Raw genomic sequence first — 119,424 nt, 5'->3', positions numbered from 1 at the left:
CAAATACTATCCAAAAACAAAAGCAAAAGTCTATTTCCAAGTATTATGACTGTTAAGAGAAATGGAAAACAAGCCACTCTAACGGCAAAACAGTTATTTGGATACTGAACAAGCACTCAAGAGTAACTCTTGGAGAGTAAAAGTGCATGTAGTTTATAAAGTTTCCCAGTGCTGAGGACAACAGCAAGATCCCTGGGGAGAGATTTCTCGTCTAGCTGTGCTGAAGAAGCTGCTGGCAACTCCAATAAACTGCCTCCCAGCACTGCCTTCCCCCAAAAAGCCCTGATTCAAACCATTCTCACCTTCAAAAAGTCTTTCTTCAGCTGCTGAAATTATTTCTCATGGTGACTGCAAAGATATCCTCACTGGAATAGACAGTATTCTCCAACCTTCGGGAGATCCTCATCTCGTCCGCTTCGCTTTATGTGAAACCGGGAGGCTTCTGAAAGCTGTCCACCACGTTCGGGAAAGGCTCGTCTTGGCAGGTACCGAGAACTGCCAGCTTCCACGCGGCAGCAAGCGCCCCAAGTTCGACAGCCTCCTTCTCGGCGATATTAATTCCAATTTCTTCAGTAAAAGCCCATGTCATCCTCAGCACTTGCCTGAAAACTCAGTCCCCAGACACAGCGTAACGTTTTATTAGCAAATATGTAGGTATCGCTCGCTCTCGTTCCAAACTTGCCCATATTCACTTTTAATACTGTGTTCCTCGGCTTCCCCTTTAAAATGCAGAGGCACGTTATCTTCCATCACTGCACTCAATACAGTTTGCAGGGCATTAACCTTGGCTCTAAGTGTTCGGAATTGATCTTCTGGTTTCCAATTCCAGTCTTCAGATCCCCAAATTGTTGGTCCACAGAGACTAATTTGCCACCGAAATAATCCATTTGTCACTGCAGGATTTTAAATCAAGGCTCCATTTTTGCAGCCATAGACTGTAAATGCAGTAGGACTTTTTCCACGATTATTAGTTACATCAATTTCAGAAGCGTCTCTGCATGGAGGGTCGGATGATAACACAGCCTCAGGGGCAGAGCAGGGAGACTCGGGAGGCTCAGCTAATTGGAAATTAAAGGCAAGAAAGAAATTCCTTGGACTCTTAGCCCAAGTGGATATTAAGCTTTTAGCATTTAGCAGACGTATTTAAATATAAAGAAACATTACACAGAAGCAGTCTTAGACAGCCACCATTTTTCCTTTAGCTCTTATGTCTTGCAGCTTGAGAAAGGAAGCTACCAACAAACCAGCTCCACTGCTGCAGGCCCCGACCGGCCAGTAAACCCCACCAGACCCACTCCTCTGTCGACCGTTACCGCACATACGACCCCAGGCAGGTCCCGCAGGCAGCACTTCCAAAGCCAACACCTGCCCCAGTACGGGCAGTTGGCAAAACTGGGCAGCTATCACAGGGACCAACTTCAGACCAGAGGCTCAGGATAATTGTTAAGGGCAGATGCGGTAATACATGCTGGCCGCTTTGTGATCCAAGGAGTGTATCGGTGTTTTTGAGCTGCCCCACGCTAACGCTGCAGGCTGGCAGTGCTCATCCCTGCGGCTGTGCTGGTGGACGCAGCCTCAGGCCACGTACGCCCCTGGTCCCCACACCAGCCCCTGAATTGTACCTGGGCAGCTGTGTGGGCTGGGATATTGATCCACGTTAAAAATAATACAGGGAAAAGAAAACAAGCTATTTTTAACCCGGGTCAGTCCCGTGATCTGGAAGGTGTAACTGTGAGACCGTCCCAAAGCAAGGTGTTATTCAGTCATTTTACAGGTGCACACAGACAAATCATATAATGCATTTCTGATAAATTAGTTTATTTTTCTTCATTAGTTCTTCATCTCACAACTTTAAAATCTGTACGTCTTTGGGAAAGGCATTGATTTAAAATTCTTCCTAGCTATCCAGCTGTAAAACTACTATTCTTATTTAAATTGAAAGCAGTAGCTTCTTCACATTAAGTTTTGATCTTTTATAATAAATGGACATGAAGCAGATAATAAACAGACATCAAGTCAATTCACTTATAGCAGCCAGCTTTCTAGTGCAAAGTTTACATCCAGTATCTATGCACTGAGAGATTATTTCAATGAGGAACGAGGACTTTGTGTGCTGGGTAACCAGACAAACACCGTGTGTGCTGAGGATTGGATGGCTTGTCCAAGCAAGTTACACAGACAGGGGAAAAGCAGTATCTTCAAAACTGCAAGCTGTGAAAGAGCAAAGAACGAAGTGGCAGCCAGGCAGGCAGGGGACGCGGGGTAGCAGGCATCACTTCGCTCACGATGTGCATACCGCAAATGCTAAGAACTGAGAAACGTGTCTGGGCTAGTGCTCAGACGACGAGCTGCGATCCTGCGATGTGATCTCGTAATAAGCAGCACGTAGAAAGACAAAGCGCTGTTACAATTCGCAGCAGACATGTTCATAAATATATGAGGGCTGACAGCGATTTTCAGGGAGTTGCAGTGACAGACTCCCTCCTCTGGTGGTATCTTTATCTGCTGATAACAGTGAACTGCAGGGCTCTGAACGCTTCTGGGTGACAGAAGCACTAAAGCAGAGGTGGACAGCACCCAGAAAATGGGACGTTATTGGTTTTGTCCGGTCTCCCGTGCTGACAGACGCACATGACTGCCTCAAGTCCTCCTACCAGTCCTTCTCATACAGCATCACTGAAGAACAGGCTGATCAGAATCTCTCAAGACTTGAGCTACCCACACCATGTCAAAACAAGGAGAAATGTTATGGATGAACTGGAAATGCCTCAATATACTGGAAGGACAATTAGTAACATCATAAGGCATCTAAGACATTTGGACTATAAACAAACGCCATTTGCAGATGCGCAAACAGTGAGTTTCAGAGGCTCTGCCAGCTGGTGAAATGTTGGCTGTGATTTCTGAGAGGTGGAACAGTAAGAGCTGACTCAAGTGCTGTTCTTATTACAATCTTATAGGATTATCCAGCTTCACGAGATATACACTAGGAATTACTGTGGAGGGGATTACAGGTAGCATAAACCATGGGAACGGAGAGAATGAGAGCATTTGGGATTACAGGGAGGATAAGAACGAGCAGTTGAGAAGCCTGCAGCAGGCAGTAGCACAGCAGTTACCAGAGAAGCAGAGCTCCCAACCCGTCTCAAGCCAGCCCCAAGCTTTGCTTGGGAAGGAAGTAGAGCTGTTTACTGGTACAGAGCACCTCGATTTTTCCCAAGGCAGCACAACGCCATGCAGAGAGGGCATGTGTACCGCATAAAACGCCGGAGTGGTGGAAGTGGAGCTGTCGGTAGTGCAAACGGCATGTTCGGGGTTGCTTCTAGCTACTCCCCTGAAGCCCCAGAGTAACCTTGCTTGGTTTTGTTTGAGACATGTTTATTAGCAAGAGCGAAGGATGTGAAACAGGCTCAAAAGCAGATGAGAAATTTGCAATGTGAAATTGGGCAAAGGATCGGCATTTACCATGAACTCTGTTTAAAGAAGTGCTACACCCAGGCTGTGGAAAGTTTGCACAAGGAGAATTCCTCAGAGAGCGTACACTGGAAACAGGGTCAAGAGTTAACATCTGATGTAAACGGGCATTTCTGAGCCTGCAGTTGGCTGGGACCAGATCATGAGACTAAAAGCGTGACTTAAACCATATTTGGACCCAGATTTTTGGAAATTAAGAAAACCCCTGACATGAACAACGACCCCCAGCTCCCCAAGAACACCCTGCACACCATCAATAAGGCAATACTTACACGAACACTATCTTCACATTTCTTTATACCATTACCTAGGGAACGTTTGCAGCTACAGATGGAAGGAAGGCAGGGCGTTCTCCCTGGAGCCAATCCCTTAGTCGGGAACAGGAGGGAGCACTCGCTTGCACCCAGCGATACACGGCAGCAGTACGGCTGCACCCAGCACTCACAAGTTCAGGAAGAAAGGAAAAACAAGCTGGCGTCCAGAGTTCACAATGGAAATCAAATGTTAAAACAACAATTTACAGGCAAGCAAAACAAGGGCAGTTTGGGCAGGGTTTTCTGGCGGCTGTGAGTTTCCCAAACAGTCCTCCATGGCCGCTGTTGGGGCATTCGAATGAGCAATGATTTGAGAGAGCAGGCTGGGTGGAAGGAGCAAGAGGAATGGTGCATCCATGGCATTTCTGAGGTGATGGCAGAGTTGTGGTTGTCCAGAGCGCTTTTACAATTGAAACAGTCTTCACTGAAAAGTTACCATTTACGGAAACAACTAAAACAACAGAAGAGTACAGGCTAAACCCTGAGTCCCTGAGTACTAGCAATATAAACACTGGCCCTTTTGGAAGAGCAAATGATGACATCATCCATACATCGCACCCTTCCTGTGTAAACAGGAGTGCCAACGTGAGAAGACATGCTTTGTAAACCATGTGTCCGGTTGGTTACAGCTTTTCTGTGTAGTTTTTGAGCGCTGCAGAGAAGATCAATGAGGCCAAAAGCACTTCTTAGGATCAGACTTGGGAGGTTTCAGGCACTTCCCTAGCTTCTCACAGCCTGGAGGAGACCAATTCTGTTAAAAACAAACAAAAAATATATAGAAAGATGATTCATATCAAGTATCTGCTAAGCCCTAACCAACCCTTTTTGATTCTCGCAAAGATGCTCTTATGTCCTGCTTGAAAAATGAAACTCCTCTTGCAGCTAATGGTCCTGGGCTCACCAACTTCCCAACTCCAAACGCTATTCAAAAAAAGCTTTAGGAAAGACTGCAAATCCTTCTGCAGCATATGATTCCCTTTTCTGGGATACAGGGGTCTCTCCTGTGCAAATGCAGTCTGCTAGAATTCTGGTGACGTTCCTCTCTTTCCTGTGGTAGCATGGAGCAACCAGGCCATGAGGTTTTGGTGAAATCCCCAATTTTCCTGGGATCCAGAAAAGCATTATCATTCTTAGCACTAAGATAGCCATGCACTTTCTTGAGAACAAGCAAAAAGCAACAGAAGGCCAAGGGTGTGAGAGAGATAAGAATGCCTGTATTTTAAGGAGCATTTTGATGGATGAATTCATGAACAGATGGAGTAGGAGGCATTTAAAAGACAACTCCTCCAGTGCATGCAGACCAAAACTATTTGCCTCCCTTGTTTCCATGTTTCTCGAACTACCTTTCTCCAGTATGTGTACAACAGAGAAGCGACGTCAGCAAGGAAACCCACTGCAAACCTCAGTTTCCAAAGGGATTAACGACAGAAGAAATTTGGATAAAAGAACTTTTTCAATTTCGTTGGGGTTATGTCATTTAAAATTTGGGACTGCGGTAATGTGAATGGCAGGTTACAATCCCCATTCTGCCTTCAGAAATCGTTTGCGTTCATTCTTTGTCCCTCCCTCTCTCAAGGTCTATCCATCCATGGGAGATTCCTGCTGTAGCCTATTAAAGGTCAGTTCAGCTCTGACCTATTGCCTTTCATTTTATTTATTTTTATCCTTCAAGTCATTTACATTTTCTTGGAATTAAATTCCTATAGAGTAAAAGAAAAGCTTAATTCCAGAAAAAATGCCGGAGCAGGTTTCTATTCCATACAGCTGACAACAGATGGCAGTGAGACACCAGCTATCTCTGCAGAAGGAGCAGACCACAGAGGGGAGCTTTGGCAGACAGCACCTCACTGCACGAAGGGCTCCAGACAGTTTAAGAACAATTAATGCTGTTTTCTAAATTCGTTTCTCAATTTTAAAATGCACAACCACCACTGGAAATTTCAGATGCCTGACCACTCTGTAGAAGCAACAGAAATCCAAAGAAACAAATGAAATATTTGTTCTTTTGAAAAAAACAAATTGTATCTGCTTCAGTCTCGCGGTCCAAGTCGGCTTTCCTGGATCTGTAAGTGCCGAGAGCCCTGAGGACACCATGTGTGCTGCAAATCAAACACGCAGTCAGGCCAGCACAGCTCCACTGCATGGAGCAATTTCTCCCACACTTCCACAGGAGGAAAACATAGCAGAACTGGCTCCGCGGGAGCTTCATCTACACTGCTGGTGGGATACACCACAGATGGGCCAGCAAACACTTCCCCTGCTCAGGAGGGCTGATGCTGCTGCGCTTACATCAATCCCAATACTGCAGTAGCTACAAAACCATCCATCTGCTTCGCTTATGGATAAGTAAAGACAATGCTTCTCCTCAGAAAGGATATTAAACGCCCAGATCAAATAAATGGATGACAGAATTTAGAAGACAGTATTGGGCATAATATTAGTAGGTGATATTTATCTCCCAGCATCCTCCAAACACAGATTTAGGGCCCAGTCAACCCCAGCAATACTATCACTCCAAAAAGATTTGGTTATCTTCATCTCTGGTCTCAAAAGGCAATAATTTGGTGCCTGTTTGTTTTAGTTTTGTGACTGTGTAATTAGCCTGTTAGGAGTTTACATAGAATAGAAAACTCGTAATGTAAAAAAGTTTCCTGCTGGGATCTGAACATTTCTCCTGGGATTAGAATACCCCCCAGCCCTCCGGGGAGGGCTTCCTGCCTCAGACAGCCTGAATGATCTGGTTTGAGCTTGGCCAAGCACTGGAGCAGTCATTAGCTGCCTCTGCTTATAGACTGGGCAGGCATAACTGGACTTGGCCAAGCCCTGGACATTGCCATAGCGAAAGCAGAAGCAGCAGCCCATGGTCCGCAAAACTTCTACTGAACCGAGGTAGAACGAGGCATGCTCAGGGAGAAGACTGACTCTCAGTAACCCCAAGGAGAGGGCTGGGGTACGGGACCAAGTATGGGACCTCCAGTCCAACACTTTTTCCATTATGCAACCCAAAGACACGGGATGTTGACAAACAAGGATACCAGATGTTTTCACAGCACCTAAACACACTGCACTAGGGTAGCTGCAGAACAGCGGAGTATGCCTACAATTTATGAACTAGCTTTGGAGCTGGAATTAGCACAGAAGAAATGCCTTTCCAGTGAAGGTCTCTGGCAGCAGCCAGGCGCTGGGGAGAGTGCCTGAACCCAAAAGGTCCCAGAGGAGCACGGAACAGTGTTTATTAAGGGAAAAGTTGAATAATGAAAGAAAACAACACAGAAACAATGGTCCTTCAAATCTTTTTCCTACTTAACATCCAAAAATAAAAAGATGTGACAAAGCTAAAAAAGATCTTTGCCTTCTTATTAAGGAGACACAGCTCCACATTTTGTACTTTTCTGTCTGGCTGGAGACAGACCCTAAGCAGCAGGTACTGACTGTTTGTTTCAGAAGATTATTTCAGCGTCAGAGAGATTTTGCCTGTTACTATTTTGTGTCAGTCTACAGGCACATCCCCTTAGACTACACACACTCCTGTCATCTGACAACTTTACCTCCAACAAACCATCCAGTTTCTTTCCCAGGTTCTCAACAAACCAAGCAGCATTTGACAGGAAAGCCAAGCTGTAACTTTCCAACATGCAATTTGAAACAGAAAACAGAGTTGAAAATGTTTGTCATGTTTCAAGCTATAAAGACTTTGGAAAAGTCAGGCACGGGTGGAATTGGAGGAGACCGAGCAAGACCAAAGATACGCTCACACATCACTGAAGAAGAGCCACTGTCCCAGTCCCACCACTCAAAGCACAGAGAACTTTTGAGATTTGCAGAAGGGGATTAGAAAGGAGAAGAAGGATCTACAGCTGTAGATACTGCTGTATCTCTAAGGAAGGAAGCCACAGAGTTCATCACAGCATGTTGGTAGACCTAACCCCACTCACTTTGTACGAGCCTTCCTATGCTGCTGCGTTCCACAGGTAACAAACAGCCCTCTCCTCTGTGGAACAGCCAGACAGCCCTTCAAACGGGCAAGCGCGAATCTCTTCTCCATCCCTTCCCAGTATTAGGTGACATTTTTAAGCCTTTACAAAATATATTTTAAGCTAAGGATTCTCAAATGTATTTATGCTTTAGCCACTCACCATGACGGCCTTGTCGCACACGTTAAGCTGTGGCTCCCCTGGCACCATGGTCACTTTGTGCTGCTGGACAACGACAGATATTCGCTCCATAGCCCTTTGGTATTCATCGCTGGCAAAACTAGAACGTGAAAATAATACAGACGTTGTTAGTGGGGCTTCATACACGGCATCATTACAGTGTCCATATCACTAAGCTAGGTCAGAAGACTTTTCCTGGGCCATAGCAAAGGAGAAGAGTACATAAACATGCAGTTGACACTAATTGCCCACAGGTCCATAGGGGAATGAAACATCTGGGCTGAGAGAGTCCAGCCTGGCTGGGCCTGGAGGCTGCAGGTCTGAGATGCTCTGCTTAGGGCAGCAAGGATGGCAGATGGCTTGCCCTCCCCAGCAAAGAAGCACATGGCTCCTGGCAGATCATCTCAGCACGGGGCTTCAGCTTTCAAAACTGCTAGTCCCAGTGGCCCCAAATGTGCCGCTTCGTAGTCGGGCAGATATGCCGCAAGCTCGTGTTGATTCCCAAGGGGGATCTTGTTGGCAAAGATGGCATGTACAAAGAAGGGTGCTTCTGGGGTTGCCCTCGAGCTGTGCCTTAAATGATTATCAAGGGAGGCTTCCTAGACACAGGACAAACACCTTGCCAGACACGTTAGTACATAAACAAGTTTGCCGAGGCGATCCTTCCAGCGTGTCACCCAAGAGGTGACCCAGCTCTCTGCGCGTTCATCCTCCACTCCTTCAAGTGCTTTTCTGAACACGCGCATCACGCAGAGGCATTTATTGTAGGGAATCCAAGGTAATGTCAATACTTTGTTTTTCAAGAGTGTTCTCAAGCTAAGGGTTTCAAATACAACCGTTGGCTAGCAAAACTTCACAATCACCAAGTAAGACGAACTAATATTATGCAAACAGGAAGATGGAGAAGAAGAATAGAAGTGACTTGTCCAAGACAAGAATACCTCCTCCATTTCGCAACATCCACCCTGGGGTTCTGCCCCATCTACATTCTTCCATTACAGCTTTATTATTCCAAGCTGGGACCCATCTGTCATGCTCCAAGCCCTCATACAGGGTTATAAATTACCAGATTTTTATCCATCCGATTACTCCAATAGGTACTTGTTTAAGTGGTTCAGGGTGTACTTCACTAATACTTCAAGTATTTCTAAAATGGAGGATTACTACCGAATGATCTCATTTTGTCCATCACGTTAAGAGTCACTTATAAAACAGAGAGCGGCAAATTGCTTCTGAAGATAAAAGAAACAATGCAGCTTAGTCCTGACCTCAGGCTCCCTCTGCTTACAGTCCAAGCTGGCCACCAGCCCCACACTCCAGCTAATTTCCTCCTTTGAAAAACAATCACATTTCGAAGCCCAGTAATGTGCCAACAGTTTCCAGTAAACCCTATAAATATCACATCTCGGAAACCATCCAGAGAGAAGCTGATTGTGGGGATGGGCCTGAGCTTTGCTGATAGAGAACCGGAAGGGAATTTGAAATGACAAGCTCGAGCAAACTAATCTGTGGCTCTCACACCCAGCTAGCTGTATCCTGGTGGAGCAGCTATCACCGGGACCGGCTGTGTGATCTGTACGGACCACCCTGAAATTCAGACTATTCTTGCAAAGCTCCCGAATTTGCTTGCTCCTCTCCCCACGCATCCCACCTTAGCTCTCACAGCAGCCGGCTGCTTACTCCTGCGCTGCCCCAAAGACTCTGCTGAAAGCAGCAGGAAAGGCAGAAGTTTGGGAGCTGCCAAAGCCCATCTCTGACTCACACCCTGATGAGGACACTCAAGGCAGCAATCACTTGGCTTTGAGTGTTGCATCCCGGTGGCACAATGGCCTTTCAGTTTGGCGAGATTTTATCTGGAAGCCTTCTGGTCACATTTCAAGCCACAGGATTGCCAGCCCGGCAGCATGCTTGAAAAAAAATCAAAACAGATTTTTAAAAGAGGCAGAGAGGGTTTAAAGCTAACCTGTGTTGACACGCAGAGGACAGCGAACACGGGAGAGCCTGCACACGGAGAGAAAACGCTGCAGAGACAAACACACTGAGGGAGTCTGCCTAAAACCGCAGGCGAGTACCAGGGATGCACACAGCATGTCGGACATCTGAGCTGGAGACTGGATGAAACGGGGGAGCCAGGGACATTTTAAAGCCTACATACTCTAGTGATGGAAACGGAGGTGAAACACAGTTTAGGGAGACACGTGTATTTCAGTGTTTTAGATTTCTAATGCACTTATTGTGCCAGGATTTGAAAGCTCTTCCAAACCCGAGCTAATCACACTTCATTAAGATCCTCGTATGAAGGATTAATATGAATTAATACATATTTTAATCAATTGCTAGAGTCTAACAGATACTCTAGATATCAAATCATTTAATACCTCCTACTGCTGCTCTTGTAACTATCTAATGTGGTTTTTTCTTGTGTCATCTCTCCAGCATTGAAGATCATCTTTTGGAAGTGGACCCATAAGATAAAATGTTGCTGCTAACTAATTAAGCTCCACAGCATCTTTGCAAATATTTAAGTGCTAAAGAGATAGCTCAATTTCATCCATCGAAACGGCTTTTCGTACATAGGATTCCAAATTAGCTATAATCTGGACAGACCAGTGGAAAACACAGCTGCGGTCTGGATGAAAGATAAACAATATGTTGTCACGACTGCTGCTTTTTGCTCCAAATATGCCAGTCCTGTTGCAATGAAAAAAAATCTTTTTGCTATAATCTTAACTACTGCATTTATCCATGGCATTGTTGCTCATTAGCAACCTACGACATGTGAATGCCATGGTATAACAAAGTAGGCTCGAGTCATTTAAATCATCTTCTTGCTTTAATTCCCACGTTCGGGACACTCCGGGCTTTTTCAGCTAGCTCAGCAGTGACAGGAAATCTCGGCCTAACCTCAGCTCCTGGTGTTTTTGAACTGCTCTCCTCTGCAGCTTCTACACTTCTAGATTATTTCAGCATTTAGCATAGGCTGAATGACTTCCCCAAAGCACGGCAGAAACGGCTTGGCACATATAAAAGACTCACACTTCTCACATAAAAAAGACTCGCACTTCTCACATAAGTACAAAGCTGCCTAAAGCTAAAGAACATGTATAGATTATGCTCCAAGTCATACCGCTAACCTATAAACCTTGTCTCAGTAGGGCTTAACATGCTCTTAAGCTGGCTAAACCTGTTGACACTAGCTTAAAACATATCCGATTGCAGCTATCTTCCTTGTGTTGCAGTACACAATAGTGACGGGCCCTGAGTGCTGTAAGGTGTCATTCAATACTGGAAGATCACCACAGATCATCTTCAGATGCATCAGTTGAACACATGAACTATCTTGCTCATCCAGACGTGTGTCAGGTCTCCATGCATAGCAGGGGACTGCAATGCCTGCAGGATGGCACCAGCCCCGGGGCTGGCATTCACATGAAACTGGAGTCACCCACTCAGACAAAGCAGTGCAGGTTGGTTTTCCTGTCTTGGCCCCATGGAGATCCCCATTCCTCACTCTGATGAGCTCAGGTTTTGCTCAGACAGACCTGTTTAGCTCCACAAAGCACACCAAGACCCAATATCCATGCAGCGATTTGTAAAGTATTTACTGACTGCATATGGGGGGTTAAAACTGTCTCCAGCACTACGCAAGAAGTGCATTTTGAGACAAAAATCTACAAGAGAAGAGTGCCTTTAATCCGTACGTAAGACGGGGATAATTACTTCATGGTAATCAGTCTGAGCTGTTCACAGAGCTGGGAACCTCTCTTACTCTTACATGGAGTCCCATCATTTCCCTGAATGCGTATGCAGAACTGGGCTGCGAGGGCAGGGTTTGCTACATTCTCTGTTCCAAAAAAAATGGTATTATCTACACAGGTGTTTGGGCATTATTGTCTGCATGAAGATCCAAACCTTGCTGCCTCTGGGGCAAGCTGCATTTTGTATTCTAGTTCAACAATCCTGCAGAAGGAGAGCTGGGAATAGCACTAGAAGAATGAGGGGGTGAGCAGGTGGTGTTGTGAGGAGTTTGCTAAAAGAGATCCCCCAGCGTACATGAAATTATTCCACGCTCAGAATGAGGGAACGGAGTGGACAAAGTCCAGGGTCATTACACTAATTGACACTTTACCTCCAGGAAGTCTCTGGAGATCCAATCAGGGCTGGATTGCGAGCGCCGGGTCCCAGGCACAGGTGTGGCCTGTGCTTCCTTCATTTAGTGTAATTGTGCCTTGGCAATCTGTTCCCATCTCCTCCTTCGCCAAACAACTCCAGTGTAACCTGCTCTGCTATTAACCCCACCATGCCCTGCACTGAAATTCAGGTTTGGAAGAAGGAGGGTTTGTCTCACACGCTGCCTTCGGTGTTAAGAGCTCCGGTTTAATCTTGCAGTCGTCAGAGTCTTTCACCTCCAGGTCTGCTAGCATCCTGAGCTGTAAGGAGGAGGAGAGAGCGATTCTCTTCCATCGTAAATACACCCTCAAATAGATCAGAACCGGAGCAAATTAAAGAGCATTTTTTAAAATCTAGATCTTGATGTTTTATACCTCACCCATATACGGGCACAGCGCAGTATGTCTATCCTGGGAGCGACAGGACCATGTTATTATTGAGAGGAATGTCACAAAATGGGTATTATATAGTGTGCTTCATAGGAACCTGACAGCGGGCTCTTAATAGCAGCGTTCAGATTTATAGTGTGTTTTACCAGACGCACATGAAGTTATGGGAAGAGCATAAAACTTGGCTAATGTTTTGTATATTTTACTTCCTTTTCCACTGGAATTATTTTAATTAAAAACATTATTTTTAATTGCGAAATACACCCAGATTCAGGTAATTCGATTTTATCTGTTATCAGGCTGCTCAGCACTGTAGTATCCAAGTCTTGATCTTGTCCTATTCAGTCTTCCTCAGTTCCTCTCTCCTATTATCAAGGTTATCTGCAATTTAAAGACTGCACAATACATGAGGCAGACAACAGCTTTGGGGCTCTGCTGCTGAAACATGGCAACTTGCAATTACTGGAAAGATCCACAGGGCCAAAGGAAAACAAAAAAGGAATCAAACAGAAGAACGCTGGGCTGCTCATACCCCAATTCACCTCTCTGGTCCAGCAGCATCTGCGGGCCCCCAGACGGGGCATGTGGCCAGTTAGCCACATGAATACTTGGAGTACTGATGATGCCTCTCACCTGTGTGGATTCTCTAACGGTGTCCACAGCTTTCCTTGCAGCAAGATGTGATCCTGCTGATCCTCTACCTGGTCACTCATTTTCATGGAAGTTGTAACTCCCCGGCTTCAAGAATCCTGCCTTTCTGCTGGATTTCATTGCAAGCCACCACAGCGTTCAGCTGGCAGAGGGGATAAAGGCAGAGCGACTACGTAAAGCCTTAGTCTCTGCGTGAACAGGCGACAAGGAAGATAATGACTATCCATCTGATCCTCCGCTAGTTGCTCCAGTGGTATTTCTGAATCGTAATTTAAGCAATGTGTCCTTCAGGCTACTCTCTGGGGCTGTAGCACTGCCTGGACCCGTCTCTGAAGATGTCCATTTCAAACTGCATTTTGCGTTTTTGAAACTGGTTCATATGGCTTTTTACTTCGATATTCCTTTTTATATAGCATCACTCTAGTCTAGACAGTTACTCATCAAAATACCTGCAGGCTGTTGGTCTGCCACGATTAAGGAGAAGTTACAGATGATGTGCCACAATGCAGAGCGCTGATCCCGGGACTGGGCAAAGAGCAGCTATCGAACGAGACGAGTTTGCCTCCGATCTTAGGCTAGCGACTCTCCTCCACAGACATTATTTTACTTCAGCCCTCTTCCCTCCAGAGCTGGCTGCGTACTGACTGTCACGCCTGGCTTGCATGCTTCTGACAACCTTTCTGCGTCCAGCCCCTGCGTGGTTGATGCTGGATGTTTTTCACTGGCATCACTGAGGCTCTTACAGCTCTCCACAGTTTCCATAGCTTTAATTTTCCTCAATGCCACCTCCCCTGTGGCAGCAGCTAATTCACCCCTGCAATGCAGCTAGTGCCATTTCCTTCTTTTTCAAGAAGCTGAGGAGTCAGCATCTCCCCTGGGCAAGGTTCTGGCTCTTTGTTGTACACATTTTCTTCCCCCGTTTTGCGTCGCCTTCTCTCTTTTCCCCACAGAGAGGTTTCTGCCCTGATCAGTAAGGTGAGACCGGCAACTTTTCCATCAGGTCCTTTCCCCTTTAGCTTCCCTTCAGGATCTTCTTCCATTCTTTTCTGGCTCCATAACCAGTGCAATTACCTCTCTGATGATTTCCTGGATTTTCCATCTGCTTGAAATAGGCACTTGTGAGCTCTCTTGTTAATTAATGTGTTTGAAAATCATTATGTTCATCAACCAAGCCTTATCACTTCCATTTTTTCCACACTAGTAAAAACTATTGCCCTAAGTAAAACACAGGTATTTTGACGTTCAAATTGTAGTAAACTCTGTTTTGAACAGAGGCTAATTGCTCAAAGCAGAATCGCTACTAACCTGGAGTAATAACAACACATGAGCATGCTGTACTTACTTGTTACTAAGGCTTTGCGCCTCTGGCTCAAACTGACAGAATTTCAGAGATTTCTGTTATAAATTCTTTTTGCAGCTTTGGTGTCTGACTCAAAACACTCTCTCTACTTCAGTTTGCATTGGGTATTTTGTTAACTGTATTTTAAGCTGTGCCACCTTTTGCTATATATTATTACTTGTGTTCTTCCTGACTGGCAATGAAGTATTTTAGTAAAGGCGTGTATTAACAGTAATCTGTGACTTGGGTAATAAAACTGACAACTGGTTGCGAAGATGTTACCAACAGATAATTTTACTGCATTTGTCACATACGGTTTGAATGGAGAAACAAGTACCCTATGTGGTACTTAGCGGACACACAATACCCCAAACACAACAGAATTTAGTAAAGAAAAAAGCCTATCAGATCTTGTAGTTCTGCATTCTGATAAATTTGGTGACAAAGGCACCCCACAGTTTGAGTGTTTTTATACAAAGCAAAAGCCCCTAGTAATTGCATCTAGGGAGGAAACAAAATACTGCTTAGACTTACAGAAATGCTTCTGCTTTGTGTGCTGCCTAATACAGAGTCTTATTTATATTTTAAAGTTGAGAGCTATAAAAAAGAGGTATCTTCTATCCCACAGCCTACGCAGATCTAATCAATCTCTTGGGTGACAAAGACACAAACGGTTCACTTCTTACTACACAAGGACCAGATAACACGGTAACTCTTACTTATATAAGTGCAGTTACATTACCATTTTTGGCAACCAACGAAAGATTATTTACCAGTAACCACACTTCTTTGAAATATATTGCCCATATACACCCTGGTATTGCAGGTGTTCTTATTACAAGCACCTCTCCAGATGCCAATTTTGCCTCATCAGTACCTGCAGGCGTGTTCATGCCCTGCCTCATCCTGCAGCCATATAAATATCGAGCTTGTCCTATGGTGCCAAGCTTCTCTCAGTGCTGGGACCCCCGAGTCCTGCAGTTCTCAGGAGAGTCCTCCTCTTTCCAGGAGAGAGGGGGATAAGAGCTTGGTAGTGAATGTCCTAGTGCTGAGCGTGTCAGTCCTGAAGGTCAACTACAGGACATGGATCTTGCTCCATCCAGCCCATTGATGTGATGATGTAAATATGCCATCACCTGGGCAAGCTCAGGCAGTGTGAGAACTCGTAACACGCATTTGGCACTGCTATGAATCCCAGCTAAGAAAATGCAAAGTCTGTGAGGTTCTTGGATTGCCGGGGTGAAGTTCCAGTCCAGACTGAGAGACATCAGTAATTATCTTTCAAGGTGAAGGAGGCAAATGCAACTGTGTCTCTTGGCAGAGGCTGGGGTGCAGGAGGCGGTCCAGCCAAAAACAGAGGGGCAAAAGCAGGAAGGAACAGTCACACCCCTGTTGGGAGGGTCTCTTCCTAGAGTCAGACATGCGGAGGGATGCATGCACAGCCTTACATGAAGGGGAACATAAGTGCAGGGTGCCATATGGCTCAGAACTGCCAGATGTGTCCTCAACACGATGACAGGACCTGCCTGTAATTGCCTGACCAGTTTTTCCACCGCCTGAAAAGTGCTCCTATGGGAGATAAGCTTTTGCTGATATTGTTTCCAGGCAGGCTCCAGGAAATCCAGTGAACTGTGTCAGGAAGAGGAAGGACTTGTCCTGCTTCACCACAAAACCCAGGGAACTGAAAACTTTACATGCTGCCTCTAGATCTTGAAGGACTTGCATCTTCAGCGATCCCTTCAGCAGCCAGTTCTCCAACGCAGATTGAAAAGGCTAATCCCCGTGTTCCGAGGCGAACTGAAATCGTAGCCTTGAAAAAGTCTCTTAGTGTCATGCAGTACCTTGTGTCCACAATGTCACGACCCAAAGACATTTCAGATGAGACTGCCTGAACATCAGCACCCTGCAAGTCACGAGTGTTGCCACAGTTGACTGAGCTGACTGATTTCTAGGATGCCCTGGTTCTGAGATCCCCTAAGATCCTAGAGGGAGCCCAATATATAAGCAGTAAATCTCTCTGCAGGTGCATGTGACGCCTGGCCTTCATGCGCAGCAATGAAACCTCTTACTGGTGTTTTTGCATGTGATCCTACTCCAAACTAATGCAAATCAAGAGATACGACAGATAATGAAAATAATTTTAGGGAGAAGAAAGGGCTGCACTAAAATAAGGAATAAATGAAATAAAAAATGAACAAAAGCAGGCAGAGAGAACAGGACATCAGTGTGTCATGCTGCTCCTTCACAGCAGCAGCAGAACTAATAAAATCCAGTACAGATTTAACAAATTGAACTGGTAAAAGTAAATTACATAAAAGAGGGAAAGGTACCAATAAAACAGGGGTGCAACGCAAATTTTTCTAAATGCTTTGGCAACATACTGACGCACCAGAAGAGCCAAGCTGGTGAAAGAGCTGTACGATACACCCTGTTCCTCCAGGGCTGCAGGAGGATGAACAGAGGAGCGTGGCCAACATGGACTGCGAACACACACAAACCTCGGGCTGGAGCACAAGCGGTGCGAGCACACCCAGCATGTACAGACAGACAGATGCATGCTTGGAGGAGAATGCTGGATTCCCTTCTGAGAAACATTAGTGCTGGGAATCCCAACAGGCTGTCTGCCAAGGGGGATAATTAAGCTAAATAAAAATACACAACAGTAACAGCTCCACAAATGAGGATAATTTAATTACCACATTTGATATAGGAGACCCACTTCCCCGAGTTTTCCATTGTGACCAGAGAGGAGACAATAGCAACAGAACGTGCTGCAGAAAGGAAGATTCATTTACTAAGAAGAGACTTTCTATTAGGGTCTGCATATTAAACAACATCACAGCTTTCCATAACCATGTCATAATCTTGCCATAAAATTCAAGCAAAGCAACAGCTTGTGAGTGTCCAAAAATCAACGGAACTGTAGGAGAAATGATTGCAGATGTAGCACTGGACTTTATTTCAATGCTCAATCCATGGTGGTGGTAAGGAACATCTAAACAACAGGGAAGCAGGTGTCCTGCAAACACCTCTTGGGAAAGAGCTCCTCTCCCTCAAATTCAGAGGAAACACAAACAGTAGGCACACTACAGTTCACTTAATACTACCCATGTGTTTGATTTTTGGAAAAAGAGGTCATTTCTATCCACTCATCTTCCTAAAATAAAGTAGTTATTACAGGGCATAGTCTCATCCGGAATCCCAACCCGGATAGCGTAGTTTCACTGAGCTGAATTTAAAATACAAGAGCTGCAGATTTGCTTTACTCATTAGTGCTGAAACGCAATAGAAAGCGAGAGCTAACGTGCTGGGCTTCTGAACAGCTTTATACGCTGTGTAATGCACCTCTAGGGTGCTTGTCTGTTAAGTGAGGAGAGAAGTGAAAATATTTTTCCTCCCCTTCTCTCGAGTGAAAACACTTAGTGGACAGCACAGGCTCAGTTCTTTTGAAAGTAATGGAATGAGTGTATCCACTCAATTATTTAAAACAGTTGAGTAATTGCAGTCCTGTCAGCTCAGAAAACATCTCTCTGTTAAAGCTGCTGCACAAAACCATTTCTGTGCAGGCGGTCACAGTAGCACTAGTTTTCTCTTTCTTTATTTCCACATTCTCCAAGTTGGAGCTACTGGTGAGGGCTGAGGCTGCATGCCCCCGTTTGAAGCTAGTTTTGCCGCAGGGTAAAACTCAGTCAGTAGAAGGAAGGTGGGAGGGAGGTGGGGACACCTTGGGAGCTTTTTTGGAGGTGGCAGGTTTATATGCGGGCTGTGCTGGCTGATGACTACAGAAATCCTTACAGAAATCTCTCAGGGCATGGTGTGTGCCGGAGATAAATGTTAAAATAGTAGGCTTATAGGAAAATGGATTTGGACAGCCAGGAGTGTCCAAGGAGGGAACAGGATTGGGCAGAAAGTCCACTTGCTAAAGACCCTCTGGAGAAGCTCCTTTAGCAGGGGCTAGGAGATTGGAAGGTTACCACGTTTGCCTTCCACAGATTCCAATGCACAGAGGAAAAACACCGCAGAGTATGCAAAGACCACTAGACATTTCTTCCCTAGCCCAAAACCACAAAGAGAATCACAGCTCCAATGCACACGCTCACAAGCGCCACTGCTTTATTCCACGACTGCCCTGCACTCAGTCCCGTCCTGTCCAAAAGCGTGCGTTTTGCCTCCTCCGTCAGGGATTGTAGGACACAGAACAAGAACCACCAGACTGACGAGTCTAGCCATGGACATGTGCACATCCATCTAGCTTGACCATTTGAAAACCAAGGTTTGTTCCTTCCTCTTTACTACTCTCACCAGTAATGGCTTTCTGGGACAGTTTTCAAGCAGATTGCAAGAAGCAGCTACCAAGGCAAATGAATTATATAAAGCACACACTGACAGTGCTGAATTTTCACATCTTCGTTAACTGGCTCACCTTAATGGGTACTTCTCTCCAGGGTCCCTCCCCAGGTGGAAAAGCAGCGGCAGGGTAGTGTGCTCGTCCTGTGTATGTGTTGTCACTCCAGAGACATTCTGCCCAGGACAGAAATCAATGCCCTGCAGTGAACAGGAGAGAGGTCATCAAGGGTGAAGCAGGGGAGGGAGCAAAATTTTAGCTGATGCCACTTTCTTCAGCATCTTGTTCCAATATACCCACAAAACCCATAATTATTTTAAACTGAGGGTCCACTTCAGTCTGCAAAATGGATTCTGATCTGATGGGGTAAAATAAGGTGACAATGTTGGCATTGTGCTGACATAAAAGCTGGAGCAGGCCTTACGTTTTTGCCTTATAAAAAAATATAATCTCTAGAAAATATTCATTAAAATGAAATGGCAAAACAAAAGACAGAGGAGAAACCATTTAATCATAAGAATTCTGCACGTGGAAAGGATCTTCTCTCTTGGATTTCTATGGCTTCGAAAAACACAGAGAGGATCGGATCACTTGGCAGTTCTGATCAAAAAGTAACAGTCCCAGAGGAAACATCCAGCCAAACCAAAGGGCATCACCCTCAGAGGCAACGGGCACCTGCTAGCCTCCCTGAATACTCAGCTTGCCAGCACCTGACACCAGACCTGAAGGATCTGTTTCACTGAAGAACAAAGCAAATCTGGTTAATTTTAAAGAAATGGGTCCATTTGTTGATCTGATTTATAGCGTCTCACCTGAGGCACTCACCTGGGAATGAGAGTGGGGCTGGAAGAAGTGTAGTAAGTCTGGAGACATTTCTGCCACTAACATTCAAGTCTAGGGGGTCAGAAGTCGGGGTTTCCCCAGCAGCAGCAGCGGGTATGGAGGGCACAAGTACTAGGACTCTCCCTTTGCTAGCAGCAACGGGTTAAAGTGCTTGCTGGCCACCGCGGGACAGAGCGAGCTGCCTGCTCGCAAGTCCAGAGCGGCGAGCTCTCCGCATCTGCCTTTGCACGCCTTGCCAGGCTGCATCTCCCAAAGCCCAGCCGGTTATTAGCCAGGTGTCGAGCTCCCTAATCACCTAGGGCCTGGCCTGCAGTCTTGAGGGCTAACAGAACCCATTTAAGCCCTGGGAATAGCAAAAAATGCAAAGCACTAATTTCACTGAACAGCAAATAAAGCAGGGGGCCCCATAGACCAGCAAGGACTAGCACCAAATGGACTTGTTAAAGCTCGGTTTTACAATTCCAGCTAACACGCTGCGCTCCTTACAATACCTCAAAATGCCCCGAGACACGGACAGAGACATGGAGAGAAGGTAAATGGGAATATTTCAATAGAGGTGGGAAAGCAGCTGTAGCATTTGCTTATAAAACAAACAAACTGAAAAGGCTCTCTACAGATGTTGGTCGGATTTGATTGGCAAACAATTTTCTAAAAATATCCTGTGTTTTTAATGGACAGCTGGTCAGTGGAGCAGTTAATATTCTGCTTTTCAATAAAGCAAGAAGTTTAGAAGCCCATGAAATCCCATTTATCTGCACAGAGCTATAGATTCCTGAATCACTGACTGGAAAAATAAGAGAGTTGCTTGATAGGTTGTAGTGACCTACCAATAATGGACTTTAAATGGATACAAAAATGATTGACCTTTCCACCTTGTGATGCCACAGGCCTCTGAAACACACAGTGAAAAATAGATTTATTTTTTTTTCCCTCAAAAGGAACAGTTAATGAAAAGGTATCAAAGCCTACATAACATCCAAATTATAATTTGGATGCAAATCAAACAAGCAATTTAATTAAGAGCCTGTTAATTGGTACAATGCTCTTCGGCTGCAAATGCTTTAGTTTGAAAGAAGATTTTAGTCTCTTGGGTATTTGTTTATACATTGCTCTGTTTACATTTTATCTTTTGTTTCTTATAAAATCCTTGTAGCTGAGACTCCAGAACACGGCCCAGGCTACGACCCAAAGACTCCTAGGAAAGTGCGTGCTGCGACAACTTGCCTGATGCCACTAGCCAAGAGCTATCTGTCTTTCTAATCTAAGCACTCAATGCCCTCTTGAAGAGTAGTCTATTGAGGAAAAAATAAAATAAGCAAAAAAAAAAAAAATCAAGCATACCTTTTTACGACATTGATAAATAACTCTCTTAAAATATGGCTGAAACCACCCTTTAAATTTCTGAGGCCTTTCAACTTTATCTCCACAAATAAAATGGACTGTTATTATTTTTATGTACTGTGTGACTGCCAATATTCAACCTACAGAGAGAGCTTAAAATATTTTCTACCTGCTCATCAACAAATGAGCAAAAAATAAGAGGTAAAATTATATCCTCACACCCTGATCAAGGCATTGTCCAGCATCACAGTAAGTAATACACTACAGACAGAGGTAGAGGAGCCTGGTCTTTTGTCCCTTAACTTATCATCCACAACTCTATGTCATTTTTTTATTTGTAAGTCAAAGCGTTTTCAGTTGTCAGGATGGAAAGAGAAAAATCAGCTATACCAGTGAACTGAAAGTCTGGGATCCCCAAGTCTGGATTGCTTTTCTTTTCTGGAGCAAAACTAGTATAAATTAAATCTGCTTGAGATTTGAGAAGTATTTGAAGATGAGACAATCCACACTCCGGAGCATCTGGACAATGCCTCTGGTCGCTTGGAGAGCGTGCAAATTTGGTCACGTGTGGTACTGGAAGCTGGGGTGGAGGGACATGCCAAAACTCCTTGTGTATGTCTTTGATGGGAGAGAAGGAGCTGCCCTCCCGCTCTGCTACCCCAAGCAGGCTGCAGGACAATAAGCCTGGTGAGGAAGGGGACTCTCTTCTAGGCAATAATTTTAAATCATGTCACCATTTTGGATCGTTTCTTGCTCTTCGTTAAACTCTCCCCCCCCGCCCTTGTAAAAGCCTGAACTGACAACATGCCCCATGGACCCCAAGAACACTGCAGGCTTTAACAATAAATGCAAACGTGCCAGGTTCTCAGCTGGAGCAAAAGCCACATCATTCCAGGGCTGCAGAGGAGCTCTCCCCATTTACGCCGAGAAAGGGCCAGCTTCAGCTCTCTGGCACTGCCAAGAGGATGGGAACTTCACCCAAAAGTAAAGCTATGTTATGTCGGAGAAGAGCCCACCAGGATAACAAAACCAAAATCAACTACCACTTCATCTGCTGTTATTTCCTTTAAGCTATTTATTTGGCAGACTGTTAATAACAATATGCAGGGGATCAACAGCCAGTTAAAGCACGTGCCTAATATTATACTCTGCACGCTATCCAAGGTAATTTGCATGTTTACAGGTAACACTGATCAAACAGAGTAGAAAGGTCACTCCCTGTGTTTAAGCAAATTCTTGGATCTTTTCTCCTCAATTATAAAAGCATGAATGCCAAACAAGAAGATCCTATCTAGAGCACGTCTAAGGGAGCCCATAAAAGAGCATCAGATGGCAACCAGAAATAGCTCAGCTCCTGCACCCGGTCTCTTGCATAGGCACAGCGTTTTGCACCACCGCGCAGACCTGTTTGCCGTAGGAAAAATTCCACCAATCCTTTTTTAAAAAAAAAAAAAAAAAAAAAAAAAAAAAAAAAATTCCTGCACATCAGGTAAACCTTTCAGTGAGCACGTCTTTCTGCCCTTCTCCCCAGCAATCGTGTAACCTGGATTGTTTTTCCGTTCATAAGATCTAGCGGCTATTGGTTGCACAGCTTATACTTTAATTTCCAGAGCAAATGGACTACAGATGCTATGTCAATATAGACATGAGACAAATACAGCCGGTTGCCAGTTTGGGCTCTCCGCCAAGTGATGGAATCACCACTTGTGTTAACGTAAGCCTCTGGCAATTCGTCACCCTGGCGCTATCCCAGATCCCTCCGACTTGACAAGCGGCTGCAGATTTTGATAGTGGCGCAGCAAATCTGGGGTCTGTCTCCTGGTCATGTCTCCTCATTCCGCCACACAAAACCCAGAGCAGCAAAACTGTATTAATATTGGAAGGAGAAAAAGAACAGCAGTTAATTAAAGCCAGGAATGTTGTTTCTTGCTGTTTGCCACAGCACGGGTAAGTGGCTGGTCTCACTCTCCTGGCAATTCCCAGCAAAAGCCTCCCAAGCTGGAGCTCTGAATGACCAGACACCTGAAAGTGTGACTGCCAAGCTTCAACCCCGTTGAACAAAAATTGCTTCTAATGTGTTAACTGTCTGGAAGAGACCCCAGAAGATGGGCAGATCAGCAAGCCTCCAGTGGCTCTGAAGCAGAAGCAATCAATGGCTAGCTCATATGCTCAGAGGACCACAATCAAATGTCATTATTTGTGAGGTTCTACTTGACTTCACATCCCCCTTGCAGAAAAGGCTTTATCGATCCCTTCACGTTGAGGAGAAGGGCAATCAGACAGGCTGCGGCAGGAATAACCCCTTTGGCATTTTACATGAAAAAATAGGGTCTTCTGGCAGGCACCTACACCAATCCTTTAAAGGCACAGGAGCTCTCCTGAAAAACCCACTGAAGACTACTAACAAGATACTAAGCTGACAGCAGAAAGGTTGATGTTATCAGCCACTCTCCAATGAACCAAAGGGCGTTTTCCACATTTTTTCTTAATTATTTTTTTCCCCTTCTTGCATCACTGCTCTTGGAGGGCACAAGAACTATTCTCTGCTGGATCGTCTCTGTGGCAGGCAGAGAAGGAAATTTCCTTTCTCCTGCTAGCTCGTGCTCCTGCCTCCTCTACATAGCATTAAATTAGGCAATTCCTGAAGGACCTGCTGGCTATTCAGATAGATCCATAGGGAATACCCATTTTTTCCCCTTTCAGACCTCTCCTTCCAAACAAGGAAGATGAAATGTACCTCTCCCTTCAATCCAGTGGACAATATAACTCATAACAATGCAGACTCTGAGCGTTCGTATTTTAGGAACGGGAAGCTGTGCACCCAGCATCGTGGCTGTGGGCACCAGTAGCAATAAAACAGAAACACCAAGTTCACATGCATTATTTGTCATGCACTTCGCAATCCAGTTCAAATTTGGTAATGAACAAGCATGACTTACAGGCTAAAAGGATGGATGATGAGAGCAACAAGAACAGCATTTTACAGGAGACTTGCAATAAAAGTCCTGCATGTCTTATGCCATACAAGAGAGGGAGCTCCCCACGTTTATCCTTAGTTCTTACTTCTGCTCCAACACACAACACATGTGGCTGTTTTTATCACTGCTGATTTTTGCTACAAGAAGAAAGGTGGTCAAAGATGGTGGAAGAGCTTACACTCTGATATCCACCAGTCCTTGAGCAACAGGGACTCAGGTCTTGTGCAGGGTGAAGATTTCTCTCCCTCTACCAAACTATTTAAAAATCTTTAAAAATACAAACATATTTTTCAAGTAAAGTTTCCTTTCATCTACCTCTGTCCCATTTATCACCTCTTGAATGTCAGATATGTCAAACTATTAAACATGAGCTGCCTATACGAAAGGAGACAGAAGCCAGGTAAACAGACCCAAATAAGCATCCTGTGCAATCTACAGGAAGAATGTCCCACAGAGCGCTTACTCTCACTTGCTTCTGTTGAGTGAGCCTTCCCTTTATGCTTTCAAGAGACTAATTCAAGAACGCAAGTTACCTGAGTAATCAAGTAAGCAGAAAAGACAGCATCAAGGTATCCTCCAGCACTGAGAAAGACTACAAGAGTTTATGAGAGGAGTCAGACTAGAAAAGAATTGCTTGGGGGTTAAAAAACAAACAAACAAAAATTAGGACGAACAGAACAGCACACTTCATCTTTGTGAAAGATGACAAATTTTAATCCCGGGCCATAAGGCAGAGGACGCAGACCAGTAAGGGCGTGTTAATGTCATGGGAGTCTAAGACAACGGTAAACCTGTGTACTGCTTGCATGGGATCTTTCCAGTGTAAATATTCCAAGTGCCACAGGGAGAGAAGCATTCATATCCCTGTAATGCTTTCCTAGGCTTTGCTTTCTGTAAGCTGCTTCTCTCTGGTACATTTTTATTTGTATATACATACTTTATTACTTAACTAACTTATACCACATTCAAACCCATAGCTTTCCAGGTTAGAGGCCAAAATCGCACACGCTCTTTCTAGATAATCCTGAAAGACATGGTAGTCCTAAACAGACCCAGGACATGCACCAGTTTCACATTTTCCAATAGCAACATGAAAATGTGGTTCTGGCTGCTTTAATGGTATAATCTCATCTAAAAATTAAACAAAAATGCACAAAGCGTGGATTAAAAACAGTGCAAGTTTTCTGTATCAATGATTTCCCACGCTGTCAATTAACAAGGGAATTTTGAAAGTGAAAGAAGGTTTGGCTAAAATGTGCCACGTATCTGTCAAAATAATGAGATACTCAACTACCCATAAAACAAACCTCTTAAAAATTTGCAGACAGCTGTTTTGACACACCTGGCCAACTTCAGATCTCTTTCAAATGGACGACATGCCAACCAGATACATTTGTTTATTCCAGGTCTGAGTTTGGACCTTCAGACATAGAGAGTTTCTTATCTGAAAGTTTAATAAATCATCACATTGGACTCACAATAAGGTAAGGACCCATGCTAAAGATCATACAATTAACAAGGCCTCATTAGCTGAAGTTCTACTGGGATGGCAAATCAAACTTATCGAACAGCAAACCTGCCAGCAGTCAGAATTCCTAATGCCACACACATGCATGTATTTAAATACATTTTTCAAATGAAATTAGCAAACAAATTGGCCTTTTTGATTCTGGCAGCATAAATATAGTCCAACATCAATACAGCTGAGAACACCAGTCACTGAAAAGAGGCAACTGTATTGTAAGGTGAGATTACAAAACTCCTAAAACAGGACTCAGAACTGTGGAACTGTTCAGCACTCTGATTTATTTCTATTTTTAAACTTGCAAGGCTTGTAATTAATGGCTTGAGGACATGAGGAGAATTGGAACAAATTTCAGCCTCAGCTTCCTCTGCATGTTGTTAATGGCTAGTCTGTCCACTAATGCGCTCCAATTTTACCCACATCAACCACATGTGATACAAGCTGCAGGAAAGCAAGTGAATTTTTAATAATCTCTCTGATGTACAGTATAATTGCTGACTTTTATCAGACAGTAGTTAAACAAAGACTTAGAAAGAAATAAATATTCCTTAATTGCACAACTGCCATTGCTCACAGTAGGAGAGCCTCTGAAATGAGTAACTGGTCCCCATTATCACGGCTACACACATACTCAGACATGTACAAATAAGTTTAGATCAATGCAGACGTTTATTTATTTCCCAGCTAGGTATGTGTGTGTATGTGCTTATATTACAATGGAGAACAATTATTCGTGTGTGACATTATCTTCCATGCACATGGGAAAAGCATGCCTCTAAGCCCGTTCATATACCCATACACACGTACATACAAGCTCCCAGTGTCTCTCACGCAGGGAAAATCCTCCACACTGTGCCACGTGTGACATATGGGTTTTACTCGCATACTAACCTAGACAAATACATTATCTCATTTCAGCTGTGTAGAATTAGCACTGAGACAGAGCGTGCAATGCATTTCTGGAGCCAACTTTCCTTTCCTCCTTACTCCGTGTAAAACAGAAACTTTGACTCCTGGAGCATTACAGTCTTAAAAAGACAAATGCACATATTTACAGCCCTGAATGTAAATGACTCCCTTGGAGCTGATGTTTCCTTCTACCCCCAGGACATCCCAATGAAAGAAACCATGCACTTTTATATCCACAAATGTCATCAGCGCTTATTTCTGCACCTGTGATGCCTTGAGGACCCACCATAAGTTAAAAAAAAAAAAAAAGACATAAAAAAATAAATCATACAAACAATCCCTCCCCAATACCAGCCTGCTGTCAAAACTGCCGAGAGCTGTGCCATAATGCATTTAGTTCATGTCTAAAGGTATAATCAGCAAGGCACATGTGTGAACCTGCCGTTCAAGAAATGCCCCAGAGTTTAGTACCCAGGTCTGAGGCAAGAAAGACACAAAAGAAGAAAAATAATAGTGCTTAACATCAGTGAGAAGATCAGCCAGGAAATTACAAAAGCTGTGCCTATTTGGCAAATAAAATGTAAAACATCTTACAGTGTGATATGGGCTCGCAAAAGTGCTGATAATAGATTAAACACATGTACTCTACTGTTTTCAACAACTGCTGTTCTTTCCACTGCGCGGTTCCTACGGCTTTCCTTTTCCCTTTCAAGAAAAAAACCAAAACACCACCACAACAAACCCATCCCTATTCCATTTAAATAGCTCAGGGCACCAGGTCTTTTAACTAGAAATTGTGAGACACGTGATCAATTGGGCATCAGACTCCAAACTTTGTGAGGGTACACATGAAAGCTCAGAATTCAGCAGAGAAGCAGCTTAATATTAAGGGGCATTAAGTGCTGATTAAAGGGAGCACTTCTCAGAACAACTCCGACTTTGCTCATTTTCCTCTGCTTGCCTCCAACTTCAGTAGAGGGGTGCTGTGACACCAGTCCCCTTAGATTTTGCAGCAGATTTTGCCTCTTAACAGGCTGTGAATAAAAGGCTGGCTTGCAAGTGCACAGCAACATTCCCCAATTTAAAACTCTGCTTTAAAGGATTCTTTTTCCCCAGGAGAATGAATGAGACCAGGGTGCAGGTCGGTGTCCTGTTACCTTGCTGTACTCCTCCCAGGAGTTGCTCCAGGTCCAGTAGTGAGCCTTGTAAAGCCCAACTCTCACTGCCATCATCTCGTTGCCACGATAATAGAATATGGGCCTGAGAAGGAGAGCAAAACTGCATGAGAAACGCCAACGCGATGGGCCCGGGCAGCCACCGCCGCAGCAGCCTCGCTGATAAGGGAGACAAACACTTTAATGGCGTCTGACTTGCGATTCGGCTATCAGTCAGAAACAGGCTGCCTCCCAATAGTCTCCACTGCGAGGTTTTCAATTAACATTTTTAAAAGTGTTCATCAAGTTGAGAGCTCACAGGGCGCAAGAATGAAACATTATACAGCTTGGCTGCCAGTGATTGTTAATCCTTGAACTATCAGACCCTGTTATTTCCTATAGAGCGTGCCGATTTAAACACCAAATGTCTCAGAAGCGGCGTGTGTGTGCGCGCGCGAGAGAGAGAAATGGGGATTCACAGAATATGTGATGCTTAGCCTCCTCTTTACGGCAGCACCAAGCTATGTGCCCTTAGTGTCACATGGACAGGGTGGCCGGGGAGGACACCAGATGCTAGCCTGTTCTGGATGACATCTCAGAAAAACCCCATATGGAAAAACCTGGCAGCCAGACATGCTTAACTCCTGTCCATTTTCTTTCCCAAAATCTCCCTTTGCATCATCTAAACATACCACTGAAAACTGCGATTTTTTTGCGGAGGTTTTCCTAATTAAAAATATGTTTGAGAAATGCACCTCACTCGGAGCATTTGGTCTGCACCTGTGTACGTGCGCTACCCTTTCCCTGGGCATCCCAGCAATGTTCCTGTCGGTTTCCCCAATAACACGCTCTTGCTTTTTGAGGGAACAGTACAAAATTTTACTGAAACAGACTATCTGCAGGAGAGGGGGTTGATTTGTTGGTGCAGCTCATCACACAAGGACATCAGACTTAGTCAGCTCTCCTCTCCAGTTGTTTCAGGCTGCTGACAGGATGAGATCGTGAAGCTGTTTATCACTGTCAGTAGGGTACCTACATCTTTGTCTTTTGTTCAGAGACGCCACTTGGCAAAACTACTCACTCCGGTGATTCCACCTTGAAAAAACAGTCCCTAAATGCAAGATAAGATTAAAATATCCACGTCTGAATGACAGGAGTGGCCTTAGATCTCTTCTATTTTAAAATTGTAGCCTCCCCTGCAGGTTCCTCGCACAAACAATGAGCCTTTCTCCTTTGTCACCAGGAACTGCCTGTGAACAAAGGGCAAACGCTGCTGCCAGCAGAGCCCACTCCTGCATCCTCGACACACCTGAAACGCCGGTGAAATAAAGGCAGCTTGAGAGATCTGCCAAAGTGCAGAACCTGATCTAAATCAGTCCCATTAACAAAAGCCCAAACAAATATGCCACAAAGTACGCCAGTCTCCTCTTTCCTTGCCATAAACACTCACTATTTGACAAGCTATTATGCGCCCCTTTGATTGAAGGTGTGGGGATTAGGTTTTTGCTTTTTTTTTAAAAAAAATATTTTCCATCTTTGAAAGAGGATCACAGCTTGTACTCAAAATTCTGCTATTGCCAATTTCTTTTTTCCCCATTCACTTTTTCCTTTTTAAGCTTAAAAGAACACAACAACTGCATCTTCCAGAAAGTTTTTGGGGGTTGTGGAAACTGTGACCTGGTCAGGTCTGGGGGGGGGGGGGGGGGAGAAGGAAAAAAAGCCATGATGCACCTCGAGTGACTGCTATTGTAACACAAACAGCACCAGTTCCAAGGGATTGGTGGCTGCAATGAAATTCTCTTTTAAAACAACAAAGAAACTTTACAAACTTTCGGAAGTGAAGATGGGATAGGCTGTGTTTGAGGAATATGCAATGCCTCATGTCAGCCACTGGCTGAGCTCTCAGGTAATACTGTACGCATGCTTCTTGCGTTAATGGGCACAAAAGCAGTTTTACGGAACAAAGCCTTATGTCCAACACAGAAAAGAAGTCCAATATGTTTTCCATGCATGTGTTTCCTCCCTGTCTCACAGAGAAACAATATGTTTGTATTCAGATTTCCCGGGCTGCCAAATTCCTCATCAAAATCACAACTACAAGACCTCTCCTGACCTCCAATCCTTCCAACAAGAGAGCCAAGGATCTTTGCTGTCAGATATTAGTGCCTGTACCCAACAGCTGACAGCACTCCTCCATGCCCATAAAGATCCCAGGTCTTTAACCCAAATCTATTCTTGCAAAAGCATCCACAGAAACAGGACCTTGGGAGGAGGTGGGCTTCCAGTTCATCCACAGCAGCCCAGCCTTTACCTCCAACCTCTCTCCAGCTGGGGCTATAAAGACCCAGCATACTCTTGGACATTTTCCCAGTAATAAATAATGTATTCTCCCCTACCCAGGCTACAGTTCCCAGGCTTTTATCTCCCCTGTTGCCATATGTTGTTCCAGGGATCCCTGCTAACCCCCTGACATTTTCATCTGTCCGCAGACTCCGCTGTATGCCAACATGCCGCATGTCAGGAAATCCCACCTTTGCTTGCACCACCAGAGAATTAGCACATAGCGAAAAGCTTTGGTGCTACCCCACCTCACCAAGCAGGAGCAAAGATGCATCAATTCAGTTTATAAAATATTTCTGCAAACCTGCTTTAAAAAATAACCCCAAATGGCATCACTTCAGTTTGGAGGCAAGGGTCGGAGGTCTGGGCTCATAACCAACCTGTCAATTAGCTTGCCCTGCAAGATGGCAGGTAAAAGGTCGATGCCGTCAATCTGTCTGTCACTGGGAGGCTGCAGTCCCGCCAGAGAGAGGCTGGTGGTGAAGAGATCCATCACGTTGCCCAGCTGATGACTGACCTGAAAAATCAGCAGGAACGCATTTGCAAAAAGACCTTCAGTAAAAGCCAAAACGAAACAGGCTGGTTTCCACCAAAGCAGAAGTATTGCTTCCTGAACCTTCTCCGCTAAGCATCTTTTGAGAATATCTCCCTTTACGGTGCTGCAGTCACCAGCAAACCTCCTATTAAAATAATAAAGGAGATGATCCATAATTCTCCACTTCCAGGGAGCATTTGCATTTTGGTTCACTTTTTCATTTTCCTCTCTTTCTTCTCACTTCTCGCTATGCATCTACTTTACAGGAGCATGTTTTCGCAGAGTTGAACTTAATTTAGCAAATTCCAAGTCATTTGCGGCTTGAAAAAATCAGCACTTAAACCAAGAGGAAAAAAAAGTCCTTGATTTGTTACCTCTCCAGGTCATCTCTGGAGTCCAGAATACCCTGAGAGAGTTCCCAGAAAGCACACGGATAGATGGATAATAACAAAAAGAGCCCGATGACTTCATCTGCAAACCATTTCCAACAATTCAAGAACTGTAAAGTTGTGGTATTTTTAGTATGTATTTTAATAAGGGAGAAAAACATCTGGTTTTGGCTCCAATGGAGATGTGCAAGCTTTCCCCCCCTCCCCCCCTTGCTTTTTTCTTTTTTATTCCTTAATTGGAAGACATACTTATCTCTCTGGTCTTAATTATTTATATTTTAAAAATCTAAAAAGTCTGTTCTGACTGATTCTTTCTGAATCTTTGCTCCCATCCTCCCTGTGGTATGCTACAGTTATCTGCCGTAGGATGTTTAATTAGCCAGCGACACACTAAATTGAAGCAGATACATTCAAATCAAGAGCAAGACTGTTTTGCACCAGGATGCACCAGCACAAGATGCGACATGAAAAGAGCCTTTTCAGCCGTACCACTTGTTCGGAGACAAGAAGCCATCTGATACAAGCCCACATCTGTAAGTACAGAAGCACTTTCTGACTGAAATCCAAGTCCTAGCAGCAGCCCTGCGAATGTCAGTGTGAACATTACAATGCTGGGACTATCAAAGAGTTTTTATCTCCAAATCCTCTTTCTACGCACAAATGGACCCCAGCCTGTAAGCTGACACTAATTATTTAAATACGACAACAAACGATAACATGATAAATGAATTTTTGCGAGATGCTGGCTCAAGAAAAAATAAGCTGAAGGGAAAATGCTATTTTTGCTGGGACACTAAGCCTTTTATTAAAAGACTGGGCTGAAAAAAGTGAACAGTTAAAGGAAGAATTAATAAGTTAAAAAAAAAAACTGGAGAAAGCAACATGCAGGGGACTGATTACAAGTTTCACATTACAATATCACATTACTTGATTACAGTAATTTCAAATTTTAATGGCTTTCATTTATCAAAAGGTGTTGGCAGGAACACATAATATTAAAGCTGCATGCAAGAATACTTCCACAACTCTTAAGAAGAAATCAAAGTGCAAAGCTCTAAGCACAAGAGGAAGCCTGGCCATGGAAACCCTTGCCCAGGAAAGCAGTTGGATCAGTAGATCTTGCAGAAGGCCTCAGGCATCTGAGGTTAAGCCTTATTCATGGACATTGCTGCAGCAGGCAGCCTGAAAGAGGTCATGCTCAGCCTGTCCTTGTAGGCAGTGACAAATAGAGATGAGCCCACAAATCCCTCGCAAAAAGCAGATGTATACATGAAGTTCCCTTTCTGCATGGAGAAAAGGATGGGGATCTTCTGATACACAGCTGTGGAGAAGGAAACAGAACTGAGCCCTCCAATGGGGTAACCCTGCTTCTTCCTCTCCCCGGGGCCATTTGGTGAACGTGGACCGCTGGGGAGAACCAAAGCCGGCTGTGCCGTCCACGAGATTAACTGTGGCAGGCAGCGCTGCGTGCTCCTTGGACCGTCCCCTTGCACAGGCTCTTCTCTGGTCTCAGATGTGCACGCAAAGAGGACTGACATTAAAAAAAAAAACCAAACAGTACACACGCGTTCAAAAAAAAAAAAACCAAACCCCAAACCCAAACCGTCAGCTCACACATTACAGAGCCGGACAGCCTCACGAGCCACTGGTGTCGGGAATGCTGCACTCCCTCTGAAGTCAAAGGGGATTACAAGTGCTCAGCATCTCGGCAAAGATGCTCAGTCCCTCGAGGGCTCATCTGCCAGCTAATTTACCCCGAGCATGCCTTTGGAGAGCTGCGGGGTCAGCAGAACACCATATGCAGAGCTCAGAGTCTAATAAAGAGGAGATCTGGCACATGCCTGCTCCCTGACAACTGCTACGTCAGGAGCAGGCAGGCAAACTGGTGTCTGAGACTTCTTGTAATTAGGTCTCTCACAATTTATAAGGCAAATCCGAAAGTGACTTTTCTTCTTGTCGCTCCATTCCCTCGCCTCAATCTTTTGATAACAGGCAGCAAGAGGCAATCAGTGACCTGAGACTCGTGCCTCTAATATCACCTAATTTATACATCGCCTTGTGACAATCCTGTGGGGCCACCACGGTCTTCTTGCACTGGCCCTTACTAACCATAACCAGATGTAGATGACTCTCTTTAATCATCCAATTACGTTTCTGGTCTCAGACAACATTTTTCCATGAAGCAGAGAAAACTTCTTAAGGAAATTAAATGCCCATGCCACAGCCACTTGGATTTATCTGTGCTCTGCAGCACCACATTGAAGAAGGGGAGAAAAAAAAAGGTTAATATTTGTATAAAACTTTGAAGTATTTTCAGAGAAAAATAAAAAAATTACCATTTTCTCCTGTCAACAGTGCTCTTTCATTCTAGTTGCCTTTCCCATTTTTTTTTTTTTTTTTTTTTTTTTAAGAAAAAGAAAAATCCAGAGAGGGCAACAGCCCAGAGAAAATAAATAATATATAAAAAAGAGTGAGATCAGATATTGCTCGTATCAGTGAGAAACAGCCGGTATTACTCACGTAAGAACGGATTTTTCCCCCCTCTTTCCCCCCCCTTCTTTTTAATAAACTCTCCGTATACACATAACGTCTTTAAGAAAATGAAATCCTTTTGCTGTGGGCCACGTCGCTAGAAGAAATAGTCACCACTGCTGTTATCAGTGCTTTCAAGCTTTAACTCTGAATCAAAGGCGACAATTAATAAAGTCGCCCCCGCCAGGAATGGAAAGGAGGAAAGCTAAATATTTGAAACTGGGTGAACAAATGTCAGGGTGTTTTTAAATAAAATCCTTTTACAGTTATCACAGCGAGCAGACCTGATATCCCTGTCTAATTCAATTTCAATTTGCGCCCCATGGGAGATAGTGAAGAAAAGGTTGCAATGCTGTCTTTGGGTTGATATGTTCTTTTCTCCTTCAGGAAGCAGGCACGAGAGAGGAAGGGGAGGAGGGTGAGGGAAGAGAGGAGGAGGATTCAAATACCAACAGAATATGATTCTTTTTTTCTTTTTTTTTTTTTCCAGCTGGATCCTTCCAGAAGGCAGATGTGATGTGGGGAATGTTGAAATGCTGATTTGTTGTGAATTCACCTGGAAAACATAGCTGAGGAGGAAACTGCAGAAAGGCTGTTTGTGTGTGAATAAATATTCCTGATGGGGGACCAGAATTAACTGAATGTTGATGCCAAGAGCAACACGCACTCTTCAAGGCATCCCTCTCCCCCAAAAACCTGCAAATTAGCCAACTGCACCAATTATCCTAACCTCTATCAATGTCCTGCCAAGTGTTCACAATCCTGTCACCTAACTTGTTTAAATAAAAAGGTACTCCTTTATTTAAGCAAACAAATGTACCCTTTAATAGAAACAAAAAAACCCCAATCCTATATATCAACAAGATATTAATAAACTGCCAGATCCCACCAGCGGGATGAGCCTTCCACCCAATAACTGGATTTCACTGGCCAGAGACACAAGCCCTCTTATTCTGGCTGAAGTTGTGCCAGCTGAAATGGTTGCTGGACCTCCGCCTGCTCCTCAAAACGTCCACGGCTGGAAAGGAACAACCGTTGCACCGGGAGCAACACCAGCGCAGGAAGGAGGAGTTGACCCTTCAGCTTTGTGCTTGGCACTCCTGAGAAGCTCTTTGCTTCCACCCTGGTTCAGGGCTCCCAAGCCTTTGTTTCCTTCAGCTCTTTTGAAAAGAAAGAGCAACGAGAGACTTTGAAGCAGTTTTCCCACATTTTACAGCTACTTGGACTACACAGGACTTAGGCTGACTAGTTTAAACTCGCAGTCAAGAAGATGTTGAAGCTGAAGACTCCGTAAGATACAGAAAAGAAGCCAAAAATGTACTAGCAAACATGTGTCTCTTCACTTACTATGTCAGTGAAAGAGGCGATTATGAAGCAGTAACTACAGGCGCCTACAGGCCAACGTAGCGTGAGCTGTATTACATGGAAGCAATGCCAAACCTCTCACCTGCGGTCAGTGCTGCTGTGGGTACCAGTGCTGGAGCCTCGATGGCAAGAATACAAGCAGAAAAGACATATAAGTAGCTATCACATATTTACTCATCAGTAGCATCATACGGGGGTCTAACTCAGAGGAAAGCAGCACATCCTGGGGACAGAGTTCAGAACAGACTTCTCAAGGTACCCGAGTGGAGCCCAAGAGGACATCTGGGAGCGTAACACCTGCATGTGCAGACATTCGGCACGCAGCATCATGAATCGGAGCCCAGGATAGGGAGGATTTAAAGTTAAGCACGTGCTTAAGTGCCAAGGATGATATCAACAGTGGTGGAGGAGGGGATTTTTGGGCGCATACCTGCCCAATAAGCCTTAAGCACACTGTCCAGCTCGCTGAGCATGCGAGCTCATGCAGGGGCTCATGATAGCACGGCGTCGGTCAGTCCACCCACCTATGCGAACACGTTAACTCTGCACAGAAATGACTGTTCACAGGAATTCAAACAGCAGCTTCAACTGTGGCCTCAAGCAGGAAGCCATGCATCGCAGCAGGCTACCGAGAACGTTCTGCACCACATAAAGCTTCACTGCTGCACTACATGCAAAAGACTACCTGTGAGAGGGGTACCAGCCCGATACAGTTAGAAAATAAGCAGGCACGATGATTTCTCTATTCATGTTCTTAATTATCCTCAGAGTTACTACAATGGAAAGAATTTTTAAATTTGGTATTTACTTGTCCCCATTTATAATGCATGTTTACTTTTAGCACATTATTCAGTTTGGACATGGAAAACAAAACAGTCAGCTTCAGTTTCATGTTCTCATATGCTAGCCCAAGGCTGTTGTACTTGGCTTGTAAAGGCTTTATGGAAATGTTTAAATTTAAACAAAAAGACTGTTTTCATTTCAAACTAAAAAAATAATAAAGCATCCCTAGTAGGTTTTGTGAACTCTTTAAAAATGATGAAACCAAACTACCCTTCTGCCCTCAGCTGCAGATCTAAGCTATCTGTTGGCTTCCTCCTAAAGGATAAATTATCATTATCCTGACTCAATTAAACCACCGAAAAGGAATGCAACTTAGAAAAATGTTTTATTTATGAATAGTTTGCAGTCTTAAGCACAGCGCCCAGTTAATGAAGTATCACTTTCTTCAGGGATGAGAGATGCTCACAAAGGGGAGGGAATCTGTATTATTTACTGTGAACCCTGCCTGCAGAAGAATTGATTGCATCTTTCTTTAATGAGGACTGGGACAAGAGAGGCTGGTAGTGCCACTGGAGGATTATTTTGAAGTGATCATATCTGAATTTGTGTACAGGCAGGAAAGAGCAATAGTCTGGTATCTAGACCTCCCCGAGTGGAACTCTTATCAAACACCAAAGCGAAAGCCGTTGAGGGTCAAATCGCTTGATACTTCAGGGCACAGAGAGTGTGTGTGGGCAACACACTCCTGCTCTAGACTGGGACGCACATTAGCAATGTGCCTTTACACTCCAACTTGTTCAAACACATAACCCACTAAAAATACTGTGGTCCAAAAGACTAAAGGGTTTAAATAGAGTAGGAAGACAAAAAGACCAGACCGCTTGGTGCTCGCAGAAGGGTTAATCATAGACACTCTAGATGCAAATGTGCAATAATGAACAGGAATGGCATCGTTCTCTAGGGGCAGTATTCAGCTCCTTATTTAGACAAGCGTCTTGACTGACACGATGGGCATGTTAAAAGTCTGATCCAAAGCCCACTGAAGGCAGCAAGAACCAGTCCATTCACTTCAGTCCACTTAAGACCGATCAGAATTGTTAAAAGTGGACACTTACCCCTCCTGCAGGTATATGTCCGGGCCACCAAGCAATAGCTGGCTCTCTCATGCCACCTTCAAAGGTGGTTTGTTTGCCACACAGGAAACGACCATTGCTTCCTCCTAGAGAGAGAAAAGAAGCCATAAAAACCACGATATGCCAATATCATATTTCAAAGGGACACTGTCAACTAGGAAATTTTTAGGCTAGTTTTAAACGAATTTTCACTTCTGCATGAATGCTTCTTCAACTAACATGTCCAGAGTTGTTTTGGGGTTTTTTTGTTTTGTTTGTTTGTTGTGTTGGGGTTTTTTTAAATATCCCTTTATGGTGAAATTTTAGGAGTGTCTTTTCAGGTCAGGGAGCAAGTGACAGTTAAACACAACTTGCTATCAACCAAAGAGAAAAAGCCAAAAACCAAACAAAACAGAAAATACTTCACTGGCATTTTCCTTCCCTTTAAGGATGTTAACTGCTGTTTGTAACTAAAGGAAATCTGACACTTTCAGGCAGAAATAGTATTTTTTTCATAATCCTTTTAAAGTACCAGAGCAGTATTAGATGCAGATATGAGAATGAGAAATATAACCATGCATCCCCTGAATGTTCACTCTCAGAGACAGCAAGTGCTTTGCAGGAATGTCTGGGGTTTTAACCCAACCTTGTAGCTAAGCTTGCTGAGGAATAAACAGTGAGGTCTCATGACTGATTCCAGGTCACACAAAGTCAAACACAGTGGTTCAGCTGAAATCAGAACTCAGAATACTCCCTGCTCTGTGGTCCAATAACCACGAGACAGCCTGCCTCCAAACAGAAGAGAGTGGGTTAGAAAATCAATTTGCAATGACTCTGTTTGAGAGAAACAGTCATTTAAACAAAAGAAAACTTGTGAAGTAACAAAAATACTTTTTCTTCTTGATGTTTTTCAAGAGAGCTAAAGAAGGAGGGACTCTTCAACTGTCTGTAAGTACTCAGAAAGCTCAAATATGCATTTGGCAGATGGAGAGTAAACACCCTGCTAAGCTGTTGTGCCTGGTCCTAAATAAATTAAAAAATATTCACCCCCTGATAGTGGAGCACAAAGTGGAAACGCACACAGGTGAACAGCCACACTGGGTTAGGCCAAAAGTCCATTTAGCCAAGGATACCTCCTCCAACAGTGAGCAGAAGTAATGAACATAAGCTAACTCTAAATGTAAATGCTCTGCATTTTGAGGCTTCTCCTAACTGCACAAAGGAAAACCTCACGTACAGATCTCTTCCCCCCCCAGACATGGAGATTTAAGCTTTGATGTCACAACCCCAGCCCAGGTTTATTCATCTGAGACTCACCTTCTTTAGGAGCTGAAATGAGAGCAGCCCCATTATCAGAGGTGAAAAACACAAAAGTGTTCTCACTGATACCCAGCTTCTGAAGATGTTTTAGGATTTTTCCAATGCTATCATCAATTTCTCGCACAGCATCCCCGTATCTGAGGCAAAAGTAGATGCAAAACATTAAAGGCAGCAAAAGAGGAGAAGTGTCACACAGCATAATGCATTGCAATCCGTCACAATGCTTTTAGTGGACATAATTTATACCTGTGCTGCAGAGAGAAATACTTCTTTTGTGCATCAGGTACTGTACGAAGGTTTTCCATTGTCACTGCAAAACCCGTGTCTCCTATCTGCAGAGAGCAACCTCTCTTGGGTATTAAGAGTATTAAGAATTTGTACAGATGTGAGCCACTCTTGGACAGAGACCAGCAACTGATATAAATTTAGCTATAAAGTTCTCAAATACAGGCAAAGCCACCTTGCCATAGACTTGAAGCTGATAACATACCTTTGCTTATGGATGCTGATTTGAAACTGCACTCTCAGAAGCAAGGCTCACAATATCTACAGAGCTCTTTGCCTCCTGTATATTGCGTTTTTCATGCACGCTTTTCTACTTGCTGGTCTGATTTACAGGCTTTTAAAACAGGCACTAATCATACAAAAACCTTCCAAAAAGTCATCTGTGCCACATACAGCACTTCATTACTCACACAACTGGCAAAGGAGCTTAGACTTCCCCTTCTCCCCCATTTTAGTCACATGATCTTCATTTCAGATTATAGCAAAATTACTAAAGAACAATCCAAGCAAAGTCCTCACTAACTAATGTATGTCAGCACACACATACACTTTTGAGAAATGATCTGCATACTTGGATCTAATAAACATTGCTTAGGTTTTCTGTTTCTGCAGCATGAGGTATTAATTAACACACCCCACCCCACCCCCCCAACAAAACCAACACCCACAAAAACAAGACTTACAGTCCCCTCTGACTAGTGCCCAGGAAATGTTTGGAGGCATAAACAGGAGCGTGGGTAGCATCAATTGCCCAGTATAAAAAGAATGGCTGCTGGCTGGCCTGCTGCTTGCTAATAAAATCGAGAGCTTCCTGTAAACAACAATAAAAATGAATTTAACGGAATCATCCTCTGCCATCTAAATCTCTCCAAAAAAAGAAGCATAAAGTCACTGCGGCTTAGAAACCAGCATTAAAATAGACAGTACCTGCAGGTAGATCTGAGTCAAGTTGGCTTCACCCGTCTTCAGATCAATTTTGAAATCTTCATAATACCTTAAGACAAAATGAATCAGAGAGAAAAAAAATCAATCCTAAGGAATATACAACATAAAAAGGCTTTTTCCCCCCACCCTTTACTTACTGCGTAGGTAGGTGACAAACAGGTCACGTTGCTATTCAGCAAACTCTCTTCAGATATTAAAGAGAATGTCACCATATTTTTTCTTATGAGAGAAAGCAGTGAAACAGCTAGATCCAAATTAACGACGACTGCAAGTTTTGGACAAACCTGAGCCACCGACCTTTCACTGTTAAGCTATTAGAATAGGGGTAGTATGCTTAAAGATCTCATGCCACTACTCCTTCAATAGAGAGCTGTTTGATATGTGTGTAAAATTTTCAGAAGTACACAACTTCCAGTGAGATAGAGCAATCCTGGAATCAGAACTTGGGCTGCTTTGAAAACATTATGTTTGAAGTATCTTTAGACACCAATTAAACAAAGAAGGGTGGGGGGCAGTCCTCAGGAGAATAACAGCAAGTGAAATAAGATGATACCAGACTCAAAAGCGAATGGACAAGAATGGCACAGACTGCAGACTTGGAGCATAGAATGGTGTTACGCAAACAGACAAAAGGTTATTACAAACAGGAAGAGAAGAAATAAAGAGGTCTTTCAGTACAGAATGGAACCAGCTTCCAAGAGAAGTAGTGGAGTGAAATCATCACAGGAAACCTTTAGGGCGCAACAGGATAAGCAAACATCTCTGGGAGGGAGGCACTGTAGGGCAGTCACATCCCTAGATGGTCCACATGCAACAGGCAGGTTGGCCTTGGTACTCAGGCCTTTATTAATCCTCAGAATCAAACACCTAGCTTCACATTTAACAAGCTTCAACTTTAAATTTAGATGGTAAGGTAGAGGTGAGGAAGACAGGATTCCTACAAAAAGTGGTTTAGGAGTTTAGAATGAAGTTTAGTAGTCAACTACCATGCCGAGTCTCTGAGGTGCATCAATACCATAGAAGTAGGTCTGTATTGTCTCAGCTTTAACTGGAAAAGTCAGAGTGCCACAATCACAACTGAGAAGCAGCAGTGCTTGAGTACCCTTTGCTGCCAGCATTGCCTTCAAAACCTCTTCTTCCCTGAGGAAGCACTATCCTCGCTTCCTCTCCTAGATGTGAAATTCACATACCTCTTGACGGTTAATCTATGCCTTCCTGTTTCTGTCTGCCTTGTGCGTTTTCCCACAAGGCTTTCCCTTAATTCTGTCTTAGCTCAAATGCCAACCACCACCCAGGCCTTGTAAGGCTGGGTATTGGCCATCCCCAGACTAGAGGGAAAGTCCTGTTCAAAAGTATGACGGCAAAGCAAGAGATGAGAACCTGGCACAGGATCTTGTAGAGTCCAGAAATATGAATGGGTTTAGAAAAGAGGCAAGACTAGTTCATGGAAGTTAAGTCAGTGGCTATTAAAGATCTGGACACAACCTTCAGTTTAGGAAGGTGTACAACCATACAAGAGAAGGACCATTCCGCGTATCTGTTTTCTCATACCCTTTCTATAAGCATTCACTACCAGTGGTCGTCGCAGAGTATAACAGATTAAATGGGCCTTGGGCCTGACCCAGAAGGGCTGTTCATGTCTTTCATTAACTTTTACAAGCGTCTTTCCTGCACTGGCTTACTGCTTAACTGCTGGACAGTCAGGGCAATCCGTAGTAAGCATCTCAGATCATATATGAGGCAGGATATTCCCAATGCTTGACACGCTATAAAGGTCCTCTTTGGCGAGGTGTACTTCACCTCCACAGGGTGAAGTACCTGTAGATCACTGCCCGTCCAACTGAGCCTGTAACTCTGATTCTGAAGCAACTGCTGTTTTTGCCAACCCCTTTTCACTGAAATGGGTTTGCTACGCTAGCACTTATCTTCCAACACTGTAATGTCAGCAGGGAAAGCAAAGAAAATAACATTACCAGGCAAGTAGCTGAATTACCTGCCAATCATTTCCCAGTCCCTATACACAGGGATATTGGGGAGCGCTCTGTTATCAAAAGGTCCAAAATGGCAGTTCGGGGATCCAAACCATTCATCAAACCCATGCTTCAGGGGGTGGAACTGGGGCCTGTGACCCAGATGCCTAGGAACAAAAGAAAGAGATGAGTTAAAATTCTACTGCAAAGAAGCAAATAATAATCTCATCAGAATGGCATGCAAGAAAACAATCTTTGCCTAAGAAGAAAAACTTCAAGCATTTTAATCAAATAAATGACTGCAGAGCACTGTCTTGATCTTTCTCATACTTGTTGCAAGTTCATCCATGCAAACTTGCTCCGGTGCTTACATATATCCCATTTTAGTCTACTGCCCAATCTTTGTTTTCCGTTATTTCCTTCTATTGGTGTCTTCTCTCAGTGTCTCGATGATCTGAACTGATGGACTACGCTGCCCAAAGCCACTGCATAAGACGCACATAATGTTTTATTTAAGGATCCTGATCTATGACAAGTAATTTTTATACCACTAAGCTGTAAAAACACAAGGTAAAGCTCATGAAAAGTACCATTACATCTGCATTCCCTTTATGGAGTATTCATGCTGCCAAAATGGTACAGAGAGACCTGAATGTAAATGAGAATGAGTTCTTTACGTTCACATGTGAACATAAGACACATTTAGCTACTCCTGATGAAGCTCCATTCTACTATGCAGCTTAAAAATTCTCCGTCCTTAACTTCAAGATGAAGCTCCTCTCTAATCTCCAACTTCTATACTGCAAATTCTCCGTTTCCTTCATTTATACTATCTTGAATATACAGAATGCCCATCCTCTCCCAGTCTCTAAAGGAGATCTTTGTAGCTTAATGTTTATTGAATCATTCCAGCTTCCACTCACAAGCCTGCATCTGCAACCTCTCCATTTTGTGCCATCACCTTCTGCACACTTTCTGAACATAAGGGGCATAAAATGCATTACCTGAAGTAAAATGATCCACGGTGTTACACTGTTCTATTCCAAAATGAGTTATAAGAGAAAATAATCATCATTCCAGCTATGATCGTATCTTGGTGATGTAACTAAAACTGCAAGTCTGACCTGCAGGATTTTACCCCTTTCTCATTTATACGCATGATAATACAAAGCTATTTCTGGCTGTTTATACCACAGGGGACCTGAAAAAATATTTTATTCTAAGAAAGCCCTAAAAGAACTTACAGAGGAAGAGACTTGAAAAAGGTATCAAATAATTACTGAGATGCTGATTATTCTCCCCCTCTCGCAACACAAAAAATAGAGAGATATTTAATGAAATGCAACAAATTCTAAACCGATCATGGAAAATACTTGACTTGCAAACATATAATTAAACTGTGGAACTTACTGTCACAGGACACCCTGAAAAGTTTTTAGAAGGGATGCTGAAAGGATATAAAAATCTGCTGGAAAACTTAAAAATCTTTACAAGCCCTAAAATTCTGTGCGTGGCTAGGATGAGACTCCAATTTAACTATCGTACCTTGCATTTCTTTACACCTTTCTAGGAAGCAGGTGGTGTGCACAAATGATAGAGACCGCTGCTGTACAGTATCACTCCCTAGTCCTGTCCAGGATAACAGTTCTTGGGTGCACAACGATAGTGCACTTGCACGTTCATATTTAGTCTGCTTCTTGCTAACAGCTGCAGGCCCTTCCAGATTTGCTGTTTTCCAAATAACTGCCTGGAACCAATCTGTATTTGCGTTGTTTATTTCTTTTCCCTGGGTGTATGAATTTACATTTATTAGCACTGAACTGCATCTTATTGCATTCAGCCCACTGATCCGATTCTTCACGGCCACTCTGCTGTTTGGATTTGTGGTAATAAATAATTCACTGTCTTAGGTTAGTTTGCTATCTTTCCAATTTCAGCAGCACCGGTGAATCCGACCACAATTCAAACTCACTCTTCTCTAACTCGTTAACGAAACTGTTAAATAAATTGTATCCCATGACTTTCCTAAACAGTATCCCCCTGTTAACTACTCCTGTCCGAAGTCTCTTCATTAACAATTATTCTGTTAACCAAGCAGTACTCCTCTGGTGTCTATGTAGTTTTGAAGTTGCTATTTATGCATTTATTTATTACAGCACTGTTCCAAACTGTGAATCAACTGTTCAGAGATCCCCAGACCCCATGGGATTCCATGACAGCCCACAAGCACATTTGAAATTCCAATGTTACAAATGCACCAGTTTCAACTATTACACCGTTAATTCCACTGTGCTTGTTTGATCTGAATATCTTCCAGGCTTTTCCCTTCCGATTCTTCACAGACAACACAAAATATTGGTTTTTAAAAGTTCTTCTGTATCCTCTACAAAGACTATACTGTACTTCCATGAAAGTCCATAAAGGGCAATATTCACAGAGTATTGGATCAGCCCTCTAGGTCTTTTAAAACACCTAGTATCAACTATCCCAATCAAGCCTGTTCCTATCCACCCTGCCCTTCTACACCTGATGAACAATCTTTAGCGTAGCCCTGGAGATGTCTGCATCTCTATTTCTATACCACACACTTCTACCCCCCCAAAAAGAAGCTTTCACAATTTAGTCTACTCTATTAACAAAAAAACCCAACACATAGCAGGGGCCAAAGATAAAAAGCACGTAGGTGCTCAAGGCAAGTTCCAACAGAACATCTTGGTGTTTTTTGAGAAAATTAAGTAGTGTGATACATGGATGAAAGCACAAAGAGTTGAAGGGTTTATAAATATATATATACACACCCCCACACCCCCGTTTCAACTCTTTGTATGAAGATATATGTATGTACTTGTAATGGTAACACTCAATTCAGAAATTGGTCACAGCAGGGGGGAAGATCCACCACAGATTTCAAAAGTTGGACATCTGAGCTTCAAAACAGTTTTCTTCCTGCAGTTCTGGCTGTTCTGCTGCTCCTTCACAATACATACACACGCATACTGCAATCTCAAAGCAAGAGATCTTAAAATAAGTTTACCATTTGCCAATGATCTTATTGATGTAGCCAGCTTTCTTCAGCAACTCTGGAAGCAGTAATTCAGAATCTGGGATTCCTCCTACTATATCCTGTGGCGTGTATGCTGTGTAAAACAAACAAAAAAATTCTTTCCGACTCTTACAAATATTAGAGCAAACAGCTCATGGCTACCCATCATTAGAAGTGCTGTTACTGGATCAGAAATAGCAATTAGTTTGAAGTTCCAGCAATATCACTCCTTGGAAGTCCTCCCAGGCCACGAGATGAAGAGAACAAATTAATTAAGAGAGATCAAAGGGAGATCTCCACCCACTTGCACACCACGGCCAATAATAAAGGGGGCTGCCATCACAGAATGAAGGCGAGACCCTTGAAAGGGGGGGTCATAAAGAAAGCAAGTGCTTTAGGTATGCATTGGAGTTGCCTTTACTCTTGCAAATTTGCTTTGTATTTTCTAAAACGAAGGCATTTTTTTCCTAAGTCACATGATCGATTCTCTTGCTCAGAGTGCAAGAGCTGAAAGAAACCATGTCTCTCCCAGTCCACAGTTCTCTGGCCCTTGAGACTCTAAGGTGTGACTTTGGTTAGGATGGAGATAGCCAAGCACACTTGCTGATACACAGTGTGAACCAGTAGGTAGCTGCTGATTCTTGCCCAAGCTTGCACAGTTGCACGTGGCATCTGTCACACTGGAACCAAAAATCAACCCAGAAACGTTACGAACTGGTAATCTGCCCTGGAAGCACCATGGGCACAACAGTGCTATAAAACTGCCAAGGCTGAAGTGGTTAGAAAACTGGCTGCTGAATAAAACTGTAAGCAGCTTGTTCTTTACTCTGGGCATTAGCATACGCCCCACGTGACTTTCTTTCACCAGACAACAATTAGACTGCCCAGAGGAAACACTTCTCAGCCAGCAGAAGCAAATGGATTAACCAGCCTTGTTTATGTCTCTTAATTTGAGGAGGTTTTCTGCTTGATGAGGAGGAAGCAATGCGTTTCACACTTATTACCAGTGGTTAACATGGTAATCTTTTTGTGCCACTCTGGAAGATCACCACAGGGGAAGATCACCGAGCCAAGCCTTTGTTCAAAGCAAAACTTCCTACAAAGCACGGAGGGAAATCAAGAGAGGAAGGCAAATCAGGAATGAAGCCCATACCGTTTCTGGCATGTGCATTCGTGGTGTAAAAACCATTCCTCACTGGGAGACGGCCCGTCAACAGTGCTGCCCTTGCTGCAAATAACAACAAAAAATGTTTTCTTTACATGCATTCTCTGCTTAATATTAATATTATCATATTAAGGCTGAGGACAGTGCACTGACTGAAGCACATCAGTGTCCTTTTGCCACAGCCAGCTACTAAGATCACTCACATTAGAACACGCAGCAACCCCCCTCTCCAGTGAGCCATGGAGATAGCCAGGTTCTGATACGACACCATTTGAGTCATTCCAGGACAAACCCGACTGACATTTGGCCCCCCTATTAAATTACCCACTGCTGAAGAGTAATTACTTTCAATAGTCAATGTAGCAGCCCTCCTATCTCAGTAATTCTAAAAGGAAAACCTGACGTATATATGTAAGAGGAAATGGTAACACAAGCTGATTACATGCTTAAGGCTAAGTTTTCAAGCTTGCCTGAACAAAAGTCATGCAGTAGTGAAGAAAGAGCTGTCCAGCTTTGACAATAAGTCAGGTCCTGACTGCAGGAAACATTTAAACAGATGTTTAACGTTAAGCATATGCAGTGCCACCACTGGACTTAGCAGGACTTCAGCATATTTTAAATGCCTTTTCTGAGCAACGTCGTCATCAGCACACTGACAAATTATATCCAAAATGAAAGCCCAAATAAAAAGCCCCCGTTCCTCATTTTTGTTCCGGTTCTTGGCTGCCAATCAGGTTTGAGGAAAAAAGAAAGAAAGAAAAAAAAAAACACCACCCCACAGAAAAACCAGGAAGGATAAAAATATCTGCGTCTCCCAGACCCAAACGTTTCTTTTATCTATTGTCCCTTCCCCAAGAATCTTGCAAACCACCAGGGTCCAAAGCAGGACACAACCTGCTGCCATTCCTTGCATGAAAGTCTCACCAAAGCCAATGGAATCAGACAAACTCTGTACAAACTATGTTCAGCAACAATTTAGACACCACTTTGTCTGTTTATCCCAAAATAAGAAAGATGAAAAAAAATGCAACGACCGAGGCTAGAATACTAAACCAGAATGTTTTAAAAAATCCTTTAGCTGGACTGATTTGATCACTAAAACACGGCTTTGTATGAACCGAAGATTGTACGTTTTCCAATCAAAACGTAAATAAAAAGGGAGCAAAATGCAAGATCAAAGCACCAAATTCAAACTCTGCCCTGAGGGTAATCACTGGTTTGGCTGCTAGTTCATGTCAGATGCTGGCAAACGTCCCAATCTTCTCAGAAGGTGGCATGCTTACATGCTAGTTCAAAACTCAAGTTTACTCACATGGAGAACAGAGGGGGTTGGCAGTATAAAAATCCAGGAAAAGCATCCCTTCTGAAGCCATCTGGTCTAAGTTAGGAGTTTCCTTAGAAGGCTCTCCGAAAGCTCCCAAATCACCCCAACCCATCTGTAAAAAGAACACACCAAAAGATGTAAAAGTACTTTTACTCTTCCACAACGACAATGCTTCTGGGCCCACATAACGCTTTTATTGTATCCCTTCATTTCCAAATCTTTATAGTGCTCATCTCCTTATTTAGGGAGTACTTCACAAACGTGATAAAAATGATCTTCCCCAACCCTGCGAAGCAGGGAACTATTACACTTTTCATTGGCAAATGGGAAACTGAGGCACGCGTGAGATTAAATGACTTGCTAACAGGCCTTAAAACACTTGCAGCAGAACTGGGTAAGAACCCTAACGCCTTCACTCTTACTCAAGCGCCTGAAGGCTGGCAGGCGCACACATACCAGGGAGGAAAAGGAAGTTACACCTGATCTGCTCAGTGTTGTACAGCTGCAAAGTCTGACCCTTCAGTCCCTGGCTACGTGGTTTTGTGTTGGACCATTGACCCCAGGACTCCATCTCAGCCTGCTGCATCTATCTATCCATCTGTGTATACGTAATTAGAAATGCAAGGATGAGGTCTAAACGCAAAAGCAGTGCTGCTGGAAAAGAGGGAAAGTGTTTATTTTAAAATCAAGCTCTGGAGAGAAACCTGCCAGAGGCATCATATGCCATTCTGCTTATTTGCAAGACAGCGGTTTCACCCTGCGCCTTCCTCCTAATTCAGAGAGGTCACACGCCAGGAGAACCGTAAAATCACCATCACGTTGTCTACGTTCGTTGCTGAAAACTATTACTGGTAATAATACAAATAAAAGTAAGTGACTTACAACAGAAGGTTCTAGAAGGGAGCAACTTAATGAGCAATTAGGCACCATGGTTGCTGGAGATTATATTATGCTTTGAAAGAGGCAATAGCTTTCTTTAACACAGATGCATATCAGGTGAGCAACTGATACGGAGGGCGTAATGCATCGAGATCTTTAGAAAACCATCTGTCTGGTCCCATTTGAGAGTCTAACATTTACACTGCAGTGGTGCAGTTTGGAAAAGAAAATTGCTGGAGAGCTGCAGAGCCGGCTGTTGAGGTTTGAGCGAGGAGCAATTAAATGTTACCACCTAACACTAGGGTGTGGAATTAACATGGACTCAACGGGATCACCCCCGAGTTCTTGATTCTTCAGTGTCTTTATCATCAAGGAAGAAAGAAAAAAAGAACATCGTGTTGCTCTAATTCACACACAGTGACAGAGTCACAGAAATTACCGAAGGATCAAAGGAAAAAGACCATGGAAATGTATTTTTAATGAACGGTATATTAAATAAATAAATAGTTCACAGAAGCTCCAGTCAGGATCTGTGCCTCATCACGTCTTGTACCGTACCAACACTTCTAGAGTGGGATAATCGTTGCCCCAAGGAGCTTTCATCTCGAAAATTACGAATACCAGCTTGGGGGGAAATAATTCTGAATGGAAAATTGAGATGGACTGCCGGAGGCTCAACTGGCCAGAAAAACTAGGCTTACAAGGTAATTATCTTGTACAGGAGTGTAGAAACACTATGAAATCAACAGTCATGTTGAATTGGCAGAACGGAGCCAAACAGGCGATAAGAGCTTGCCCACCCTTCGTGTCACAAACCCACCCTCATTAGCTTTTCAAGTAGCTTAAAATGGCACACAACACGTTTCTACTACAAACGCACCTGAAAGATGACATGAAAATATTGGAAGAGAAGCAAAACAGGAAGATGGCAGCAACAACGTGTTGGAAACGAATATATTTCCTTACCCATGCGGCTAAGACCACTACAGGGTGCAAAAGTGAAAAGACTTTTAGTTGGAAACAAATCTGTGATTATTTCTGCTCTTTAATGATTTATTGCCTTTTTTTTTTTTCTTCCCCCAGTTCAGAGAGCAAAAATTAGCGGAATTAGTTTTGTTCTTGTTTAGATTTTCAGGAGGCAAGTTTGGGTTTCTAAAACATTTCCTGAAACGTATTGGAGTTTCTTCGTCTACGCTTGTAGCTGCACCTTATTCAGTGCTACTACAACTACATCCATCGCTGGTATTAGAAGATATCGCCACAATTATTTTTGTAGGCTACAAAACCAAGCCTTAACTTCAGAACGATTCTACCAAGGTTTGAAAATCACCAAAACATCCTGTTTTTCAACATTTACCAGCCGGTGGAACCCTTCGCCAAGGACTGTGGAGTTAATTGCTCAGTCATTATGAACAGACTGATAGATAAGATGATTAGACTTCTAGATAAGGTATGTAGTTGTGTAAGCACCGATTCCAAAAGACTTGCATATGGGCTTGACTTTATAGATCTGAGAAGTCTCATTTGTTTTCAGCAGGACATCCACACACAAGGAATAACGAGAGGTTTGTGTGCAGTGTCTCTAGTGCAGGTCACCCAGGGCAGCTCTGCCCTGAAGGAGGGGCAGGGCAGGGATACGCCAGGCCTGGGCCTTCCTTTCCTTTCTTCACTGCTTCTTACACAAACTCGGGAAAGGACTCAAGAAAGAAAGCAACCGAGCGTGATGGCTTTCAGAGTAAGTACTTACAAACTTATTTAAATATTCCTGCTTATTTCAATCAAACTTTTCAAGATCATCCCATCAACCCGTGAGCTGCGCCTGAATCACTGTGCTGAAGACCTCTGACCATGAATCACGGTACAGACCCTATTCACGTGCTGTCCCACAGGCGCTGGCCTACCGACAAAGGGAACAGATGTAGCAGACGGCTGAACGCGGAGGCCACGCCACCTGGAAGGGGTGACGCGTGAACCTGGACGCTGCGACCTAGGTGGGATCGTGCACATGAGGGAGAGCTCTGCTCGGCAGGAGTCAGTGAGACAGAGCTCTAGGGAGCACAAAGAAGCAAATAAATGCTCAAGACACGCTCTCAAAACACAAGTCTTGCCAGGCCCAAAAACGGCCCTTGATGTGCACTTCGGAGGATGTCCAGAAAGAGTAATTTGCAGGATAAGGCTCATGGGGAGCCAACTTGATGAAACCTCTATTTAAAGGCCTCTGCCTCGGCACCAGTACAGCTTTGGACCTAGCCCACGCGCCACGATGCTCCCGCGAACTCGGGGACGACCACCACGGCATCTCTGACATGCCGTGCAAACAAATTTCCCGGGCATCAGCAGAACGTTTCTAACAGCGGCCCTGCCCGCAAGGCGCTGGTGCTCAAACCGTGCCCCGCCGAGCGCCCATCGCCAGGGCCTGGGTGAGGGTGGGCCACCACGGGAGCCCCTCCGCCAGCCCCAGGACCCCGCCTCACCACGAGGGCCCTGCTCTCACCCCGATGAGAAGCACCCCCCCCCCCCCCCGGCCCCCCGCCCCGTAACAAGCACCCCATGGAGCCGAGGCCCCAGTTTCCCTCAGCCACACTGAGCCCTTCCCAGGAACCCAAGCCCCCCCTCTGGGGGACAGGTACCCAGCCCCCTTCTTGGTCACAAACAGGCCCCCCTCCCCGGTGACCAACGTCCCCTCCCTCCACCCCAACGCCCCCCTCAGCGTCACCCCCCCCCAAAGTGACCTCCTCCTAGTGACACGGGCCCCTGTCCCCCCCACCAGTGACAAGTGTCCCGTCCCCCGGGACCCCCCCCCAGCCCCACTCACGTCGTCCATGAGGAGGAGGAGGAGGTTGGGCGGCGCGGAGGCCGCGGCGGGGCCCAGGGCCCAGCACAGGCAGAGGGGCACCAGCACCGCCCTCGCCATGGCAACCGCCGCCCCGCGCGCCCACCGCGCGTCACGTGAGCGCCGCCCGCCTCACGTGACGGGCGGGAGGGGGACGGCGGAGGCGGAGACAAGATGGCGGTGTGCATCGCCGTGATCGCCAAGGAGGTGGGGCGGGGGTGAGGGGAGCGGGGCTGGGCCTCAGGTTGCGGGGCCTGAGAGGGCAGTGGGGCCAGGTGGGGCCTGAGTGGGGCCGTGGGGCCAGGTGGGGCCGTAGGGCCTGAGTGGGGCCAGGTGGAGCTGTGGGGCCTCAGTGGGGCAGTGGGGCCAGGTGGGGTCGTGGGGCCTGAATGGGGCAGTGGGCCCTGAGTGGGGCAGTGGTGGTCGTGGGGCCTGAGTGGGGCCGTGGGGCCTGAGTGGGGCAGTGGTGGTCGTGGGGCCTGAGTGGGGCCAGATGGGGCCGTGGGGCCTGAGTGGGGCAGTGGTGGTCGTGGGGCCTGAGTGGGGCCAGATGGGGCCGTGGGGCCTAAGTGGGGCAGTGGGGCCAGATGGGGCCGTGGGGCCTGAGTGGGGCAGTGGTGGTCGTGGGGCCTGAGTGGGGCCAGATGGGGCCGTGGGGCCTAAGTGGGGCAGTGGGGCCAGATGGGGCCGTGGGGCCTGAGTGGGGCAGTGGGCCCTGAGTGGGGCAGGGGGGCCAGGTGGGGTCGTGGGGCCTGAGCAGGAGTGAGGGGAGTGGGGCTGAGGTTGTGGGGCCTGAGCAGGAGCGAGAAGGGGAGTGGGACTGGGGCTGTGGGGCCGGGTGAGGTTGTGGGGTAGGGGTGAGGGGACCGGGGCAGGGTCTCAGGTTGTGGGGCCTGAGCGGGGCAGAGCCTTGGCAGATACGGGGGGGAGCGGGACAGAGACTGGAGGTTGAAGTGGGCTGGGCAGGAGCAGGCTGAGACCAGGGCAGGGGGAGCTGGCGTAGCGAGCGCAGGGACAGTGCGAGGCTGCCCTACTGACCTGCTGCCAGGAGAGGGGTTTTCTGATGAGCTAGGGACAGGCCCTGCTGGGGTAAGGGGGCAGGTCAAGTGTGTGTGTGGATAAATAATTCTGTTGCCACTGGTGTATGGAGACAGATCGGTTCCACAAGCGCTGCAGGGTGTAAAGGGGGGCTGTGCTGTGACGGCTGTGAACGTGAAATGGTTAAAATAGCTTACTTCTGATGGCAGCAATTCTTAACGTAAAAGCACTGTCGTGGCATCAGCCGTCACTTACACGGTGGAGTGGCCGGTCCTAGTTAGTGTTATTTGTTCTCCTCCTCAGAACTACCCCCTCTACATCCGGAGCGTTCCAACCGAAAACGAGCTGAAGTTCCACTACACCGTGCACACTTCCCTCGATGTCGTGGATGAAAAGATCTCTGCGATGGGCAAGGCTCTTGTAGATCAGAGGGAACTGTACCTAGGGCTCCTCTACCCCACTGAAGACTACAAGGTGTATCTTTCTCATGCCTTTTGCCACGCCAGCATGTATTTATAGGATCTTTCTTGCGAGGGGCTCTGTGTGGGAAACCTCTCTTCCTACTTGGTGCCACGTTAAAGACGCCAGCAGAAAATACGCAGACTTGTTCACTGACCAGTTTGTCAGGTAGAGGTTCAGGTTTGGTGCCTTGGTCAGTTCAGCAGCTGCTTCGTTGCCCAACCAGGTGGTGGAAAAATTTACCTTTAGCCTACAAGAGGGAGCGCAAGGTGTGACTAGTGTCTGGTGCAGCTAGACTTCACCTTTCATAAACTGGGTGCTTTATTCCCTGCTTAGCTAAAACAGTTGACTGTGACTAGACCAAAGCTTAGACTCTTTTGTAACACCAGTGAAAGTAGCAGGAGTATGAAGGTGTCTCTGGTCAAGTACCTAAATCCCAGGTGTGTGGTCTGATTTCTCTAAAATCTGTACTGGACGGACACAGCTGCCCCAGTGTTCTTAAGTCACAAAGTTGATCTTTTGAACTTTCTTTGGCTTTTTCTCTGAATCCCGCAGATGGAAGTTATCAGCAGACCTGATTTCTGGGTTTTCATAAACCGGTGGTTAATTTTTGAAGTCTCGGGTCAGTCACGCTGGCTGATATTAGAAGATCGCCAGGTCTCTGATTGTGGTCCCCCAAACAAGAATAAATAAGGTGGCTGTGTCACTGAAATGGTTCTTAAGAAGAGAGAAACCCTTACCAAAATAGCTAGCGGGAGGCTGCTTCTGAAATTGCAAGGCGTGCCTTACTGGCCAGCGTAGGAGCAAGCTTGACCTGGAGTTACCAAAGGTGGGAGAAGTCAGATAGAAAGGGGATACAGTTCCTGCAGTCTCGCGTCTTGCTTACCTCCTCTAGTCCTAGTTATGTGCTGGGCGCAGCAAGAACATGATGTTTCCTTTCAACTTGTTTCTTTGAGTATATTCCAGCCTTGTTTTAGTTGCTTTGCCAGGCTCTGGCGTGTCAGAAGCGCATGCCTTAACAGCTGCACAGATACGGCTACGTGACAAATTCGAAGGTGAAGTTTGTTATGGTGGTGGATTCTTCAAACACAGCACTTCGAGACAATGAGATCCGCAGTGTAAGTGCAGGAAATCAGAGCACAACTTGCTACATCAGTGTTTTTGCTACTTCCGCTTATTCATAAAGTGCTGAGAAGCAAAAAAAATTTAATTAAACTACAATCCCTTTTCAGATGTTCCGAAAACTGCATAATTCGTATACGGACATAATGTGTAACCCTTTTTATAACCCTGGGGACTGTATCCATTCCAGGTAAGCGGGTTGACCGTACTGATCTTTCTGGAACTTGCAGTGTACCTATGATGTAATAGGACCAAGAGCATAACCCCTGTGGTCGACCAGTTCAGATGTGCATGCTCCAACTGCCTAAATGGAAAACAGCTGTCTGGTCTTTGGGCCATTACTGCATAATGGAAAACTCTGACCAAAGTCTCATGAGAAGTTACATTGAACTCTCACTCCCGCCTCAGAACTGGTGTTAGAAACATTAGCTCAAGAAAAGTAATTTCTTGGGGAGAAAAAGTTACTTGTTTCATAGGCAAATGTGAGCATAAACATAGATAAATAGAGCAGGTTAAACAGTGAACAACTGCACTTGTCCAGGGCTTATCCTTGGGTAAGGACAGATGGGCGTTCAGCACGCCTAATTCCTCACATGTGAGGGCCGGTGCCCCCCATTTCTCATCTGGAATCTCACAGGGAATGTTAATAATGTTGAGAGTTTCTATTGCCTAGGGAAGAACAACTTCTTTTACACTCTGCTGAGGCAGGTCTACAGCCAGGATAAGACCTGTCCTTACTTCAGCTTAATTAAAAGTCATTATTCACTCAACAGAGCATGCTGTAGTTAAAGAGTGAAACCATGTATTCAGCCTGGGGAAATCCAGCTTGTTAACCAGGAAGAGGCATCGTTAGCCATTGGTTTTGTTACAAGAGATCTGCTGTGCAGAACTAGCCGCTTCCTTTAATATTGTGTGTTCATTTCCTTCTCTAGGGCTTTTGATAATATGGTGAACTCCATGATGATGCAGGTGTGCTGAGGCTCTGCCCCTTCTCATCTCGAGTGCTGAGAACATTCCCCGTGTACAGGAGCGTGCCTGCCAAGTGATGTATATATTGTCTTCATTCTGTGTAATATTTTAAGTTTATTCTATGTAAAATAAACTCGACACCTGCAAGGTTTGCACGCGTTTCTACTCTAGCAAGCCTGCGTATAGCACAGAAGTCACTGTTCAGCTTTCTGCCTTCAGGTAAATGTGAGAGCCAGCTCTTCCTTCAGGAAGGTCAGCAGTGTCAGGAGGTTTGTTCCCTACAGAAATGTGTGCAGCTGTGCCCCTGCGCAACTCAGATGTTTCTGTAGAAATTGGGCTTTGTGTAAAAACAGCAGTTCCTGCTGTGCTTGTGATTAGAGCAAGCACAGCTGCACAAGAGACAGCTAAGAGATTATTATGAGGGTCAACCTAGATTTCAGTCAGATGAGAGGCAGGGATAGTGACGCTGTTCCTCAGAAGTACTGGTGCATCAGGGCGGTTCCTCTGAAGCAGGAGCAGCACATCAGCAACAGTAGTCCTTTTGCTCTTTGCCAGCCCCCTTCACTGCTCAGGACCGTTCATTCTGACAGGAACATCACAAGCAATGCTTAATTCAAACACACTTGGGCTCCTTGTCCTGTTTTTCCTTAGCTGGGAGCGCTCAGATCTGTATGTACTTACTCCATTAGTTCTTGGAAAGAGAAAACTCTGCACATCAGCCAAAGGCTCCAGGTTTCTCCGCAACCCCAGCCACTGTTTATGTACTTGAGAAAGCTCTGGCAGACAGCAAACAGCTGGTCTCAAAGCACCACCTTGAACCCGATCAAGCCCTGCACTGATCTTGCCTTCCTGGGGAAGGTCTTTGGGTGACTCACATTCAACAGCATTTGCTGTTAGCAGTTTGCACCTCAGTCAGACAGGCCGGGCACACTTAACAGCATTTCTAGCCCAGGTCAGGGAGCACAGGTAGTGCAGCTGGGTTAAATCCACACCAAGAGATTAAGACGTGAGGATTGCACAGCTGCCTGGCTCATCCCAAACTAATCTCTATTAGCATCTCCTCCCCCTGCAGCTCCCTGCTGTTCTAATTAAAGACTACCAAATCAATAGCAGGTATTTATATAGAAAAAAATACGAGCTAGACTAGAAAAGCATCCCAGCTTCTTCATCACTTGTGCAGTGCACTCGCGCTACGCAAGGCTGTGCAGCTGCAGCAAGTTCAGCAGAGGTAACGCAGGCAGGCGTAAGCACTGAGCAGCCACTCGGTGCTTTTCACCCACCTCTACTCCGAGTCCTTCCTGCCCCGCAGGCAGCAGTCTGTGCTTCAAGCACCTAATCAGTTAAAAATACATAAAACATAGCTAAAAATACAAAAAAAAAAAAAGCTCTGCACAGCTCCAAAGGATACAAGAAGCCCAGAGAAAGCCAGGTCAGCGTAGAGCGTCAGCTCACAGCCAGCGCAGCCTCACTGCAGATGAAGTTCACACAGCAGGATCATTTATTTTAAAAATAAGTGAAATTTACAGTACCTTCTCAAACAGAACTTAAATACATTTAATCAACAACAACCTGTCAAATAATGGGAGATGAAAGTGTTTGAGCTTCTCCCACCATCTAAACAAGGCACAGCTGTACACTGCTATTCCAAAACATTTTCATATAAAAATCTTCACTCTTTTCACTCAGAGACAGGAGCTCAGCATTTCCTCTTCCACAAGAGACTCCGAACACCCCAAAGTAGTTTTTGTTAAAAATTTAAGTCTCAAGAATTTACAAAGCTACTAAATGGAAAGTTTAAAGCCCTAGAAAAAGCCAGTTTTGTAGTCTAAGCCTGAGGGTAGCTCGGATCAAGACCAGCCTCGGCAGCAGAGTCCACGCTGGGCAAAGTGCAAAATCAACACAACATGAAGAGTTAAGGCCCCAAGCTCTAAAAAAAAAATCCTGAGATCTTAAGGGGGGGAGGGGGGGGGAAATCAGTGGGATTTTTAGCCTGGCAATGCCCCCTGAGCTGTGAAAAGCTGCTTTAGGAGTCGGTCGCATCTGTTGCATCTGGGTTAGAGGAATCCTAACCAAGGATCCCGAAAGATTAGCGTGAGAATTACGTAATAAAGCCGATTTCAATGCAGAACTTCACACAGTAACGCTGTCTGCTGGTGTTCGCAGCCTGCCTCTTTTAACACAAAGTTTTTCCTTTAAAAACGAGCGGTTTCAGAGCTCATAAACACAAGATCAGCAGGAAGGGGAAGTGCCAGGCAGCGCTTGTTCTCCGGTACCCAGCTCCTGTGGTGCGCTTCAGTCCTGACCCTCTCGTTCAGCTGGGCTCACGCCATCCCCAGATGCGGATCTGGAGCAGGAATGGTGACGGGAGTAAAGAGGAAGATCAGACCAAATTTGCAACAGATTTTGTAACGCTGCTACTGCTAGAAATAGAGTGATGCGTTAGCAGCACTCTTTGATCCCTGTAGCTTTGGGATAAAAGCAGGAGGTAAGAGGGGGTTGTTGACTTCTGAAATAAAAAGGGGGGAAGGGTTTTGTGACACCCAGGTCTCGTTTAACCACCACGGAGATACAGAGGCTTCCAGAGAAACAGCAAGGGATGCTTTTTCCCTCCCCCGGTTGTACAACAGCAGCAGCGAGCCAAAAACCAGACCCAAACAAAACACATCGTTAGGCTCCATCCTCTTCCCAAGAGCAAGGGCAGAAATCCACAAGGCTGATGGAGTTAAGGAAAAGCTCTCCAGCAGTCAGGTCCAGAGCTGCGACCCAAGACTTTCTCCGCTGATCTGGAGAAGAAAGCAGTCTTTGGAAAGGTCTTTAGGATCTTACGGGCAAGAGAAAGCAACATCCAGCTCCTGTAGAAACAGCTGGCAAAGCTGAGGGTGCTTCACGGGCCGAGCAGGACAGGTCCGCCCTCGCGGTGGGGTGGAGGGCATTTGGACAGCTAAAAGCCAAACCAGGTTTACACCGAACCCTCCAGTAGCAGCCCTTTTCTGTGAGATGAGGATGAGACTTGATGGTCAGGGAAAGCCCTTCCCAGGACAGGGTGTTCTCTGGAATGAGACTCTTCTCGATGAAAACGCAATCCCCTAAGCAAAGCTAAGGTGAGCCCCCTCCTGGGATGCCGGCAGGGATCTGGCCGATGTGCGGGTGGAACGGATCCAGTCTTCCCTCCCGCAGCCCAGCACTCCGGCTGCCTCACCAGTAATCCTCACGGCCAGGCAGATGGCATTTTAAAATTAATCTTTTTTGGCTTGGGTAGGCATATTTTTAAGTCTCTCCAATCCCATCTCCTCATTTCAGTCCCATCGGCGTCACCAGGGAAGTCCAGTCCTTTCTAGTATGGAAAATACCAAGGCAGCAGCCTTGCCCGACCCCTAAACAAGAACAAAAGCAGCATCCTAAAGCACAGGGGCGTTGCTCAGCTGAGATGCCAAAAAGCACAGCTAGCTACCTGCCCCCTCCGCCCCTCCAAAAGGTGGGACTCACCCTTCTGCCCCAGCTAACCCAGACTGAACCCAGCGTACCCCCGAAGGACAGGAGAGCCCCAAAGCCAGGCATGGCTCCGGGACCGGTCAGGCTTGGGAGCGTGATGCCCACCCCCCACCCCCCAAATCCCTGCAGGGATGGGGGGGACAGCAGCAAGTTTCCAGGTGTTTCTTCCACCCCCGAAGCTCCTCTCCGCTTCCTCCCGCAGTGCCGAAGGGGCCAGGACATCATTGAAGCTAATCTGCAGTGAGCTCATGGATGCACGAGCAGCAGGAGGTGTGCCGGAGAATAGCTCCAGGCCTGTGCTGGGGATGCGAGGGATGCCGGGACAGCAGTGGGGATGGGTCTGCCGTGCCATCACCGGCTGCTCACTTCGGTCCCTCCCCATCTCGGCTGCCCACAGTCCCCCCGAGGTGCCCGTGTCCCAGCCAGACCAGCCACCAGGTTCCTGCTGACCCCACAGACACCGGGGTGATGCTAACAGCACACGACGGGCAGGAGACATTTCTAGCACAGGTCTCCAGGAGAATACGCCTGCCGGAGCCCTTCTCCATCCTCCTGTCCATGCCAGGGTGGGAGGTGCAAAGCCGAGAAGCTGAGCACGGCCAGAGGGAGAGGCAGTTATCCCCATCCTGAGGACACCCTGCTCCACAGGGATCTTGACCCAAATACGCAAGGAAACCCCTCCGTGCGGCCACTCACCTGTATGTCCTCCCTCGCACCCTCGGGTGCTGCCCTCCGTAGTAGCCTCCCCGCTGGGCCAGCCCTCCCCGGGCTTGGAATCGGCCCCGGTAGCCCCCGCGGTCAGTAGTGCTGATGCCCGGCATGTTGGTCCTCTTGGGCAGCACCTGGAAGGCATGGGGTGGCTCAGCCAGTGCTGCCAGCACCGGGGTTCAGCACAGCCCCACGCACACGGGGCTGGGAGGGACGGACGCATGCACCACCCCGGGGCCTCATCCAGCTCTTACCTTAATGACACGGCCTCTGAACACACTCTCATCCAGCTCCACCGCAGCCTTCACGGAGCTCTTCTCTTCAAACTCGATGTAGGCGTACCTGCAAGGGGACGGGGTGAGCAGGGCCCCAGGGACACCCCCTGTTCCCAAAGGCTGGGGAGCACAGGGCAGCGCCCTCGACACCCCATCCCCTGCGCACAGCGCTGACCCTTTAGGATGCCCCGAGAACTTGTCGCAGAGGATGGTCACTCGGTTGATCTGCCCGCAGCTGTTGAAGTGAGACTCCAGCTCTTCCGCCGTGCCCCCATAGTCCACCTGCAATGACAGTCCCAGCCCCTCCAGTGCCGCTAGCCAGCCCCCCCGCCTCGTGGGTCTGCATTCGCACACCATCGTGGGAGGCAAAGGGCCCGGCTGACCCCAGCCACACCTTGCCACCACGGCCTCACCATCTCCTGAGGTTCAGGAGACCCTTCCAGCTGAATGCTCCAGCCTGGAAACCCCAATCCAAGAGACAGCTCCCCCCCTTTGGGGGAACAAGCAATGCTGCACGACCCGCAGCTTCCAGCGGGGTATTTTGGGGAGCTGACACTTGCAACAGATTATCTGCAAGTGGCTGAGGATCACGGGCAGATGCTGAGCCACATTCCCAGTCTGGGCTGGGCAGAGGAGAAGCATTCGGGATGGGACCAGCCAGCCTTCGGCGGGGGGCGGATGGGCCCCTGTGGTAGGGATCTCGGACATACGTCCAGCTGGGCAAGGAGCAGTGAGGTGGGCTCTGCTCCAGGGCCTCCCACTTACATTGCCCACGTAGATGGATCGCTGGTCAACCTCCATCTTCTCCTGGGTTGTCTTTGGGAAGAGACCTGCAGAGATGAGGGCTGTTTTGTCACGCTGGACAGAGTCGCAGGAGCCCTCTTGCAGAGGGACATCTGTCCAAGCGGGTCTGCTCCCAGCACGGCCGCCACCGAGCTGACACCCTGCAAAGCTCCCCAGGTCCCTGGTCACATCCAGGCATACCCTAATCCCCACACTGCTGCCTCCTCCATCCCCTTGCCCCCCCTCTCTTCACAACCCCCCCCCCCCCAGGGTGATTGCTCTGCTGGGGCTGTTGGTGCTAAACTCAATTACTTAATTGAACTAAATTTAATTAAATTAATTTACTGCATCTTGGCCTGCAAAGGTAGGAGGTAAGAGTGGCTATAACCTGCATTAGCACCATGCCATCCCTGGGACTCCATCCCTCACCCACCTTACGTGTCCAGCCCCAGGCTGCCAGGAGAGGCAGAGCCACATGCTCTGGCTCCGATCGCCACCCTGTGCCCCAGAGGTGTCCCCGGGGTGGGGACAGCAGCACCCGGGGACAGCCCGTACCTGCCTCCGAGCTCACGATGAGGCGGCTCTCAGCTTCCAGCTGCAACTCCTTCAGCCTCTCATCCTCTTTCTCCATCTCTCTCACTCGGGCTTTGATGGCCTCCAGCTCCTGAAACCCAAACCAAGGCTTGCGTGAGCAGCACACGGAGCAGGGACGCCCCAACCCCGCTCCCCACCCTGGGCTGGGACGTTGCAGTGCTGCACAGCACGCACCTCCACCAGCAGTGCCTTCCCAGGCTGGGGACAAGGGTGGGCTGGCTGCTGGGGACAACAGCCTGTCCCACAAAAGGGGAGTTCAGCTCCAACCTCCACCGGGGAGGAAGAACAAGGAAACGTTTCCTTTCCCGTGCTTGCCTGCGAAGCAGCGTGTGCTGCAGCAGAGAGGCCCCAGCAGCACCAGAGCTGCCAGAGGGAACCGGAGATTTAAGCTGGTGACAAACAGGAGCCATTTACTCTCGCTCAGCCAGGCAGACATCTCAGCAGTGAACGCTAAGCAGCAGGAGAGTGACAATTCAATTTCCAGCTTCCCAGCTCAGGGATTTTAACATCAGGGCCCCAAGATTATTCTTATTCTTAATTTTTAGAAGCACTTGAAGAGCAGTGTAGAAAGTTTCCCATTTCCTTAGAGAAACAGGGAAAATTGATTCCACACTCAGCCAGGCACTCACTGGGTCCGGCACAGCCAGCTCCTCCGCCCTGTCCCTCTCCAGATGGCTCAGGTCCGAGTTGTCGTCTGCAGCCTTCCGCAGAGCTGCCATCTCTGTCACGTCCCAGGATGCCTCCACCGCTGCCAGGGACGGCGGGTCCTGCCACCAGATCCCTGAAGTGTCCAGGAAGAGAGGACTGGGTGGGAACAGGGGCAAAAAGCCATTTAACAAACAAACAGCCATTTAACATAGAACCTAAAGCAGAACGCCAGCCAGGCAGAGGCTCCAAGGGTGCTTCCAGCAGAAGGATGAACAGGTGCCGCCAAAGCAGTTTGCTCTCGGTGCTACAGGCGAGCTCGCGGCAGGACCCCAGAACTGCAGGAGCGAGGGCTACTGAAAGGTCTCCAGTTCATACCGAGCCACTTCCCAGCTCAGGGGGCTGCAGAGGAGACCTGGAAGCAGCTTCCCTTGGGTGAAAGAAACAGGCGCAAGCATCACAGCCCACCGGCAGGGAAGGGGAAGAGGAGGCAGGACCTGCTCCACCAGCAGAGCTCCCCGGCTGCACAGAGGGAGCGGGAGGGAGCCCTGCCTCACCCAAGCAAAGGCAAGCGCGCAGCTTTTCAGCCCCGGACTCTGGGCTCGAGCCCACAGAGGGACAAACTCTCCCACCCATCAGCGAGAAGCTGACCCCGCTCCAGCCCGGGGAGCCTCAGCGCCTGGCACCGAGCTGGGCCCCGTCCCGCTCCCCCCGCCCCGTCCCGCCCCAGACCCACCTCGCCCGGCCCCCGAACATGCTGCGCTCCCTCCGCGGAGCCGGCGGGAACCAGGGGAGCGGCGCCACGTGCGGATCTCCCGCCGCCACGTGCGGATCTCCCGCCGGCGCGCCACTTTCATACATCAGGGGCCAATCAGGGCAGGGCGCGCCGCCAGGCCACGCCCCGTGCCGGCAGGGAGGGGGAGGCGGCCCCGCCCGGCCGGGACCCTGAGACCGCGGGTTCGAGCCCCGGGGGAGGCCGGGGAACGCGCGTGAGCCCTGCGGGGGTCGACACGTGTGGCCGGGCGGGGGCACGGCCCCCCGTTTTTAGGGACGTGCCTTGTCCACCGACCCCGCTGGTGGTGCTGGGTGCCACAGCAGCTGCCCCAGGCACAGGGGGAGCAGCGGGGCACCCCGAGGGGGTGCAGCATCTGCAGCAGGGAGGGAAGATCCCTTTGGGTTCCCTGGGGACAACCCTGAATGCTCCCCACGATGGACACCCCTCCTCAGAGCTGGACACGGGGCAGCGACCGACCCCAGGGCCATAATGACCCCCCCCCCCCCAGGGTCGGGGGCACAGGGTGCAGGGCACTGCCGGGAGAGGGGGGCGAGGGCACCCAGCACAAGCCCAGGCTACGGAGCCTCCGGTTGATATTAAATTGTCTTTATTACACAGATACAGAGTTAAGAACAGACATAACCTGAATCATAAAGTTTACATCTTTCACAGGTCAAACATACAGTACACTTAGAGAAAGCGGGAAACAGCAAGGGGGGGGGACAGCATGCCGAAGGAAAGTCCTACCACGTCATCTCTCTGGGCTGGCCCCCAAAACCCACGCGGCAGGGCAGGGCAGGCTGCCGCCGTGCCCACCCGGCCCTGGCAGGGGGCTCTGGTTTCCAGCCCCCCCCCCGGGGACCCCCGTGCCCCAGCACCCCTGTCCCCAGGGCTGGCAGGGTAACGCGGGCAGGGCTCAGCCCCGCACGGGACCAGGGAACCGGTGCTGCCCGCGCAGCCGTGAGCGAGGGGGGCTGGCGGCACGACACCTCCCTCCCAGGGCTGTGGCGTTCGGTGGCATCGGAGGAGCCCCCGGGGCTGCCACCGCGGCGGGGACACCCCAGCACAGTGCCTGGGGACCCGGGAACAAGGTGGCATCTTGTCCCCGACCTCAAACCCACCGGGATCCAGGGGGCCACCCCGAGGAGAAGGGGGAACCCCAGCAGGTCCCGGAGGAGGAGGGCGAGGAGAGGCTGCGGGGGGGTTGTGGGGGGCTCCGGCAGTGATGGAGCAAAGCCCAGGCAGGTGCGGGACCCCCGCTCGGGGGTGCCCAGCCTCGCCAGGACACGGCACTTTGGTTTCAGCTGGGATTTCGGGTTGGGAATGCAAAGAAGGAGCTGGAGAGACCCTCGCCCGCCAGGGATGGGGCCCCGGTGCCACGCTTGGCGCCAGAGGAGAGCCACATCTCTCCTGCCACCTCTTCCAGCCTGGTGCCACAGCCAGCACCCAGCACCCAGCGCCCCAGGCTCTGCCTCCCCGCGGGGACCGGGACCTCGGGCAGGCTGTCCCCACACCGCCAACACCATCCCCGGCCCCAGCCACCATGGCGGGGAGGAAACCCAAGACGGGCAGCCGTGGGCAGCCACGGGCACCCGATGTGGCAGAAGACTGTGCCCGGCCACCCCGGCACCCCGTGTCCCCGAGCTGTCCCACAGTCACCAGGGTGTCCCTACCCCCCGGCCAGGCTGTGCCAGCACCACGTGGCTCATCCGTCTGCCATCTCCCAGATGCCACAAAGCCACCAAAGGACATGGCTTGGGCATGGCACGGGGCACGCGTCCCCTGCCCCCCCCCCCGGCATGTCCCAACACCATTTTGGAGCAAAACCCCGCGGAAGCGCCCGCCGCTCCGGCCAGCGCCTCCCCGGCCACCACGGCCCCCTCCGTGCCCACATCACTCCGGCCCCGCGGCCGCACCGCCACTGCCGTCCTCCCCGCATCACGAATTTTTGGGAAATACTACACTTTAAAGCTGTCGTTCTGGTTTGGACGTCTGCTAGCGCCGCGCCGCCCGTCCCCTCCCTCCCTCGGCTTTTGGTTTCAATGCAAGGTTCTGTAGGGTATTTTTATTATTATTAAAAAAAAAAAAAAAAGAAGAAAATAATAATTAAAAAAAAAGCAAACCAGAAGGGAGTGGAAACGAGAGCAGACTCCGTGGAAATGCTCTCGCCTGCGGTTTCCTGGCGAGGCGGAGGTAGAGAGGCAGAGCCCCGGTGCGGAGCGGGGCCGGGGGCACGCGGGGACACGGGTGGCGGGAAGGGCAGGAACGGGATGGACACCCGGGGGAGCAGGCGGCCCCGCAGCAGGTGCTTCTGCAATACTCTTATATATTACCTCTTCTCAGGAAACGTAAGAAAAATAGACAATATTACATATGTCACACCATAAATAAAGTGAACAGTCACTCGAGGGGCACCGGCAAAGCTCCCAGCCTCGGGGTACACAGAAACCCCCTGGGGGGATGCACTGAGGTCTTGGGGTGCACAGAAACCCCCCCGGGGGGGGATGCACTGAAGCCTTGGGGTGCACAGAATCCCCCCCCGGCGGGATGCACCGAGGCCTCGGGGTGCGCAAAGCTGCAGCAAGGCTCGGTGCTGGTGGCACGGGACCGGTAACGTCGCCTCAGGGGCGCCCCGTGCACCAAGCTCTGCTGCGGCACGGCACGGCACGGCACGGCACGGCACGGCACGGCGCGGCACGGCCATCACAGGAGGCAGCTGCGAAGGCAGCGCCGGCAGCCCGGGCCCTTGGGTGACTGGCAACAAAACCCGACCCGGCCCCAAGCCCTTCCCTCCTCTTCCTCCCCTACAGAAAACACACAGGATGGTTTTTGCAAATGCGGAAAAACTACAGCTCCTATCGAGCACACGACTTCTGTTCGCCTCCGGCCAGCCTCGCTCCCCCACGCCACAGCCTCCAGCGGGTTCTCATCATCTTTTATTTGGCAAATGTCTCTTATTATTATCACTATCATTATTATTATTATTATTTTTTGGACCTCTGCAAAACACTATTTACATTCACATTAGCGTACAGCACTCCTGCCCCGCGCGGGGCTTCCCTCCTCTCGGAGCCGGGGGACTTTCCGTATTGCACTCCCGTCCTCTGCGCTTTGTACAATGATGCGAGAAATACAAAATAATCAACATCGTCCTCGGCTGCCTCCTCGGCCAGGAAGGAGGTGGCGCTCACTTTCTTTCCCTTTCCTTTTTCCTCTTAAAAATCCTTGCAAAATAAATCCGACGCGGGGTGTGGGAGCAGCCCGGCAGCGAGGGGCTGGGGGGGGTCCGGCCGCAGGCGACCCCCGACGGCTTCGGGAAGGGAGAAAACCAAAATCTGTCTCTTAATCTCTTTTTTTATTCTCTTTTTTCCAGGGCGGCGGCGGGCAGAGGTAGAGATGTGCCGGCTCCGGCTGCGCCCACCTGGGCGGTTCTCAGCCACCATCTCCCCCTTCCCCCGCCTCGGGGGCTTGCTTTTTTAAAAAAAAAAAAAAAACTTTTTTTTTTTTTGCTTTATTTTAATAGAAACTCTTTAAAGCCCCGGGGGCGCGTCCGTCCATCCTTGCGGGGAAGGGAAGGAAGCGACAACAGAACGAAACGAACTTTGGCAGTGGAGAGACGTTTGGATCTTCCTTGGTTTTGGATTTCCTTTGGAGCAGAGGTGAGTCTGGTCTGTTCTTGGCTAGCTAGCAAGGTAGTTACAGGTGAGCGTCCGTCACGCGGCTTGACTTGGCGTCGTCTGGTTTTTGGATTTTTCTTTTTTTTTTCTTTTTTTTTCCCTTTTTTACAATTTCTTACTTAAAGCCAAAGAGTCCGACGTTTTCTTTTTTATTTTCTTTATTTTTTTTTACAAAAAAAAAAAAAAAAGAAAAAAAAGCAAGAGGGAGACGAAGAAAAGAAGTTTCCTGCCTCCTCCAAGCGAGCCCCTCGGCAGCGCCGATGTGGGCCAGGGCCGGGCCGGCCTCTCCCCACGTCACCGCGTGGCGAGGCTGCAGCCAAATCCCTCATCCAGAAAGAAAAAAGAAAAAAAAAAAACAACAAAAAACCCCCAAAAAACAACAAAAATCCCCCGAACCACAACCCCCCAACTGATAGAAAACCAACCAAAAAAAGCCAAAACAAAGACCAAAGAGAGAACAGAGAAGATCGGTATTTGCCTTAACTCCACTTAAAGCCCAGTTTGAGGATCCGTGAGGATTATTTGTGAGAGCTAGAGAGGTCGTTTCGGAGGTCACACGAGTCAGGTAGCTGAGGAAATTGCATCGAGTGCAGTCCGTGTCTTTTGGAGAGCGGTGGTAGCAGCGGCGGCAGCAGCGGCGGCGGCGGCGGCAGCAGCAGTCCGAGGGCGGTTCAGCGGGACGCGCTCTCCAGCGGGGCCGGGGTGGCCGGCGTGCCGGCACGGGAGGCGGCCGCCGAGCCCGTCTCGCTGGGGCTGCTGGCGATGGTGGCCACCCCGTCGGGCTGGTTCGGGCCCGGCGGCAGCCCCACGCCGGCGGCGGGGGCGGTGGGGGCCGGCAGCCCTTGCAGAGTCTGCCCGCAGACGTGGTGGTGCTTCTCCCAATCCTTGTGCTGGCAGAAGGAGCCGCAGTAGCGGGCGGTGTTGCAGCCGCTGCAGGTCTCGCTTGCTTTGCGCCCGCAGTTCCAGCAGCTCTGCGGGGATGCAAAGCCGAACCTCAGGCTCGCGCACCCCCCCCGTCCTGGACCGCGCACCCCATCCTGAAGCATGCAACCCTCTCCTGGACCATGCATTCCCATCCCAGACTGTGCTCCCCCATCCTGGACCACGCATCCCTATCCTGGACCTTGCACATCATCCCGGACCATGCACCCACATCCCAGACCATGCACATCATCCCAGACCATGCACCCTCATCCCAGACCATGCACCCTCATCCCAGACCATGCACCCACATCCCGGACCATGCACCCGCATCCCGGACCATGCACCCTCATCCCAGACCATGCACCCGCATCCTGGACCATGCACCCGCATCCTGGACCATGCACCCACATCCCGGACCACGCGCATCATCCCAGACCGTGCACCCGCATCCTGGACCATGCATCCCATCCCAGCTCGGTGCAAGAAATCCTCTCTTCTTCCCATCCCGTGGTGTTGCCACAGCCCCCCCGGTATCCACGCTTGCATGCACAGACGCTGTAAACTTGACTGCAGAAGGAGCAAGTCCCAAACTCCCACGCTGCCACCGAACCCGTCCCCCCTGGCTCGCCCCTGCCGGCCCCCACCTCGCTCGAGTCCTCCTGCTGATTGATGACGGTCAGGGCGTCCTCCGAAGCCTGGCGCTTGGCCTCGGCCAGGGCTCGCTCCATCTTGGCTCGCTCTGTCGTGATCAGCTCGTGGGCTTTCCGCTCGGCGTCCGACACGGCCTTCTGCAGCTCGGACATGGCCTGACGCTTCACCTCGTTCACAGCTTCTTCTGGAAGGAAGGCGGCCAAGCATGGCACGGGGTGTGCCGGCACCCCAGCCCCGGCTCTGTGCATCCCCCTCTGCAGCAGCACCACGGGAGGGCTGCGAGCATCCACCCCGCGCCGCAAACCCACCCTGACCCCCTCCGGCCCTGCCGGCACCCTGACGCAGTGCGGGGAGGGGATGGGGCAGAGATCCTGCGAGCTTGGCACACCGATGGGTGCCGGTGCCCGCCCCGCACTCACCAGCCTTCCTCCAGATCTCCTCCGGCATGTACCCGGAGAGGGGCCGCGGCGCGAACTCCCGGTGAGTGTCTGCAAAGGAGAGGGGGGCAACGCTGTTAGGAGATGCCGTTCCCTTCGAACCCACCCGCCGGTGATGCCGGACCCCCGGGGGAACGGCATGGGCACCCCGGAGAGGGGCACAGCCCCTCCGAACACACCCCGCGGCCCCGGGGGTCAATACCTAACTGGGGTGCCTCGGAGGCAGAGGAGCTGTTGTGGGGGCGGGCGGAGGGGGGGCTGCCTTTCTTCATGTCCTCGGCATCACTGTAGCGCCGGATCCAGTGGTTGAGCTCCTCACGGTCGGCCTCCTGGCACCGCCGCAGCACCGTCAGCGACCGGCGCGTCTTCTCCACCATGTCCATGATGCAGTTCAGCAGCTGCAGGGGGGCAACGTCAGGGTGGGGGGGGCTCTGCCGCAAGCAGCTGGGGGACTGCAGTGCCCGGCGCTGGGGGGGGAATTCGGGCCATGCCGGGCTGTGCCGGGGCCGGTGCGCCGCTCCGGCTGTGGGGAGCAGAGGATGCTCGGGAGAAAAGCCCTGGGGGGGACACAGTGGGGATGGAAGGCAAAGCGGAGGTGGGGAGGGGGGGGGCAAAGCACGCACGCCAGCCCCGTGGGACCGCCGGGGGGGCACTACGTACGTTGTTGAGGTGTTTCCACTCCTCCGCCCACTCCCGGTCGGTGAGCCGGTGGTCGATCACCTCTTCCTGCCGCGTCCCGTGCACCGCTGCAAGGCAAGCGCGGGGCGGGGGTCAGCCCCCTGCAGCACCCCGCTCCCTTGGGTGGGGGTGGGGGGGTTCCCAGCCCCCTGCCCGCCCCCCCCAGCCCCGGCGCATGGGGATGCCACCACTCACCGGCGGGCCGCTGGCGCTCGCGGAGGTCCCGGGGGTCGGGGTGGCGGTAGGCATCACGGTAGTGGTGCGCCATGGCCATGTCCTCCAGGCGGTAGTGCTGGGGCAGGGGGGGGGCGGCGGGGGGGTGCCCCAGCCCGTTGGGCGGGTGGCTCAGCCCGTTGCTGGGGCTGTAGCGCTGCGCCGGGCTCATGGTGCACGGCCGCTTGCTGAGGTGCTCGGGGTGCAGAGGGTCTCGGTCCAAACCGTTCTCTTTGGTCCTGGGTGGAGGAGAGGAGGTCGGTCCCCGTCGGGCACCGGTGCCCGCCGCCCCGGGGTGGGCGGGGATGTGTCCCTTAAAAAATACCCCACGTGGCCTCCCTCCCCCCCCCCGAAGCTCGCACCTGTCTGGCGTCCTCCTCTTGCCGCTCTCGCCCACCTCCAGGAGCAGCTCGGAGGAGTCGATGGGAGAGGAGGCGTTGGCATCCAACAGCAGCTGCTCGTGCTGGGCCAGGTACTGGGCCGGGGTCTGCTTGGCCATGCGGGCGCAGTGCAGCAGCTCCCGCTGCAGCAGCGGCAGGTTGGCCTGTGAGGGGGGCGAGAGTCCAGTCCATGGCGCCGCAGACCCCCCCAGCTCGGCACCCAGCTGCTCACAGCGCCCTGCAGAGCCCGGCCGCCCGAGCGCAGCCCCCCCCTCCCCGCCCCGGGTGCAGCATGCCTTTGCCCCCAGCCCGCCGTGGGCAGGAGGTGCCGGGCAGGCAGCAGCCTTCCCTTTGGGGTCCTGCTCACCTTCCCCAGGGGGGACATCCTTGGGACCCCACTCACTGCAGCGTGCCTGGGCCAGCTGGGCTGCCGGGGGACACACACATGGCACCCCACAGGGTCCGGCCACACGCTGGCACGTGCACAGCTTCAACCGAACCCTCCTGCATCCTGGTGGGGGTTGCAGAGCATCATCCCCCGGCCAGGTCGGCCGCCTCTGCCACCCTGTCACCGCGGTGCTTGCCCTGGGGACCTGAACCCCCAGCCCAGGGGAGACCCCAGCCTATCTGGCACCCATGGGGCCCGAGGGCCGGCTGTGAGCTCCCCACCCACCGTGTGTTGTGTCCCCCCCCCGGCACTACAGCCCCTAGGAGCACGCAGAGCAGCAGGAATTAAGCAGCAGAGACCCCTTTCTGCCCGGGCGCTCTGGCTGCCAGCTCTGGTTTTCTCCTTAGGCAGCTGATCTGCAGCCAAACCCCCATCTGTCGGACACGTTAGCGCCCGAGCCGGAGATGCGCGCTGCGGCGAGCGGGGCTGGACCCTCCCCTTCCCTGGCTGGGGGGGTGACACCAACCCCACAAAAACAAGCAAGCCCCTGAGTCTGGGAAGCACGCCGAGCCCGGCTGGTTGCAGTTAGGGTAATGAGAAACATCTGGAGCCCGTGGTGGGAACAGCTGGGAGCGGGGTGCCAGGGCGGCCGGCGGGGCCGCCGCGCGCTTGGCAGCAAGACAGCGGGGATGGCTCCCAGCCTGCCCCGAGCCGTGGGGCCACCAGCGCCCGCCGGGACCCTGCAAGCCACGCGGACGGGGATGCACCCTGCTCCTGTGGACCCCGCGCTCCCCCGCAAACCCGCGCAGGAGGGCGAGGGGGCTCTGCCGTCCCCCCGTCTCAGCCTGGCTACGTTTCGGCTCTGCCTTCCCCTGCCAGGAGCAAACCGCTCCGGCAGCTTTGCAGGCAGATTCCTGCGGTGAGCACAGACCTCCGCTCCAGGGGGCCGGGGATGCAGAGGTGGAAAAGGGGCTTTTTTTGCACTTTTTCATTATTCCTCTGCTAACGAGGGGCAGGCGACGCTGGGCTTGAACATCTGCCGGCAGCGCCGGCGCTGCCAGGCGTGCCAGCGGTTAGCGAATCCCTCTGGAGCGGGGTGACAGTGCAGAGTCAGCGCGAAATTAAAAGGCAAATAAAAAAAAGGGGGATTTTTAATGAATTGCAAATGGTTACCAGCTGGGCCGAACCCCTCACTTTATTGCAAACAGCCCCGGCCTCGTGTGACTCCACACGTGCAAGGGGCTGGGCGGGCGGGGGGGGACAGACGTGCCCAGGGGGACGCGGGCAGCCCCACAGGCAGCTGCCAGCCCCGACCCCAAAGCCACCCCCCGAATCCCCCTTTGCCGGCGATGCCGATGCTAACCCCGACGTCCCCGCGGCGCCCGGGCTGGGGCACCCACCTTGAGGAAGGGGATGACGAAGGGTCGCAGCGGGAAGTTGGTGGCCTCCTGGAGCTTGGCGTGAAACTCCTCGATGGTGAGCGTGGAGTTCTGCGGGGACAACCCGGGCTCAGCGCCGCCGGCCACGGCCCCCCGGCCCCCCTGCACCCCCCGGGGGGACGCTTTGCTGTTTCTCCCCCATTTCTGCTCTTCTGCCAGCTCTGCCACGCTCAAGGGAAAACAATACTCAAGGGAAAACCATGCTCAAGGGAAAACCATGCTCAAGGCTTTGCTGGCAATGCCAGCAGCGGGGGACCCAACCCTGCACCGTGCCCACCCAGGGTGCTGTGCAGATCCCGGGAGATGCTGGAAAAACAGCCCCAATTTTTCCAGGATTTAGGTCAATCCAGCACCAACAGGACCCTCTTTTTTTCCCATTTAGCAGCATCTCCACCCCAAAAGGAAAACACAGGATCCCCGGACGGGGGATCACCCCACCAGCCCCGGGGCTGACCCTGCACCCAGCAAACGTACCACGAGCCCCAGGACGAGGGTGCGCACCCGCTCCCCGATCTCGGGGGAGATGTCGTTGCCGAACTGCTGCAGCGTGGTGAGGAAGCGCTTGAGCTTGGAGAGCTGGCGGGCGCCGCAGGCCGGCGGGAGCTGGTGGGTGGAGAGGGAGGCGGTGGAGGAGGTGGCCGGCCCGTTGCTGAACCCGTTGGGGGTGGACGGGGCCCCATTGATGGCGGTCGGCGAGTGGCTGCTCCCGTTCATCACTGCGAGGAGAGAGGGGGACGGGAGGTCAGAGCGGGCGGCCGTACCCTGGCACCACAGGGACAGGGCTGGGATGGGGGGACCGGAGCATCCTGCCGGGTACCGTGGGGCTGGCACTCCCCGGGAGGCTTCGGGATGCTGCTGCATCCCTGGGGCTGCATCCTGGGCCGGTCCCCGGCACCGTGGGGCGCAGATGCGGGCTGCAGGGAGGGATGGGATGCAGTGCGTGCCCCAGCACAGCGAGGGCCTGATCCTGCTCCTCGACGTTCAAGGCAGCCAAGAGAAGGGGCTCCATCCTGCCCCTCTGGGAGCTGCTCAGCACCCCCCAGGGAGAAGCCACGAGCCGTTGTCCACGGGGCCTAGCCTGGCTTGCAGCATGCCAGTGCCTCTGGCCCCGCTGCCCAGACGGGGAGAACGGGAGCTGCCCGGAGCACCCCGCGCCAGGGGACCCAGGAGGGGACGTCTGAGGGTGCCAACTGGCAGTGTGGCGGGTCCCTCGCTCCCGCGCCAGCCCTCTGCGCAGACCGCGCAAGTGCAGGGACCTTTCCGCAGCCAGCACGGGTGACGGCACACGTCACCCCAGCTCCCGACCGCGCGCCGCTCCGCGGCACCCGGGCATGCACCGCGCCTCTCTCCGCGGCGTGCCGGGCACCCAGCTCCTGGGATCGCACTAACCTTGTGGTGCCTGCGCCTCCCTGCCTGCCCTGCCTGCTTTGGCGGGCTCCAGCTCGCTCTACAGCCGGGCAGTATCAGCCGCCCGCTAAAGAGGTGCCGAAAATAACCCGGTGGCCACAACTGCTTTTATTCCCGCGACAGGTGCGTTACTAAGTTAGACGCTGCACATGTCCCTTCGGCCGGGCCGGGGCTGGGGTTCGCATCCCTGTGACCCACCGGGGCAGGGCGAGGGGCTGGCGCGGGGGAGCGCACCCTGCCCAAGCCCCCCACGGCAGCACCGTGCCCCCTGCGGGACCCTGCGCCTCCCGGGGGGGCTGCGGCTGCGGCTCGGGTCTCTCATGAGAGCGGATGCTTCATTTTACTTACAAAGACAGACCATCGACCATTTCAAGCAACCATGAAAACGGCCGCGAGGCAGAAACGTCGGAGGGCCAGCGTCACGATCTGCAAGCAAAATAAAACACGCTATGATGAGAGAGCAGAGGGGGCAGCTCTCTGCTGGGGGTCCCTGCAGGCAATGCTCCTCGACGGCGGGCACGGCAGGGGCACGCGTGCCGCAGGCAAAGCCGCCCCGACCCAGGCGTGCCAGGGATGGAGCCAGGTCCCTGCATCCCGACGCAGCCGGAGGGAGGGCTCAGGGGATGCTCGGCTGCCTAACACGGTCCCCGCATTTCGGGGCCACCCCTGCACAGCCCCAGCGCAAGGGGTTGGTTTGCAACATTTCCCCGAGACCAAGAACAACCGAAACACCGTCGCGCCCTGGGCCAAGCCACGGCAGAGAGGCTGCCTGCACCCCCGGCCCCGCATCCTGCACCGAGCCGAACCCAGGATGCCGCATCCGCCGCAGGGCTCGGATTAAAAAGCAAAACCTCTCAGAGTGCAGCCGAGCGCAAGCCGATTTCTAATTAGAGAGCATCTGGTTGGGAGGGCAGCAGGGCCATGGCAGGGCGCAGCGGCTGTCAGGGGCCTGCGGCTTGGGGGGTTGTTTTAGGGGTGTTTTCTTCCCCGCTGGGGTTTCCAAGCAAGAAGCAGCTATGAGCAAAAGCCCTGCGTGCACACGTGCCTGGGATACATCTCGGAGGAGCTGGAGCAACCCTCGCTACGGCCACTGCCGGTCCTGCTGGGGGGACCAGCCTCGGCCCCTGCCCGCCCGGATCCTGCCCCACATGTGCCTTGTCCAGCCACGTGCCGGGACGGTGACACCGGCACAGGGACCGATCCCCGGTGCAAGCCCTGCAGGCATGCAACGAGCCCGTGTGCCACCAGTGCAACCTGTGCGTTGGGGCTCCCCCAGTTCAACGATGCTACAGAGACCTTGAGTCCCCACCAAGTCCCCCTGATGCCACCATGCCGTGGCCTGGGCAGGGCAAGGACACCCCTGCCACCATGACTGGCCGTGACACTCCCCTGCCACCGCCGGGCACCACACACAGACGGGCAGGCAGGTCCCCATGTGCCCGGGACCCCCAACGGGGCCAGCTCTGACCTACAGGGACTCCCCCAGCCCGCAGCATCCTCCATCTGCAGGCGAGAGTGTCCAGGGCCACGCGCTGCTCTGTGCCACCGTTCTGTGACCATGCAGCAGAAGACCAGGACGTCCCCGTCCCCGAGCACCTCGCAGGGCACTGCTGGCAATGGGCAGTGCCGTGGTGCTCCCCACAGGCACATGTATGAGGCAGGGCTCGGGGCGCGCCGCCCAGAACCCTTCTCCAGTGCAAGGATGGGTAATACCACCCCACAGTGCGGCCAGCACCATGCCGGGGGCTGAGGATGTGGCCGGTCCCGGGTGCAATGTGTGACCCGGAGGCGAAGGGAGCTGGGCAGCATCCCTGCCTGGCGTGCCGTCCCCGTCCCCGCCGGCAGCCTGGTACTCACTGGTGTTTGGCGTGAAGGAGGGGTGGCGCGTGGCTCCCTGCGTGATGGCCGGCGGCGGCGGAGGCATGCTGGGCGGCGTGGACCTGGACTGCGTCTTCACGTCGGTCGGCGAGTCGGGCATGGTGGCGGCCCGCGTCTCCACGTTATCTGCGGGGAGAGGGCAGGGGGGTGATGAGCGGGGTTGTGCCGGGCAGCGCCGCGCTTCCCCTCCGAATAAGGGTCAGGTCGGGGGCAGAGGGGACCCTCAGAGACTTTGGGTTGGCCTGGGCATCTCTGCTCCCCGGTGCAGGATGGCAGCAACCCTCGCCCCGGCAGAGCTCGGGCAGCGGGGATGGTGCCTGGCGTCCTGTGTGCCTGCAAGACGGTGGGGATGGTGACCGACCTCCTGTGCATCTGCACAACGGTGGGGACGATGCCCTGGGCCCGGTGTGGATGCAGGGCGGTGGGGACAGGGCAGGGCACCGCTCTGCCCCCGCAGTGCCAGCTCCGCCCCACGCACGGGGCACAGCCCAGCCCAGCACAAGAACAGCGCGTGTGTCCCTGCAAAGCCATCGCTGTCACGTCCCGGCACCCTCCTGCCAGCAGTTACCTGCCCACGTCTTGGGAATCCCCGGCTGCCCGCTAACCCCTCACCGTCCCCGGCAGCTATGCGCAGGGCTGCTGTAATCCCAGGCAGGGGTTACGCACAGGCAGTAAATCGTGGTTTCGTTACGGCCGGTGCTCGGTGGCAGCAGTGATGGCAGGACCCCCGCACCCACCGGTGGCTGTCCTCCCATGGCCCCGGGGAGTCCTGCGACGCGCCGGATCCTGCAAACCGTGGAGCGTGGGGCTCCCTGCCATCGCCATGCTGGGCTCCCCCGAGGCATCGCTGCCTCCCTCCCACCGCCCTGCACTTGCAACCCCAAATAACACCCGGCAGCGGCATCCCCGGGAGAAGCTGCCAGCACCATCCCCTCCGGATGGCGGCGGCGGCGTGGCCCCGGTGCAAGGTTTCGGCCCCGCGGCTGCCGTGATGGGTGGCCACAAGTGTGGGCAGCTGCAGTGGTCCATCAGGGTGCCCGAGCCCACGCTGCCAGAGGCCTCAGCCAAAGAAGGAAGCGGCCGCCACGGCTGCCCCCCGGCCCCGGGGTCCCCACTGCGCCCCGACACGGTCCCCATAAGGCACGGCTGATAAACACTAATCTAATATGCATGCTTAATCCACTGCAACTGTTGTGAGATTAATTGAACCCTGCAAGAGCACATTGTCCGGGCTAAATAAAACCGGGGCCTCATCCCGAGCAAGATGCTATCGGGGCTTGTGCCACAGCCGCCGCCGTGCACGGAGGACCGGGAGATGGGAGAGCCAGCGGCAAGGGCCAAACTCCCGGGCGGTCAACACCGTGGTCCCACAGCATCCTCCCGGATGGCTCCGGCACCATGGGAACATCCCCACGCCTGGGGTTTGAGCCTCCCGGGGTGCACCATGATCTGCAAACGCCTGGATGTGCATGCTCCCGTTTCTCTTTCCTTGTCCCCTTCTTCCACTCCAGCCTCAGGAGAAACCCCAAGACCAAGCAGCATCCCTCCGCGTAAAACTACGGTTTCTTTACAGGGCCTGCCAAAATAAACGGTGTGTTTTGAAAAACACCTTTTATTTTCCTTTTCATGGACATGCCCATCTCTGGGCAAGGCTTCTCCAGCCTTCCCGTCAACCAGCGGAGCAGGATCCAGCCCCGACAGCAGAGGACGAGCCGCGAGCGTGCACAGAGCGTGACCCAGACTGGGTGGCTGCATCTGTGCAGCTGCAGTGCCTTGATCCACTGGGTGCCCACACAATCCCTCCTGGGCATCCCCCGGGGAATTGCCCTCCGACCAGCTCAGCAAAGCATGACCTGCATTGCCTCTGCCTGCCAGCTCCTGCCCACAGCAGGCAGGGCCAGCACCTCCCCGTGATGCAGGGCTCTGCGTGGGCACCGATGCCATCCCCTCACCCTTCTTGCCCCCTCTGAGCCTGGGGTTCGCACCGCGGGGCGCTGGCTGGCATTGCACACCGAGCACGGCGCAGTGAGGCATTGCAACGCACTCTTCACGTCTGCAACGCTGCAACCGCCCACGTGCTCAGCCCGAGGCCCCGGCTCTCCACGCAACAGCCGCTGGGCGTGGGGACAAGCCGCGGCAGCCTGGGGACAGCGTGGCAGCTTGCCTGGGTAAGTGCACCTGCACCAGCTGCCTGTGCAGCTCCCAGCGCGGAGGGGCTGTGTCGGCGGGTTTGGCTCTGCCATTGCTTGCAGGGAGGGAGGAGGCTGCAGGCTGCAAGATGTTCGCCCCAGCCTGCATCCCTGGCACGGTCCCTGCCTGCATCCCCATCCCTGCCTGCATCCCTGTTCCCACCGCTTCCCACAGCATTCTCCTGGAGAAATGGTCTGCTCATGGCTTGGATGGGTGTACTCTTCGCTGGGTCAAAAACTGGCTGGACGGCTGGGCCCAGAGGGTTGTGGTGAATGGAGTTCAATCCAGTTGGTGGCCGGTCACGAGCGGTGTTCCCCAGGGCTCCGTTTTGGGGCTGGTCTTGTTCAATATCTTTATCGATGATCTGGATGAGGGGATCGAGTGCACCCTCAGTCAGTTTGCAGACGACACCAAGCTGGGCGGGAGTGTTGATCTGCTCGAGGGTAGGAAGGCTCTGCAGAGGGACCTGGACAGGCTGGATCGATGGGCCCAGGCCAACTGTATGAGGTTCAACAAGGCCAAGTGCCGGGTCCTGCACTTCGGCCACAACAACCCCCTGCAGCGCTACAGGCTTGGGGAAGAGTGGCTGGAAAGCTGCCCAGCAGAGAAGGACCTGGGGGTGTTGGTCGACAGCCGGCTGAACATGAGCCGGCAGTGTGCCCAGGCGGCCAAGAAGGCCAATGGCATCCTGGCCTGTATCAGAAATAGTGTGGCCAGCAGGAGCAGGGCAGTGATCGTGCCCCTGTACTCGGCCCTGGTGAGGCCGCACCTCGAATACTGTGTTCAGTTTTGGGCCCGTCACTACAAGAAGGACATTGAGGTGCTGGAGCGTGTCCAGAGAAGGGCAACGAGGCTGGTGAGGGGTCTGGAGCACAAGTCCTATGAGGAGCGGCTGAGGGAACTGGGGTTGTTCAGCCTGGAGAAGAGGAGGCTGAGGGGAGACCTCATCACTCTCTACAACCACCTGACAGGAGGTTGTAGCGAGGTGGGGGTCGGTCTCTTCTCCCAAGTAACAAGCGATAGGACAAGGAGAAACGACCTCAAGCTGCACCAGGGGAGGTTTACGTTGGACGTGAGGAAAAATTTCTTCACCGAAAGGGTTGTCGAGCGCTGGAACAGGCTGCCCAGGGAAGCGGTGGAGTCACCATCCCTGGAGGTGTTTAAAAGACGTGCAGACGTGGTGCTCAGGGACGTGGTTTAGTGGTGGACTTGGCAGTGCTGGGTTAACGGTTGGACCTGATGACCTTAAGGGTCTTTTCCAACTTAAACGATTCTATGACTCTCTCCCTGCCAGCATCCCTGTTCCCATCCCCATCTGCTGTCCTGACTCTATACGTATGCCCACACTGAGGGGAAAACACGGATACACTCGTTCTGGCACCGACACGGCTTTTCCACAACTTCCCATCGGGAGGAAAGTTTCCAGAAAGCTGAGCAAACACCCGGGGAAATGGGGCCTGGCTGTGCTTTTTCTTGTCTTTTCCTTCTTTTTCTCGAAGTCATAAATTTTTCCCGAGGTGTTTGCAACCCGAACACCGCTGCGCGGGCACGGGGACGAGGGACGGCCCCAAAGCTGATGGGATTTCTCAGCGCCCGAGCCCAGAAATGCCCAAAACAAACAGAGCCCGGGATGCCCGCAGGATCCGGCCGCAGCCACGGCACCAGCCCAGGCCCTTTGCAGGATGGGACGAGCTCCGTGGCGGGCGAAGGGGGTTTTGGGAGGCACAGTGCAGCCTCCCGGCAGCACCTCCAAAAAATAACTCCCCAACACGACTCAAAACGCCATTGGAATTTTTTTTTTTTCTTTTTTTTTCTTTTTTTTTTTTCTTTCTTTGGGGTAATTTGTCCCAGCCGCTCAGGGCTGTGTCTGTTTTCCTCCATCTGGTTTCCATTAGGCCTGTGCAGCCCAGATGAATAAGTAATAATATAAAAATAAAAGGATTAGTATTTTCTCCTTGGCTGGCGGGAGCGGGCGTCCCCCACCCTGCCTCCCGGGGCCAGCGGATGCCGGACCCCGCACACCCCCGTGTGACCCCGAGCCCCCCATTTGTCACACCGGAGGGTTTAACCCCCGGCACGGTCCCCGCTGGGGTGACACACCAGCGCAGCCGCTACCGGCTGATAAAGCCCGGCTTGCCTGTGGCACCCAGTCCCGTGCTGCCCCGGCAGCACTGCAGGGGTCGGAGTTTGTGACCCCACTGGGCACCAGCAACCCCCAAATCGCTTGCCCCAGCTTGCACATCGCTTTTCCCGGGTGGAAGCTGGGGAAGAGCCCCGAGGGGCCTGTTAGCCGATTCCCTGCCTCCCACAGGAGCTGGGGCAGGGGGTCTGCTCGGCCGCGTGCTCCCCAGCCGGCAGCGCTGGATGTTGGAAAGTACCAACGCATGGCACCGTGCGGCTGTGCACGCCGGTGGGCACCAACACAGGGTGTTGTGCAGCTGTGCACGCCAGTGGACACCAATGCACAGCACCATGCAGCCGTGCGCGTTGGTGGGCACCAACACACGGCATCGTGCAGCCAGGCATGCTGGCAGGCACCAACGCATGGCATTACGCAGCCGTGCATGCCGACAGGCACCAACGCATGGCATCCTGCAGCTGCCCATGCTGGCAGGCACCAATGCACAGTGCACTGTGCAGCCGTGCACACCGGTGAGCAGCCCCAGCACCCAGCAGCAAGCAGGCCGGTGCGAGGGATGGGACCTGGCAGCCGGTCCAGCCCAGGGTCTGCTGTTTCCCACGGTCCCAGGGAGCCCGTCCCGCTGCTGCAGGCTGTGCCCCAGCCCAGGGTACCCGTCCTCCCCGGGCAGCGAGCGGTCCCCGCTCTCTGCAGCCTTGGGCAGGGCCAGGGAGCAGCTGGAGATGGAAATAGGGATGTGCCAGCCCTGGGGTGAGCCTGATGAATGCGGAGCACCCAGGCTGGCTGCTCTCCTCTCCACCTCCCCAGGGACAGGGATGGAGAGGGCAGGGAGCTGCCCTGGCTGCGGCTGTTGGAAAGCTCCAGCTTCCCACAGCCCTCCCCTCCCAGGCTGCGCGAAGCTTCCCAGGTGAGGAAGGGGTTAAAAGGGAATTAAAAGACCAGCATCCTTCATGCTCTCCAAATGGCCACAAATGAAATCCAGATGCTGGAGGCGACGTCTCCCGAAGCCAGGCTGCCTCCGAAACAAAGGCAAGCATTCCTGCTCCTCAGCTGCCACTGCCACGGGGGCCAAGAACAACTCCCCGATAAGATGGCGAGGGACCGAGCCATCCCAGCTGGAGCACGTTAGGGAAGCGCACAGCACCGGCGGCCAGGCAGCAGCGCCGGCGGCCAGGCAGCAGCGCCGGCCACATGCACGAGCCCGGCAGAGGTGGTGGGAGCTGCAGGGCACCGTCGTCTCCCTCCTCCCCTACACCCATCCTGATCCCCTCCCTGGGGACGCGGTGACAATGGGGGTAGGTGACAGCAGGCAGCTTGGAGGTGGCTCATCCCCAGTTGCACGCGGAGGGGGAGAGAGCAGGACAGCGGCTGCGGGATGCTGCAGGGGTGCTGCCCACCCCCAGCAGTTATCCCATTGCCAACGTGTCCCGTGTGCGCATTTTGGGGAGCCAGGCTAGGGGGGTGTGATCCAAACCCCAGCACCCGTCAGCACAAATGAAGCCTTTTAAAAGGAAATCCAATTAATTAAACCCTCTGCACAACATGTAAATGAACCCGGCTTCAGCCGGCTCCAGGCCCGGGGAGGCGCTTGCAGGCACGCTGGCACGAGGAGCTCTCGCTGCAGTTAATGGCCGCCGTGAGGACGACGGGACACAGACGTGCCCAGCGGTGCCAGGGGAGCGCTGGCAGCGGGGCCCCAGCCCTGCCAGGCACCTGGGCCCTGCCTGCACTCCTGCCTGCAGGCAGGGATGCTCGCAAGGATGTTCATGCCCCGAGCGGTGCAAGTCTTGCTCTGTCCCGCTCCTCCAGCCGGGAGGATGGTGGCAGCCTGGCCCAGCATGGGTGACCGTGCCACGCCAACCAGCCCACAAATTTGGGCATTGCCCCTGCCGTTCAGTTCGGCTGCTCAGCTGAGCGGGACCTGCCATCCTTGCACCGCCGCCGCAGCCCTTTGCACTGGTCAGTGAGCCAGCCTTTGTCCCTGCCATCCTCGCCTTGCCCATGGGCGTCCTGGGACGGGTCCCACGCCGCTGGCCTGGGCTGGGACGCTGCCCACCCACCCAATGCCAGGAGTAAAGTGGGTTTCACCATGCTCAGATACATCCCGATTTGCTTTGCTTTCCCCGCAGCCCCGTCACGTGAACAGCCCCCGGTCATGCTGCCTGCACCAGCAGTGCCAGCGTCCCGGGGATGTCCGGCGCTGCTGGGGGATGCGCCACGGGCAACGCTCCTCGCTCGGCTCCAGGGCAGCGGCTGCCGGCGAGGACCCCGACGCCTGGTCCCCTTCCACCTCCCCCATGCAGTGACGGCACAGCTCCGCGTGGGACATTGGCACCCAGGGCCACGCTCACCCACGCACCCCGAGCCAAACAAACCCAATTTCCCCGCTGGCCAGGGACCCAAACCCGCTGCCTCGGCTCCGCACAGGCAGTGCCAGCCGGCTCCCGCTCCCCCCGCGCCAGCATGGCCAGGGAGGAGGGAGATGGGTTTGATTTTCCTCAAAACAACAACAAAAAAAAGCCAAAAAAAAAAAAAAAAAAAAGCACCCTCTCTGTTTTACAAGCCTTCATTTGCTATTGTTTATGTAAACAGGTAAATTGTTTCGTATCTCAATTAAAAACATCTGCCACATAAATGAATACCAATTAACTCATCCTGTTTTTAATTACTCTGTTAATTACACACAGGCAGCAAAAAGGATGGCAGGGGAATAGGGAAAGCATGCTTACAACCCCCCCTTCCCACCTTGCTCTTGGCAAGGATCCGAAATGTGCCCAGATAATGATGGATTAAGGTGGCTGGTGAAAACTGTGGCTCGTGGCCAGCTCTGGCGTGGTGGCTCCCTCCCGGCCCGGCCGGGTGGTGCCGGGGTGCCTCGCGGGGGTGTTTCCCGGCACCCTCCTGAGAGGCGCCGCGCCGCCCTGTTTCGGAAACCCCAGGCCCCGCGGGACGCGCCAACGCCGCCTGCGTCATCCCCCGTGCCGCCGGCGGCCACGGCACAGCCCGGCTGGCTTTCCCAGCGCCGGCCCCACATTTGCTCTCAAAACGTGTCCCAGGGGAGAGAAACCTTGGGACGCCGAAGCGTGCGGGAAGGGCGGGAGGATGGAGGAGGCTTCGCGTGAGCAGCATCCTCATGGACCAAGCACATCCTCGAGGCGCCCGCGCTGCCCCCAGGAGCCCTCGTGCTGCTGAGGGGCAACACCTCCGTGCGGGCACAGCGGCACGGGGTGGATGCCATCCTCGAGCCGGGCCGGCAGCGATTGCTGAGGGACCCCGGGCGCCATCAGCCCCTCACCCCCCCGGCTGCGGGAAGCTTTCCAAGCGAGCAGATGGGGCAGGGGAGCGGCGGCAGCAAGGAGGAGAGCAGAAAAGGCTATTTTCTCACGCTACATATTTTACAAGTCGAACATTTTGTGCATTTCAGCCTTGCCTGTAAAAGCATCTCGGGCTCAGCCCCGGGACTCGACGTCGGAGCCTGTGAGTCAACAGCGGCTGGCGGCGACGTGGCCGGCCGGCGTGGAGAGAGGCCGGGCAGCGGGGATCCCCCCCATGCAGAGGGTCAGGCTGGGGGGGTCCCCTTGACCCAGTGGTGCTGGAGGAGCGGCAGGACGGCCAGTGACCCCCGCTGAGCCCCCCAGCCCGGGCACAGCATCTGCTGCAAATGCTGCCTGCAGTGTTGCGCCCCGGTGCCACCGTCTGACCCGGTGCCACCGTCTGACCCGTCCCGCCAGCAGCTCCCGGGCGGTGGGAGGAGGTGGGTACACACACGCCCTCATTGCTCCCCAGCTGCCTTACGCTCCTGGAAATTAAATATACTGGCTAAACACCGTGACTAAACAGAGTGCCGTGGCCAGCCCGGCACACCGGGAGGCATGTGGGCGGCACGGGGCTGGAGCCGACCCCACCAGCAGCGCCAGCCGGAGCTGCCCCCCATCCGGGAAACACCCATGTCTCGGCTGCAAACCATCTCCCCAGTGCAAGGGCTGTGGGTGCCATCACCGTGCATCCGTGCCAGAAGGGCAACCGATCCACCAACGCGTTGCCAAAGGGGCACCCCAAAACCAGCTCTGCAGAGCTGGGCACTCTTCGAGGGCAGGGAGAGGTTCAGGCTAAAACACCCCAATTTGAAATTTTTGCAGCCACCCAGCCACGGGCACAGGGACGCTCGTGCCCAGCGGTGGCCTTGATGGCTGGAGCGGGGACAAGAGCAGCCAGGGGACTCGGGGCATTTTGGAGGCAGAGAGCGGCTGGGGAAAGGAAAACATCCCCCTCCACACGCCAGTGCCGGCGGGGAGCTCCGTGCGAGGTCCCTGCAGCGTGGGAACACCGAGGCCCTTCCGGGTCCCCAGGGACCCCGGGCTGGATCCTGCCCTGCAGATACCAGGATGGTAACGGCTCCGAGGGGGTGCCGAATCCAGCCGTGCATCCCCACAGCCTCTGGGCTGCTGTGTTACTGACTCTTTGTCTATTTTTTAACCGCAGGCTCCATTTCAAGGCGATTTTACCCATGTGGGATTGAATCAAACAACACAGGAAAAAATACTAATGAGAATTTTGCAAAATAAACAGGAAATCCCTTGGATGCTTTCTGGAAACATTGGTCAGCATCTTCCGAAGGAAAGCTGCTTGTCAAGGTGGGGTTGTCCCTGGGGAGCCTGAGCGCGCTGGGAGGGACGGCAGAAAACAAGCTTCAGGAAATCTAAAAATAAACCCCAAACCGGGCAATGGCACTAACACCAGCACTGCCCGGGCAGGGGGGGTTCTCCTCTGTGCCACCAGCCTGGTCTCGCCCCGTGCTGGCCATCATGAAGCTCGCAAAGACTGGTCCCAGCTTGGGGACCCCCCTTGTCCCCAGCCTGGTGGGGCAGCTAAATCCAGCTCCCGCCCGTGGTCCAGCTTGGAAAGCACAGGCCAGGGCTGCAGCACCCGACCCGCATCCCCTCGACCCCAGCAGCAGCGGTTCAGCCCAGCTTTGCACCGAGCTCAGCGGTGCAACCCATGGGCTGCCCCAGCTCCCTCCCAGGGCCCAGGCAGCCCCGTTTGCAGGATCAGGCCCTGATCTGCCTAAAATCTTATGCACACTGTGCTGGTCTGGCCAGGGGCAGAAGCAGTGTTGGTGCCGGTGGTGGGGGCTGGTGTGTCCCCCTCCAGCGGGGGCTCGGCTCCCTACCCCACTGCCAGCGCTCACGCATGCCTCACCAGCAGCCCTGTGCTCCCTGGCCAGCTCGCCAGCAATCAACTGACCCCCATTAAGAGATGTAATAACAGACATTTACAGGGTGCCTCTCCTCCCCGGGGGTCCCACGGCACCCTACAGCACCCCGCAGCCCTTCCCCGGGCGGCCGCGGGGCAAGGGACGCCTCACGGCCACGGGCAGGGAGCCACACCGCCTCTAGACCGCGGCAGGGGTTTAAGCCGGCTGCCGGCAGCGAGCGGAGCCGAGACCCAATTTCCACGGCAAAGCCGAACGCTGCGCAGCCATGCCGCCCGAATCCTGCCCGGGGTTTTCCACGCCTGCAAACGACCATGGCTCAGAAGCAGGAATCCGGGGAAGGGATGCGGGGGATGTCGGCAGAGACACGCCAGCCCCCAGCCCTGCACGGGACCTGCCGGAGCCCCCTCCCCGGCACGCTGGCTGCAGGCAGCCCACCTCGGCCATGCCCATGGGGCTGCCCCTGAGCCCAGCAGTGCTGAGCATGCTGCAGCGACAGGCAGAGGCTGGGGGGCCGCTCGACCTTCCCAACCCGAAGCGGGGCCAAGCACCAGAGTATTTTTCCATCCTGCACCCTGGAAGTTCCCGATGTAAGAGGCAAATCCCGCACCCACACGAGGCCTCGCTGCTACCCTACCCGAACCCCGCACCCACCCCGCACCGGCACCCGGTGCCACGGTAGAACAGCCCCCTACGCATCTTGGCTTTTCCTCCCTACAAGCCAACATCTGCAGTCACACGTTTTTCAAACAAAACACGCCTGACATCTGGCCGTCCCTGGGTAAAACCTTACCTGCCAGCGCGGACCCTGGCCGGGCCTGCCGGGAGGCAGCAGGCAGGGAAAAACCCCTTTGCACAGCCAAGTTCATCTCCGCTCGCCTTCCCAACCACAGCAAAAGCAACGCTCAAAACTTCTCCCTGCGTGGAAACGCGCCGCGCGGGGACCTGCCTTATCCGCCTCCGGAGACCCAAGCACCCGCCCCGGGTGGCAGCTCGGCCCCATGGGCGCCGGGGCTGTCAGCATCCTCCCCGGCTGCTCCGCGTTTGCCGTGGGGTTTTGGGATGGTTCCCCCATATCTCCGTGCCCCGTACCATAGCAGAGCTCACCCCACCGTGGTGCTGAGCAGACGGACGTTTGCAGAGTGTCTTCAAGTCGCTCGACAAAGGAGCGGAGAATTAATATTCCTTTTAATTAAAGGCAGAAAAATCTCTTTGTTCCTGAACAGAGGGAAAACAACAGAGGGAAGAGCTCAAAAGCTCTTTCTAAGCTAGAGACGAGACCATCGCTTGGATTCAAAGACACTGTCAACGTGCACGTGACCTCAAATTAAAAAAACAAAATGAAACCCAGCAGCGGCAGCAGCTCCTCTCTGAAAGCGAAGGAAAGTTGCAAAGTTTTTCTTGGCTAATAGGGGGCAAAAAGAATCCAACAAAAGGTGCGTTTAACCAGGGAAACGCTCTGCAGTATCCAGAGGCACCATCCAGCGGCGAGGGCTGCGCGGGGGAGTGACGGGGAGAGCTGGCCGTGCCCCGGCCCAGCGTCACGGAGGAGCCACGGAGGAGCGCGGTGCCAGCCTCGCTCCATCGCTACGCCGACAGCATCCCCTCAGCAAAGCCAGGCCGGAGCGGGCGGCCGGGCACGCCAGCAAACGCCGCTTAATGCAATTCTGAAGGGAAAGCAGGAGCCGGACGCTGATTAATGGCTGCGAGGATGAGAAGCAGGGCAGCGCTGAGGCAGAGAGCTGGAGGCTCCCCGAGCCAGCCTTCCTTCCCAAATCTGCATCCAACACAACCGTCCCCGGGCACACGCGAGGACACGGCGCGCGTCACCGGCACGGACCCGTGTCCTCGCGTGTAAACACAGAATTACGCTGCTGCGGCTGGAACTTCCCAAACCAGCCCTGGGTTTCCTCCCACAAACTCTCCCGAGTGGATCAGCTCCTCCTCGCCACGAAACGCGGCTCCATCTCTAAATCGGCGGCGGCCGGAGCGGGACGTGGAGCCGGCGGGTTGGCGCTCCGAGGAGGAGGGATGTGGGGATTAAAACGACTTCTCCCGCCGGGCAGAAATCGGGAGCCACGACCGGGGAGGGTTTGCTGCGGTGGGGGGAGCACAAACTCGCGTGGGTTCCCGGAGATGCTGGGCCGCCCCACGCTGCCCCGGCCCTCGGAAAGCAGCTGCCGGGTGCGGGGAGGGGAGCGCAGGTAAAAGCCCCGGCCCCGCCGCGGCAGGGGAGAGGGGTCCGCGTCCCGCCGCCCCCGCGTGAGCGCGGCGCGTGGGAGCGGGGCCCACGGTCGCGGCAGACCGCTCCCGCCCTGCCTCCGCTGGAGGAACCGCTCCGAGCGCTGCCCGCCCCACGGACGGCGGCTCCGGTGCCCGCTCGCCCCGGCTGTGCCCCCGCTCGCCCTGCCCCGCTCCGCCGCCGCGGCGCGTCCCGGGGGCGACCCAAGCACGGGGCCGAAGAGACCGCGGCGGCGGGGACCGCGCTGGCACGGGCACCGGCAGCATCCCCGTCCCCCGCGCACCGGCAGCTTCCCCGACACCGGGAGCATCCCCGACCGCTGCGCATCGGCAGCATCCCCCGAGCATCGGGAGCCTCCGACCCCCCTGAGCACCGGGAGCATCCCCCGGGCACAGGTAGCATCCCCAGCCCCTCTTCCCCGGGAGCCTCCCCGGGCACCGGGAGCCTCCCCGTCCCCGTCCCCGTCCCCGGGCGCGGACGGCACTTACCGTCCTGAGGTGTGGCGGAGGCGTGAGGTAAGTCCCAAGGCAGGGGCCGGCGGGGCCGGCAGGAGAGGGCAGAGCCGGCAGCGGCCCCCGGCGGCGGCGGCCCCGGCCCGGTTAAGGCCGGCGCGGGCGGAGCGCGGCCCCGCGGCGGCGGCTGCCCCCGGCACCTGCCCGCCGCCGCTCGCCGCGCCCGGGGCCGCCGGGGGCCGCCAGCCCGGGGGTCGGGGCGCTTCCCCCCCCCCCGGTGGGGGGGCACCGGAGAAGCGGGGGAGGGCGGGGGCGGAGAAGCCGGTAAATCCGCGGGGCCGGTTCACCCCCTACGCGCTGCCCGGCGCCGCATCCTCCGGCGCCGCGTCGCGGCCATGGGGCCCCCGCGGCCGCGCTCCGTGCCGGCCCGGGCCGCCCGCAGCGCCCGCTGCCGCCGCCGCCGCCGCTGCCGCCGCGCCGCCCGCCCGCCCCGGAGTGAGCGCCGCCCGCCCGCGCCGCTGCCTTAGACGGCGCCTCCACCGCGCCCGGCAGGGGGCGCCCCGCCGCCGCCGCCACCGGAGCGGGGCCCCCGGGGTGCGCGGCCGGGGGAGGGGGGACGAGGCTGCGCGGCACCGGGGGGGGGGGGGCTGCGCGGGGACATGGGGCTGCACGGCACCAGGGGGCTGCGCGGGGCTCCGGGGGGTGCAGAGGGGCTGGGGACTGCACGGGGACCGGGTGCACGGGGACCGGGGGGCCGTGCGAGGGGTAGACGGGGCTTGGAGGGGGCTGCAGGGGGCTGGGGTTTGCAAAAGGTTCGGGGTTCGCAAGGGGTTGGGGGTGCTGAAGACTTGAGGGTTGCAAAGCCGGGGGATGGTGCACGGGGCGGGGGGCTGCGCATGTTTTTGAAGGGCTGCGAGGGGCTGGGAGTTGTTTGCGTGGGGTCGGGGGACTGCAAGGGGATAGGGCCAGGGCTTGTCTGGGGCCGTGGGAACAGCCAAGGGACTGGAGCTGGGACTTGCAAGGGCTGGAGCAGGGCGGGGGTGTTTGCAAGGGGCTTGGGGGGCTGAGGGGTGCTGGAGTTGTGGTTGCCCTGCTTCTCTCTCCGGAGGCCCGAGGGCCGGGGTTGCAATAGGAGCAGCCACACGTGCAGCCACAAGGCCCACGGGCACAGCCCTCAACGGTCCGCATGCCCATCCCGGCCTGGCCTCGGGGTGCCCCCCCCACCCTGCTTGGCCTCGGCGGGGCTCCCTAGGGCGGCTGCGTGGCGCCGGCACCACAGGAATGCCAGCGGGGCACTTCCTCTACAGTGGTGCACGGCAGCGGTGCACGCGTTTGCGGCGCTGCCTGCCCACGCCGGGTCCTCGGCATGCCCTTCCTGCGTGCCCCGTGCCAGCTGGGGGGGGGCATTAAAAATCTCCCTCCTCCCCCCCCCAAGTCCTACTACGATGTTTTTGCTTGCTTGTGTGCCGGGTAACGCAAGCCCTGCTAATTTCCCTGCGAGCCAAAGCCCTGCCTCTTTGCGTAATTACTCTGCTTGGCAGCTGCCTTCCCTTTGCGAGTTGCTGTGCGGAGCCTTTGCCGCCCGTATGGTTGTTGTATTACTCATCCTCGCCCGCTTCCCAGGGCTCAGGCGCTGGGGACCGCGGCAGCCCTGCCAGGCGGCGGGTCACTGCCGCACAGCTGTTGCACAACCGCTGCGGGGGTGTTGGGTGGCACTGCCGCTGCAGAACCACTGCACAGCCACTGTACAGGCGGTGCACGGCCCTGGCATGACCGATGCACTGCCGCTGCGCGGTCGCCGTGTGGTCACTGCGTAGGCACCGCACGGCCGTTGCACTGCCGCTACACAACTGCTGCGTGGCCGCTGCGTGACCATTGCACAGCCACTAAATGACCACTGCACGGCCACTGCACAGCCAAGCTCCCCCCCATGTCACCCCACCGACGGGGTCGCAGCGGGACGGTGCTGCAGCACCCCGACCCAGCCCCCTCCACCCCGCTCTTGGCTGTCCTGACCTCCAGCTCCAGTTTTGCATCCCTCATTCCCGGAGGGAGGCCCACGGGGGGGGCCTTGCCCCGCTGTTGCACTGCCTGTGCTGGGGGAGCATGAAGGTCTCGGCAGCTTTTGTATTTACACCCGTCGGCACAGCGTGCGCACGCTGCACAGCGTCTGGGCAGCATCACACACCCTGCTGCTGTGCACCCTGCATGCGCTGCCTGCCTGCCCTTCCCCGCCTGAAGCACTGGGGTTGTCCCTCTTCCTGCCCCTCCCTGTGCTGCCCTCGTTCCCTACGGGACCTTTCTCAAGGAACCTGTCACGGGTGAGTGTCATGGCCCCACCGGCACATCCCCACCGGCATGGCCGCACCGGCAAGGGCCCATGAGCAGTGGAGGAAAATCCGCCCCCGCACACAGCTGCACGCCTGCCCCGCTGCCCCCCCAGCTTTGCATAGGCGGCACCGGCTGGCACATGCAAATGCCGGCGGTGCGTGTGCATTTGGACTGCGCCGGCGCAGTTCCCCGCCGGCGCACGGGTCGAGGCATCGCAGAGTACCAGCCATCACCGAGGCAGCCCGAGAGCATTCCCAAGGCAGAGCCCCGGTTTTCTGGAGTGCCAGCACAAGGCTCCTTTGGGCTCTGGCCACTCACCAGGAGAGCAGGGACCTGACCACAGGGGTGACCACGCTCTCAGTCGAACAGGCTGTCCCACACATCCACCCCGATGCAGTGCAAGCCATGGAATACGTTGTAAAACCCGCCTGTAGATGCCCAGCTGGTGCTGCGCCACGAGCCCAGCCGGACCGTGGCAGCGACCAAACCCATCCCTGCCAACCTGCCGACACCCTGCCCGTGGGCACCTTGCGGGGACCTGCCGGGAAAAGCTGCAACCTCTCCGGCTCCTGGCAAATTTGGGGTGCAGATGAAGGATGCTATCAAATACCTGGCACCGGCCAAGGTGGTCGAGCTGAGGCCATGCTGGGCAGCCATGAGCCCGCAGGGTCTTTGCAGCGAAAGCGGATGGAGCCAGGCACAGCTGCCCTGCCAGGGCCACCGGGTGGTCGAGCTGCCCGTCCACTGGTGGGACACCACTGCAGCATGCATGGGACAGCGTGGGCAGGAGGGAGCCACGCCGCATCCCCCCGGCGGCGTTTGGGTGGCGGGGTCTGCTTCGTTTCTATTCCGCGCACGCAGCCTGTAATTTTGGTCTATTGAAGTCATAATTCACTACTGTGAAAATAAACATTTGTGTTAGCTCGCTTTATTTGGCGGGCCTCGTCTGAATGTTAATAATTCCCTGCCAGTGTGCTTGCACGTGGCCTCGGCCGCTGGGACAAAGCCCGGGCACCCACCACCGTGCCCGTGGCGGTGCCCGTGCCCGTGCCCGCAGCTGCCTCCTTGCATGCTTGGGGTAGGATCTCGCCATCCTTCGCACGCCGCCCCCAGGGATCCCTGGATCCCGACAAAGAGGAGATGGGGAGAGAAGCGCCACTTAGCTCCGAGCCGGGGGTAACGAGGCAGCTGCCACAAGATACAGGAAATACAAAGGTAATATTTTGAGTAACGCAGATTGAGTCCAGCACCTGCTCTGGACCCTTCCCTGGCCCTGGTTTTGTTTGCTTGCGCTCTTTTGTGGGTGCTCCCCCCCGCAGCGGGGATGCCCCAGCACCCGCCCTGTGCCATAGCCGAGCTGGGGCAGGCTGGAGGCCGCCTCCGGCTGTCCCCAGGGCTGTCCCCATCCCTGTCCCCGCTCGGCCGCCAGCCGGGGCAGGGCCGGCCCCGGGGCTCCCCGGGTTTAACCCTGCTGGGTGCAGGGGGCTGGTGCTTCCCCTCCGCATTTGCATCTTCCCAGCCTTTATCTTTCTCCCAGTCTCTGTATTGCTGCAATTACAGACACTTTAAAACACAATGATCTGGCTGTTAGCGTGATGGATGACAGAACCTTTCTGTCTGGTTTAAATCATTGCCGAGAGTGAGCGAACTTCCCCGGGTTAACCCCTTCGTGGGCCCCCCCCCCCCCCCCCAGCCCACTCCCTGCCCAGCCCGGGCTGGTGGCTGCCATGTGCCCCACGGCCACGCGTCCGCCGCACGCGTGGGTCCCACGGATGGGGATGGAGGGAGGGTCTGGCATCCCGGGGGTCAGTGCTGGTGGGGAAACATCCCCCATCCCTCAGCTCCCCAGGTACACGGGGCAGATGCCGGCGCAGTGGGGCAGGCGATGGGAGGACCAGCCCCACTTCGGCAGAACCGGTGGCCCCGCTCGGCTGTGGTGGGAAAGCAACGGCCCGGCCGGGAGATAAGCGCCTGCCAGGGCCTGATAGACTGCCTGGATCCGTCCCAGCCCAGGGCCTGGCAATCCGTCCCCCCGGCAAATCTGGAGCCGGGGCAGGATGGGGCCCCGCGGGGTTCCCACCCGGCAGAGAGGGTGGAAACTCCCGTAATGACTCGGTGTAGGTCACGCCGGCGCGTGATTGATGGCGCAGCGTGCAACAGCCCCGTCGCGGGGATTAACTGCACATGTTATGGCAGTTCGCGCTCCCTTTGTTTTGAGGAGCCGGCGTCTCCTGCCGCGGTGCATCCTGCCCTGCTCCCGCCAGCGCCGCCCCCACGGGTGTCTCGGTCCCACGGGAGGGTGTCGGTACCGTCACCCATCATTCCTGCTCACGGGACCCGCGGGGAGGAGGGATGTCCTCCATCCCTGCTGGGTGTGCACTGGGAGAGGCTGCAGCGGGGCGGCTCGGCGAGCTGCCGAGGACCTGTTCCAGGCAAAGGGGCTCCCCAAGGCACGGCCTGGGGGCGAGGGGGGGCCACCGGGGCCTGGCACGGTGTGCACCAGCAGATAAGGTGCTCACTGAGAGCGGATGAGGGCAACTGGCACCAACCCTCGCAGGAAATGGTCACCACCACGCGCCATCCGGGCCCCGTATCTGCCCGTGCACATGACCCCCGCCCGCTATCGGGGCTGCGCACGCGGGCCGGGGGCAACGCGGTGGGTGCCGCTGGCTCACGCTGCCGCCAGGGCAGCCCCAGCCCCGTGACCCACTCATGCCTTTGCAGCCACCACGGTGTTGGGGTCCCTTTTCACACCTCATGGGTGCCCAACCGTCAGTCCCGACCCACCGCCTCTCTCCCTGTAGCTCTCACTCAGCCCCTCACCCTGCATCCCGCCGGCACCACATTGTTCCCTTTCTCCCCGGCTCTCCTGAGCTCCCGCAACCCGGGCTCTGGCTCAGCCCCATCGCTTCCCAGCGTGCCTGTAAGAGCTGATTGCTATTCAGGCTGCGTCCCCCCTTCGCAAGCCTCAGGCTTTTTAAAAAAGCCCACGGTGTTGGTTCATCACACCTTCCCCCTCGCCGCGCTGGTGAGTCATCCCCTCGCCGGCATGCCGCACAGCCGGGAGCCGCACAGACCTGTCCCACTGTGGGCAGCACCCATGGGCGCCTGCAGCCCCTCTGCCATGCCGTGCTGGGGGTCTTGCCACGGCCCGGCTCTCACGGGAGGCTTGTCTGGAGGCGAAGGCACCGAGCCGTGCCGGTGTTCAGCCCCTGGCGTGCCACAGGTTTCCTGTGTCACCCCCAGCGAGTCTGTCTGTCCGTCTGGGTTTCTTGATCTCTATCCACTCCCTCCCGGGGAGCAGAGCATCCTTGGGTGCCTCTCTGCGGTCCTTGCTAGATGTGGCTGTGCCAGCGGTGCCTGCCCGGCACAGCACCGAGCAAAGCTGGGGGACAGCATGGGGTTGGGTGCTCGCAAGCAGCCGCAGTGATGCGAAGCCCCACGCTGCTGGCGGGGGGTCCCCATTTTGCACAGGGACCTGTTTGCTCAGAGCACCCCCACAGGGACGCCGTGCTCGGGGCAGGGAGCTGCCGGGCTGGGAAGGGTCGGGGCGACAGCGGACAGTCCCATTGCCCTGGCTGCGTGCACGGATGTGGTGGTCTGAATCTCAGCACCTAAATCCATCCTGGAGCGAGCGCCGGGAGCTGGGCTGCAGACCCCAGCGCTCTTCCCTTGGCATTTTGCTTGCCGCAGGAGCCCTGGGAGGCGCTGCCTTTCCCTGCGCGTTCGTTCATCGGGGAATGCGCGGGGGAGATAAGGGGCTGGTGGGGAGCCAGCGGCCGGGGAAGACGGCTCGCCTGCCTGCCGGCTATCGCCTGCCGCAGCTGCATCCGCCGTGGTGACATCTGCTCGGCAGGAAGCGCCGCTTGCCAGCCTTTCTGAAGAAAGGGGGTTCGTTTGCGCCTGGCTTCCCTCCGCGCCCGCTCACGGGGGTCCCTGGCCTCTGGGCCACCGAGCCGCCCCAGCCCCTCGCTTCCTTGGCTGAGGGCTGGAAGGAGCAGCCCTCCCGGCTGTCGCCGCCGGGAAGCAGACCCAGGGGCTTTGTGGCTTTCGCACAACTTCCATGAACATTAAAAGAAAAAAGAAATCCTGTTTTCCTGGCTGACAGATTCGTTCCTGCTTTGTGGCATTCAAAGGGAAACCAGCCCCTACTGCTTATCATCCCGGCTCGCCCTGCGCTGCAGGCTCCGAAAAATCACCGGCTTGGCTTAAACACTGGGAGACTTTGGGATATGGCACCATTCCCCTGGGTGCTTTAAGGTTTCGGGGCTGCTGGGGGCCAAGTTTCCAGCTTTTCTTTGCCACGGGGAGTCTGGAAACTGTTTTAATTTTGAAGCGGAGACTGCCACATGCTGCCCTGCCTCCAGGAGCTGGTGCCTTGGGGTGCATGGAGATGCTGCTGACCCCGCCGCGGGAGCAGCGCCCGGTGGCAGCACCGGCGGCAAGTCCTGCCAGCCTCACCCTTGGCCAGCGGGAATTCGCCAGGAGATGCTGAGCAAAATCCCCCGAGCTGCCCCGGGGAGCACAGCACACTGGGAGGTCCATGCACCCCGGCATAGTGCAGAGGGTCCCTCTGGCTCCTCCGGTCCTGCGCCCGGGGAACTCCCCTCTCCATGGCACTGCTCCCCTTTGCAGGGCTGGGCAAGGGGAACGGCAGTGCTGAGCCTCCACAAGAGCCACGTCCTCGGGGCCTGGCCCCTAACACTGCCTGGGGATGCGAGACCTCCATGCAGTGCCAAGGCCTGGGGAGATGAGAGCATCTCTCAGCCCCGCCATGGCACCACGGCTGCCCTCCCTGCCCCTCACCTGGCGGGCAGCCCCGGTGGGGTTAACAGTGGGTTCACACTCCCCTTCTGCCCCCCAAACCACGGGGTACCGGCTGCTTGCCAGCCCTCCCCATCCCACAGGCTGCAACTGCCTGCACAGGGCTCTAATGATGGGAATTTAATTAGCTTGCATTGCACTTCCAACACCTCGGGTCCCTGCAAAAATCAATCGGAGCTAGCGGGAGGCAGTACAGCGCAGCCTGCCTTCGCTCCAGCACGCAGCTCGGCCTGGAAGCAAAGCCCTTGGGCTGCTTTCAGAACCCCCCCGGGGCCAAAATGCCCCGGCACCGGGCTCTGGCCATGTGGAGGTTGGCGCCGACCCGTGCCGTGCCTTGGGGAGCCGCAGCCTCGAGGCAGGGAGGTCTGGGATTCGTTAAGAGGTCCAGATGCAGCGGGGGATGTTGCGGCTGTCTCTGGCCACCTGCATCGTTTCCAAGTTCCCAGGCTAAAAGCAGGGCTTGTTATCAAGAGCAAAAAATGTGCCACCTCTGTTGTATTTCATTTCCCTTTCTCCACCTCTTCCCTGCCCGCTGCGCATCGGAGATAACAGCTCTCCGCGCCGAAGCCAGAGCGCGGGGCAGGCAATGGCCTCGCCAGCCCTATCGCTGCCTCGCAAGCCGCAAGGAAATCAGGAAGTTTGCAGAGATATTTGGCCAACAAAATAAACATTTCTTCTGCCAAGAGCCTAACCGGCAGCTCAGCAAGCCCACAGCAATCTGCACCGCTCCCCTCGCTGCAGCCTTCCGGTCAACGGTGCCCACCGAGCCGTCGCGGCAGCGCTGCGCCCGCTGGGTCCCCGGCGCCTTATCGGTGGGTGCCCCTTGCCCAGGATGCACCGAACGTTGCTGCGGGCAGCAGGTCTGGGGGCAGGGACCCCAGCGCGGCTCCCGCCCGCGGCAAACCGGCACGGCATGATGGATGCAGCAGCCAGGGTGCACCCCAAACCCTGCCCTCGAGCCTGTGTCCTTGCCACTTCCCCGACCCGCAGGGTGGGTGCCAGGACCGGGCAGCAGGGCAGGGGGCTGCGGCCGGAGCGCGGTGCCGGCGGGGAGAGGGGTGTGCGAGGGGAAGCAAGGCAGAGGGCCAGTATTGTTCACTCAGGGCAGACAAACGCCGGTGACTCAGCCGGCAGCCGCTTTCCTGCCCACGCCAAGCACAGGCCCAGCAGGAGCCCCCTGGGCCCCCCCAGAGCTGCCGCAACCCCTCGGCTGAGGCCGGACTGTGGGGTGCCCCTCGCCCTGTGCGCGGCTGTGCCGGTGCTGGGGGGATGCTCCGGCACAGGGCTGCGGGGTGCCTCGGCCCCGTGGAGCCTCCACGCTGCCACGCTGCAAGTGAACAGAAGCACCTGGAGAACCTGCGGGGTCAGATCCTGACCCCGGTGGCACAAACCTGCTGCACGCAGGATCCGGCCGCTGCCAGGGAGCGAGCGTGGGAACGCGCTCCCGAGCCACATGCGAGCCGCTGACCCGAGAATGAATGAAAACACCCAGTAAACAGAGGATTTAAACCCTGCAAATAAAACCTAATCGTGGCTGATTACTCATTATGGAAAGGTTAATTGCAGAGCGGGCTCCAAACGGGTCCTTGTGCTGGTGAGCCCACCGTGCCCTGTGGTGCTGGTGCTGCAGGCTCAGCCATGCCCTGGCTCCCCGCTCCCGCCAGCCGGTCCCCGTGGGGATGCACCGAAGGGCATTGGCCGCGTGCCACCCCCGGGGAGGACCTGCCCGCCCGAGGCTGCGTTTGACATTGGGGTGAGTCACCTGCGCCACGGCATGGCACACGGCGCGGCCACAGCCACCCGCCGCCTTCCTCCCACCTCTGCCTCGGCCTTACCTTGGCCGGTCCTGCCTGCCTCCCTGGCCGAGGAGGGGTGGCCATCCAGCTTGGGGGATCCCCCGGGCATCCCAGGGGATGGGTATCAGCACCCCGGTGCCACGAGCTTCACAGGGGCCGGCGCAGCCAGCCTGCTCCCACGTGTTGGTGCAGGAGCCGCGCTGGGGAGGGAGATGCTGAGCACTGGCGGGGCACGGTGGGGCACGGGGTGTCCTGCCCTCTCGGTGCCTGCCCTGCCGCAAGGGCCGTTCATGTGACGGCCAGGGCTGGGGTGGCAGCAGAGCCGTGTCCCACGGCGAGGGGGAAGGTGAACAGCTGCCGGGCAGTGATAATACGGCGGGTGGGGGGAGGCCGGGCAGCTGCACCCGTGTCCTTCCCCAACAGGAACCATCTGCGACCAAGCCCAGCTCTGCCTTCCCTATCAGCCATTCCGGTCTGACTTTCCAACAACTTCCCCTTTGCGCCGGCTTCACTTCCTCACTGCGAGGGGCCGGTGTGGTGCAGCTCGGCACGGGCAGCGCCGTGCAGCGCGGCATGGCAGGACCAGCACGGTGCGGCATGGCATGGCACGGCTGTCATGGTGCACCTCGGCACGGGCAGCATGGTGCAGCATGGCATGGCAGAACCAGCATGGTGCAGCACGGCGTGGCTGTCAAGGGTGCAGCTCAGCACAGGCGGCACCATGCAGCATGGCACGGCATAGCCAGGACAATGTGGCATGGCACGGCATGGCTGTCAAGGTGCAGCACTGCACTGGCAAGCCAGCGTGGCACAGACAGTGTGACGCAGCCCAGCGTGGCATGGCCGGCATGATGCAACACAGCGCGGTGCAGGACGGCGCAGGAAGCGCAGTGCAGTATGGTGCAACTGGCACAGCATAGCCGGTGCAACACGAGGATAGCTGCAGCACAGCATGGTGCAGCCCGGCACAGCGTGGTGCAACCCCACACAGCGTGGTGCAGCCTGGCACAGCGCGGCCACTGCGGTGTGGCACACCATGGCCAGCACGGTGCAGCCCGGCAGAACCGGCAAGCTGCAACACCGAGAGCTCACCCCGCTTGCTGCAGCCCTGCAACCCGCTGGCCCTTTCGCCTGGGGATGGCCGTGGGGACAGGGATGTCCCCTGGCTGCCGATGCCCTCCTGAACCACAGCTGCAGCCTCAGCACCATGCACGAGCCAGACAGGTTCCCTGCCCCTGCACCAGCCTGGCTCCAGGCATCGCTCTGGCCTGCTCGGTGCGTGGGATGACCCCCTCCGGTGGGTGCGGAGCCCCCCTTTGCAGTCCATCCCCGCACCCCCAGGCCAGCCCTCCCCGCACCGGGGCCCGGGCTCCCCGACAGCCGCCAGCGAGAGAAACAACTTGTTAGAAAACTGAAAGGCGTCTCCGGGCTGCAGGTGGGAGGGAGGGAACGTGTCCTAAAAATACAGCAGTGCCTGCATGGTCCCCGAAGGTGGCTGAGCAGATGGCGTGTCTCGGCGGCCACCTGGGCTCCCGCAGATGGTACCCGGGGCTCTCCGCTTCGTGCCCCAAGCCTGGGGCTCCCGGGGGGATGGGGACAGGGAAGGGACGGTGGGGTGTAAGTGGGAAGGAGGGTCCCAGAGCATGGGGGTGCACGGGTGCTGTGCTGCGGGGGCACAGGCTGCAGGACAGAGCGGGGCGTCACCAGCAGGGTTTGCAGCGTCTCTGCCCTCTGGGTGCAGCCTGGGGCCCCAGGGGATGGCGAGCGCGGTCTGGGTGCTGCAAGGAGACGAGGGGAAGCCCTGGCACGGGGCCAGTGCGCCAGGGGAAAGGGCCACACGGCTACAAACCACAGCCCCAACCCGGCCAGGATGGCGTGCACCCAGCCAGGGCTGCGCGTTCGAGGGGGGACGCTGCAGCTGCCCCCAGCAAGCCTCTGCCCCAGACCCGCATCCTGCATCCCGGCGATGCTGAGGGGTCCCAGCCCCATCCTACCCACCCTGGAGATGCCCATGCCCCACCAGCGAGGGCAGAGCAGCCCGGCCACGCGGACTGAGGACTGGCAGAGGTTTCAGCAGCGCATGGCTGCAGGGAGGGGAGGGCAGCCACGGGCTCCCAGCTGCCCATCCCGCCAAGCAGGAGGATTTCCATCGGTGTTTCGTGCGCTTGCCTCTTCCCCTTTTATTTCTGGCAGGACAGGCGGCCACAGGCCCAGGTGGGCTCGGCATCATCGGCTCGGGGTTTTGCCAAGCCGCCGTGCGGTGAGGGCCAGGCTCGCCTGAAATAGGAGACAGAAAGTGCCTGGGGGATTAAATGGCAGCGGCTGCTCCTGGGGAGTGTCCCACGGCAGCGAGTCAAAACCAGAGGGTTTCAGGGCCGGCCAGGAAAATCCCACCCTGCTTTGGCCCCGTGTCCCCCACGTCACCTGCGGCGGGAGGGTTTTCTCTGCAGGCAAACAGGCGAGCACCTGCCCGTGCAGCTGCAGGCGCTGTGCACCAGCGGCACCGGGCTGCCAGGGGACAGGGAATGCCCCGGCGTGGGGGGAACCCCTGGGGTCCAGAGGTCTGCCCTAGCATGGGTTGAACCCCTGGGGTCCTGGGGTCTGCCCTGGCATGGGGGGAACCCCTGGGGTCCTGGGGTCTGCTGCGGTGTGGGGGGAACCCCTGGGGTCCTGGGGTCTGCTGCGGCGTGGGGGAAACCCCTGGGGTCTGCCCTGGCATGGGGGGAACCCCTGGGGTCCAGAGGTCTGCCCTAGCATGGGTGGAACCCCTGGGGTCCTGGGGTCTGCCCTGGCATAGGGGGAACCCCTGGGGGCACAGGGTCTGCCCCGGCGTGGGGGGAACCCCTGGGGTCTGCCCTGGCGTGGGGGGAACCCCTGGGGGCGCAGGGTCTGCCCCGGCACAGGTGATCCCCCCCCCCATCCTTCCGGGGAGCCTGCCGGCAGGCAGACTCACTCTGCGTGAGTCAGAGCCGCACGCTTGCTGCCGAGCAGAAACTTCCCCCCCCGGTAAAGGAGAAGCAGGATGGGCTCCCACCGCCCCCACACTCAGAGCAAGAGGGTGGCAGGAAGGCAGAAACCCCCGGGGTGCAGCCAGGACCCCGCTGCGGCACCCGCCACCCGCCTTCGCACTTACGGGGGCCGCGCCAGCCCCGTGCTCGGCACGGCATGCTTCCCCGGCGCCTGGGAATGCCCCGGCGGGCGCTTGCTCGGCCCCTCGTGCTGCCCGTGCCCACGCGCCCCGCTGCCTGCAGCGCCCCGCTGCCTGCAACACCCCGCTGCCCGCGGCACCCCGCTGCCTTCCCTTTCTGTTTGAGAGCGATGCGGCCACCCCGGGGAGGGGGGGGAACCCGAGGTGAAAGGAAGCCACAGCGATAACCCGTGAGCAAAACACCACCAGCAGCTGCCGGAACCAAAAAAGAGACCATCGCCTCCCGAAGCGGGTGCTGCCTTTTGGGCTGGGGTGTGTGGGGGGGGCACAGCCCTGGCTGCCTGCAAGCGTGCAGCTGGGATGGGGCTTTTATACACCCATGCCCAAATCTGCCTCTTCCACCCCAGGGAAATGTGGATGCAGGAGCAAAGGCAGGAGCCGGGGATGGGAAGGAGAGCGGCAGCCGAGCCGGGGAGACAGGAGACGCCGAGAGTTCACATGAAACACAAAGACAAATTCTTTAAGGGAAAAGAAAAAAAAAGAAAAAAAAAAAAGAAAAAAAAAGAAATCAAAGGGATGTGGAGAGGGAGATAAGAGGGAAGACAGAACAGGGAGACAGAGGGAGCGGAGAGGACGCGGGCAGAGGGAGGCAGGAGGCGCGGGTGGAGGCGAAGCCGGGGAGCCGGGGGAGCTGTCTGGCGCGGTCCCTATCGGCTCTCTCCATCACGGTAGCCTAACCTCAAGTAGTTTTTCACTGAGATTGGAGTGATCAGGTAGGGCTGCCCTCGCAGGCAGCTGCAGGGCTGTGAATAAGCACCTGCTTATCTCTGCCCAACGGCTGTGCACGGCTGCAGATTGCGGGGAGGACGGGGAGCTGCCTGCCGGCTGCGATTTCCATATCAGCGCCCTGCAGCCGCCTGCACCAAATAAACACAACAGCCCCATGGACAAAAGGTTAATTATCAATTTTCAGAAAGGGAGAGAGCAGGGAGGGGGAGAGAGGAGCAGAACGGCCTTCACCAGCCACGGGGACGCGCAGACGTTCCCAGCCGGGGTGCTGGGCTCTGCACCCCGGGCGCAGCGTCCCTGAGCATCCCTGGGGTTGTGCTGGCACCTCCGGGGCTTTGGGGTGGGGGACAAGGGATGGGGATGGAGACAGGGACGGGGATGGGAATGGGGACGGGGACGGGGATGGGGATGGGGACGGCGATGGGGATGGGGATGGAGATGGGGATGGAGATGGGGACAGAAATGGGGGCTGGGGTGGGGATGGGGACAGGGATGGGGATGGAGACAGGGACAGGGATGGGAATGGGGATGGGAATGGGGACGGGGACGGCGATGGGGATGGGGATGGAGATGGGGATGGAAATGGGGACAGAAATGGGGGCTGGCATGGGGATGGGGACAGGGATGTGTCTGTGCGTGCACAGGGGCAGTGGGATTGGGGGCAGATGTAGAGGGAAAGGGCCCCTCACATTCCCCCAGCTCAGCTCTGTCTGGGCAGAAGCAGGGCTGGAGGAAGGCACATCCTCCTCCTCCTCCTCATGGGCACACAAGTCCCTGCCGTCTCCGCTTCCTTCAGCCATGTTTCTGCATTCAACGCCTTCTTCCTCTTATCAGAGCAGCCGCGGGCTCCCAGCTTGGCCAGGCCACGGGGCTCAGGGAGAGATGGGGCGGGAAGAGGTGCCCTGTTCGCCCCAGCCCTGTGGGAAGGGAGAGGCAGCGGTGACGTCCCCCTGCTTCTAGGTTAGACCGGGTGAAGCCATCGGGGACCCTCATGGGCTCTTAATCCCCGTGCTTGGGGTCGTGTCTTGCCCCTTGCTCCTGCCGCTCGGGAGCGGGACGTTAAATGGGGCTGGGGGTGCCATTCCCTACCCTGCCCCCCACGCTCGCTCAGGAAGGGGTTGGTGCCATGGGGCTGGGAAACTCTTCACCTGCTGCAGCCATCCCCGCACCGGGATGGTTTTCCTACAGCGTGGTCCTACGCTGAGCACACCCCAGCCAGGGAGCATGGCCCCGCGTGCGCTTGCGATGCTCCCGGCTCGCACAGGGAGACGTGGCGCCCGAGAGTGCGGCACAGGGCAGCAGCCGCCATGCCGCCGGGAAGCCTCGAGCCCACACGGCGCCAGATTTAGCCACTGACACACTCCTAAAAATAGCCGTGAGCCGGGAGGCTGGTGAGCTGCATCTGCTGCGATGGGGGGCGGACAGGGAGCTCCGGCTCTCCTCCCATGGGGCTGGGGTGCACGGGGCTGAGGTGCACGGGGCTGAGGTGCACAGGGCTGACCCCAGCGTGGTTCAGCTGCAGGAGTGCTTGGAGCCACCGGCACAGGAGGATGCAGCCATCCCTGTGCCAGCCCGATGCTGGGGACAGGAGGACACCGGGAGGGAGACGAGGTGCTCTCGGGGTTGGGACGGTCCTAATCCACTGGGGAATTAGATGTGTGGCTGTGGCTAAGAATATTGGGGGTTAATAACATTTAGCACTTAGGCAGGGCTTCTGTGCGTGGCAGGGCTTTGCAGCTCTCGCCTGATGGGTGCTCGCAGGATCCCCGGAGGGGCAAGAAGCTGGGTTTCTCTGGGAGATTTGGGGTGAGAAGTGGGGGGCAGAGCTGGGGCTTGGGGAACCACAGTGCCTGGCAGGGACCGGTGGGGCCTCCGGGATAGCCCCGACCTGCCCCACACCCCAAGAGGGGTCTGGTCTCTGGGTGGCAAAACACGCTAAAAATACCAGGCTAAGTATATGGGGGAATGCAGGTGGGGTGTGAGCATCCCGGGCCGGAGCAGCCAGCCCCCCCCCCCCCCCCCAGTTTCACCCCAGCGCCCCCCCCAAGCTAACCCCAGCCCCAAATACTAACCTGGGGCCCATCTGGTGTCCAACTGATGAGCACAGATGTGTTTGGGATTTCCGAGCCGGCTGGCAGCCGTTCAGACCTATCGCAAGCTGCACCTGCTGCAGGATATTTTCCCTTCTGGATTTAATCCCCCCCCAGCAGCCCCAGGCACCCCCCGGGGTTGGGCCAGCAGCAGGAGACACCCCCCCCCCCCTCCAGTGACGACCCTCCTGCCCCGTGCCCATCCCCACCATAAATACGGATGTGCAAGCAGGAGAGGGCTGAATTAAACGCGCGAGTGGGGAGGCTGGCATGGGGGAGAGGGACCGTGCGGTGCCCAAATCTCAGCCCCCCCCCCCCTAAGGAAATGACCGGGTGGGGGGTGTCACAGCCGCCCTCCCCCAGGATGGATTTCACCACCTCCGAGGTCTTTTGGGAGGGCTGAAGGGGACATCTCGGTGAGCATCCCCGGCTGGCCACTGCTGCAGAGACCCGAGACTTTCATTGCAGACAACGAGCCCAAAGCGATGCTCTCGGGCTTGGAAACTCGCCAGTGCACTACCCAGCCCCCCAATCACCCCCCCCCCCCCCAAATTAACATGCCATTATTATTTTTTAACAAGGCTCTCCCAGATCAGATGTTGACCCCTGTAATGATCGTGCAGCCTGCGGAGGGAATAAACAGCAAATCCCCTTTTAAATGAAGACCTCGCAGAGGGATTAGGAGCGAAGGGGTAGCCTCTCCCCCCCGTTCTGGGGGCTGCCTGTGCAGATATGCGGGGCAGGAGGAGGCCTCGTCTGTCCGTCTGGCCCGTCTGAAGTGGTCCTGTGCGATAGGGAGTGATTAGGATTAGACACATCCAGGATGAGAGTTTTTTCACCAGATAGAGATGATAATGGGACCCATGGGGAGGATTACGGTCCCCGACTCTCCAAGAGAGCCGCCATCTGCGTATCTGTCTCCTGACATGTCTGCTCCCCCGACGCGCCCAGCCGGACTCTCCCTCATCCGTGCCGGGTTCCGGGACGGCAGCGCTGACCCGCTGCACCCGGTGGGGCTAGACCTCACACCCCGTCCCCACGAGGGTCACATGGGAGCAAGGGCTCATGGCCATCCGGGGTGGGAGACGTGCTGTCCTGCACACGAGCACAGCACCCAGCATCCCTGCATGTCCCTGGGGTGCTCAGGCATCCCCCTGCATCCTCAGGGTACCCAGCATCCCTGCATATCCCTGGGGCACTCAGCACCCTCCTGCATGTCCCCGGGGCACCCAGTATCCCTGCATGTCCCTGAGCTGCTCAGGCATCCCCCTGCATCCCTGGGGCACCCAGCGTCCCCAGGGTATCCAGCATCCCCAGGGTGCTCAAGCATCCCCCCATATCTCCAGGGCATGCAGCGTCCTCCTGCATCCCCAGGGCACCCAGCACCCCTGCATGTCCCAGGGGCACTCAGCATTCCCCCGCATCCCCAGGCCACCTCTAGAGCTGTGCTGTGGCCATTGCCTCCCCGAGGATCAGGGAGAGGTTCCCAGCTCCTGCCCTAAAAACATCCCGGGGTCCTGAGCGCTGCAAATCAAAGCCGGTGGCACTGATGAGGGGCTGGGAGAGCGACACCTCACAGCCTAGGGGCTGCAAAGGGTGGCACGTGGGGAAGCCGTGGGAACTGGGAGGCAGACGGGGCAAAAACACAGCCAATGTTTTATCGGGTCAATAAAAAGAGAAAAAAAAGGTCTACGAAAGTCGTGATTTATATGTATTTAAGGAAGCCACGCAGTCACTATTTTCCCTTCTAAAATGAACATGGCTCTCTTGTTTCTGCTCGGAGGCACGAGGATGGGCTGTTCTGCGCAGACGGGGCTGGAGGGGTCCCCTGCCCACCGAGCAGCACCCGGCTGGGGCTGTGCCTGGGGACGCCATCCCTATGGCCGTGCCGGGCCGTGGCACGGTGCCGGGCGGGGTGCGGGGCTTTGCTGCCTGCAGCATCCTCCCGCGGGCACCGAGGCGGGCTCAGGGCGCTCAGCCAACGCTGCCACCCTCCCTCGGTGTGACATCAGGGCCGTCTCCTGGTTCGGGGCCACCTCCACGCACCTGGGATGCCGGCCGGGGGACAGGTTGATGTACCCCCGTGACAGGGTGGCGCGAGGCTCGCCAGCCCCCGGCCTTTCCCATCCCCGGAGCGAGACGAGCGCTGCCGTCCCGGCCGCCGCGGGGGAGAGAGCGGTGAGAACTGGCCCGTTCCCATCGCTCGGCACCGCCGCTCCCCGCCGGCAGCATATTTCCCTGCTGAAGTCAGAGCCACCCGGCAAAACACCCGGCTCCTGCCAAGCACCAATTGCACAAACATTTCCTATTTGGGATGTACGCGCCTGCCGCGCGGCGCGCCGCGTCCTCGGCCACGATGCTGCCCCTGGGGTGGCGCGGGCTGAGCGCACACGCGTGTGCATGGCCGGCAGCGTGGGTGAACGCACACGCGTGTGCGCGGCCGGAGGAGCCCCGCTGAAAGTTGGAGCCGCTGCGATCACCGTAATTACAAAGAGACAGAGTGGCATTTTGAAGTTTGGATAAAACCTTAATTGAAGTCTTGGCTGCTGTTAATTATATTACAGGCAGAGTGAGCGATGGGCTTTTTATTAGCTAATGAAGATTTTCATTTTCCAGCAGAGGGGCCCTTTGATGTTTCCAGGACTAATGGCTGTTAAATTCAACTTGTTTGCTTTGCGGGTGGCGGAGGGCGAGGGGGAGCGGGAGCTGCTCCGGCCGCGGTGCTGCAGTGGCCGGTGAACGGTGCCCGGGGCCGCCTGGGAGCCGCAGGCCACCGTGGCGGGAGGACAAGGATGCACACGGCAGGAGCCGAAGCTTGTCCTGTTCCCGACGTGGATTTTTACAGACTATCTTTTAAAACCTGTGGCAGGCTGCAACCCTCCTCCTGCAATTAGCATTTATTATGATTATTTTGCATTCATTACCAGCGGAGCCGAGAGCCAGCACTATACCCCATCTGAAATAATTTGCAAATTTCTTTGCATCATTTTTCCCACTCCTGGAGGGTAAGGGCTGTACAAACAGTTTGCCGTGAATATTCAGAGCCCGGGATCGGGGAGGCGACGCCATCCGTGCCGGTCCCGCGCCCCAGCCACGTGGCCGCGCGGCTGCTCCCCAGCTGGATGATTTGTAGCACTAATCAAGGCAGAGCGTACTTTGAATTTCAAATGCTGGCAGGGAAGAGCCAGGCAGGAATCTGGGCTTTGGGGAATATTCAGGAAGAAAATGGGTTTGTCCTCAGCCTCCGCCGCAGCCCGAGCCCTCCCGCGTGGGGTGCCAGCGTGGGACCACTCTGCCCCATGGCACTTGAGTGGGTTCTCCCCCCCGTGGCACAGCCCCAGGAAACCCAGCACCTATTTAAGCACTTTCTGGGGTGCCGGCGTGCCCGGTGCTGCGCTGCGGCTGGGCTGGGGCTGCGCCAATGGGACATGATGGGGTGGGATGGGGGGGGTCGGTCCTGGGTGCTCCAGGACATCAGCGGCAGTGGGGACAGGACCCTCTGCAACAGCACCACGACAGCAGTGAGGGATGCTCGTGGGGCTGGGGGGCAGTGGGCGCTGAGGGGGGGGGGACTGGCTGCTGAGCCACCACCCCCAGCTCAGCCCCAAGGCTGGGGGCCAAAGGGGCAGAGAACGTGGGGCAGCAGCGGTTGCTCCTCCCAGGCCCCCCAAATCTCAGCTCGTCCCCTCCCAGCGGGCCACGCTGCGTGCGGCCGCCACGGGGCAGGAGGGGCGGGCGGGGGGGGCACTTCCCCGGTAATTACCCCTCGTCCTTCCCCGTCACGCTTCGTGGGGGGAGCCGAGGGGGGACAGCTTAAGCTATCAATGGTCCTGCCTTGATGGGAATAAAATATGCACTGAAAGACATGAAAATGGAGTAAATAAAAGAGATAAAAATGGAACGATCAAGCCAGCAACTTCTCCTCCTCTGATTAAAAAGAGGGAGCGGGGGGGAGAGGGGATGCGCTGAGCCCTTGAAGAGGCAGCTGCTGCCGCAGCCGCAGCCCTGATAAAGGGGCTGAGGCAGCCTGTTTGGGAGAGATAAAGTGAAGTCCCAGCATTTACTGTCCTCAATCCAAGCCTTACCATCAATATTAATACAGCCTGACAAACTGGCGTTTAAGATAGAATAAATATAGACTGGTTCTGCTATTACCTAGACCTTATTAATCTGCTTGGAGGCATTTAAATGCCGTTAAAAATATAGAGTTTACTCGCTGGCACTTCAATAGCTTTACAATCCATCAGCGTTTTGTTTTCCACCCTCCTCCTCCCCTTCCCCAGGCGTTGTCTGCGGGTGCCCACTGACCCGCGCCGCTCTGGGCAGGGACTGGGGACCACAGTGGGCAGCACCAAGGTGGGAGCTTTTGCTGCAGGATGATGGCAATGGCTGGGAGATCGGCTTGGGGCATCAGGGCATGGAGACACAAACCGCTCGGAGCCGGCGAGAGGAGCATCCCCGGCCTGGAGAGCCAGGACCCGCATGCCCGGATGATGGAAATTTGCCTGCGTGCTCCTCTCTGGGAGAAACTCAGGGCTCCCATACCCTGAGGGGTGCTGGTTTCCCAGATGCAGCAGCCAAAGCTCCAAAGCAGAGGAGCAGCCCTCCCCAGAGCCCTAATTAGCCGGGGGCTCGTCAGCGAGACGGGGAGGGAACCCCTCTCTTCCGCCCCACCGCCAGCGGTTGCACTGAGCCCCCCCACCGTGCCGTTCGGCTGCACGCCGGCTGCGGCTCCTTTGGCAGCGCCACGGGCAGGAGCTTGGGTAGCCGATCCCTGTCCTGCCTGCTCTGTGCCTGCACAGGCTCCTGGACCCACGGTGTGGGTGCTGGGCCGCCACGTGCCGTGGCACCCACGTGGTCCTGCCCTGCCAGCCCTGCCCCGGAGACGCTGCTTGGTGACACCACAGCATTTTCAGGCAAGGTATCTGGAGTGCTCAGTGGGTCCCCAGCACCCTTCCCCGGGCCACCCTGCTGCCTCAGCACCCACAGGGTGGTAGGGGCAGCCCAGCACAGGACAGGATCCATGAGTGCCAGGCGCATGGCGGGGGCACCCTGGTATGGGGATGGATCCATGGGTGCCACGCACATGGCAGGATCATCGTAGTATGGGGCAGGACCTGTGGGTGCCAGATGCATGGCAGGGGCACCCCGGTATGGGGAAGGACCCATGGGTGCCAAGCACATGGCAGGGTTACCTCGTTATGGGGCAGGACCCGTGGGTGCCAAGCACATGGCAGGGTTACCTCATTATGGGGCAGGACCCGTGGGTGCCAGACGCATGACAGGGACACCCCGGTATGGGTCAGGACCCCTGGGTGCCAGACGCATGGCAGGGGCACCCCAGTATGGGGCAGGACCCCTGGGTGCCGGGCACATGGCAGGGGCACCCTGGCGCGGGGCCCCGTGCGAGGCGGTGGGCACAGATGGAGCGAGCGGGTGCTCGTGCGGGGCAGCGTGCGGAGCGAGCGGGCGGCTGGGAGCGGCGCTCATTAGACGTGTATTATTCATCGGCAGCTTCTGTTGCCTGCCATCTGTTCCCGGCTGCGAGTCGGGCGGGCGGCAGCAGCCTAAGGGGGCTGACGCGGCCCCACTCCTGCTGTCACACCTGGGCTGCCGCGAGAGCCGGCACCGCACCGAGCCAGCACCCGTGCAGCGGCTGGACGGGGTGCGGGATGTCCCCGCTGCCCCCCCGGGACGATGCTCCGTGGGGTGGGTGGGAGCCTTGTGCCATGCCATGGGGCATCTTGCAGGAAGGGGTTCTGCTGCGGTGGCCAGCCCCCCGTTCACGCAGTTCTGCTCTTCCACAGCCTCCCCTCATCGGAGACCAGTTCCCTGCCTGTTTTCTTGGTGCTGGAGCAGGATTAGGCCCCTGCCACCCCCCAGAGCTCATGCACGACCCCAAAGGGCAGTCCCCCCCAGCCCCAGGGTCTGATCCTGCTCCCCGCTTCACTGCGGGCTGAGTCAGAGCGGAGCTCCGGCACTGCCTTCCACCTTGATTTTTATAGCTGCAATTAATTGCAGGAGCGGAGGGTTGGAGCGGGGCTCAGCTCCGACCCCCCTGGGATGGGGAATGGACTTCCCACCCGTGCCGTGCCACTGGGCAGGTCTGGCAGCACCCCTGGCAGTGGGGAGGTGGGAAGAGAGAAAAGGGTTTGCACCCCCTTGGTCATGCCATTGGTGCCATGGCCTGTGGCACACTTGGCGCTCAGCCCTGGGCAGGATCGGGCCCCTTCCCATCACAGAGGCAGCTCCAAGCTGCTGCCCGAACCTGGGGTTGGGCCGTGCATCCACACCTGGAGCAGGACAGAGGCTTTTCCTCCTCGGAGCGCAGCAGCCGAGCTCACCCTGCACCCCGAGCAGCACCTTCATCCCCCCACCTTTTAATTAAAACACTTGATGAACTATATAATGAGAGCGCAGCATCCCTGCGGGCTCGCCAGCGAGCTGCCTGTGCTGAAGGTGAGGTCCCAGCACGGGGGACATGCATCATGCCCCCGTCCCCTCCCCAGTGCCTGCCCCGTTTCTGTACCTCAACTGCATCCCGCAGCTCACGCGGGAGCACTGGAGCACTTGCCAGGCCAGGAGCTTGCTGCTCTAAATTGATAATTGCCAGGTTTTAATTACTTGGTGGCCAAATGACCTTTTGCATCTGCCAGCGAGGACGTGAAACACCTCCCTGAGTGGGAGCAGACGTGCAGCGGGGGACGGGAGGCGGCTGCCATGGGCACTGGCTTCGCCCGGACCCACGGGTGATGGGAACAAGGCCAGGGGACGGTGCGCTGGAGGCTGAGCACGGGGAGCCACGGACCTCCCATGTCCCCAGTGCTCCCCTCCTGTTGCGGGCAGGACACCGAGGAGCAAAGGGCTGGATTCAGAGCCTGTTGTGCAGCATGGGGAAAGGCGAGTGCGGCTGGAGATGCCTGGGTGAAAACAAGACCAAGGTGTCTTGGGGCAGGGGCCCTTCCCCGGCCCCGAGGCGAGCCGGGTACCTCTAGCCATGGCTGACCTTGCCCTGGGATGGAGCACCCCCGGGGCAGAGCCGGTCCCTGGGGCCCCGGCACGGTGCAGCACCCCCAGGGCAGAGCCAGTCCCTGGGGCCCCGGCACGGTGCAGCACCCCCGGGGCAGAGCCAGTCCCTGGGGCCCCGGCACGGTGCAGCATCCCCGGGGCAGAGCCCGTCCCTGGGGCCCTGGCACGGTGCAGCACCCCCAGGGCAGAGCCGGTCCCTGGGGCCCCGGCACGGTGCAGCGTCCCCAGGGCAGAGCCGGTCCCTGGGACCCCGGCACAGTGCAGCATCCCTGGGGCAGAGCCAGCACTCTGGGCTCCAGCCCGGCGTGGGATGCAGCAGGCTGCCTTGCACATGTAGGGTCCCTGCTGCCCCTTTGCTCTCCCGAGCTGCCCCCAGAGCAGCCTCATCCCTCCTCTTTCCCTTTTCTTCTAGAAATAAAACCAGCCTTTAATAAAGCAAATCCTCTGCTGCTGCCGGCAGCTCCCCGCACCGCAGCTCGGCAGAGGCCGGGGCCAGCCACAGCCCCCGAGAGCAGCCCATGAACCGGGCAGAGCCCCTGCCTGCCCTGCGCCGCCTGCACCTCGCTCCGCATGCTCCTGCCCGCTGCCAGCCTTTGCCTCTCCCTCCCGCGGAAAGGAGCCCTTCTCCTGGCGATAATTACTGCAAAGTTCAGTGCCGAGAGAGACAGGGGGAGGGATGTATTAAAATGCATGTGCACAGCTTGGGCCTTGCAGCAGATGTTGGCATAATTAGAGAGGAAAAAATTATGAAATTAATTTGTGGTTCAATGTAAATTTTGGCGTTGGGGGGAAAGCGCGGTCCCGCTCGCCCCCCGCGCGCTGCCGCCGGCGCACGCTCCCTCGCTCGCGCACCAGCACCCACCAGCTGCTGCTGGGACCGTGCCGTGGGGAGTCTGGGGGAGCACCGAGCCCGGCGAGGGGGACGGGGTGACGAGTGATGCCTGGCCTTAGTGATGCTGGCATTTGGCAGCGCTGCCTCCGGGCTCCATCACATCAGGGGCACGGAGAGATGGGCCACCAGCCTGGGGAGATGGGCCACCAGCCCAGGGAGATGGGCCACCAGTCTCTGTAAATAAGGATGCAAAAAGAGGAGATTTGGGGAGAAAAAGTAAAAAGCAGAGTCCAGCGATGGCCGTGGTTGGTATTTCTGTTGGCTCCCACAAATACGCATTCGCTAATACGCTCGATGGCATGATCGGCCTGGGGGGCCCTTCCCCTTAGTGGGGACAGGGCTGAGCCGTGCGAGGACCGTCCTCATACACATGCTGGTGGCATTCCCAGAGCCGCGCTAGAGCAGGGCGTCAGGAGCAGCCAGACAAAGCTTCACTTTCCCCCCTCGGCTTTTCACATCTCCTCTTCCTTTGGGAGCCGGAGAAGAATTAATATCCGCCGCTTCCCCCTGTCCACCCTCGGTCCCTGGGGAGGGGGCGCAGGCTCAGGTTAATGCGCCCATTGATCGACAGCATCCTCCAGTTACGGTTGCTCTGCGCCGCAATGCACCGTTGCCTATTTTGCCGTTCCCGGTGCGTGATGGATGGCCTGTCTCGGGGCGGGCACGACCCCGCCACCGCCGCCCGGGAAATCGGGGTCAGCTCGGGGGCCACGGCTGCGCTCGGCTGGGCGGCGCGGGGAGACGGAGGGTTCTTGCATCCCTTGCAATCCCTTGCATCCCCACCGCTTGCAGTTTGCATTTATTTGCGAGAGTTGGGGGGGTTCCCCGAATTTGCACTTCTGAAAGAGAGGGAGGGGCTGCAGGACTCCCAAAGGTGGGGTTGAGCCGGCCCTGGGGCTCGGGGAAGCTGCTGCCCAACTGAGAACCCCCAAAAGCTCAATGTGCCCCCAAAGCACGGCCCCAAGCCGGAGTGGAGAGCAAGAGCAAGCCGCAGCCCCCAGCACAGCCCCGAGCACCGCCGGGGAGCCCGGTGCTTGCACCCGCCCCTGCCCTCCCCGGCTCTGCGGTGCCAGCTTCCCTGGGTGGCCTAAAGCACCGGGACCCCGGGGAGGGGTGCGGGCAGCCCCCGCGGGTGCCAGGTCCTGGCTGTGGCCACCCTGTCCCTTCCCTCCTCTTCTTCAGCTGCTTCTCCAGGTCTGGCACCGTGGCCTGGGAGTCATTCCCACATCCCAATTAATCAGTGCAACGAGGGGAGATGCATCCTTACGACTTAACCGAGCGACGCTGCTGGTGTTGACACGCTGGGCATGGTGGGGGTGAGCGAAGGGGGAGTCTCCATGGCCCCTGCACTTGGAGTGCTGGGCAGCGTGGGGATGCTCTGGGCATCACTGATGGGGAGAAGCAGGGTGGGGAGAGCCCGGCAGTGACCCCCCCGCATCCCCTTGGCCTCCTCCCGCCGCGCTGAGCCGAGCGGGCGCGACAGCCGGGCACGGGCACCGCAGGCATGGGCTCGTCCTGGTGCCCGCGTGCTCCTGGTGTGACTCCATCTGGCCCCATCTGCTCCCACCCGGGCTCGGCGGGACCAAATGTGGGTCGCGGCGAGCACGGGTGACACACCGTGGTGCGGCTGGGGAGCAGCTGATCCCCCTGGGCGGCGCGTCCCTGCGCCGCAGGCCGGGATTACCCAGCTGCTGCCGAGCTGGCACAGGGACCGTCTCCTCCAAAAGGTTCCCTTCCAGGGGATTACGGATAATGCATGTGGAGCAGCACTCGCTCATCCAGGTTTGTGATTTATCTGAAAATCAAATTCCAGTAATCTCGCCTGCCATCTGGCCCCCGTGGACACGCAGCCGGCCCCGGCCCCGGGCGGGAGGCAGCCGGGAGGGTCGGGGTGTGGGTCTCCACATCCCTCCCCGAGCATTGTCCCCGAGTTGCCCTGGGGAGGGCAGAGCAGGCTGCGGGGTCCCTGGGGGTGGCATGGGGCACCCTGGGCAGAAGATGCCCCGGGGAGCCTTTTTGGAAAGGCGAGGGGTGCACATGTGCCAGGATGCGGGCAGGATCCGGAGAGCTCGGCCCCTTGCAGGGATGCTCCGATGTCCCTGTGTCCCCACACGCTCATGGATGCCAGGATGCGGGCAGGATCCGGAGAGCTCGGCCCCTTGCAGGGATGCTCCGATGTCCCTGTGTCCCCACACGCTCATGGATGCCAGGATGCGGGCAGGATCCGGAGAGCTCAGCCCCTTGCAGAGGTGTGGGCAGGAGGAGGTGGGGACCCCAGGGCTCTCCAGGGTCTGCCCTGCCCAGGGGACATGCTGGCAGCAGGGACGTCCCAGGCCCCAGCGGGGAAGGCAGAAGGCAGGATCCGTCCTCTCCACTGGCAGGGAGGCCGCAGGCTGCAGAGCAGCCCGGAGGGGGGCCGGGGCCCCGGTGCTCCCCTCCCCTCGTTCCCAGCTCATTAAGGCTCTCCCATTATTCTGACATTTGTGCGCGTCACGTACCGGGAAGAAGTAATTTACTTAGAAGAAATTAAAAGTTCATTTTAATTGAGCGCACACTGCAGTATGCAAATGCGGGGCGCATTATGTACACTGATGCAGAGACAAAGGCTGTAATCAGCTGTTAACCCTCTGCGAGCCGGCCCCACGCGCCGCGGCAGCGCCGACACCGCTCCGGCCACGGCAGAGCTCCCGTAGCCACACGCGGGGTGTTCCCCGGCCACGCGGTTCTGCAGCCTGGCAGCGTGCACGGGCGCAGGATGAACACCTCGTGCACCTCTCCGCCCCGTGCCAGCTCGGACGCAGGAGCCAGGCCGGGATGCCAGCAACGGAGGCTGTCCCCCAAAATGGCTGTGACGTGCTGGGATGGCTCCCAGCCAGCGAGATGGGGTGCACAGTCGGGGCAGGGGCTCTCCGGGGGGGGTGATTCAGCCTTTTTGGGGAGCCCGGATGAGATGGGGATGGAGGTGCAAAGCCCGGATGAGATGGGGATGCAGGTCCAAAGGCCAAGATATGGCTCGGCGCATCTGCGACCACCCTCAAATCCAGCGGCAGCTGGATTTGAGGGTGGTCGCAGATGCGCCGAGCCCACGGTATCTGCAGCATCCTGTTGCCCAGGAGTTCCTCAGCTGGGTTTTGGGGGTTTTTTTAGGCTTTTCTCCTTTTATTTTAAATTTTTTTTTTTTACTACCTGTCAGACCTGAGATTTTTTAATGGCGGCGCAAATGGAACCGGTTCGCAGATGTGAGATGACAGCCCGCCGCAGGAGACAGACAAATTACCTCCAACCTCGGCTCAGGACACCCACAGACTCCCAAACAAAGGGAGACAGTGGCAGGGGGGGGTGTTAGCGAGTTGTCGGTGCTCAGCGAGGCTGCCCACCCCAGCCCGTGGCTGCTCTCTGGGTGCATCATGTCTGCGGGCATCCCATGCACACCGATGCCATGAGCGACCCCCGTTGCAAAGGGCTGTTGGGAACGGTGCATGTGAGCATCCAACATCATATTGTGGGTGGGTGATGATAAAAAGCAAGGGGCATGTGGGAACAGAGCTGTCCCCTTGGAGGGGACACACCGAGGGCGAGAGGGTGCGCTTTGCATGGACCCAGGAGGGGTGATGCTGTTGGGCATCCCTGCGTCTGCCTGGGCTGCGCCTGGCACCGTGCCGGCTTTGCCAAGGACGGCAGGGACAGACCCAGGATGGGACCTTGGCCCCCTGTGGGGGGAGACAATGGCACTTTTCACCCCAGGGCCACATGGGGAGGAGGGCTGGGGTGCACCTTGGAGCTTGCACCTCCGCCCCGGCCGCCCTTCGCCTGCCCTGTGCTCCCAGGAGCAGCCGGGGCTGCAGCCCCAGTGCCCCCAGTTGGCTCCCAGGAGCAAAGGCAGCCAGGGTGGTCCGGATGGCCGCGGTGCCGTCGGGAGGATTTAATTGCTGCCGCGTAACCTTTGCATCCCGTCCCACGTGCCGGCCGGGCGCCCGGCTCTGCAGCTCCAGATGGCACCCGGGAAAGAGTTAAGTCCGCTGTGATCAACAGCAAGAAGCAAGTGGTAAACAATTTTTCTCTCCCTCTGCTAAATTAATATGCAAATTTCCCCCCCCCGCCCCCCGCTCTTGCTTCGAAATTAGCGAGGTAGAATGCTTGGGCTAATTATGCATTCAAACGAGCAGGCTTCGTTAATGTGGCACTAAGAGGAGCCTGAAAATAATTGTGAGACGATGAAATTGAAATTGGAGCACGGCACTTCTAATGCATCTGGAGTCACTCTTGCGTGCCCCGGCAGATGTAACCTGGCAGTGACCGGCAGCCCCCGCCACCCTGCCCACGCCCGGGCACCCGTGCCCGCGGCACCCGCAGCACCCCACAGCACCCCACAGCGTTCTCCTCCCGCTTCTCCTCTCCTGCTCCAAAAAGAACTGGGTTACAAGATTTCCCAGCCCAGGGATGGAGGGGTGGGATGGCCCCGCACTGCGGAGCCGAGCCCTGTGCACCCAGAGCTCCCGGCTTGGGGTGGGGACAGGGCAGCCGCCCCGGAGCATCCCTGGGACATGGGGTCAGGGCTGATGGTGCCCCAGGAGAGCAGAGCAGCTCCCAGCGCAGCCCTCGGTGGGTCTGTGCAGGTCCCGCTGGGCGATGCTGCCGTCGGCCTCCCATGCTCCCACGGTCTGGAACGCAGCTGGGAGCACGCTTCTCCTCCCCAGGCCGAATCCTGGCCCCCGAGGCAGCCGGCAGGGCCTGAGCTTGTTTGGTAAAGCTCCGCGTGTACTGGTGTTTGGATGGATAAGCCTCCGGATGGATAAACCTCCTCCTTCACCTGGACACGCTCCCGGGGATGCTGAAACCTGACAGCTGCAGGGGGGTCCCAGGGGGGGTCCCGTCCCCAGCACCATGTCCCAGCAGTTTTGGTGCCCGGCAGTCGTTGGTGCCTCCCAGCAAGGACCAGACCAGCAGCACATCCACATCCGTCACATCGTGCGGCCCACGGCACGGCCAGGTATGAGCCCCCGCCCCAGGACCGTCCCACCACAGGGCTGGGTGGCACGGTGGCATCCGGGGCCAGGCTGGGGGCTGCTCTGTCCAGCGTGGCCCTCGTCTCCCGAGGAAGGCGGCACCCACGGAGCTAGGGATCTGCAGAGGCAAAAGTGGGAGAAAAGGCTGAGGGTGACAAGACAAATAGGGAGACGTTTTACGCTGGGAATGAACCGCTGGGGATGAGTGGCCGCGGGCTGCGATGGACACGCTGGCTGATGAGGGATTCACGGGGATTCATGGGGAAACCGGCTCGGGATGTCACCAGCCCCAGTCTCCGCTGGGCTAACTGCTCACCGCTGTCTGCGTGGGTTCAGCCACGCAAGGGCTAAGCCCAGTTCCTTGTGAGACCCAGCAGCACCGTGGCCACAGCGGGCTCTGCAGCCCTGACCCGGCAGCTGCAGCAGGACCAGCCGAACCGCCCCCCGCCCCCGTGCCAGGCAGCAGAGACGGATGTTGGCGTTAAATATTCATCAGAGGCGTGGATTTTACTGGAACTGTCCATTAAGAGGTAATGCACAATCTGCAGCGTGCTCCTGGTAGCCGGGGCACGCCGTGGCGGGCGGCCGGGCGGAAGGCGGCGAGGAAGGAAGACGGATGCTCCGGAGGAGGCTGCAGAGCCATAAGCCAGATGCACTGTCAGTAATCAGTGAGGATCTACAGACTTTAGGCGCTCGACCGCCAGGAATAAATAGAAGAAATAAATAGACAAGGAGATGAATAGCCCCCCAGAAAGGAGGGGAAGGAATAGGGGAGCGGCAGGGATGCAGACCCTGGAGGAGACGGTCCCTTGGAGCGGGGTGGGATGCAATGGCACGGTTTGGTCCAGAGGGATGCTGAGCATTCTGGAGGGATGTTGAGCACCCCAGAAGGATGCTGAGCACCCTGGAGCCATGTCGAGCACCCCGGAGGGTTGCTGAGTGTTCCTGAGGACACACCTCCGCAGAGGAGGCCGTCGGGCTCAGAGCAAGCAGCCTCCCCCGTCGTGTGCCCGGGCAAGGCTGGGGCGAGGGCAGCCCACGGGCTCTGGGACCTGCCGTGGCCGGCTCCGCTCTGCAGCGTGCCCCAGGGTCAGGGCTGGCACGCGGAGGAGGTTGTTTTCCCCCTCTCTCCGGTAATTTTTCCCTCTGACTATGATGCATAGCGGTGCTAATTCGGCACGTTGCCATTAATTCCAGCACAGCTGCCACGCTCTCCCTCAAGGCATTTCGCTAATACTCAGCTTCAGAGCCTCTCAGCAAATTAACATCATTTGTTCTGCAGAACATGTTTTATTTCTACACTACATGCATAGCTTATTACTCCGCCAGAAACTCGGGGTGTGTGGGGAGGCAGCGCTGGCGGGTACGGCCCTCCAGAGCAAGCCCTGCTCCCCGCCTTGCCATGCCTGTCCCCGGGCGGGCGCAGGGACAGCGCGGCACGGTCCCCTGTGCCACCTCGTGCTGCCGTGCCTGACCCGAGCTGGAGCTGCAGGTATTTTCTCCCGGCACTGGGATGCTCTGGTGCTGTCGGTGCAGCCCAGGCTGGTGATGTGAGGTGGGACGGCGGCAGCATGCTGGATCAGTCGCTGGCTGACATCTCCTGCATCCCCCCGGCCTGACACCACACCTCGGTGCAGAGGGATGCTCCCATGTTTATGGACACGTACGGGACCGTGGTGACAAGGGGTCCCGGGAGGCCAGAACTGGAGGGTCGGGCACTCAGCACCCGGAGCAGGGAGTCCCAGAGGTGCCTGTGGCAGAGATGTGTCCCCCGGTCCCAAGCTGGCACAGCAAACCTGCGCCCCAGCACCCTCCCGCTGCCCCCCACGGCCACCCCGTGCCCACCCTTCCTTCCTTGGGTTATTGCTCTGGTTGATTGATGGTTTAGTTAATGATCTCTGGGTGAGGGGGAGGAAGGGGCAGGCATGCTGGGCCCCTGCGGGCTTGCTGAGTGGGTGGCTGCGGGCAAAGGGACCCCGACTCCCAGCCACCCTGGCGGCAGGGCCAGGCTGGGGCTTGCAGGACATGACGCCGAAGGGCACCGGGACCCCCTGCGCCGACAGCGCCAGCGGGATGGCTCAGACCCTCTGGCAGCAACGTTGGGCCGGAGCAAAGCGTCTCCCACATGGCCCTTGGTGCTGAGCCCCCCGGGAGATGCTGGGGCCGCCGGTGGTGGGCGTGAGGCGGGCAGGGTGTCACGAGCCAGGCAGGGTGTCCTGCCCACCACCCAACAAACCACAGCCCCCGCCGGCGATAATTTCAGGTCTTTCGCTTTGATTAAGGTTATTTAAGCTTTTTACTGAAACATAAAACCTGATTGTTTGCATAAACAACCTAATTGGATTATAGTGCACAGCATCGTTAATGCTGTGGGCTGGCTGGGAGCCGGTGGCAGCACCGGCGCCGCGCTGGCAGACGGGGCCTCCGGCTCTGCTGCCCCCGGGGCGGTTTTGGCAGGGGGTGGGTGAGACGTCTCCGTGCTGGGGTGTGCACCCACCCTGAGCCACGGACGGACCCGGCCTCGGGGTGGGTGACGGCCACGCGGGGTCACCGGTGTCCCCAGCACGTGGCCCTGGCTGTGCCCTTGGTGATGCCTCGCCTGCAAGGTGAGAGGGGACGAAGCCCCCGCTCCGGCACCGCCTGCAGGAGGAGGAAGAGGAAGGAGGAGCGGCATGAAGGTCCCGAGCGGGAAGCGGGGGGCTGGGAGCCCCGGGCGGGCGGCTTTGCAGGAATGCTGCCTGCACAGCGTTTCCATGGCTGGGAGCTGCAGAAGGCTTTCATGGCAAAAGGCGGAGAGGCTCCATGAATATTTCATTAGGAAAGCAATGTGGTGTGCTGCAGAGAACATCTGGCTGGAGTCCCTGGAGAGCCCTGCCTTGTGCAGGAAGCAGGAACTGTGAAATACGGAGGAAAACAAGGGAGAGGGGGAGACAGGGGGAGCGTCCCGCGGCACGGGGAGCGTTCCTGCCCCCCCCGGCCCCACGACAGGCAGCATGGGGCAGGTGCGGGGCTTCATCCTCCCATGAACGGCGGCCCTGGGAGGTTTGCATGAGGCGGCAGGGCTGTGGCGGTGCCGCCTGGCTGCTGGAGGGACCTTTTCTGATCCTTCTCCATGGGACGTTTGGGGGACCTGGCTGCAGCATGGTCTGTCCCTCGCAAGCAGGGTGCTGTGTTTAATCCCAGTATCTGAGGCAGGAACGGGCAGAGCTGCTCCTCCAGCTTGGAGTTGCAATGCACAGGCTGGCTGTGGGGCGGCCAGGAGCTGACCAGCCCAGCCAGCGATGCCTGAGCCTGGGATGGGATGGGATGGGATGGCTCCTCTTGCCTCGCTTCACATCCCCCCCAGGGAGATGCCGATGTCCTCAAAGCTGGATGCTGCGGCGTCCCTGGGGCTGAGCCCCTGCCCCGGCTCCTGCAGGCGATGGGTGCTGGGGGCCGAGGACCCTGAGGGAGGTTTGTCCTCATGGTGTTGGTGCAGAGAGGACATCCCTGGGCACAGGGGTGCTGCTGGGCACAGCCTGGGTCCTTCAGGGGTGCAGAGCAGCAGGCAGGAGTCGGGGTGGTGCGGGGGCTCGGCATTGCCGACATCCGTTTCCCTTCAGTGACGGCTCCTTCCCCCGGTGCCAGCCAGGTTTGGCGCCTGGGGGCCCGGCCGGAGGCCTTTGCCTTCGCGTGGGCGCTGGTGGAGCTGCGAAGCCACGGCGCTCCCGGCGCACCAGCGTCCGCTGCTGGCTCCAACGTTGGTCCTGCACCACGGGGCAGGCAGCACGCTCACCGACCCGGACCAGCACGCGGCAGCATCGGTGCTGCCGGACAGAGGCTCTGCCCTGCACCCCTCAGCCCCCTCCCCAAAGCTTCCAACACCCACCCGTACCCCCAACCCCATGTGACACCCACCCGCAGCCCCAGCGCCTGCAGCCAGCACCCCATGGCCATGACCCCTGCGTTGCGCGGCTTGTGGCCACGGGACCATGAGCTTCCCGGCACCTCTCCCCGGTGCCCTTCAATCGTCCCCTTCCCTCCTCCTCCTCCCCAGCATGGTGGTGGGTGCAGAGGGCTCTCTGCCAACCTCTCCTTTCTCCCTTCTCGCCCGACCACCCCTCTCCCTCATCCCCAGGCTCGGCTGCACGATAGCCCCGGTTTGGGAGCAGGGGATGGTTCCCACGTGCCAGCCCTGCCAGCAGCAGGACTTCGGCTCACAACCTCCCGTTCCGCCGCGGCCGCCCCTGCCCGCCGCCCCGCGCAGCTCCCAGCACCGCCGCCGCCGGCAGACAAAGCCCAACCAGACAAAGCCGCAGCCTCCCTCGCCGGCCCCCGCCTGTGCGGCCAGGGGACGGCAAATCCCCTCTTGCAGCCACCGGCCGAGCCCGGCCGGCACCTGGAGCCCTCGCCTGCCCGTGCCAGGCAGCGATTGCAGGCAGCGAAGGGCTGGCAGCGCCGCAGGGCAGGCCACGGGCAGGAGAGCAGTGGGACGGCCGGGGAGGCCGCGGGCAGCCTGCACGGGGCTGAGCCGGCCGGGGTGCGCAGCCCCAGCAGCAGACACATGCACACGCAGCCTTTAAAATGAAGGCAAATACCTCTCTCCTCTCCGGCTCCACCGTCTGCTACTCGTCCTGCCTTGGCCACGCCGTGCCTCTGCCGCGCTGCCTGTCCTCCATGCGTCCCGCGCCGGGACGGGCTGCCAGACCCTCCTCTCTGCCGCCGGTGGGTTTTGGCCCCGCGCTGCCTGCTGGCGTTTTGGCAGCGGCAGCCTTGCCGCTCCAGCGATGGCATGTGTCCATTATTTTTTTTTTTTTTTTTTCCCCTCTCTCCCTTTCACAATCCGTCCTCCCCAGCCTTCTCCGCCAGTGCCTCCGGAGCCGCCTGCGGTGCCAGCTCGCAGGGAAATTGGCAGCGAGCGTGGCGCAGGGATCCTCCCGCAGCTGACGGAGCCCCGCCAGGCGCAGGCAGCCCTTCTGCCAGCCACCAGCCTTGGCATGGGGGGCCGGGGGGCCGCAGGGGGCTGCCGGCGCTTGGCAGCCCTTCTCCGGCACCGCGCGCCCCAGCCGCTGCCGCGGCTCTGCTGCCAAAAGCCAAACGGGGGGGAGGAAAAGGGGAAAACGGCAGAGAGGAGCTGGCTTCGCTGTGCCCGGTGGTGGGAGACCCGCCCGGGGCCCCTTCCCTTCGCCGCGGCCGGCTGGGTGATGTCCTCGTGCCTCGGCGGAGGGCGCGGGAGCCTGGCCGTGGTGCCGATGTCGTGCAGGGAGGCTCAGCCCTGTCTGTCCCCACTCGTGCCCCCAGCCCGGCCATGAGAGCCCATCCCGAGGATGGCAAGCGCCGACGCAGCCCGGCTCGGCGATGCTGCGTGGCGAGCACGGCTCCCGCAGACACACCTCTTACCCAGCATCCATCTGCCGCGTAGGGGGGCCCAGGAAATTGGGAAGGGGAGAGCGGAGGAGGGACTTCTGGCTATGGGTGGGTGGTTTTGGGGTGCCCTCCAGCCGTGCGCTGCTCTGTACGGCCACCTCGGCCTTGTGCAACACAGTGTCTCCACCCCATGCCGAAATCCTGGCCCTGGTGGTGCAGTCGTGCCATGGCTCCGTCCTGGCCAGCCGTCGGCATTGCAGCCATCCTGCGTCTCTGGCTTTTCTTCCCTAAATTCCCGGTCTCGGTGTCTTTTTGAAGGGAGAAGCGGGAGCATGGCTTGAGCATCCGCTGTAGCCCAGGTGCTCCCAGCGCTGATGCCCCAGGAGGGTCCCTGAAACCGAGGGACACCGGTGGGGATGGCCAGGCAGGAGGCAGGGGATGGGCTGCCAGTCCAGAGCCAGCCCAGCGCCCTGCTCAGCTTCACCCAAAATAAGTCATTTACTGAGAGCCACGTTTATTGGGAGCTGCAGGGGTGCCGGGGCTGCCCCGCTGCCCTTTCCCCAGCCCCACGGCACAGCCCCATGTCACGGCCCCACGGC

At 55.2% G+C, this 119,424-nt stretch overlaps 5 protein-coding genes across 8 annotated transcripts; 1 reads left to right on the top strand and 4 right to left on the bottom strand.

The window, feature by feature from the left end:
- Positions 1 to 4,281: 4,281 nt before the first annotated feature.
- GALNS (galactosamine (N-acetyl)-6-sulfatase) lies at positions 4,282 to 50,487 on the bottom strand. 2 transcript variants are annotated; one of them, XM_076348918.1, is made up of 14 exons: positions 50,389 to 50,487; positions 46,683 to 46,806; positions 45,359 to 45,433; positions 44,197 to 44,299; positions 41,186 to 41,329; positions 39,175 to 39,241; positions 38,931 to 39,058; positions 37,960 to 38,099; positions 36,646 to 36,749; positions 30,307 to 30,443; positions 27,590 to 27,692; positions 18,915 to 19,036; positions 7,925 to 8,042; positions 4,282 to 4,539 (listed from the first exon to the last, which is right to left on the bottom strand). In XM_076348918.1, the coding sequence occupies exons 1-14, from the start codon at positions 50,485 to 50,487 to the stop codon at positions 4,453 to 4,455; spliced, it is 1,551 nt and encodes a 516-aa protein (XP_076205033.1). In that variant the 3' UTR covers positions 4,282 to 4,452. The 2 variants fall into 2 exon arrangements, with proteins under 2 accessions (XP_076205033.1, XP_076205034.1); XM_076348919.1 differs by lacking the exon at positions 45,359 to 45,433 and having other exon boundaries at positions 50,389 to 50,458.
- Positions 50,488 to 50,553: 66 nt separating this feature from the next.
- Positions 50,554 to 54,145, top strand: TRAPPC2L (trafficking protein particle complex subunit 2L). The gene is made up of 5 exons (XM_076348920.1): positions 50,554 to 50,613; positions 51,748 to 51,920; positions 52,934 to 53,021; positions 53,136 to 53,215; positions 53,958 to 54,145. The coding sequence occupies exons 1-5, from the start codon at positions 50,581 to 50,583 to the stop codon at positions 54,001 to 54,003; spliced, it is 420 nt and encodes a 139-aa protein (XP_076205035.1). The 5' UTR covers positions 50,554 to 50,580; the 3' UTR covers positions 54,004 to 54,145.
- Positions 54,146 to 57,328: 3,183 nt separating this feature from the next.
- PABPN1L (PABPN1 like, cytoplasmic) lies at positions 57,329 to 61,247 on the bottom strand. Its single transcript, XM_076348845.1, has 8 exons — positions 61,228 to 61,247; positions 60,476 to 60,650; positions 59,808 to 59,916; positions 59,235 to 59,299; positions 58,645 to 58,751; positions 58,449 to 58,536; positions 58,183 to 58,328; positions 57,329 to 57,368 (listed from the first exon to the last, which is right to left on the bottom strand). The coding sequence occupies exons 1-8, from the start codon at positions 61,245 to 61,247 to the stop codon at positions 57,329 to 57,331; spliced, it is 750 nt and encodes a 249-aa protein (XP_076204960.1).
- Positions 61,248 to 65,614: 4,367 nt separating this feature from the next.
- CBFA2T3 (CBFA2/RUNX1 partner transcriptional co-repressor 3) lies at positions 65,615 to 85,704 on the bottom strand. Of its 2 annotated transcripts, XM_076348925.1 has the most exons (12): positions 85,611 to 85,704; positions 73,318 to 73,464; positions 71,809 to 71,886; positions 70,528 to 70,769; positions 70,015 to 70,104; positions 68,209 to 68,390; positions 67,829 to 68,085; positions 67,616 to 67,701; positions 67,158 to 67,353; positions 66,938 to 67,006; positions 66,512 to 66,702; positions 65,615 to 65,914 (listed from the first exon to the last, which is right to left on the bottom strand). In XM_076348925.1, exons 2-12 carry the CDS (start codon positions 73,436 to 73,438, stop codon positions 65,615 to 65,617), a joined length of 1,812 nt encoding a protein of 603 aa, XP_076205040.1. In that variant the 5' UTR covers positions 73,439 to 73,464; positions 85,611 to 85,704. The 2 variants fall into 2 exon arrangements, with proteins under 2 accessions (XP_076205040.1, XP_076205042.1); XM_076348927.1 differs by lacking the exon at positions 71,809 to 71,886.
- Positions 85,705 to 111,570: 25,866 nt separating this feature from the next.
- Positions 111,571 to 118,825, bottom strand: LOC143165543 (uncharacterized). Of its 2 annotated transcripts, none has more exons than XR_012996270.1 (2): positions 118,057 to 118,825; positions 111,571 to 113,597 (listed from the first exon to the last, which is right to left on the bottom strand). XR_012996270.1 is itself a non-coding variant. In XM_076349045.1 (2 exons), the coding sequence occupies exons 1-2, from the start codon at positions 118,250 to 118,252 to the stop codon at positions 116,492 to 116,494; spliced, it is 930 nt and encodes a 309-aa protein (XP_076205160.1). In that variant the 5' UTR covers positions 118,253 to 118,825; the 3' UTR covers positions 116,160 to 116,491. The 2 variants fall into 2 exon arrangements, 1 of the variants encoding a protein (XP_076205160.1); XM_076349045.1 differs by lacking the exon at positions 111,571 to 113,597 and adding an exon at positions 116,160 to 117,225.
- Between the last annotated feature and the right edge of the window lie 599 nt (positions 118,826 to 119,424).

This window comes from Aptenodytes patagonicus, chromosome 11 (assembly GCF_965638725.1).
Source record: "Aptenodytes patagonicus chromosome 11, bAptPat1.pri.cur, whole genome shotgun sequence".
NCBI classification, from domain to species: Eukaryota; Metazoa; Chordata; class Aves; order Sphenisciformes; family Spheniscidae; genus Aptenodytes; species Aptenodytes patagonicus.
This window is presented reverse-complemented; position numbering and strand designations above follow the sequence as displayed.

Excerpts from the sequence above, each read along its gene's own strand:
- LOC143165543 (XM_076349045.1), bottom strand. The coding sequence starts at position 118,252 with ATGCCATCGCTGGAGCGGCAAGGCTGCCGCTGCCAAAACGCCAGCAGG. Across the intron at positions 117,226-118,056 it reads TGGAGCCGGAGAGGAGAGAG|GACCAACGTTGGAGCCAGCA; the intron begins GTATTTGCCTTC and ends CCCGTGGTGCAG.
- CBFA2T3 (XM_076348925.1), bottom strand. The coding sequence starts at position 73,438 with ATGCCCGACTCGCCGACCGACGTGAAGACGCAGTCCAGGTCCACGCCG. Across the intron at positions 70,770-71,808 it reads ATGGTCGATGGTCTGTCTTT|TGATGAACGGGAGCAGCCAC; the intron begins GTAAGTAAAATG and ends CTCTCCTCGCAG. Across the intron at positions 66,703-66,937 it reads GGAGATCTGGAGGAAGGCTG|AAGAAGCTGTGAACGAGGTG; the intron begins GTGAGTGCGGGG and ends CCTTCCTTCCAG.
- PABPN1L (XM_076348845.1), bottom strand. The coding sequence starts at position 61,247 with ATGTTCGGGGGCCGGGCGAG. Across the intron at positions 59,917-60,475 it reads AGCTGGCTGTGCCGGACCCA|GAGCTGGAGGCCATCAAAGC; the intron begins GTGAGTGCCTGG and ends TTTGGGTTTCAG. Across the intron at positions 58,752-59,234 it reads GATCCATCTACGTGGGCAAT|GTGGACTATGGGGGCACGGC; the intron begins GTAAGTGGGAGG and ends CTGTCATTGCAG.
- GALNS (XM_076348918.1), bottom strand. The coding sequence starts at position 50,487 with ATGGCGAGGGCGGTGCTGGTGCCCCTCTGCCTGTGCTGGGCCCTGGGC. Across the intron at positions 44,300-45,358 it reads GAATGCACATGCCAGAAACG|CATACACGCCACAGGATATA; the intron begins GTATGGGCTTCA and ends TGTTTTACACAG. Across the intron at positions 4,540-7,924 it reads TGTGCGACAAGGCCGTCATG|AATTGGTCTCCTCCAGGCTG; the intron begins GTGAGTGGCTAA and ends TGTTTTTAACAG.
- TRAPPC2L (XM_076348920.1), top strand. The coding sequence starts at position 50,581 with ATGGCGGTGTGCATCGCCGTGATCGCCAAGGAG. Across the intron at positions 50,614-51,747 it reads TCGCCGTGATCGCCAAGGAG|AACTACCCCCTCTACATCCG; the intron begins GTGGGGCGGGGG and ends TCTCCTCCTCAG. Across the intron at positions 53,216-53,957 it reads GGGGACTGTATCCATTCCAG|GGCTTTTGATAATATGGTGA; the intron begins GTAAGCGGGTTG and ends TTCCTTCTCTAG.